Here is a 116,900-nt window from a genome sequence, read left to right on the forward strand (position 1 = left end):
ACTAATTGTATAGAAAATGATGCATTTTTTCATTTTCAATTTGCAATTAGGTAAAAGATAAAACTAGACTTTTATTATTTGATTATCATTGAAAAAAAAGCAGATTTTGATCATTGATTATGAAAAACTTAAGACCGGTGTAATGGATATATATAATCATTTATTAAAAGTTGGAAATCTAGGTCCGAGATTTTTACCCGAATTTATTTAGTTTGAAATGCCAATTTAAAAAACATTTTCTCATTGATTCCCATTTACATTGATATTAGAAACACATATTTAATTAGCGTTTGTTATGAAGTATCATAAAAAACACAGGATGAACCTCTGCCATTCAATGAACTGAAATGTGACTGACCGGTTACTAAAAGGCGATTGAAAGGCTTGGCTATGCCATTCAGTCAACTTTCCAGACCTTTCAGTTAACATTCAGTTGACTGAATGGCAAAGGTTCATCCTGTAAATTCACATCTCTGAGGTATCAGATGGCACAAATCTATAGTATGGGCGCTTTTATTTACTCATACGATCTTGACACGAAATGCCTTCTATGATAAAATAGCAGATTTAAACAATTTCGATTTATGCTTTACAGATGCTGAATGAGATAGATAGAAATATAATCAAGATATTTTAAAGTAATTTGTTAATTTTAAAGCATGTAAAAGTATGGGTCAAAAATAGATTTTTAATAATGTTAAACCTCAAAGACTCATGCTATATTTTTTGCTCCTTCATTGATATTATGAAGGTCAAAAGAAAAATAAATCTTTTGAAACACAAGTCATTTACAGAAAAGCATATAGTATATAAATAGTGCCTGTTTGGGAGGGTAACTGATGAAATTGATACCCCGAGAAAACCATTGTCAGCAGACGCGAAGCGGAGGTTGACAATGTTTTTCGAGGAATGTCAATTTAAACACTAACCCTCCCAAACAGGCACTATTTATTTTATTATACTGAATGTCCTAATTTTAAAGAAAATTGTACTGCTTTTATATAGAAATGAAGTGAATTCTACCGCGAACCGTACGCGCATATTTTACGCGCATGTAACAAATCGTTGTGTTACCCGGGGCCTGCTGCAAAGTATGTTGCTAACGCTGAGGGTAATACCAACTGCGTCTAAACCAATCAGATTTCAGTAGGGAACATGAAAGTATAATAATATAAATTGTTAGATGAATCAACTAAATAGATTACGTCCTTAAAATAACAATACTTGCTGGCTTTTTCTTAGTTCTTCAATCTTAAAACTGGTGTTTGTAATTATTTTATATTTATATTCAACACCACAACATTAATCGTATCTGACCGAAATGAAAAAGGAATCTTTAAAATTAGCCCTGTAAATGAAAAGAAAAGATGTCATTTTGGGGGGTTTTAAACTAAAATTAAGTGCTGCGCATTTACAAAATCTAGTTTATTATTTCTTGTATATGCATTTTTATGTAAAGCTCCTTTTTGAGCAACATTTGTGTTCAATGTAAAATCATCTTTAGAATCAACTTAGGGTTTTACATGCTCAATGTATTATGTTCTGCCCTGCAGTGTTCATCAAACTTATTAGATATGTGATTTGGAAATATTTACCAAACATCCTGATTTCTTTTCGTCGAAAAAGCACAGCAAGGACAAGGATTTTAAGAATAACGGTCAAAGTCAGAAGCCCGGACAATGCAGCAACTACAGCTGTGTTATTTTCAGGTTCCTTGGACATCTGTCGTTGCATTCCTTTTTTCAATAAACATTATTGATGCTTACACGTAATTCAAAACATACCGTTGTACTGGTTCAGTAAAATATCAGATTTAAAAAACTGGTTTAAAAAAATGATGACATAAAAATAAATGAACAAACACAAGATCTTTCAGATTTGATGCAAAATTTCTTTAAAAAAAAAAACTTTAAAATACTACAGAACCAAAACAAAAAGATGCAATATACTTATGTCAACATTTGTACTTTGGGGGGTGGGGGGAATGGGATGTTGTCGTGTATCTCATAACATCAAAATATAGGAAGTTTAAAATAAAGAAATTGGGAAAAGTAATAGTAAAATATGTTGAATTTTATCTTATCAAAACAATATCTTAATAAAACACTAAACAGGGGATTTCTATCACAGAAATCTTAATAAAACTCATTATTGTCCAAAGATTGTTCATCTATAACGTTATTATTATGGTCTACAAATTCCCACAGTTTTGCATTTATGATAAATATACATATTTTAAATGATTAAAAGTTGGGCTTAAATGAAAAAAAGATTCATAATACTGAGGCCTGATCATCATTTTTTAAAAAGTTTTAAAAGAATCAATACGTTGTTCTTATACGGATAATTATTAATCAAATATATTACCTTTTCTTGTATCAACGTGGACTGAGGTTTGAACAGATGGAAAACCTGTACCGCATGTTTTTGAATTTGAAATTTCACAAAGAAAATGGACATCACTATCAACTACTGTGACGTGATATTGTATTTTACTGTAGAATGTTATTTTTCCGCCAGAGATTAATGTGGCTTTTTCTTCCGACTCCTGCAGACTAACTTGGGTCCATTTTGCTTTCTTTTCCTTTTTTATACACCAATTTACATGTTTCTGAAAAAAATCAGAGATTCAATGAAATTACAAAGAAATTGTAAAATGAAATCATTATAGTACAAGTCATCCAAAGATCTGTAAAATACTAGCGGCTGTTGTTTTCACTAATATACTATTATATATAAAACTATCTTTTCCCTAAAGTCACACCACTTAATATATAGAACATATGGACAAATTCCCGTTGAATGGTGTCGCGTAATGGTAGTCCCAAACCAAGCAATGTTCGGGTTCATTGTTCTTTTGCCAAATGAAATATTACTAAATAAAGATACGGATAAATGTACATGTACATTGATTATTAAAGAAAGTTTTTTGAAGGAATACACATGCAGAGCAGATTTTTGCAGATATTGTTATCTATAATCAAATTTTCTAAAACAAAAATTAAAATAAATACATATACCGAAAAATATGTACTTCTGGTAAGAATTGAAGCAGTACAAATTAGATTCAGCAATTTCCCTGCTCCCTCCAATTTGATGCGTTTCGGATTAAGCACTGATTGCTTGTCAAACAGGATGATTGGCGACATCCTCCATTCTTCTAATGAAGAAAAAAGGTTGTTTTTTTATAAATACTATTTTGGTAGTTTTTTATCATTATTCTACAATTAGCCACTCATATATACTTTGAGATTTATCGCCGTTGAATATATACATTACACATAAAAGCTCTTAAAAGTATTATATGTATATATATTATGTTTGTGATATATCTTATAAATAAGAGCTTTTGGGTTGTATTTTATAAACAATTTATGTTTTTGTTTACATTCTCAATGTTGAAGTAAAACTTTACTTTTGGACCTAACCTGAATATGATAAACACTAGGTATAATTTTGTTTATGCTTTAAACGAATAAAAAGATAGAAGAAAATCAGATTGAAAAAGAACTTAAACTGGTATTTTAAACCAATGTAAACCAAAAAGGACACGAGACTTGTTTACTTGACGCAGAAGTGTGAGCTCTGTATCTTGCTTATGACTCAACGACTGACACATTTTTGATTGATCATTGGAAATACAATTTTATAGCATTTTAAAAAGAGAAATAGACTTGACCAAAATCGTGATCACGCCCCTTTAAACAAAGAATTAGAATGCATTGTTTGATTGATATGCACGAGCGTTATGCTTCCCCTCCAAATATATATAACCACATCTTACAAAAACACATGAACAAATAAAGATACATGTACATGTTTGTTGTAAATATGCACACTGATTTTCCAAAAACATAACATTTAACACTGAAAGTGAAGTATTTTTTACCTCTTTCAATGAGAGTGATTGGTATGCGAATTTGTAAGTTGATTCCTCTTTCCCCGCATTCATAACCATAGTCCGGGTATCCAGATTCACACATAATGTCTAATAAAGTGTCATTTTGGGAAACATGATAAAATATGGCGGATTTCTGTACAACACGACATCCGTCTTTGCTCCTGGAGGTGATCACAGTTTGAGAACGATCTTGCAATGACATGACTTTAAATTTTCCCGATATTTTTTTGCACCAGCGAATATCCTGTTTCAATCAAAATAGCGATATAATTATACGAATGACCTTCTCATTTTTTTCTTTGAAAAGGTCGAAAATGTCGAAAGCAATAAACATTTTTTATATACATTCTGTATTTAACATTAGTGATATGCGATCATGATCGCAAGAGTCATAATATTATTTTACTACATCTAAAATTGTTCATAAATGGAAGGCTTAGACCTATCTTATTCTGATTAATAGTTAATCTTAATTGTAGGCATGTAGCAATGTACGAGAACAATCGTATTGTTAGGTTCTTTTAATCACGCAAGGCAGAATATCTTCCATACAATGAGGTACCTTTTAAAAACAAAATGTTCCATTCATTGCCATCTTAAACTTTGCATGCATGCAATACTTGTGTGTATATTTATAGTTTGAGCAACTCCGCCAAAAAAGAGTTCAGATCAATTCTACCGTCTAAAATCATTATATAAATATTTTACGAATTTTCTAAGACGAATATTTTGCAAATCCAGCATATTATGTCTATAAATTTCCCTAATCGTTGCGAGTTTCAAAGACAGAGAAATAAGAAATGTAGGTGGAAATCCATATATATATAGGGATAATTATGCATCATTTTACATTACACGACTTAAAGCATCGATATTTGCTGCAAAGAATTAAATTTATTGACACAATTTGATATGTACGAACCCTAAATTGTGCAATGCTTCTGTGTACACAATTGAAATTAAATTTAAATTCGTGAAGGTAATTAGTTTTTTAAAAGCGTATTTGATACTCTGTATCGATAAATACATGAATGTTTTTGAAAGTGGCTGAAAAAACATGTACATATATAAATATATCAAAACAAAATCAATCAATAAACCAAAAAAAAAATATTTGAGAAAAACATGTCGCGAAACCGTGAATGGTTAATGTCAAATTCGATTGGCTATTCACTCTGTCCACAGAACAAGTTTTCTATTCAAACGCGTTCTTATCACGTGATTAACTTTTTTTTAACTTTAAACAGGACACCCCTATTTCATTTAACACGCGTTTCTCTACTTGTCCGCACACATGGAGAGGAATATCAAAATAGAGTGTTTCTGACAAAGCCGTTGTCGATATTGTTTTGTATCGAGCAAAAAATGAGATTTATTCGACGAACTAAGTTAGTTGAGTCATTTATCCGTGTAGAGTTTTGGCAATTTCAATCTAAAGGAAGCTCATACTGTGGAGTAATATGGACGCGCTTAAAACCAACTTTGTTGATGTTGTTTTTACTCGAGATAGTGGGTGGAGTAAAGAAAAAGTGTGGGGTATGTACATATAACCCACACTTTTAACAACAGAAAACTCGCCAAGCTATGGTACAATAAAGCTTGGCATGTTTTCTATGCTTAAAAGTGAAGGGGTTATATTTACATACCCCACACTTTTGTCTGAAATCCGCCAACTATCTTAAGTAAAAACAACATCAACAAAGTTGTTCATTAGCACGTCCATAATACTGGTTACAGTAAAAGATATCTCAAGATCAAAATGCCAAAACTCAAAGCGAAAACATAATAGGCACTGGCTTTCTCAGAAGACTCTATTTTTTATTGTTCTACTTTATTTGTGCAAACTAGTAGAGAAACGCGTGTAAGATGAAATAGGGGTTTTCTGTAAAAAGGTTTCATAGAAAGTCAATCACGTGATATGATTTTTTTAAAATAGTTAACTTGTTGATAGTGGTTGGCATTCGGATATGACATTTATCATTTACAGTTTCACTACAAACATTTATTGGTTGGTATTTTTAAGTGTGTATAAGTACTTGTTTTTCAACCATTTATATATGATTTCGTAAAAAGTACCACCCATCATCTTTTTAATCAAATTTCATAATTTCATTTATTTAAACAGGACCGTTAAACAACTTAGGGTTCGTTAACATTAAAATGAGTTTCTAAGTTTAATTCTTTTGTGCAAATATCGATACTTAAAATAAAAAATTAAATAAATATGATCAGTCGATTTATTATGAATGGGTATGGCATAAAAAAATAATATAGTTAATGTTTGCCAGGAATAGAAAGTCATCTTAGAAATTCACAAAGTAAAATATATATGTACCTATATAAAGACAATATATTATTAACACAATAGCACCGTTTAAGTAAAGGCATGTGCACTCCTGACAAATTTTACTAAGATATAATAAATAATTGTAAACTGTGGTACAGGTAGCTTATCCTATATATTATTGTTGTTTATGTGCTAATACCCGATGGGTGTGACTATAATGACACATAGGAACTGCGCTCCCGCGTGCCATTATGACCACGCCCATCAGGTATCTTCACATAACCAACAATAATATATGGGGCAACTGCTATCTAAATTTTACGCGAATCCTGTTTTTTTAACACAATCGTGGGCATTTAAAAATAAAACCACATCGCTCATTTGTTTTTCTGGTAGTAGACGTTAGTTTCGTTTCATAAAGTTATCTATTTCTAAGTCCTTAGACTCTCACATTAATCAACTATGGAATATAAAGTTTTTGGTAAACATAAAATCATAAATTAAGGTTACTAGTGAGTATTTCAGATGAATCACACATATGAGTCACAGGACAATGTGACATCAAAACAAAATAAGACAATAAAATTGACCTAATTTCAAAAAGAATAGAATTCAAATCTTCATTTTTAATAAAGCTGGAGAAACTATTTTTTTTTTCATTTTAATAAAAATAATTGACAGCTAAACAAGAAGCATTTTTTCGTGAAAAAATAATTTAAATGTTGTGTGAACAAAAAAAGTATGTACCTTTGTTGGACTAGAATTGACGTTTTCTACCTCTCCTACACATTGAAGCTGTAACACATCATCAATCTTATACAGTGTATTGGATCTGTCTTTTGAGAAGCGTTCATCAACGTTTGATATGCTGTGCATGTATTTAGGGGATTCTCCTATGATTGAAATTAATCGAAGTGATAGTCATGTTAACGATTTTCATACAAATCACAAATTATACAATTTCAGTTCACTAAATAATAACTAAAAGTCTAAAACATTTGACTGATACGCATTCAGTACCCTCCTCCAAATTTTCTTTCAATCGACTGAATTTCAGATTTTTAATGTTATGTGTATTATTAAAGCTTTACAAATGTTGTTTATCTTGCGCGGAAAAAGAGATTTGGTTGTCCAGGAAATATGTACATATATAGGTATTCCTTATCACATGGATAGGACATTTTTTAAATCAATTACTTACATTTTTACAATTCATAAATACAGTCATTTGTTTAGGGATTCGTAGAACATACGTACCTTTCACCGAGAAAATGTTGATCTCTGAACTGTATATAGTTTTGTTTTCTTGAATAATTCCACAGCGGGCGTTAAGAAAAGCGTGATGATCCATCATGCACGTATCTGATCTTACAATAGCCTTGAACATAGCGAAGCACCTAGACCCGCATGTCCCGCTGAACCAGGTTATAGAAAAATTATCAAATGTAGTATCCTCATTCACTCTATACATCAAGGAATCATTCGCTTTAAGGATAGATGTCCAGTCTCCGTTTATTTCCTTCTGCAATTCATAAGTAAGGATACTGTTTTCTTTCACGGTTTTTCCACAGGAAATTGTAACCTTATTTTCGCCGGCAGAATGAGAAGCTGGAGACATGCTGAACGTTATAGGACCTATGGCATCAATATAAAAAAAGTTCCTACATTTACATGTACAGGTGGTACAACCGAAACTACTAATTTCGCCCATATGCACGTTTCATGCAAGATATTTTGATAAATAACTACATTGATAACTTTTACTTACTGCAAAAATGAAAGCAAACCAAAGCAGAAAATAATTTTAACACAACCATCATGGCAACAGGAAGAAGGCGCGAGGTGGGGTTTAATTGTGTCCTTTATAATCAACATCACGCATGTCGTTTTTATATTAAAGGGTTTTTTAAAAAAAACCAGGATGTTCTAAAATTCATTGCATGACTCAGAACACCCAAAAGTTGCAAATATTTGCGCATTCAATTTAACTGAAAATTTGTATTCATGTTGAACCTTATAGAAGGTAATGGGGAGAATGGCAACTATATTTTTTAATTTGAGCAAAATCAGATCTTTGATCAACTCTAAGTTACTGCAATGAGAACATAGCATATAAGTGGACAAGAGAAAAAAATGGTTGATTCAATTGTCGGATATCAATCCAATATTTCAGTGCACTATGAAAAAAAAACTTTACATGTAGAAAGAAGCACCAGTTATCAGGGTTACGATGGTGATGAATTTATAATATCGAAGGATACATTAAATGAAGTTTATCATCGGTTCCCTTGATCCGCTCCAGTAGATCGCTACGCAAGGATTTCATTGTGTAACGAACTATTTGAACTAATCATTGAGAAAGGATTTACTAGTAGTTGCTGCAAGCCTGTAACCTCTGGGTTCTTTTTAATCACATAAAACAGCTACAAACTTATTTGAAAAAATAAAAACCCAAAAAATATCAAGGACGTTCATTGGAATCCTCTTTACAACCATTTGGTGAGGAAAAAGTCTAGGCTTGCTTATTCAAGTTGTAACTTTGTCTCAAAGTAGGGTACCTTATTCTTAAGATGGGCTTAAAAACACAAGGTATTTTTGTCTGTATTTCTGTATCTATGGAGGTACATTGAAGATATATTTTAATAGAAATATAATGTATACTTTTTATAATTTAAGAAAATCACTTTTTTGGATCCCTACCCCACTTCTAAAAAGGACTAACTCTAATTTATACTTATAGAACTAAAACAAAAACCAAAAACAAACATGCGACAGGTATAGAGATGTACATCGAATTCAACACAGATTGTTTTGAATTGATATTTATTTTTTTCTATAAAAATATAACGTCAATGTATATCCATAGACACAGGAGTTGTAAGTGTAACTTGGATTTTTCTTGTTCTAAAAATAGATCCCATGCCGACTAATAAAAGACAGGGTACCCTATTTTGAGGCAAAGTTACAACATAAGTGCAAGATTCAAACATTTTTTCAACAAATGGTTGTAGAGAGGACCCCAATGAACCCCCTTCATATTTTTTTTAAAGATTTTTAAATCTTCAAAATAAGTCTATAGCTGCACAGCTGTTTTAAATTATTTAAAAGGCATTCTCCTGTTCTTATATGCATAATATTCAAATAAAACAACATTTAGAATATTATGTTTATTGCTTTTATATCTTTTGGCAACAGTTTTGGTCAGTTTCGGGCAGAAAAAAGCCAGTTCAACAGATGTTTACATTCTTATCCTTAAATGTACAAGAGGGCCGCACATCCCACTTAATGTTCTTTTTTTTTTATTAAAAATTCAGTCATTAGCACAATTTCCCCTCTGTACTAACAGCACTTCATACTTATCTTTTGTTTTATTGATTAATTTTTACTCTAGAAGGATTACAAAATGTCTTGAATGTATAGCTGACGTAATAATGAAGCTGTGTTTCACGTTCATTCAGATGTGCTGTCTTCAGATTTTATACGGTATATAAATATATAAAAATTTTGCTCTTTATCAATCGAAGCAAAATCGCAAAACTAAATTTAGAACATATCATTCAGCATTTCGTTCAAATTTATCAAATGTTATACTAACTTTATCCTACGTACGACTTTTAACTATAATATGAATGAGTATCAATACAGAACCTATTGGACCCTGACGTAACCCGGGTAACCCAAAGCAGACCCTGAGTAAACTCCAAGTTAACCCTGGAAGTAAACACAGGCTTTGGTTGTGGTCTACTGTAGTGTTATGTTGGGTCTGGTCGGTACCGTACACTTAGTTAACCTGCTAGTCATTGAGAATGCATCTCCTTGCCCTGGAAGGTGTACATAATTATTTCATGAGAATTTAATAATGCAACAGGTTGCCCAATTTCAATGTTAAAGGAATTAAAATGTTTAAATTTTTAATTATTCAGTTCTGGAAAATATGATTTAATTAATTAATTTTCAATGATTCAAAGTGCTAAGTAAGGTTATAAGTATTGTTCCTGTTCATTACATGTACTGAACATGCAATGTGATTTAATTTTGTCAGTACTTACAAATACTTTTGGAGCATGTGCGCTACGAATGTTTGTTAATATCATATGTAAAAGGGTTGGTACATGTATCAAGGAGTAAAATCAGATCTCAATCTATCAAAGCAAGAATAAACTCAATATCGTAAAAATATTTATTAAAAACAACTACAACTAATGGATTAATCAATAACAACAATATTTGCATCTTAAAAGGTATAAATTACAAGCATACCATTAATATAGAATATGAAAGGTACAATGTATGATACTCTTAATTGTCAAAAAGAACTCAAATTTGAAACAGATATAGGTATAGAAGTAAGTCACAAATATATCTAGATAAATACGAAAATGGTTTTTCTTGTCGATATATTATTTCCTTTTCTCGGAACCTTAAGCCTTCGTAGTCCTCTTCTGCTTGTTCCCTTGTCTCTTCTTCGTATATAGCTCTGAAAGGTAGCAAATATGATTGACTACAATTGAATAAATAAAATATGCCAAGAACAACGAATATAAAAAGGTTTCAGACAAAAGTAAACGACCATGTGCTGTAATTCAACCGACTACGCCACGCTGATATTAAAAGATGACAGTTTATACACCACAGCCAACGCAGATCCCGTATTTTCCCGCGACCCCGTGATGGTGTTTTAATCCTTTCCGAGATACACCGTCGCGGTATTGTTATCGCGGTGGTCGCGGGGCGTCGAGTTTACCGTGATGGTGTAAGACACCGTTACAGGTGTGTGCTCGGTCTCAAGGAGTTAATAAAGAAAAGGGAAACAACCGTTATTTGTTTTCTGTTTTAATATTTGTTAGAATAAAAATATCGATATTAAGAATAAATATTAAAAACTTTCTTGGAATTTTTTAAACAAATACTTCTAGAAAACGTTTACTACATGTATTTTGTTACTCTTATTCATTTAAATAACTACTCTCTCTCTCTCTCTCTCTCTCTCTCTCTCTCTCTCTCTCTCTCTCTCTCTCTCTCTCTCTTCTCTCTTTTTTTTTAAATAATAAAAATTATATCTAAGTATTTCATACAAGAAGCCGGTGTCAGGAAAAAATTGAAATAATAAAAAAGTTTGATATCGGAAATAACGCGTTATCGTATGAAGGCGACAAAAGATATCGTACACGCTAGGTAGACCGTCTTTATTCGAACTCAAAATAATGCATACATGTAATGTAAAATCAGATGTCTATGTCTTAGATACGCGTGTGAATAACTAGAACTGTACTTCCAGTTAAGATTCTCTCTCTCTCTCTCTCTCTCTCTCTCTCTCTCTCTCTCTCTCTCTCCAAATAACTAATACTTTATGTGAACTAATGCATGTAGCCGTTACAGCAGTATTTTAATCTGACTTAAATATGCATATCACTACCTAAGAGCACATGACGTCGTAACGAGCGTTTTCAGAAATTTATCAAACGCCCTTTCGAACTTTACCTCATGGACTTAAAATTATGCATGTTTGAGACAGGTACATTGAAAATCACAATTACATCGCAGCTCTCCCTGGGCTAGCATACGCGCGTGTGTATAACTATTGCATAACATTTCCTGTCTGTGACAGCACCCGTGCTAAGACCACGTGCCATAAGAAATCTTATCAACTTTTGGGATCTATCTATCTATCTATCTATCTATCTATCTATCTATCTATCTATCTATCCATCTCTCTCTATCCGATTTATAATTTTCATTCATTCAAACAATCACATTTTGCCATTTTGAAAATACAAATACTACATGTGAGACTGTAGCTGTGTTCTCAATTACTATTTCCATTTTTGATTAACCCCGGTTATAGTCTGTTTGTTAATTGTATTTAATCGATTGCACCCTTTAAGTATATCATTAAGAGATTATTTTTATTTTCTAAATTATGTTTTATAAATGCAAAGAAGAAATTAACTTTTGATTTACATTTAAAACTAATTTTCGTTTGTTTGAAATTCAATTATTCTATCAAGAAAATGTTGCTTTTTGTAAAAACAGACTATATACTTCTATTTAGCGGGCCCCTAGTCATCCTTTTTGCTGCAGGTCACCCTTCTTGACGGAAGCCACCGTAATTCTGTATACACATACTGTATACGTAATGTTACGCAATTCCCCGTCCTCAGTTGGTCAACTGACACTTAGCAAAATTTTAACATGTGATGAATTCCTTAGAATATCATTCATATATTCAATATCCCGGGTTTTGAAAGATCAACATAAATTTTTGGCGACCAACAGAACATCATTTCCTTTTGCAGAATGAGACGATCAAACCCTATTTTCAAAGATTCTGTTAAAATAATTAGTACCATTAAATTCATCAGATAATTTACTACTGATATATGCACTTTTATGTGTTAAATAGTTATCCCTGTGTATATGTGTGTATATCTATTACATAATGCTTCCTGTCTGTGTTAGAGAGTAATCATGCTCCGGCCACGTGCCATGAAAAATCTGAATATCCAATATTGTGGTTCCTTTTATACTCTTACCCCTAGATTAGTCGTATTTTTTAACATTTGAATATATGTTTTGAAATCACCAAACAGTAAACAAACATACATGTAAGTTAAGATTTTTAATATTGATGAAATACAAACAAGACATAATAATCATTAAAATCGAAAAGATATACAGATCTCAGACTTCTTATTCCGTAAGAAAACATTTATTGACACATTGAATTCTTAATCCTAATTATGTTTAGTTTGAAATCTCTAAAAACCGTAAAACAAACTTCACACACTACCAACTTACCGTGGACTTCTCTATCTTCCTCCGTTTTGGTTTTGGCAATGGCGATGGGGAAGGGGACCTGGGCGGTGGGGATGGAGACCTAGGAGACAGAGGAGAACTTGGTGGGGTTGGTTCTTCCAGTTCCTTCTTCTTAGATCGCATGTCGGCCTCAGATCCGGAATGCAGAACAACGGCACGATCGACATCTTTCGGGCGCCCCCAATGAACGTCGTACTCCTTGCCAACTAAGATCGGAGAGTCAGAAAAACACACGGCTCCTGATCTGAATATTACAGTCACACAGATATTTCACAACATAATGAGTGTCCTCACGAACGGAAAGTCGTCTCGCCATGGCGCAACACAAAATCACAAAATCTTAAGAAAGAAAAATGCAGACATCGACATTGAAAAGAAAACCGCCCAACCAATCATTATTCCAGTAATTCTTTTAGGCTTTCGACTAAAAAACCTTATAAGAAAGATTTTAAATAAATGTTAGCAGAATAGTCTGCAAATTATGTCGAATTTTAAAAAATATATCACATATTTATAGTATGTTACTCACTGCATTTTCTTTTTGTGTTAATATGCATTTTTATGATTATATGGAAAATATATAATGTATAAATGACTTACTTTTTTCTATCTTGTTCAAATGCAAGGTTTTCACAAAGGCTTTCTCTTCCAATAGTATTGCTGCAATATGTTGATTTGTAACATTCGACGTCTCTGCAACATGGTCCATGTATTAATATAAAAATCAACATAAATCTGTGTTTCCTTTTAAATGATTAAATTTTGACGATTAAAACTTTGTATACAAAACCATTATAACATATTTTTACAAAAAGATAAAGATGACATGCCTTGTATCACAGGATGCGTCCCTGTTGGAACCAGCTTAAAAGCATAAAAATACGAACATCAGTTTTAAAATAGAATTATTGCATAGTGTTAATTTCGTTGGGTTTTGTGAGATTTAAGTCTTTACTTTTTGTCGAAAGCGTTCTGTTTTCCTGCTCATGACTCTGGAGAGTGGCGTCAGGGTGTTTTGTGTCTCTTGTGCTACTCTGTGTTTTCTGAGTTTAAAAATTTACAATACTTTCATCTTTTTAACCAACAGAAGTCATTACAAATAAAACAAAAATAAGGTACAAGTTTGTTTTACTCTACATGTCTCAAATGTAACAATTTCACTGTAGACAAATGTATTACAAAAAGAACTTATTTTGATTATGTTTATTTTTTGTTTGTTGGACTACAGATGTTTAGCAAAGACTGCGTTCGGAGAATGTTTAAATACGATTGAATTGTAGTAAATATTGGTTTCGGGGAAAAAAATTACCTTCTATACACGTGTAACCCAGGCGACGCTGTAAAAATAAATCTCTGATATTTTTAGAAAATATTCACATAAGTGATTTTTTATGACCGTTTGCAGACGACTCAAAACCTTTTGAAATGAGCTTTTAAATATCCACTTAAATCATGAATCAGCATAATAAAGCTTCAATGTATTTTGAATATTCTTTCACCACTATGTATATCGTGGTTTCGAAAAGAAAACAAGAACAATATTGATAATTAACACATCATTAAAAAAATCAAAATGAAAATTAGGTTATTTTTCGGGTTAAATATGCTTTTAATCATAATATTAAAGTGTTAAAATTGATTATCTAATGACTTGTATTACACGCTTTTTAGTCTTTGTAACCAATCCTAAAAAGGTAATAAAAATCAGAACAAAAAACAGAAACATATTTCTACTTTCCAAGTACAAGAAGCACAATGAACACAGATATCCATGTAATATTTAAAAAAAATCAATTATGGATGTCTCAGAATTATAAATAACATTTAAAATAAAATTCAAAAATCATCTAAACTTGTGTTCGAAAACGGTTATAGGCAATTGATATAAGATTCAAATAAAACCGTTTACTCTTAGGGAATATATTTTCTGTGTGAAACATCAATGCAAAGAAAAAGTAAAATTTACATCAATAGCGTAGTTATGAAATTACCACAGATGTGGACTTCCCGCCTTCTGAATAACACAATTAGAAAAATCATTCCAAGTGCCAGTATGACGCCCAGTATTACAGATACCGCAATAACTCCAATAACGTTACATTCAGGTTCATTTACGTTTGGTGGAGGCCCTACTGTAAAGAAATTAAAGAACTTTTAATGGGTAATAGTATGTGCCAACTAACGTTCTGTATGATGCAAATTCTAGTACATGCATCTCTCTTGTGTTTTTGTGCCTTTCTTTTTTTTTGGACTAAGTGCATTGTCTAAAAATGTATTATATTTTGAGACTTGGAGCAGCGCACAAATATTATTTATGAGATCAAGGGAAAACATCAGCAATGACACAGATTCATAATTTAAAAAAAACCACATTTCAGTGTAACCTGCACCTAGGCGTAAAAATCACATAAAAGATTTGAGTTTGGGTAGATAAGCCAAGAGCAGGCAATATTTACCTGCACCAGAGATAACGCATACGACTCACTTAATGCTGACTTGGTCATATAGAACTTGAAGCAAAACAATAAATAAATGGGATGTTTTAAAAATAAAAGACAAACTTGATATTTATAATACACAATTTTTTTAGTTTTCTTAAGAAAATCCCATACCCTTAAATAAATGGCTGTCCATGAACTTTGTTTTTGATTGTTAGTTGTTAATATGTGTATATTACCACAGGTAATCTCGTCTGTTATTTGTACCACACCGGTAAAACGGTAAAGGTGGAGAATGCACTGCAAACCATTTTAATTCGCATGCGACAATTTTTTGCGCGGTTCGCGAGTGTCGTCGTGAATATTTTTTTCGCCGCAAACTTGTCCTCAAAATTCTCTGGTACATATTTTCAAGATAATCTATATTTTTATTGTGCAAGAAAGTCGTCACAAACCAGTTTATCTCCGGACAATCGCGAAAATAAGTCGTTGCGGATAAAAGTTGGTTACATGTAACAGTACATTCAAAAATAAAAGGAAATGTATTCAATATAGATTTTGACTCGCTGTGTCATCTTAAACTAACATGTTCATTTGTGTAAGTTAAATGTTATTTCAAGTTAAATATAAATGAGTTACATGAACTAAGTTTCTATTGAAATGTAAAGAAACAACAAATCTATATTGACAGTTACCTTCATTTTCATCTAAAGTTACATAGATTGAAATGTTGGAGGACACCAATCCTGTACCACATGTAGAATTGTTGGATATTTCGCAGAGGAAGTGTACATTTTTGTCAAATACGGTAATGTGATACTTAATTTTGCTGATAATTGATATTTCTTCCATGGAATTCGATGATATTTGTTTCACATTTCCCTGTAGACTAATGTTTGTCCATGTGAAATTATGTTGCTTCCTTACACACCAATTTATCGGTTTCTAAAATGGTAAATGTAAAACTAACAGTCTTAATGTGAACAGTCAAGACACCATTACAAATAAAACAATTACAAAGATTCATGCCTCAAGGTACTGAAGATTCCCTATTTTAGCGAGTACTTTATTCCGCGATTCAATGATTAACCATCAAATCGCGATAACATAAAATTGCGAATTCCATAATTTTATCATAGTTTCATGTAGTTTACATGTGTCCCAAAATTAAAAGCGAGCTTTTAGAATTCGCGGGACGGGCTTCTCGCGATTTTACGCGGATATTAATTTAATTAGGAATTTACAGTATTTGTTGCAACCCCTAGTAAAAGGATGGGAAGGGGGCGTCAGAAACTTTAAAACGTTTTACGATAAGCAAACAGCTTGTTAAAAATATTATTATCGAAATCAAATAATTTTGCCAGGTTAAATTTTAGTCAATATCAACTAAACAACGTAGTGTTCATGAGTGAAATATAGTAATCTTAAAAATATGTTTAAGAACATGACTTTGATTTCAATATTTTGGCCTGTTTTAACAATAACTTATAAATGTATTCTATCTTTACAAAAAACTTTGTAATATGTAAATTATTTGTTTATTCTTTAAATAAGTTAACTTTTCAAGCTTTAAACAAAAACACTTTGTTTTACATTTCAATCTTGCATGTTTAAAGTTGGATTCTTCATTAAAAATGAACGTATAACACTGAGATTGAAATAAGCTACCGCAACTGATGAATCCTTGGACCGGATGGACGCTGTGCACTCTAAAATAATGGTTCTTGCAGACCCATCCAGCTCCAAACGTCCCGGATTTATCATTGATCTTTTGTCATGAACCAGAATTGGTGACATTTGCCATTTATCTTTAACAAATACAGAAAAACACGAAACATAAAAATGATAGTTATGATGCATGTACCTTGGATAGATTCCCTTACTTTAAAACAGATACATATGTTTTGCTTGCCCTTCCGTAATATGTTTATGATATTGAGGTTTATAATCTAGTGTGTATGTTTCTGGAGGTCATTATTTGACAAAACATCACAATAATTTACATAAATGCAGTCTTGGCATAAATGTTAGGTAGTTAATAGCAATGTATGACCTTAAATGCTGCCGATATTCCTTGCATTTGTATGTTACCCAGACTGATATTTTCTATAAAATAGTAATTATAGGTAAATAGTGATGGCTGAGATTATCATCAGGAAATTTTGCTTTTAAAAAGTTTTCAAAAAAACAAACAATATAAACAACTCCATATTAAAAAAAAAATTCAACTAGTACATACTAGTTTTGATACGGCTGCATTAAATTTTAAAAATTCTTAAAATAATTACATAATAACAATTTTTTAACAGTATCAATACATTTCATTAAACACCGTGCACGTGATACGTGGAGTTGTATAAGTTGCTGAATATTGAGGTAAAATTATGATTTAAAATGAATTGATATCACAATGACATGGAATTCTTCTCATTAAAATGATCCACCTGTGCTTTTGACAATTGTTGGTACACTAAGTGTCAAGTTGATGCCTTGTGCTCCACAGACAAGTCCATACCTAGACTCGCACATGAATTCCAAATTTGTGTCATTTTCTGAAATACGATAGAATATGACCGACTTTTGCACAACTCTGCAGCCATCTTTGCTCCTTTCAAAAAGGCTAGCTCTAGGAGGATCCTGAAGTAATAGGACTTTGAATTTTCCATTTTCTTTTTTTGCACCACCGGATGTCCTAATTGGGAAATACAATAGGACATGTAGTAATATTATTGCGGAATACAATAGAATATGTAATATTATCATTGGGAAATATAATATAATATTAATATTAGCATCGGGAAATGCAATAGAAAATGTAATATTGGTAATGGGAAATACAATAGAAAAAGTAATATTATTATTAGTTCAGTGCTTTCATTAGACCTACCGTTACTCAAAACTAAGGTTCAAACATCGGCATATATCACAAATGAGCATGTTAACAATATGAACATTGAATATCCGATTGTTTGACATGTATTATGCAAGTAATGCAAATCAGGAAAAAAAATTCGACAAAATATTTGAAACATTCCGTCTTCAACAATATTTTATAAAAAAATTTGTGTTACGGTTATTTGCAAAGTTGGTTGCAGTTAGATTAGTTTAGTGTATTATACAGCGATATGCTGTTTATTTTTATTTTTTTTAAAGATATCAGTTTACGGAACTAAATCATAATAGATAAATTGATCAAATTACATATTAATCTATTGTTAATTGTAAGAATTGTTGTATTTTTTTCACCTAACCTTTAAAATTAGTTTTTAGCTTGGCTTTAACCTTAACATATCTAGCATAAGGAACCATATCTTCAACATTCAAGCAGCTGAACCTTTATATACATCGTATTCCTAGTAGCAAATATACTTTGTTCCGCCATGTGCAATAAAAACCCAAATTCGCCTACCAGTAGTTTATTAACCCTACGGGTGTGTAAAGTAATTTTTTAATTGTTTTGATAATACCGAAAGCTATTAATTTAAGGTTGTTTGCATTTGTTACAATACCGTTCGGACCCAACCCAACATAAAGTAAACCCCAACTAAACCCTGGGTTTACTCTTGGTTTACTCCGGGTTTACTAGAATGGACCAGTAACCCCAGATTAAACCCAAAGAAAACCCAGAGTGGACACAGGGAGTAAACCCGATAGCAAATAAACCCCTGAAAGCAGACGCTACTCGTGCATTCGGAATATACATGGGGCAGGATATACAGGCAATAGGATAGTAAGATAGAATAATCGTCTGCTTCACACTTCAGTGCGTACAGTTGACCCAAAAGCAATCCTCTAATAAACCCTAAGTAAACATAAAGTTAACCCCGAGTGGACACACATTTTCAAAAAGTAAACTCAGAGAGTAAACCCGAGGTTTAGTTGGGATTTACTCTGGTATTAGGTTGGATCTAATCGTACTGTATCTCGTTATATCTATAAATAAATATTTTTATTAACACAAGCCTAGTTTACATACAAATGTTAGTTATGTATCTCAAATGTTGACATTTGTACACTACATGTAACATTCATATTTTGGTTGAGCATTTAAATACCTTATGAAGCATTGTAAACATAAAAAATGTGATTTTTTTCGCTTCCATCTTGACCCTAACACTGAAAGCAAATTGTAGCAAACTTTGTTCGTTGCCGTATAATTTTAAACAACCATGTTTCTTATCAACTCTAATTCATTTGCAACTTTTTTTTAGTTTTCAAATCATGTTTATATATTTATAAATATTGAGGTTTTTATAATTTACTTTTATTGTCAATATAAATGCAATAGTCAGTACAGCTACCTGACTTGATATAGCGTTGATGTTTTCAACTTCTCCTGTACACTGTAGCTGTAAAACATCGTCGATCTTAAACATTGTTTTGTTCTCTCCTAATGACAATCGTTGGTTGACAATGGAGATATTCAACATGGTTTCAGGAGACTGACCTGAGAGTATTTTTGGAACAGTGATTACACAGCTTATAATAAAGATACCATTTTTGTTACTGACTCTCTATGGAAATTTGTTTGGCTGTTTCAGACCATAATAGGCAAAGCGAGATCGAGTCGTGTTTAAACTTTAACAACACAGTTAAATGTATGTAAAAAATGCAATGAAAATACGTTCCGTTAATCATGTTGCCTTTGATTTTTTACCACCCAGCTACGAAATGCAGATAAAAAAAACAATATGTTCAATGGCATATAACTATTACAAGAGATTTTCTATGCATACCTTTAATTGAGAAGATATTTTTCACGGAACTGTAGAATGTTTCATTCCCATACAAAATAGAAAACCTGCAACTTGCAGATTTTTCGAGATCAATGATGCACGTGTCTGTTTCAAGCGATATTGTAATATACAAAGTGCACTGGGACAAGTAGTATATACAATCGGATGAAAACGACTGTAAATTAAAACCCCTTAACTCAATTTCTTCATTTGTTTGGTAAGTCCCGGAGCTGTTGGTTTTAACTACTGGTATAAATTCATTATCATCATTTTGTCGAATTTCCCACCGTAGTTCGTTTTCTGCAGGAATAACCCAAAAACACGCGTATCCACACGCATAGGTTATGTTGTGTTTTCCGATAGACAAACTGGGTGGGTAGACATGTAAAAATGAGCAATACCCTACAAGACATTTACATGAATCATACATAAACTCAGATTTTTTCCATTAAAATTTACTTTAAAGTGAAAGTGGAATAGAACACAGAACCAAGACAGTTTTACAACAAGATCAATTATAAATTCTGATTGATTTCGTACATACCGCTAACCAGAGGATAGTTGAACAAGAGCCAAATACTTAAATAATCTTTGGTGGCCATTTTATCAGCCGGGATGTTCTATATCTTGTATCCTTGTATTTTTCTCTTTCTACCTCAATATTGTTACGCTCCGGTTATTGAATTAAAATGCTGTGAAACTAACTTAATGTCAATTTAAAGTTTTAAAACTCAAAACTCGCAGTTTTTGAAGCATTCATGCAAAAAGAAACCTGATCCAAATTGACAGATTCTTATCTAAGACCCAGACATGTGCAAACAATCTCATTTTCTGCTTTCCAATTTTTAAACAGTTAGCTTGGCAAAAATCAAAGTAAAAAAAATTGTGTTTATTACCAATAAATCCAAATTCAATGTAGAACAACAGAAAAATGTGTTTTAAAAACCCTATGTGATTTTGAGCTATACAATATAATCTAAAGAAATGTTAATATCGAAATAACATGTATCTAGATATCAACCTTAGGTGGCACAGGACAGTTTTTTTATACAATTTATTGTAGCCAGGGGATGCGTGTCTTCGGAACTCTGTAGCTAGAATTACCTCAGTTCCCATTCAGCACAAATACCTTTTATTCACTCTTTATAAGGCCAATAAACACAATCAAGTACAGCAACTCTCAATTGTACAAAAATATTGACGGGTACTTTATCCGAAACTGTCCCTTGCTACCTTAAGCTAACTAAAAGATATTAAGTTAATGAATTTACGACTTGTATTTTAAAGGGTATTTTTGCGTTCATTGTTTCCATTTGAAAAAGACACATACTAAATGCACATTGATTTTGTACTTAAAAGGCGTCATGCTTAGATGATTTCACTTTCTGTTGTGCCAAACATGTACCACTTCCGGAATGGGATAAAATGTATGTTGCACATGTCCAAAGCAGTGTGTTGTTGTCCAAAGGACGTGATTCTTTATGTTAAAAAAAAATTGATATTGCCATCAGGTAGAGATAATTAAAATATTAAGTACCAATTTTAGAATAATGATTTGATTTTATATGATTGTTGTTAACTATCAAATGAACTTTTCGATGGTATAAGCGACAATTTTTTCCAATTGTCATAAGCGAGATATTCTCCGTTCAAAATGGAGAATCCAAGATGACGGATCAGTCAGGAAACCGATTTCATAACTCGGCAAAAGTCTGTAGACGAGTTGTACAATTATACCGAAGAAGATTTTACAGATTGCTTTGATTTTTATGCCGAGAAAACTCGAGTTAACGAATATACAAACGAACAATAGTGTTGGTTCCTCGGAAAAAATCAAAATGATAGTGTGGACGCGCTTTAAAAAGGCGAAAATTGGTAATGTTTTGGTTCAAGAGGCAAGCAATTTCAGAATGAGTGAAAATGTTGTAGATTAGGTAGGCCAAGAGCTGGCTACTATGGTAAATTCTCAATAACGAGAGGGAAGACCAGATGAGATTTTTCAGGATCTATTAAAATACAGTATATAGACCATTGCCAAAGAATTGAAATTCATGTGTGAACGAACTTAGTTGACATTTGCTCTCTTCTACGACAAGATATTATGGCAGTTGTTTACAGCAACTTCAGAATTTATCGAAAGTTTTAAAAAAGATTTTAAACACTTTAAAAAAAAAGATTTTCAAAAAAATCGAAAACAACAATGGTAATATCCAAAAATGATGAGATTATGGTCTAAGTGACGTTGGGCTGATTGCTTAGGACAACAAGTTGATTTAATGCACAGAAATTGTTTTTTTAAAAATCAAATTATAAATGGAAATGTTGAAAATTGATTAAAACAGGATGTCATACTAAAATTTCAAGATATAAGACGTAATTTATTTCAACTATTTTTATAGGGCCGAAAAAAAATCAAAAGAACAAAAGGGTATTGTCGTTTGATAGTTTCGTAGAATATTAAAAGAAAGAATTAAACTGGTAAATTTTTTACAGTATATATTTCCAAAAGAGAATCTTTAATAAGAGTAATCTTAATATACTGTGGAATCATTTAAATTCGTAGGCACCAGGGATTACTTTCAAAAGCAATCGATTAAATTACAATTACTTTGGGTTTTAAAAGTAATCGATTACAGGCTAATTACATTCATTTTTAAAAGTAATCGATTATGTGATTACTTTAGATAACTTTACTTGTTTTTCAGTTTTTTCATAGTTTAAATGTTTCATTTAAAAAAAAAACAGTGCATTTTTTGACAGGACTCTTTATTCTGGTATCAATGTAAACTAATTTTCCTTAGAGGAGATCCATCGTCACTGGAATTTTCACAGGTCAAGTCTTGCCTCCTAGCATACACTAGTAGTTTTTTGTATATTAGCAGGAGATTTTGACCACTAAGTTTTAAATCTTGGATCTAAAACTGCTGATAGTTGGTAAACAACATCATCTTTGTAAATTGAGAGTCTTTTTGACATTTAAGACATCAACATTGATACCACCGTGTTGTTATAGGTTGTTGATAGTTCGGCAAGCTTGTGCTCAATACCCAGTGTTACAGGAACAGCTAGACTCCCAGAAACATTATTTTCCTGCTGTGCCATCAATGTGGTATCTTCAAAAGGTTTTCAGAGGCAAACAAAGTTATTCCAGTGAATAATGATTTCCACCTATTGAATATTGCCATAATAAAATTAATCAAAAATTAATCATGATTACAGGACTTTTTCACAGAGTAATCGATTAAATTACAATTAATTGTAATCAGAAAATGGATGATTACTGATTACTCAGCAACCTGTAATCGATTACAGCTGATTACGATTACTGATTATGATTTCCCCATCCCTGGTGGGCACCAATTTTCTTGGATTATGACATTTTTGCTCATTCTTGGTGATGTAATTTCGTCGGTGCGTTGCCTACTGTTTCAATAACAAAATTGTTTTCGTTGAGGATTTAGATTCATGGGAGAGGGCTACCCACAAATTCCACGAAAATTGGGCCACCACGAATTTTAAAGGTTCTAGAGTAACCATTCCAACAGATGCTTTTAATAATGGATTGCAGCAGTCAAGGAAGATGTTAATATTGGTAGTTGACTGGAAGATAATGAAAATGTTTACCTTATCAATTATTATCATTTTTGTATGCAGTTGATTAAAAATTACAACGATTTTTCCACACATTCAGAAAATACTGTGCAATCCGCATACAACCAAGTGTTTATTTTTAATTTGCTTTATTCAATGTTTAGAGTATCACCTTGAGGTTTCATATGATTCCCGAAGTCGTAACAAACCCTTAACTAAACAAGTCTTACAATCGGTATTGCGAAGTTTGATAAGGAGTATGTGAGACATATAACCACTGAAGATATCAGATGCTCAGCACTTTAAAGGAAGAATTATTCGCTCCTTTTTTTGTTAATTGTTGTAATTGGATGCATATTTTTAGTATACTTGATGCAATTCTCAAAACACTTATTGGCTGTCAAGAACTGGTTAGAATATGCGAAGCACACATCTCATTTGTTCCCTCAGTGGTTTTATGACTCATAGAATCCCTACCAAACGTTGCCCAAGCCAAATAAGACTCTATTATGGGGACTTCACTTTAAAAAAAGAATTGGTAGACCACATAAAAAAGGAAAGGTTAGCCTATAACCTTCTTATCTTCTTTGACCATTTATTAAATGCAGATACCCTATAATAATCACGGCGAGATGCTGTCTGTCGGTTTGTCAGTGAAGCCTAAAAAACACACAATACATTTAAAGCACATTATTTTAATCATTTTGCCGTTTTAATTTTTAAGACCACTGCGAGTTAAAAAAAAAAAAGACCCGCATGTTTTAAGTTGGTGATTATTCCACTTGTTTATGTATAATAAAGTACAAAATGATTGTGACAAATAAGCAGCTCAGTAGGTCTTCACTGTGCCTTGTTCATCATTTTAAGCAGAAGTATATTACTAATGGATGAAACTCTAATCGATTTTTTTTGTCATGTATTGATACAATCTACCAATACCTTATCATTTGTTTTACCGTTGTCTTAAAATACTCTACGACATCCATGACATTTTGTCAAACTAATATGCACATTTCACGAACTTTGAAGCACGGATTTTAATCAAGTACAGAATGTTGTGATTACAGAAACAGACATCAGGTCAAAAATTCGAACAGTATGGGTTCTTCAAACATCGATGAAAAATTCATGCATCGAACAGGAACAGAATAACCGAATACTGCAAAAATTACTTGTTAATACGTTGAATGTTTAGATTTAATGTATGCACAAGCTATTTATTTCTCTGTTGTCATGTAATGTCAAGATATTCACGCAAATGGGAAACGCTTATGACCAGTCAGGCCACATAATAGTTTCTTTTTAGCTCACCTGAGCTGAAAGCTCAAGTGAGCTTTCTGATCACATTTTGTCTGTCGTCCGTCTGTCTGTCTGTCCGTCTGTCCGTAAACTTTTCACATTTTCAACATCTTCTTAAGAACTATTGGGCCAATTTCAACCAAACTCGGCACAAATCATCCTTAAGCAAAGGGAATTCAAAGTTGTTAAAATTAAGGACCACACCCTTTTTCAAGGGGAGATGATTAGAAATTAAGGAAAACTTTTGGGAAATTTTCAAAAATCTTATATTTAATCTTCTATTTAATCTTTGTCAGTTTATACTATAAACGTATAATAAAATGTGGTTGTGATGCAGTAGGAAAGTTGTATAGTGGCACTGCCTTTCTGAATCGTACCCTAACATTCTAGGGCTTGTGAATCCATAAAATAAAGAGACAGAAAGATTTTATTTAGGTAGTATTACACTCATCTGCCACAACCACATATTTCGAACTGGATAAAAAATCACAACTTAACTTAATCATCTTAAAATATAACATGATTAAGAACATTTTATTTTTCATTTCAATTTTTATATAACCGGTAATTTTGTTTTTCTTTTTTTAGTTAAGCAATGGTAAAGTCTAATATATTAATGCAAATAAAAATAACAGAATACACTGAGATAAAAATTAATAACAATTAATTATATTTTGATATCATAATAATTTTACATTAAATACAATTTTTTTAAAAAGCGAATCTTTGGTTGTACAGATGAAATGCGTTGGGGATATAATGATATCAAATGATAATGATAACAAATTAAAAACATAAAATATGGAAAACAATATCAGATAACGGGGTTTTCAATTGTGTTATTCTAAGATAATATTTCAATGTCCATATTGGCAAAAGTAAAGAAACAACACTACTTATATTATAGCATTTTGCAGTAATAGACACTGTTGTACATGGCATGATGTACAAATAACAATTTAAACACAAACAAGACACTTTAAGACTTAAAGAAACTGTTTATAAATGTTGACTTTTTGCATCTTACAATATCTGATGATTGCTTTATTTGTATAGGAGAACGTACCATGCATTATTATGATCTTATGTTTAAATTTAATCTTAAGATAGTATATTAAACCAGATTGGAAAGGTTGGATTTGCAAACAAAAACAGTTATAAATCAGGTATTTTCCGCTTGGTTTTCTTCTTTATAATCTCAAAGACTCATATTCTGATTGGTTATGCCCCGTTGCAACTTCTTCGTATGTACACGTGTCCCTAAAATGTTTATTGAGATAAATTCAGTGAAATATTTGATACAAAAATGCATGTAATAATGATCTCACTCCCAAGCTCTATTGATTAAAACTGGATGTCATACTAAAATTTCAAGATATAAGACGTAACTTATTTCAACTATTTTTATAGGGCCGAAAAAAAATCAAAAGAACAAAAGGGTATTGTTGTTTGATAGTTTCGTAGAATATTAAAAGAAAGAATTAAACTGGTAAATTTTTTACAGTATATATTTCCAAAAGAGAATCTTTAATAAGAGTAATCTTAATTTACTGTGGAATCATTTAAATTCGTAGGCACCAGGGATTACTTTCAAAAGCAATCGATTAAATTACAATTACTTTGGGTTTTAAAAGTAATCGATTACAGGCTAATTACATTCATTTTTAAAAGTAATCGATTATGTGATTACTTTAGATAACTTTACTTGTTTTTCAGTTTTTTCATAGTTTAAATGTTTCATTTAAAAAAAAAACAGTGCATTTTTTGACAGGACTCATTATTCTGGTATCAATGTAAACTAATTTTCCTTAGAGGAGATCCATCGTCACTGGAATTTTCACAGGTCAAGTCTTGCCTCCTAGCATACACTAGTAGTTTTTTGTATATTAGCAGGAGATTTTGACCACCTAGTTTTAAATCTTGGATCTAAAACTGCTGATAGTTGGTAAACAACATCATCTTTGTAAATTGAGAGTCTTTTTGACATTTAAGACATCAACATTGATACCACCGTGTTGTTATAGGTTGTTGATAGTTCGGCAAGCTTGTGCTCAATACCCAGTGTTACAGGAACAGCTAGACTCCCAGAAACATTATTTTCCTGCTGTGCCATCAATGTGGTATCTTCAAAAGGTTTTCAGAGGCAAACAAAGTTATTCCAGTGAATAATGATTTCCACCTATTGAATATTGCCATAATAAAATTAATCAAAAATTAATCATGATTACAGGACTTTTTCACAGAGTAATCGATTAAATTACAATTAATTGTAATCAGAAAATGGATGATTACTGATTACTCAGCAACCTGTAATCGATTACAGCTGATTACGATTACTGATTATGATTTCCCCATCCCTGGTGGGCACCAATTTTCTTGGATTATGACATTTTTGCTCATTCTTGGTGATGTAATTTCGTCGGTGCGTTGCCTACTGTTTCAATAACAAAATTGTTTTCGTTGAGGATTTAGATTCATGGGAGAGGGCTACCCACAAATTCCATGAAAATTGGGCCACCACGAATTTTAATGGTTCTAGAGTAACCATTCCAACAGATGCTTTTAATAATGGATTGCAGCAGTCAAGGAAGATGTTAATATTGGTAGTTGACTGGAAGATAATGAAAATGTTTACCTTATCAATTATTATCATTTTTGTATGCAGTTGATTAAAAATTACAACGATTTTTCCACACATTCAGAAAATACTGTGCAATCCGCATACAACCAAGTGTTTATTTTTAATTTGCTTTATTCAATGTTTAGAGTATCACCTTGAGGTTTCATATGATTCCCGAAGTCGTAACAAACCCTTAACTAAACAAGTCTTACAATCGGTATTGCGAAGTTTGATAAGGAGTATGTGAGACATATAACCACTGAAGATATCAGATGCTCAGCACTTTAAAGGAAGAATTATTCGCTCCTTTTTTTGTTAATTGTTGTAATTGGATGCATATTTTTAGTATACTTGATGCAATTCTCAAAACACTTATTGGCTGTCAAGAACTGGTTAGAATATGCGAAGCACACATCTCATTTGTTCCCTCGGTGGTTTTATGACTCATAGAATCCCTACCAAACGTTGCCCAAGCCAAATAAGACTCTATTATGGGGACTTCACTTTAAAAAAAGAATTGGTAGACCACATAAAAAGGAAAGGTTAGCCTATAACCATCTTATCTTCTTCGACCATTTATTAAATGCAGATACCCTATAATAATCACGGCGAGATGCTGTCTGTCGGTTTGTCAGTGAAGCCTAAAAAACACACAATACATTTAAAGCACATTATTTTAATCATTTTGCCGTTTTAATTTTTAAGACCACTGCGAGTTAAAAAAAAAAAGACCCGCATGTTTTAAGTTGGTGATTATTCCACTTGTTTATGTATAATAAAGTACAAAATGATTGTGACAAATAAGCAGCTCAGTAGGTCTTCACTGTGCCTTGTTCATCATTTAAAGCAGAAGTATATTACTAATGGATGAAACTCTAATCGATTTTTTTTTTGTCATGTATTGATACAATCTACCAATACCTTATCATTTGTTTTACCGTTGTCTTAAAATACTCTACGACATCCATGACATTTTGTCAAACTAATATGCACATTTCACGAACTTTGAAGCACGGATTTTAATCAAGTACAGAATGTTGTGATTACAGAAACAGACATCAGGTCAAAAATTCGAACAGTATGGGTTCTTCAAACATCGATGAAAAATTCATGCATCGAACAGGAACAAAATAACCGAATACTGCAAAAATTACTTGTTAATACGTTGAATGTTTAGATTTAATGTATGCACAAGCTATTTATTTCTCTGTTGTCATGTAATGTCAAGATATTCACGCAAATGGGAAACGCTTATGACCAGTCAGGCCACATAATAGTTTCTTTTTAGCTCACCTGAGCTGAAAGCTCAAGTGAGCTTTCTGATCACATTTTGTCTGTCGTCCGTCTGTCTGTCTGTCCGTCTGTCCGTAAACTTTTCACATTTTCAACATCTTCTTAAGAACTATTGGGCCAATTTCAACCAAACTCGGCACAAATCATCCTTAAGCAAAGGGAATTCAAAGTTGTTAAAATTAAGGACCACACCCTTTTTCAAGGGGAGATGATTAGAAATTAAGGAAAACTTTTGGGAAATTTTCAAAAATCTTATATTTAATCTTCTATTTAATCTTTGTCAGTTAATACTATAAACGTATAATAAAATGTGGTTGTGATGCAGTAGGAAAGTTGTATAGTGGCACTGCCTTTCTGAATCGTACCCTAACATTCTAGGGCTTGTGAATCCATAAAATAAAGAGACAGAAAGATTTTATTTAGGTAGTATTACACTCATCTGCCACAACCACATATTTCGAACTGGATAAAAAATCACAACTTAACTTAATCATCTTAAAATATAACATGATTAAGAACATTTTATTTTTCATTTCAATTTTTATATAACCGGCAATTTTGTTTTTCTTTTTTTAGTTAAGCAATGGTAAAGTCTAATATATTAATGCAAATAAAAATAACAGAATACACTGAGGTAAAAATTAATAACAATTAATTATATTTTGATATCATAATAATTTTACATTAAATACAATTTTTTTTAAAAGCGAATCTTTGGTTGTACAGATGAAATGCGTTGGGGATATAATGATATCAAATGATAATGATAACAAATTAAAAACATAAAATATGGAAAACAATATTAGATAACGGGGTTTTCATTTGTGTTATTCTAAGATAATATTTCAATGTCCATATTGGCAAAAGTAAAGAAACAACACTACTTATATTATAGCATTTTGCAGTAATAGACACTGTTGTACATTGCATGATGTACAAATAACAATTTAAACACAAACAAGACACTTTAAGACTTAAAGAAACTGTTTATAAATGTTGACTTTTTGCATCTTACAATATCTGATGATTGCTTTATTTGTATAGGAGAACGTACCATGCATTATTATGATCTTATGTTTAAATTTAATCTTAAGATAGTATATTAAACCAGATTGGAAAGGTTGGCTTTGCAAACAAAAACAGTTATAAATCAGGTATTTTCAGCTTGGTTTTCTTCTTTATAATCTCAAAGACTCATATTCTGATTGGTTATGCCCCGTTGCAACTTCTTCGTATGTACACGTGTCCCTAAAATGTTTATTTAGATAAATTCAGTGAAATATTTGATACAAAAATGCATGTAATAATGATCTCACTCCCCAGCTCTATTTCTCTTTTATCCCACTCTTCCTATGACTATTTCTCTTACATGTTTTTCTCCTGTTGAAATTCTTGATTTTCATACAAATCTTGTCTCTCGGCTGCAACATTTAACTCTCGTGTCTCACAATGTTTGCTTAAAAAAAGTAGATTGAAACGATTGTCTTAAAGTTGCAAATATACTAATCTTATTTTACACTCGTGTGCATAGAAATGCAATGTACAAGAATTCATATATAAAAAACTTACTTTATTTTTTCCTCAGATTTGATTTCTTTTTCGGTACTAGCTAAAATGATGATTTGTGTTGTGTACATATATGTGTAAATTCACAAACAAATATTTAAAATTTCTAGAAAATCAATGGTATTTCTAAACAAAACCTTTCGACAGTTATATTATTTATTATTTATATTTATTGAACTGATTACCTTTTTTTGAAGGCGGTCGTTTTTCTTTCTTTCTAGGAGAACTTCGGAATGATTTTTCGACGTACCTGTTATCTTGACTTAATTGACAAAAAGAAGTTTATATATATATATATATATATATATTTATATATATATTTAAACTCAGCATAAATTTTATCATTACAAACAGAAGTAATGGGACTGATGAGAAAATATGATAGCATTAAATAAGTATATACATATACATTTAATAGCGTATAATGGTTCGTTCTACACCAAATGCAAATATATTCTTATTCATATATATATATATATATATATATATATATATATATATATATATATATATATATATATATATATATATATATACATATATATATATATATATATATATATATATATGACTTACTTTTTATCAACTTGTGATGTAGGTATTGCTGGTAAAATATAGTAAAAAAATGATGTAGATTCAATATTAAAATACATCTGACTGTATTTCAAATACCAAAAAATTACATCATAAGCTTTTAATTTTGCTAGTGAAGTTTTTAATATTACTATAAGTTAAATCTTCATTGTATTAAAAAAAATTTATACCTTTAAAAATCAATTTACCAAACACATTATGATATTTGAATTATACTTACTGATGTTCAAAATCAGAGGAGTTCAGTCGTATTTAAAATTCGCGCTATATTATTGACAAAAATCTATCCTAATAGATGCTTGTTACATACTAAATGTATAATCTATAACCTATAACCTTAAGAATGTTCTGAAAGCATGAGGCAAAACAAAAACTCTTTAATTTAACTCTGCTATCATTGTTTTATGTTGTGGAATAAGCATTTATGAAATTGTCTCTAAAAATTTTGACAAATGCAATGCTGTAAACTTTGCTTTTTCAACGGTTTGGTACCATCATTAAATAATCAAACAACAATAATTTGCTTTGTATAAGTGTATAACACAAAATGGCACTTACCTTTAGTTTTTGCCGCTGCGTCGATCGAAACTTTCTCTTCACTAAAAAATGGGGGGGGGGGTTTAAATAAGAAAAAATATGATGAATTTCATATTATAGTATCAAATTTATTCAATACATAAAAAAGATCAAACTTTTTCATAAAACTTGTAATTATAAACAGCTAATCTAATATTTTTGAATTATACATACCGGTCAATTCTTAGCACAAATCCTTTTAGAATAAAAAAAAAAAAATAAAAATAAATAAACGTTAATTTTGGAGAAAAAAAACCTTCCATATTTTAAAGATCACGATAAGGAAAAATATCTTATTTTAAAATAAGTCAAAGGTATCAGATATATATGCACACTGAATTTTGCCAATTTTTTAATTTGTACATGTTATATCAACATAGCAATTGCAAATAATATTTACTCAGACTCTTGAATTACAGGTACATGTAATATATTTAAATTGAATTCATGCAAATCAGTTAGAGATATTCTTAAGCATTCTAATGAAGTAAATAAAATCTGAAAAATAGTTTATTCTACTGTTTACTTTAAAAATAAATATATATAAAAGGGTAATTTCATGTATACAAAATCAAATAAATCAAGACATTGTTATCTTTATCAATTTCTTAAATAAAAAAAAGATATTCCCAAGAGTAAAAGTAAACAATGAAATATATGCCCCTTACCCTGAAACTTGATCTCTTTTCTTCTGAACAACACTACAAGAAAAAGAAATGTAATAACGACGATGGAAACCAATATAACAGACACCACAGCTACTCCAGCTGTGCTACAGTCAGGTTCCAAACGTTTTTGTAGTTGAACATCTTTAAAACCTGCTGAACATGGTCAAGGAAAACAGTATCAACAATGCGTTTTGCTGTGCGTATATGGGCAATCTTGTTCAGGCAATATACAACATGTTTTTTTATTTAAAATGATATTTTATAAATAATTTATTTGACCAATGTGTCATTTAATCCTCGTCGACCCATTTACCAAAACTGTCAATCTATAAATCAGTTGCATCAAACCATTGTACGTTGTGATAACAAAGATTTAATAAAATGAAAAAATGTAACAAAAAAAAGTGTGTGACTGTATCTGTTATTGATAAAGCTAGTATTTCTAAAAGCCAAAAACACATAAAACTCTAGGGAAAAATTTGATTACCTTCTTTGATTTCATTCGTCAATGTCTCCCCACCTATTGAAATGTTTGTTGTTGCATGTGCCAGACCCGATCCACACCTGGAGTAGCGAGATATTTCACACCGAAAGAATATGTCCCTATCTAATATTGTGACGTGGTACTTTATTCTACTGAAAATTGTTGTTTCTCCGCTGGAATTCGATACCACTTCAACTTTCTTTTCTTGTGGACTAATCTTTGCCCATGTCTCATTGACTTGTCTTTTAAAACACCAATTCATTTTCATTTCGTTCTAGAAGAAACAAACGGTTATAAATTTGATAAGTAAGTATCAGGAGTCCAATCAAAAGATTTTCTTCGTTACCGTTATCTTGAATATTTTACTTTATTACAACTTTCTATAACACATTAAGAAAACCGGTTATTGAATATTAATAGCTTTTCTTCAAAATTTAGAATTTATATCGAACTAATTGAGCAGTTAACATTTGGACACATTTTTTATTAAAGGTTAAGAATCATCTGTAGTTCACAAATATCATTTTTAAAATGGCGCACATTCGTTGTTAATTTGATGTTGCCAATTTCTTGGTAATTGGATGTTATTACTTCTGTTTATAAACAATGTTTTATAGCAGTTTATTAACGCATCGGCACAAATTAGTTTCAACCCTAGTGCAAACAATATTTTGTATGAATTTAAACAGGTATTTTTTTTTACATTATTTTAGTATCAAAACAACTGCGAATGTAAATTTTAAAAAAACCCATTGAAGTTTATCCCAAAAAGAAATTAAAAGAATTCAGAGATTTCACGGATTTCGAGAGGCCATTGTTCAAATTAATTGTATTATATTCATGATTAGAATAAGTAAGGAGTTTTGGACCTACTATGAAAAAAAATCCGTAATTGGCATATTTAATTAAATCTTTAAAGTACACTCAAGACATAGAATAAAAACGTCATATATTTACCTGCAATGACTCTTGCTGGAAAAGGGTTGATGCTGTACAGAGAAGATAAAGGGTTTTACCAGCTCCGTTTAATTTAATAAGATTTTTGTTAAGGACAGATTCTCTATCGTGAATGACAATTGGCGAAACTCTCCATTTATCTGATAAAACAAAGAACAAAAAATGAACATATTGTAATTGTTTTCATTTACAACATTAAACAAAACACCCGTACACGTTGATTTCTTTTGAATGGCAGCTTCACACATATATATCTCGGAAACATTAATGTCTATTAATTCTTATCTTTTAGTTTTTGCTAATTAGAATAATACTTATATATTCATCAATCTTATAAAACAAAGAACAAGAATTGTAACTAAAACATAAGACAACACACACAAGTTATTTTTTATGGTAGTTTTATTCAAGTTTTGGAAGCAGTAATTCTTATTGAAGACCTTTATTTTTTTTCAAAAAAGAATATTACATATAAATTTTTCCCTACACCTAAATTTAACCTGTCGTTTATAAAACTTAAAATTGAATTTTAATAATTGCACATATAAATGAAATATTAACCTTCATTGGTATTAGCCGTTGGAATGCTTATCGTATAGTTGATCCCACTTTTACCACACGTACCACCGTACCCAGACTCACACATAAGATCCAAATCGGTATCATTTTTTAAGATGTGATAAAATATGACCGATTTCTGAACAACACTGCACCCATCCTTGATTCTAGACACTATGCTTGTCAGAGGAGGATGTTGGAGTGACAGCTTTTGTAATTTGCCCGATTCGTTTTTGCACCATCGAATATTCTGCAATAAAACTCAATTAAACAAAATACAAATACCTACAAACAATGTGTACTGTTCACCATATTTGAAATAAACTTCTTAATGTATTCAAAATGCACGTTTATATTCAAATCGAAACAGAATTCGGTTTGAAAAGAAATTAATCAAAAAAATTTTATACAGAAAGCTTTCATTGTATACATAAAAGTTGGCAAATTATATAGGAATATGGAAATAAAGTTAATAATCTAAAAAAAAGATACTTAAACCAATATCCCCATTTTATGTCAGAAATCATTAAAAAATTGTCTATATCGTGTCAATATGCCCTTTTTGGACATTCTAAAAGTGATGACATTGTAATATTTACGATGCCTCTGTGGAGTAATTTCTACCAAAATGGTAAATTTTGAAAAGAAGTTTTCCTAGAAAATTATACACATACAAATGTAACTAGAAAATAAGAGATGAAACGATACATATCTAAACAGTATCTGGCACTATTGCACTGCTGATGTATTGTGCGTGTGGTTTCCCCGACAATAGACGAGGTAAATAAAAGCAATTATGATACAGTCGATGTATATAATGAGGTATGTGACACATTCACGTTGTGTCGTATTATTTATCGAAATAAACAATAAAATCAAATTTTAAATAGTTTCTTTCCCATCATCGACATACTACAGCGTATAGTGGGTTCAAGTCAATCCTGTAGGTCATGGGTTCGAATCCCGTTGAGGACGATAAAATTTTTAACTTTCAAAAATTTTCTAAAACGTATTTTTTAGTGGAATACTGTTAAAGAAAATTCTAAACCGGTAAAAGTATTTCAATTATAATTCACTTTAATCAACATTAATATCGACACCTTAAGGGGATAAGAGGGTGGCTTTGAATTTCTCTCATGTTGGGATACATAAATCCTATTAGTTAATTTTCCCCTTTATTAGTTTGACTTAGTTTTGCATTAAAGCGAATTAACATATTCACTTATATAGGCCTTTAATGAAATATGTATGTATTTATCATTCCAACATGATATTTAGTAAATTTTCTTCAACTCAGAAATGAAAAGTCCCCAATGTGTTTGAGCCTTGGGACTTAGGAACGATAACGCTTACCTGAGGAACTTTAATACCAAAGAAATTTAAAATATTTTTTGTTTTTATTTGCAATGATTTTCATTCATCTTTTTTTATGTCACATTTATCAAAATACATTTTCTTATAACATCAAGCAGCTTTTTCAGATGATTTGTGAAAGAATAAGAAAATATGAAAAATTATGTTTTTGGGAAATACTAAAAAAAAATGCAATAATAGCATTTCTGAATGTAAATAAGTGTTATATTTTTTTTAGATGTCCGAAGGAAATTTTTTTAAAATTATTTTACAAAAAACACGGAAAAACAATAAAAAGTTCTTTAAAAATACCTATAGTATCCCTATCATCATTTTAATATTTGATAAGTATATGTTTTGTAGTCTTTTTTTTGAAAATTGGAATAAATTGTGGGTGTATAAGGCCACCTTAAGTAAAACATGCATGTATGTACCTTACTTGGGATGCCATTGATGGTTTCAACTTCCCCAATACATTGTAACTGTAGCACATCATCCTCTTCAAAGTTTATTTTGTCTTTATCTTGGAAGATTCCCTGGGAGACGATGGAGATGTTTTCCATTTTTTCAGGGGTTCGCCCTATGGTTTGTATATAAAATATGAGTAAAGATCTATTTTTTTCATTCTTCTTATCTTGAGCAGTGTGAATATTTAACTCCAGTATTAAAAATGACTGGCGTCAATAAAAAAGAATCGCTGTTTCATAGGGCAACTCACACTTCGAAGGAAACAATTAAATTCGAATAGATTTTATCACAGGGTACACATGTAGCATAAGAAAGGAAAAAGGTATTATTCTCGTTTTGCCTTAAGGATTGACCCCGCAAAGGGAAACAACTTTTGCAAAGCGTGGATTTAGTTGTGAGAAACGAATAATTAAATACAATGGTTTGTCATTGTTGAAAAATTGTATGAGCGGGGTTTTTTTTGGTTTTTTTTGGGGGGGGGGGTTTTGTTTTGTTTTTGTTTTTTTTGTTTTTTTTTGGGGGGGGGTGTTTTTTTTTTCTTTTACATCCACTGAGTATTTACTATTATTTTCTATAAGCAAACCAATTGTGATTCATAGCCCTATAAAATTGATAGGGCTTAAATCTATGCCATCCAGTTCGTCTAACCAGTCTATCGATCAGTCAAAACCTTCAGAACCTAAGAATTTACGAACTGCACAAAATAATCATTCTGATGCAAAACTGATATTCCCCTTTACATGTCATGCATTAGTTTAACAATCATGTTTTAAAAAATCAAATTTTCCCTAAATCCTTTTAATTTAAATAGATTCATCATTTAGTGTGAAAGGCATTTTAAATATATCACTAACCAAAAGTAAACAATTAGTGGTGTTAGGTAATTGTCTTTTATTCATGCAAAAATTGTAAATGGGAAATCTGACATTAATAAAACATATTTTCAGATGCGGATCCACAAAGTTGGTGGGTTTTTTCCTCTTTTACTCTTGCAAACGGTTTCTTTCCGTCTTAAATTCGCACAGAAAGCAGAGCATTTGATGGATACATGTACCTTTTATAAAATACACATTTATTTTTAAAATGTTTTGAATTCGCCCAGTCTTACAAAATTCGCCCGCTGACAACAATGACAAAAGAGGCAAAAATAAAACGGGAACCAATATTTTTTCTATTTACAGTATCTTGAATTTAGTCATAGACCAAATTAACATCCACTGACAAACGGTTAGGTCATGCTGATATAAAGTGTTGAAACCTATCGTTACTTATCCTTACAATAATGAAATTTCAAAAAACTTCGGTAACATTGCTGATAAATCCACACACATGAGATTTAGCTGCACTATTACTAGGAATTTATTTGATAGGATACTATCAGTCAATTAAAAAAAGAGAATTAAAATTTCAAAAACATGACACACCTTTTCTTATATTGAATTTGTTTCGAAATTGTGCTGTGATTAAATTTACCCTCTTTTTCGTTTCACTGTAACTGAATATAGTACAGTGCATCATGATGCCGTCATATACCCCGTAAAAGGAATGTGACAGTTGAACATGTAAAAAATTATATCTGCTAGTAATAATTACACAAATAATTACATGTATTTCAATGTTATATTTCAAAATTGCTCAATTTTTTTCCCACATATATCTCGTGCATTTATTAAACGTAGTCTTAATTCATTTGCGAACATTCTTTTAATTTTTTTTAAATTTCACTACGCAATTGGGATTTAACGCGAAAAAAACATTCCAGCAATCAAAAAACCTGCTTCGAACAAATTTACTTTCTTTGTTAAGGTAGCTGCGAGTTTTTAGTTTTCTTAAAAATTAACTTCGACGCCGTTTTCATTTCAACCCTGAAAGATAAAAGGTTTTTTTTCGTGACCCTAGTCATTTTTTTAATAATTAGTAATTAAAAAAATTACATGCTCATTTTGATTATGTTCTATAAAATACAACACAAAATTTAAACCAAAACAATAACCACCCTCAATCGAGAATATCTTCTTCTCGGAACTGTCGATTATTTGACTGCCACCACTCAGGACACAGCGAACGCCAGGGGATTTCTGAGGATCGACCGTGCATTGTTTTGGCTCTACTGATCCCTCGAGTGTAATTTGCTTAATATTTGAATATGTATATGTCCCGTTTGTCCAATTTAATGATAAAATAGTATAACCATCGAAAGATGCACTTTTGTTTTCCTTAAATTCATTTGCTCCATTTAACTCGAAAACAGATGTCCAGTTATCGTTTGAATAGTTCCGTAGTTGAAGCTTGAGACTTGCATTTATATGCTTCCATCCCATAAAATAGTATAAAGGACTTCCACATTTGAAAGACAAATTAGTTTTACCGACAGGGTAGACTGTAGGATGCATAAAAAACCTCACATATCCTAAAGAAAACGAAAAAAAGGACACCATGAAAATACAAAAAAAAACTATATAAAGAATTATTTAAGTTAACTGTCTAATGATGTCACATTAAACCATAGTAGGACCATTAACTAGATTAATAAAGAAATCAAACATTTAATATACATACCGCAGGAAAATGAAAAGTACAAAGAAATTAAAATGCAGATGTTCCTCAAATGATCCATCTCTTAATCAGGAAGTTTTAAAACTGAGCATTTTTATGATTGTTTTTGTGTAAAAAAACAAGTTTACCATCTAAGTGTTGTTGTCCAATCAAGAATACATTAATTTATTTCCTTTTTAGCTTTGTCAAATGAATATGCGCATATGAAAAGTATCCAGGCCAGGGAATTCTATTTTTAATGAGTTCCTCTTAAAATAAGATTCTTAACTTCCTTTTTCTCAAACAGTACAAGTTGCAACATCTAGTAAAATCTTTGTAGATTTTAAGTGTTGTATGTTGTCCTTGGTTATATCAAATGTTATAATTATGACAATTTTTACACAGACAAAGATCTTCAATTGTGATGCCAACATTGTATTATACTATCTTCTCTATAGTAATTAAAAAAATATATCAAAGATTTAATTAACAATGTTTAAAAATCAATACCAATTTAAGACCTGTTGCATTTGAAAAACAATGTTAAACTTTGAAGTAGATATGTTTAAGTGGTGGAATAAAGTTGAACGTCGTCGTTGCATTCAGATTTATTGAGGTGTCAAATAATTAATGCTATAATAAACAATTTAATTTTCTGTTTACATCTTCCCAGATGTGTTTTCTAATCGTACAACTTACTTAACACCAGCACATAATTAATACTTCAATATGTAATTATTTTACACATAGACTTCTGCTGCATCGGAAGTAGATCTGACCTCTTGGACTTTTAGACTGAATAATCTTATGTCCGAACAAATTCTGTATGAATATTTGATTCCAAAATATCCTCAGACATTTTACTACAAATATCGTCTCTTTACTGGCCTTTAACATTCTACGAAACACCATAATACCAGCTCCGTAAAATGAAGCAATGAAGTTTGTTGACATGTAAAAATGACAACTCTTGATCAGGACGTAAATTAAAACATGCTTCACTTTCCGTGTCTGTTAAGCATGTTTAAGAGAAAATCTGAGGCAAGTAAACCAACGACCTCAGTAGTGAATTTGCGTTGAGTAGTCCAAAACTATCACAAGTTTTTTCATGTGCCGTAAATAGCGACATTTTAACACTTAAGTAAATGTAGCTTTAAGGTCGTCTATATGATTTTTTTTAGATCGGGTGCTACAGACTGTTGCTGTGTATAATGCTTATATGCAGTGGACACGTTTAAATTGTTGTGTATATATATATATATAATTATATAGCCAGCAAGGCTACACCCATCAACAAGGACTAAATATTGAGATTTTATACAGAAAGCTAGACACGAGCTCGTTGCAAGCAACGATTAGGTCTTCCGTCGTAGCTGCGTCATACTTGTGACGTAATACAAAAAAATGATACCTAACCATGATACAATATTAGATGTATAAACACTGAGTAAAAGAAACAAATTGCTATACTACATATATATATATATATATATATATATAAGCAAATACCGATCTTTAAAAGTTGTCTATAGTTTGATTCGCCGCATGTTGTTTTTTTGCATGTGCATTTTATTTTGAGAAACTTATTTAATCATCATAATTGACATAATGTAGACAGAATATGGACGACGATTATATTCACACAAAGGGTATGCCCGATACGAAGGTAAAATGACCAAACATTTTACACGCATTTTTTATCGAACGCAAGCGCCAATGAATCTTTTAGTATATATGCGGAGATCTTGGAAATTTTACACGGGGTTTTGAAAAATAATTTTTTTTGAGGAGGGAAAGCATGCACGGATCAGAAAATTTTTCCGGGAGTGGAGGTTGAGGGTCTGACGGTTTTTTGAGTTTGCCAGGGGATGTCCGAGGCATATTTTTGGTACTTTTATAATGTACATGTAATTGAAAGAAATTTTGCGGGGATGGGGTGAAGTCTGGAACCCTTCCCTTCTCTTCTATAACCACGTATGGGGAAGACCGATGTCGGTAATTTTACGGTTATTTTAACTTTTTATTTAAGTAATCATTTTCAAAATTATCGGAATGCCAATGTTACCTTTAAACACAGTTAAACCAAAGATTTATATCGCATTTATTTATAAAAAAAGTGGATTACTTTTGTTTATTGGTTTGTTTTGTTTATTGAAATGGGAAATAAAGAAAATGAGTAATTTCCGATATGAAGTCAAGCATATATTTTCATATTATCATTGACTTAAATCATGTATAAAAAATGAAATATTATATCAAGCATTTAATTATTATGCTCATAGCATGCATTCCTCTATGGTTTTCACAATTACATGTATCAATTACTACACGTACTTACTTAAGGAAGATATGATATTAGTAACTTATAGTTAACAGTTAAGTTCCAGCTTGTATTCTGCCAAATGCAAGCACGTGTGTAATCCTGATTTAAAAATAGGTACCATGGCCGGGGGGGGGGGGGGGATGTCATCGCAAAAACGTTGTGTACTTGCGTAGATGTACATTGTTAATTAATAATTGATGTTGAATTATTATTTCCAAACAAAATCATAAATTCATGATAAAATGCAGTCTTGAAAGTTAACTGGAAGAACTAAAATGCCAGAGAGTTTTGTTTTCTCTATATGCTGGACGATCTCATTCGACTTAAATTAATATGGTGTAAGGATGCCCGTCTACGAAATACACATGCTCAAACGTCTACCGATTAAAACTGACTGTATTTTGGATTTATAAATCGTTTTTAAACATTCGATCTGATATATCGTTGTTAACAATTCGAAACTTTGAATGATTAAATTGGTTTTTATACCTACCCCGACCCTCACAGAAGAATCCATTCTGACCAATAGAAATTTTATTTACAAGACTCTCATTCATTAATATTTTTGCAGGTATTAGTGGACGAGTCCAAAATAGGAACTTGAGACACATCATACAATGTGAACATCTGCCGTGAAAGCAGTTTACTTGGGGTCTATTTTCTTATTTTGAGAGTCCTTTATATCACTGCTTGAAAATGACGGAAATGCCTTGAATATTGTTATCTTTATGTCATATAACATGTGAAACTGTTTTCATTCCACCCACAAGCTTGAAATAATAATATAATATTATCAATTTTAATTTTAATTTACATTAATTTAATAGCCCTAGCATTGCATTGCTTTGCATGTACACAATGTCTTTTAAAAATTCAACACTTAAAGTGTATCTATATGGCTATTAATCTATATGTACACATAGCGTACACACGTGATTCAAAATACAACAAAAAAGTAGTTAAAAATTCTTATTTATTTGAAACTGACGCAAATATATAGAACAGTATATGAAACATCAATAGTGGCAAGAAGATCCAAAAACAGTTGACAAGAAATCAAATAGCAGATAACGGGAGTCAAAAAGATATTATTACATGTACACATGCTAAAAACTACACGCACACAAAAAACAAAATACAGTGAAAACAAAAGTGATGCATAAAAATTCCATCCACTTGAAGGGTGTAAGCAAGAGTCATTGTAAAAATTCAACATGCAAATAAAAGATAGCATGTATTTAAGAATGAATAACACTAATATTTCGGGTTTAACAAAAATTGCCTTATTTAGATATAGCTATTCTACAATTATTCGTTATGTACGCATATCCAGGCTGAAGTAAATTTGTTCTATAGTTGGAATTTATACGGACTAATTTTTAAACTGTCGGTTTTAAATTATACATAATAAACCTTTTGGCACTATTTCTTATGAATTATTAACATGAAATCTAATCAGTGATTGGTTAGAAAATTTAAAGAATCTTTGCATGAAATAAAACATAATGTAATAATAAAGAAGTTGCATCACGCTTAACCCGTTTTTTACAAAAAATCTACAATTATAACGACTTTTTGTCTCAAAATGCTGTTTTGATATAAGTCGATATAAATACCATACACAACAGAGAGAGAGAGAGAGAGAGAGAGAGAGAGAGAGAGAGAGAGAGAGAGAGAGAGAGAGAGAGAGAGAGAGAGAGAGAGAGAGAGAGAGAGAGAGATGTTGTACCTTATTGAGGTATCACTTTTAGTCTTGGATGCGATATTTAATCTTTGTCAGTTAAAATTACAAACGTATAATAAAATGTGGTTGTGATGCAGTAGGAAAGTTTTATAGTTGCACTGCCTTTCTGAATCGTACCCTAACATTCTAGGGCTTGTAAAGCCATAAAATAAAGAGACAGAAGATTTTATTGTAGGTAGTATTACACTTATCTGCCACAACCACATATTTCAAACTGGATAAAAAAAAATCACAACTTGACTTAATCATCTTAAAATATAACATGATTAAGAAATTTTATTTTTCATTTCAATTTTTATATAACCGGCAATTTTGTTTTTCTTTTTTAGTTAAGCAATGGTAAAGTCTAATATATTATTTGCAAATAAAAATAACAGAATACACGGAGATAAAAATTAATAACAATTAATTATAATTTGATATCATAATAATTTTACATTAAATACAATTTTTTTAAAAAGTGAATCTTTGGTTGTACAGATGAAATGCGTTGGGGATATAATGATATCAAATGATAATGATAACAAATTAAAAACATAAAATATGAAAAACAATATTAAATAACGGGGTTTTCAATTGTGTTATTCTAAGATATCTTCAATGTCCTTATTGGCAAAAGTAAAGAAACAACACTACTTGTATTATAGCATTTTGCAGTAATAGACACTGTTGTACATGACATGATGTGCAAATAACAATTTAAACACAAACAAGACACTTTAAGACTTAAAGAAACTGTTTAAATATATTGACTTTTTGTATCCTACAATATCTGATGATTGTTTTATTTGTATGCTTTCTTGTGATCTTATGTTTAAAGGACTATGTGCGGTATGGTCAAATATCTGCCCCCGATTTCAACCAATTTTTAAATAGAATCGTATAAAAATAAAATCTTCACAAATCATTGTATAGAGGATGCCTATAACTTTAATCTTGATTTTAGTCATCATTCCTCATTTGCTGTTAATCTATGACGTCACCTAAATGACCTAATTCCCGCAAATTTGCAAACAAATGAAAATATTCTCATTTTTGCTCTATATTTTGCATTCGGAAGTATAGAGCGCAGATCTGCTCAAGTGCGATCTTAACGTATGTTTTTCTTCAGATGGTTATACACATAATACTGAAAAATGGTACTTGAGCAAACCTGCGCTCGATGTTTCCCAGTCGAAAAACCATCGGAAAACACCCATATTTTGCTACAAAACATCAATTTATCAAAATAATGCAATCTTCATGACGTCATTTCTACATTATGACGTCACTGTGGTGATAACCTTTTACACCTTATTTTTAAAGCTTTTTTCTTAAACATTGATGTGGGGGGCAAAAATGCATAAAACCGCACATAGTCCTTTAATCTTAAGATCTTATATTAAACCGGATTGGAAAGGTTTGCTTTGCAAACAAAAACAGCTATTAATCAGGTATTTTCAGCTTGGTTTTCTTCTTCATTATCTCAAAGACTCATATTCTGATTGGTTATGCCCCGTTGCAACTTCTTCGTATGTACACGTGTCCCTAAAATGTTTTTTGAGATAAAATCAGTGCAATATTTTGTACAAAAATGCATGTAATAATGATATCACTCCCCAACTCTATTTCTCTTTTATCCCACTCTTCTTATGACCATTTCTCTTACATGTTTTTCTCCTGTTGAAATTCTTGATTTTCATACAAATCTTGTCTCTCGGCTGCAACTTTTAACTCCTGTGTCTCATAATGTTTGCTTGAAAAAAGTAGATTGAAATGATTGTTTTAAAGTTGCATATACACTAATCTTATTTTACACTCGTGTGCATATAAATGCAATGTACAAGAATTCATATTAAAAAAAACCTACTTTATTTTTTCCTCTGATTTGATTTCTTTTTCGGTACTAGCTAAAATGATGATTTGTGTTGTGTACATTTATGTGTAAATTCATACAAAAATATTTAAAATATCTAGAAATCAATGGTATTTCTACACAAAACCTTGCAACAGTTATATTTGGTGAACTGATTACCTTGTTTTGAAGGCGGTCGTTTTTCTTTCTTTTTAGGAGAACAACTTTGGAATGATTTTTCGACGTACCTGTTATCTGGACTTAATTGACAAAAAGTTTTTTAAAACTGCGTGTATATATATATATATATATATATATATATATATATATATATATATATATATATATATATGAATGACTTACTTTTTATTAACTTGTGGTGTAGGTATTGCTGGAAAATATAGTAAAAAATGATGTAAATTCAATATTAAAATACATTTGTATTCAAAATACCAAAACATTACATCATAAGATTTTAATTTTGCAAGTCAGGTTTTTATATTATAATTAGTTATATCTACATTGTATTAAATTGTTTTTATACTTTTTAAAAATTAATTAAGCAATAATTTTACCAAACACATTATGATATCTATTTATACTTACTGGTGTACAAAATCAGGAGAGTTCAGTCGTGTTTAAAATTCGCGCTCTATTATTGACAAAAATATATCCTAATAGATGCTTGTTACATACTACATGTATAGTCTATAACCTTCAAGTGTGACTTCATGATTTAAGTTATGAATACACCAATGTCTAGTAATATTATTTCTTTTACATTTTTGTGCAAATCATTTACATTAACACCACATTCAATTCGAAACATATTATCAAAGTACTCTGAGAGAGAGAGAGAGAGAGAGAGAGAGAGAGAGAGAGAGAGAGAGAGAGAGAAAGAGAGATTACATGTATTTCATGAACTACAAAAAACATAGACTCTTTAATTTAATTCTGCTGTCATTGTTTTATGTTGTGGAATAATCATTTATGAAATTGTCTTTAAACATTTTGACAAATGCAATGCTTTTTCAACGTTTTGGTACCATCATTTAATAATCAAACAACAATAATTTGCTTTGTATAAGTGTATAACACAAAATGGCACTTACCTTTAGTTTTTGCCGCTGCGTCGATCGAAACTTTCTCTTCACTGAAAAAATGTTGTTGGTTTTTTTTTTATATAAGAAAAAAATATGATGAATTTTATATTATAGTATCAAATTTATTCAATACATAAAAAAGATCAAACGTTTTTCATAAAACTTGTAATTATAAACAGCTAACCTAATATTTTTAAATTGTACGTACCGGTCAATTTTTAGCACAAATCCTTTTAAAATAAAAAAAATAAAAAATAAATAAACCTTAATTTTGGAGAAAAAAAACCCTTCAATATTTTAAAGATCACGATAAGGAAAAATATCTTATTTTAAAATAAGTCAAAGGTATCAGATATATATGCACACTGAATTTTGCCAATTTTTTAATTTGTACATGTTATATCAACATAGCAATTGCAAATAATATTTACTCAGACTCTTGAATTACAGGTACATGTAATATATTTAAATTGAATTCATGCAAATCAGTTAGAGATATTCTTAAGCATTCTAATAAAGTAAAAAAAATCTGAAAAATAGTTTATTCTACTGTTTACTTTAAAAATAAATATATATAAAAGGGTAATTTCATGTATACAAAATCAAATAAATCAAGACATTGTTATCTTTATCAATTTCTTAAAGAAAAAAAAGATATTCCCAAGAGTAAAAGGAAACAATGAAATACATGCCCCTTACCCTGAAACTTGATCTCTTTTCTTCTGAACAACACTACCAGAAAAAGAAATGCAATAACGACGATGGAAACCAATATAACAGAAACCACAGCTACTCCCGCTTTGCTACAGTCAGGTTCCAAACGTTTTTGTAGTTGAACATCTTTAAAACCTGCTGAACAGGGTCAAGGAAAACATTATCAACAATGCGTTTTGCTGTGCGTATAAGGGCAATCATGTTCAGGCAATATACAACATGTTTTGTTTTTTTCAAATGATATTTTATAAATAATTTATTTGACCAATGTGTCATTTTATCCTCGTCGACCCATTTAACAAATAACAAAGATTTAATAAAATGAAAAAATGCAACAAAAAATAGTGTTTGACTGTTATTGGTAGAGCTAGTATTCTTAAAAGACAAAAACAAATAAAACTCTGGGGAAAAATTTGATTACCTTCTTTGATTTCATTCGTCAATGTCTCCCCACCTATTGAAATATTTGTTGTTGCATGTGCCAGACCCGATCCACACCTTGAGTAGCGATATATTTCACACAGAAAGAATATGTCCCTGTCTAATACTGTGACGTGGTACTTTATTCTACTGAAAATTGTTGTTTCTCCGCTGGAATTCGATACCACTTCTACTTTCTTTTCTTGTGGACTAATTTTTGTCCATGTCTCGTTGACTTGTCTTTTAAAACACCAATTCATTTTGTTCTAGGAGAAAACAAACGGTTATAAATTTGATAATAGATGTTCATTGAAAGTGAACTTCTTTAAGTAAATATCAGGAGTCAATCAAAAGATTTTCTTCGTTACCGTTATCTTGAATATTTTACTTTATTACAACTTTCTATAACACATAAAGAAAACCGGTTATTGAATATCAATAGCTTTTCTTCAAAATTTAGAATTTATATCGAACTAATTGAGCAGTTAACATTTAGACACAATTTTTATTAAAGGTTAAGAATCATCTGTAGTTCACAAATATCATTTTTAGAATGGCGAGCATTTGTTGTTAATTTGATGTTGCTAATTTCTTGGTAATTGGATGTTATTACTTCTGTTTATAAACAATGTTTTATAGCAGTTAATTAATGCATCGGCACAACTTAGTTTCAACCCTAGTGCAAACAATATTTTGTATGAATTTAAACAGTTATTTCTTTTAAATATTTTTTCTAGTATCAAAACAACTGCGAATGTAAATTAAAAAAAAACCATTGAAGTTTATCCCAAAAAGAAGTTAAATGAATTCAGAGATTTCACGGATTTCGAGAAGCCATTGTTCAAATATATTTGTATTATATTCATGATTAGAATAAGTAAGGAGTTTTGGACCTACAATGAAAAAAAATCCGTAATTGGCATATTTAATTAAATTTTTAAAGTACACTCAAGACATAGAATAAAAACGTCATATATTTACCTGCAATGACTCTTGCTGGAAAAGGGTTGATGCTGTACATAGAAGATAAAGGGTTTTACCAGCTCCGTTTAATTTAATAAGATTTGTGTTAAGGACAGATTCTCTATCGTGAATGACAATTGGCGAAACTCTCCATATATCTGATAAAACAAAGAACAAAAAATGAACATATTGTAATTGTTTTCATTTAAAACATTAAATAAAACACCCATACACGTTGATTTCTGTTGAATGGCAGCTTCCCACATATATATCTCGGAAACATTAATGTATATTAATTCTTATCTTTCAGTTTTTGCTAATTAAAATAATACTTATATATTCATCAATCTTATAATACAAAGAACAAGAATTGTAACTAAAACATAAGACAACACACACAAGTTATTTTTTTATGGTAGTTTCATTCAAGTTTTGGAAGCAGTAATTCTTATTGAAGACCTTTATTTTTTTTTCAAAAAAGAATATTACATATAAATTTTTCCCTACACCTAAATTTAACCTGTCGTTTATAAAACTTAAAATTGAATTTTAATAATTGCACATATAAATGAAATATTAACCTTCATTGGTATTAGCCGTTGGTATGCTTATCGTAAAGTTGATCCCACTTTTACCACACGTACCACCGTACCCAGACTCACACATAAGATCCAAATCGGTATCATTTTTTAAGATGTGATAAAATATGACCGATTTCTGAACAACACTGCACCCATTATTGCTTCTAAACACTATGCTTGTCAGGGGAGGATGTTGGAGTGACAGCTTTTTTAATTTGCCCGATTCGTTTTTGCACCATCGAATATTCTGCAATAAAACTCAATTAAACAAAATACAAATACCTACAAACAATGTGTACTGTTCACCACATTTGAAATAAACTTCTTAATGTATTCAAAATGCACGTTTATATTCAAATCGAAACAGAATTCGGTTTGAAAAGAAATTAATCAAAAAATCTTTATACAGAAAGCTTTCATTGTATACATAAAAGTTGGCAAATTATATAGGAATATGGAAATAAAGTTAATAATCTAAAAAAAGATACTGAAACCAATATCCCCATTTTATGTCAGAAATCATTAAAAAATTGTCTATATCGTGTCAATATGCCCTTTTTGGACATTCTAAAAGTGATGACATTGTAATATTTACGATGCCTCTGTGGAGTAATTTCTACCAAAATGGTAAATTTTGAAAAGAAGTTTTCCTAGAAAATTATACACATACAAATGTAACTAGAAAATAAGAGATGAAACGATACATATCTAAACAGTATCTGGCACTATTGCACTGCTGATGTATTGTGCGTGTGGTTTCCCCGACAGTAGACGAGGTAAAAAAAGCAATTATGATACAGTGGATGTATATAATGAGGTATGTGACACATTCACGTTGTGTCGTATTATTTATCGAAATAAACAATAAAATCAAATTTTAAATAGTTTCTTTCCCATCATCGACATACTACAGCGTATAGTGGGTTCAAGTCAATCCTGTAGGTCATGGGTTCGAATCCCGTTGAGGACGATAAAATTTTTAACTTTCAAAAATTTTCTAAAACGTATTTTTTAGTGGAATACTGTTAAAGAAAATTCTAAACCGGTGAAAGTATTTCAATTATAATTTACTTTAATTCACATTAATATCGACACCTTAAGGGGATAAGAGGGTGGCTTTGAATTTCTCTCAGGTTGGTATACATAAATCCTATTAGTTAATTTTCCCCTTTATTAATTTGACTTAGTTTTGCATTAAAGCGAATAAATATATTCACTTATATAGGCCTTTAATGAAATATGTATGTATTTATCATTCCAACATGATATTTAGTAAATTTTCTTCAACTCAGAAATGAAAAGTCCCGTATGTGTTTGAGCCTTGGGACTTAGGAACGATAACGCTTACCTGAGGAACTATAATACCAAAGAAAATTTAAAATATTTTTTGTTTTTATTTACAATGATTTTCATTCATCTTTTTTTTATGTCACATTTATCAAAATACATTTTCTTATAACATCAAGCAGCTTTTTCAGATGATTTGTGAAAGAATAAGAAAATATGAAAAATTATGTTTTTGGGAAATACTAAAAAAAAATGCAATAATAGCATTCCTGAATGTTAAGAAGTGTTATATTTTTTTTAGATGTCCGAAGGAAATTTTTAAAAATTATTTTACAAAAACACGGAAAAACAATAAAAAAATTCTTTAAAAATACCTATAGTATCCCTATCATCATTTTAATATTTGATAAGTATATGTTTTGTAGTCTTTTTTTGAAAATTGGAATAAATTGTGGGTGTATAAGGCCACCTTAAGTAAAACATGCACTCAATATACATGTATGTACCTTACTTGGGATGCCATTGATAGTTTCAACTTCCCCAATACATTGTAACTGTAGCACATCATCCTCTTCAAAGTTTATTTTGTCTTTATCCTGGAAGATTCCCTGGGAGACGATGGAGATGTTTTCCATTTTTTCAGGGGTTCGCCCTATGGTTTGTATATAAAATATGAGTAAAGATCTATTTTTTTCATTCTTCTTATCTTGAGCAGTGTGAATATTTAACTCCAGTATTAAAAATGACTGGCGTCAATAAAAAAAGAATCGCTGTTTTATAGGGCAACTCACACATCGAGGAAACAATTAAATTCGAATAGATTTTATCACAGGGTACACATGTAGCATAAGAAATGAAAAAGGTATTATTCTCGTTTTGCCTTTAGGATTGACCCCGCAACGGGAAACAACTTTTGCAAAGCGTGGATTTAGTTGTGAGAAACGAATAATTAAATACAATGGTTTGCCATTGTTGAAAAATTGTATGAGCGGGGTTTTTTGGGGGTTTTTTTTTGGGGGGGGGTTGGGGTTTTTGGGGGTTTTTTTTTTGGGGGGGGGGGGGTGTTTTCTTTTACATCCACTGAGTATTTACTACTATATTTCTATAAGCAAACCAATTGTGATTCATAGCCCTATAAAATTGATAGGGCTTAAATCTATGCCATCCAGTTCGTCTAACCAGTCTATCGATCGGTCAAAACCTTCAGAACCTAAGAATTTACGAACTGCACAAAATAATCATTCTGACGCCAAACTGATATTCCCCTTTACATCTCATGCATTAGTTTGACAATCATCTTTTTAAAAATCAAATTTTCCCTAAATCCTTTAATTCAAATAGATTCGTCATTTAGTGTGAAAGGCATTTTAAATATATCACTAACCAAAAGTAAACAATTAGTGGTGTTAGGTAATTGTCTTTTATTCATGCAAAAATTGTCAATGGGAAATCTGACATTAATAAAACATATTTTCAGATGCGGATCCACAAAGTTGGTGGGTTTTTTGCTATTCTACACTTGCAAACGGTTTTTTTCCGTCTTAAATTCGCACAGAAAGCAGAGCATTTGATGGATACATGTACCTTTTATAAAATACACATTTATTTTAGAAAAGTTTTGAATTCGCCCAGTCTTACAAAATTCGCCCTCTGACAACAATGACAAGAGAGGCAAAAATAAAACGGGACCCAATATTTTTTTCTATTTACAGTATCTTGAATTTAGTCATAGACCAAATTAACATCCACTGACAAACGGTTAGGTCATGCTGATATAAAGTGTTGAAACCTATCGTTACTTATCCTTACAATAATGAAATTTCAAAAAACTTCGGTAACATTGCTGATAAATCCACACACATGAGATTTAGCTGCACTATTACTAGGAATTTATTTGATAGGATACTATCAGTCAATTAAAAAAAGAGAATTAAAATTTCAAAAACATGACACACCTTTTCTTATATTGAATTTGTTTCGAAATTGTGCTGTGATTAAATTTACCCTCTTTTTCGTTTCACTGTAACTGAATATAGTACAGTGCATCATGATGCCGTCATATACCCCGTAAAAGGAATGTGACAGTTGAACATGTAAAAAATTATATCTGCTAGTAATAATTACACAAATAATTACATGTATTTCAATGTTATATTTCAAAATTGCTCAATTTTTTTCCCACATATATCTCGTGCATTTATTAAACGTAGTCTTAATTCATTTGCGAACATTCTTTTAATTTTTTTTTAATTTCACTACGCAATTGGGATTTAACGCGAAAAAAACATTCCAGCAATCAAAAAACCTGCTTCGAACAAATTTACTTTCTTTGTTAAGGTAGCTGCGAGTTTTTAGTTTTCTTAAAAATAAACTTCGACGCCGTTTTCATTTCAACCCTGAAAGATAAAAGGTTTTTTTTCGTGACCCTAGTCATTTTTTTAATAATTAGTAATAAAAAAAATTACATGCTCATTTTGATTATGTTCTATAAAATACAACACAAAATTTAAACCAAAACAATAACCACCCTCAATCGAGAATATCTTCTTCTCGGAACTGTCGATTATTTGACTGCCACCACTCAGGACACAGCGAACGCCAGGGGATTTCTGAGGATCGACCGTGCATTGTTTTGGCTCTACTAATCCCTCGAGTGTAATTTGCTTAATATTTGAATATGTATATGTCCCGTTTGTCCAATTTAATGATAAAATAGTATAACCATCGAAAGATGCACTTTTGTTTTCCTTAAATTCATTTGCTCCATTTAACTCGAAAACAGATGTCCAGTTATCGTTTGAATAGTTCCGTAGTTGAAGCTTGAGACTTGCATTTATATGCTTCCATCCCATAAAATAGTATAAAGGACTTCCACATTTGAAAGACAAATTAGTTTTACCGACAGGGTAGACTGTAGGATGCATAAAAAACCTCACATATCCTAAAGAAAACGAAAAAAAGGACACCATGAAAATACAAAAAAAAACTATATAAAGAATTATTTAAGTTAACTGTCTAATGATGTCACATTAAACCATAGTAGGACCATTAACTAGATTAATAAAGAAATCAAACATTTAATATACATACCGCAGGAAAATGAAAAGTACAAAGAAATTAAAATGCAGATGTTCCTCAAATGATCCATCTCTTAATCAGGAAGTTTTAAAACTGAGCATTTTTATGATTGTTCTTGTGTAAAAAAACAAGTTTACCATCTGAGTGTTGTTGTCCAATCAAGAATACATTAATTTATTTCCTTTTTAGCTTTGTCAAATGAATATGCGCATATGAAAAGTATCCAGGCCAGGGAATTCTATTTTTAATGAGTTCCTCTTAAAATAAGATTCTTAACTTCCTTTTTCTCAAACAGTACAAGTTGCAACATCTAGTAAAATCTTTGTAGATTTTAAGTGTTGTATGTTGTCTTTGGTTATATCAAATGTTATAATTATGACAATTTTTACACAGACAAAGATCTTCAATTGTGATGCCAACATTGTATTATACTATCTTCTCTATAGTAATTAAAAAAATATATCAAAGATTTAATTAACAATGTTTAAAAATCAATACCAATTTAAGACCTGTTGCATTTGAAAAACAATGTTAAGGGTGTTGTTTACTCAGGATTTGAGTTCTCAAATTCGGATTGTTATAAAGTTCAATGTAATGAGTAAAATTTGTTCTAAACAAAAAAAGTATTAATAAAATGAATTATTATTGACAAAACATTTGATATTTTTACTTTATTACGTAATTAGGCTCAAACAAAAATAGACTTTTAGCCAAACAGAGGAAATTCGGACTAAATTTTGCAGATTTTGTTTTCCGCTAAAACATTTTTGGAAGTACTCTAATATTGAAAGTTAAGATTTTATATTTTAGTCTATATAATTTTTCATATTTTCTGCTGGTTTTACCTCACTTATTCATTAAAATAATTGTATGGCACGAATTGCGAAAATATTAAAAAATGCTTAAAAACGATAAAAGACACCATATCTCAAAATTTTGATCATTTACCTAATATAAATTTTATGCCAACAGAATAAGGACAATATAAGTAGTTCAATGCTATAAATGTTTTTGTATTATCATCATTCAATTTTTTGTAAACTTAGATCAAAAATGGGTAGGAATATGAAAACTGATAGAGGAAATTCGGACTGAAATATTTTTTCAAATTGTAGCTGAAATCTTAATGTTTTGTACCTATTTAGTGCCACTGCCATCCATAAAATGTATTACATTTTTTAAAGTGCTTTATTATTTGAAATATATTTACAATGAAGAAAATGTCAATTGTAGTGTAAAATTTTATGGGATTTTTCTTGATTTTTCAAAAAATATTCAATGGCCATTTACTCAAAAAGTAGGTCATTGACATACTTTTTTGAAAGTGAAAAATAACACTACAATCAAAGGTCTATAACATACAATAGATGGGGTTTCATTATCATCAGTGGAATTTTTTTTCATTCTGAGTAAACGTCATCCTTAAACTTTGAAGTAGATATGTTTAAGTGGTGGAATAAAGTTGAACGTCGTCGTTGCATTCAGATTTATTGAGGTGTCAAATAATTAATGCTATAATAAACAATTTAATTTTCTGTTTACATCTTCCCAGATGTGTTTTCTAATCGTACAACTTACTTAACACCAGCACATAATTAATACTTCAATATGTAATTATTTTACACATAGACTTCTGCTGCATCGGAAGTAGATCTGACCTCTTGGACTTTTAGACTGAATAATCTTATGTCCGAACAAATTCTGTATGAATATTTGATTCCAAAATATCCTCAGACATTTTACTACAAATATCGTCTCTTTACTGGCCTTTAACATTCGTAGAAACACCATAATACCAGCTCCGTAAAATGAAGCAATGAAGTTTGTTGACATGTAAAAATGACAACTCTTGATCAGGACGTAAATTAAAACATGCTTCACTTTCCGTGTCTGTTAAGCATGTTTAAGAGAAAATCTGAGGCAAGTAAACCAACGACCTCAGTAGTGAATTTGCGTTGAGTAGTCCAAAACTATCACAAGTTTTTTCATGTGCCGTAAATAGCGACATTTTAACACTTAAGTAAATGTAGCTTTAAGGTCGTCTATATGATTTTTTTTAGATCGGGTGCTACAGACTGTTGCTGTGTATAATGCTTATATGCAGTGGACACGTATAAATTGTTGTGTATATATATATATAATTATATAGCCAGCAAGGCTACACCCATCAACAAGGACTAAATATTGAGATTTTATACAGAAAGCTAGACACGAGCTCGTTGCAAGCAACGATTAGGTCTTCCGTCGTAGCTGCGTCATACTTGTGACGTAATACAAAAAAATGATACCTAAACATGATACAATATTAGATGTATAAACACTGAGTAAAAGAAACAAATTGCTATACTACATATATATATATATATATATATATATATATATATATATATATATAAGCAAATACCGATCTTTAAAAGTTGTCTATAGTTTGATTCGCCGCATGTTGTTTTTTTGCATGTGCATTTTATTTTGAGAAACTTATTTAATCATCATAATTGACATAATGTAGACAGAATATGGACGACGATTATATTCACACAAAGGGTATGCCCGATACGAAGGTAAAATGACCAAACATTTTACACGCATTTTTTATCGAACGCAAGCGCCAATGAATCTTTTAGTATATATGCGGAGATCTTGGAAATTTTACACGGGGTTTTGAAAAATAATTTTTTTTGAGGAGGGAAAGCATGCACGGATCAGAAAATTTTTCCGGGAGTGGAGGTTGAGGGTCTGGCGGTTTTTTGAGTTTGCCAGGGGATGTCCGAGGCATATTTTTGGTACTTTTATAATGTACATGTAATTGAAAGAAATTTTGCGGGGATGGGGTGAAGTCTGGAACCCTTCCCTTCTCTTCTATAACCACGTATGGGGAAGACCGATGTCGGTAATTTTACGGTTATTTTAACTTTTTATTTAAGTAATCATTTTCAAAATTATCGGAATGCCAATGTTACCTTTAAACACAGTTAAACCAAAGATTTATATCGCATTTATTTATAAAAAAAGTGGATTACTTTTGTTTATTGGTTTGTTTTGTTTATTGAAATGGGAAATAAAGAAAATGAGTAATTTCCGATATGAAGTCAAGCATATATTTTCATATTATCATTGACTTAAATCATGTATAAAAAATGAAATATTATATCAAGCATTTAATTATTATGCTCATAGCATGCATTCCTCTATGGTTTTCACAATTACATGTATCAATTACTACACGTACTTACTTAAGGAAGATATGATATTAGTAACTTATAGTTAACAGTTAAGTTCCAGCTTGTATTCTGCCAAATGCAAGCACGTGTGTAATCCTGATTTAAAAATAGGTACCATGGCCGGGGGGGGGGGGGGGATGTCATCGCAAAAACGTTGTGTACTTGCGTAGATGTACATTGTTAATTAATAATTGATGTTGAATTATTATTTCCAAACAAAATCATAAATTCATGATAAAATGCAGTCTTGAAAGTTAACTGGAAGAACTAAAATGCCAGAGAGTTTTGTTTTCTCTATATGCTGGACGATCTCATTCGACTTAAATTAATATGGTGTAAGGATGCCCGTCTACGAAATACACATGCTCAAACGTCTACCGATTAAAACTGACTGTATTTTGGATTTATAAATCGTTTTTAAACATTCGATCTGATATATCGTTGTTAACAATTCGAAACTTTGAATGATTAAATTGGTTTTTATACCTACCCCGACCCTCACAGAAGAATCCATTCTGACCAATAGAAATTTTATTTACAAGACTCTCATTCATTAATATTTTTGCAGGTATTAGTGGACGAGTCCAAAATAGGAACTTGAGACACATCATACAATGTGAACATCTGCCGTGAATGCAGTTTACTTGGGGTCTATTTTCTTATTTTGAGAGTCCTTTATATCACTGCTTGAAAATGACGGAAATGCCTTGAATATTGTTATCTTTATGTCATATAACATGTGAAACTGTTTTCATTCCACCCACAAGCTTGAAATAATAATATAATATTATCAATTTTAATTTTAATTTACATTAATTTAATAGCCCTAGCATTGCATTGCTTTGCATGTACACAATGTCTTTTAAAAATTCAACACTTAAAGTGTATCTATATGGCTATTAATCTATATGTACACATAGCGGACACACGTGATTCAAAATACAACAAAAAAGTAGTTAAAAATTCTTATTTATTTGAAACTGACGCAAATATATAGAACAGTATATGAAACATCAATAGTGGCAAGAAGATCCAAAAACAGTTGACAAGAAATCAAATAGCAGATAACGGGAGTCAAAAAGATATTATTACATGTACACATGCTAAAAACTACACGCACACAAAAAACAAAATACAGTGAAAACAAAAGTGATGCATAAAAAGTCCATCCACTTGAAGGGTGTAAGCAAGAGTCATTGTAAAATTTCAACATGCAAATAAAAGATAGCATGTATTTAAGAATGAATAACACTAATATTTCGGGTTTAACATAAATTGCCTTATTTAGATATAGCTATTCTACAATTATTCGTTATGTACGCATATCCAGGCTGAAGTAAATTTGTTCTATAGTTGGAATTTATACGGACTAATTTTTAAACTGTCGGTTTTAAATTATACATAATAAACCTTTTGGCACTATTTCTTATGAATTATTAACATGAAATCTAATCAGTGATTGGTTAGAAAATTTAAAGAATCTTTGCATGAAATAAAACATAATGTAATAATAAAGAAGTTGCATCACGCTTAACCCGTTTTTTACAAAAAATCTACAATTATAACGACTTTTTGTCTCAAAATGCTGTTTTGATATAAGTCGATATAAATACCATACACAACAGAGAGAGAGAGAGAGAGAGAGAGAGAGAGAGAGAGAGAGAGAGAGAGAGAGAGAGAGAGAGAGAGATGTTGTACCTTATTGAGGTATCACTTTTAGTCTTGGATGCAATATTTAATCTTTGTCAGTTAAAATTACAAACGTATAATAAAATGTGGTTGTGATGCAGTAGGAAAGTTTTATAGTTGCACTGCCTTTCTGAATCGTACCCTAACATTCTAGGGCTTGTAAAGCCATAAAATAAAGAGACAGAAGATTTTATTGTAGGTAGTATTACACTCATCTGCCACAACCACATATTTCAAACTCGATAAAAAAAAATCACAACTTGACTTAATCATCTTAAAATATAACATGATTAAGAAATTTTATTTTTCATTTCATTTTTATATAACTAGCAGTTTTGTTTTTCTTTTTTAGTTACGCAATGGTAAAGTCTTATATATTAATGCAAATAAAAATAACAGAATACACTGAGACAAAAATTAATAACAATCAATTATAATTTGATATCATAATAATTTGACATTAAATACAATTTTTTAAAAACGTGAATCTTTGGTTGCGTTGATGAATTGTGTTGGGGATATAATGGTATCAAATGATAATTATAACAAATTAAAAATAAAATATAAAAAAACAGTATCAAACAACGGGGTTTTCAATTGTGTTATTCTAAGATAATATTTCAATGTCCATATTGGTAAAAGTAAAGAAACAACACTACTTGTATTATAGCATTTTGCAGTAATAGACACTGTTGTACATGACATGATGTACAAATTACAATTAAAACACAAACAAGAGACTTTAAGACTTAAAGAAACTGTTTAAAAATATTGACTTTTTGTATCTTACAATATCTGATGATTGCTTTATTTGTATGCTTTCTTATGATCTTATGTTTAAAGGACTATGTGCGGTATGGTCAAATATCTGCCCCCGATTTCAACCAATTTTTAAATAGAATCGTATAAAAATAAAATTTTCACAAATCATTGTATGAAGGATGCCTATAACTTTCATTCACTGTTAATCTATGACGTCACCTAAATGACCTAATTCCCGCAAATTTGCAAACAAATGAAAATACTCTCGTTTTTGCTCTATATTTTGCATTCGGATGTATAGAGCGCAGATCTGCTCAAGTGCGATCTTAACGTATGTTTTTCTTCAAATAGTTTTACACATTATACTGAAAAATGGTACTTGAGCAAGCCTGCGCTCGATGTTTCCCAGTCGAAAAACCATCGGAAAACACCCATATTTTGCTAAAAACATCAATTTATCAAAATAATGCAATCTTTATGACGTCTTTTCTACATTATGATGTAACTGTGGTGATAACCTTTTACACCTCTATTTCCAATATGATTTTAACTATCTTTCACCTTATTTTTAAAGCTTTTTCTAAAACATTGTTTTGGGGGGCCAAAAAATGCAGTAAACCGCACATAGTCCTTTAATCTTAAGATCTTATATTAAACCGGTTTGCTTTGCAAAGAAAAACAGTTATTAATCAGGTATTTTCAGCTTGGTTTTCTTCTTTATAATCTCAAAGACTCATATTCTGATTGGTTATGCCCCGTTGCAACTTCTTCGTATGTACACGTGTCCCTAAAATGTTTTTGAGATAAATTCAGTGCAATATTTGATACAAAAATGCATGTAATAATGATCTCACTCCCCAGCTCTATTTCTATTTTATCCCACTCTTCCTATGACTATTTCTCTTACATGTTTTCCTCCTGTTGAAATTCTTGATTTTCATACAAATCTTGTCTCTCGGCTGCAACATTTAACTCTTGTGTCTCACAATGTTTGCTTGAAAAAAGTAGATTAAAGCGATTGTTTTAAAGTTGCAAATATACTAATCTTATTTTACACTCGTGTGCATAGAAATACAATATACAAGAATTCATATAAAAAAAAACTTACTTTATTTTTTCCTCAGATTTGATTTCTTTTTCGGTACTAGCTAAAATGATGATTTGTGTTGTGTACATTTATTTGTAAATTCATCAAAAAAATATTTAAAATATCTAGAAATCAATGGTATTTCTACACAAAACCTTGCAACAGTTAGCCTATATTCGGTGAACTGATTACCTTGTTTTAAAGGCGGTCGTTTTTCTTTCTTTTTAGGAGAAAAACTTCGGAATGATTTTTCGACGTACCTGTTATCTGGACTTAATTGACAAAAAGTAGTTTAAAACTGAGTATATATATATATATATATATATATATATATATATATATATATATATATATATATATATATATATATATATATATATATATATATATATATATATATATATATATATATATACTCAGCATAAATTGAAACACAATTTATCATTAAACAGAAAGTAATGGGACTGATGAGAAAATATGAGAGCATTAAATAATTATATACATATACATATAAAAGCTTATAATGGTTCGTTTTACACCAAATGCATATATATATATATATATATATATATATATATATATATATATATATATATATATATATATATATATATATATATATATATATATATATATATATATATATATATAAATCACTTACTTTTTATTAACTTGTGGTGTAGGTATTGCTGGTAAAATATAGTAAAAAATGATGTAGATTCAATATTAAAAAACATTTGTATTTCAAATACCAAAACATTACATCATAAGATTTTCATTTGTAAGTCAAGTTTTTGATATTATTAGTTATATCTACATTGTATTAAATTGTTTTTATACTTTTAAAAAATTAATTTAGCAATAACTTTACCAAACACATTATGATATTTGATTTATACTTACTGGTGTACAAAATCAGGAGAGTTCAGTCGTGTTTAAATTTCGCGCTCTATTATTGACAAAAATCTATCCTAATAGATGCTTGTTACATACTACATGTATAGTCTATTACCTTCAAGTGTGACTTCATGATATAAGTTATGAATACACCAATATCTAGTAATATTATTTCTTTTTTATTTTTGTGCTAATCATTTACATTAACACCACATTCGTGATCTAGAAAATAGGAATGATTACTTAAATAGGCTGATGTTAAAAATGTTCTGAAAGCATGAGTCAAAACAACGCTTTTTAATTTAATTCTGCTATCATTGTTTTATGTTGTGGAATAATCATTTATGAAATTGTCTCTAAAAATTTTGACAAATGCAATGCTTTAAACTTTGCTTTTTTAAACGTTTTGGTACCACCATTAAATAATCAAACAACAATAACTTGCTTTGTATAAGTGTATAACACAAAATGGCACTTACCTTTAGTTTTTGCCGCTGCGTCGATCGAAACTTCCTCTTCACTGAAAAAATGTGTTTTTTTTAATAAAAAAAAAATGATGAGTTTCATATTATAGTATCAAATTTATTCAATACATATAACACAATCAAACGTTTTTCATAAAACTTGTAATTATAAATAGCTAATCTAATATTTTTAAATAATACGTACCGGTTAATTCTTAGCACAAATCCTTTTAAAATAAAAAAAAAATGAAAAAATAAAAATAAATAAACGTTAATTTTGGAGAGAAAAAAAATCTTAAATATTTTAAAGATCACGATAAGGAAAAATATCTTATTTTGAAATAAGTCAAAGGTATCAGATATATATGCACACTGAATTTTGCAAATTTTTTAAATTGTACATGTTATATCAACATAGCAATTGCAAATAATATTTACTCAGACTCTTGAATTACAGGTACATGTAATATATTTAAATTGAATTCATGCAAATCAGTTAGAGATATTCTTAAGCATTCTAATGAAGCAAATAAAATCTTAAAAATAGTTTATTCTACTGTTTACTTTAAAAATACATATATATAAAAGGGTAATTTCATGTATGCAAAATTAAATAAATTAAGACATTGTTTTCTTTAACAATTTCTTAAATTAAAAAAAGATATTCACAAGAGTAAAAGGAAACAATGGCATATATGCCCCTTACCCTGAAACTTGATCTCTTTTCTTCTGAACAACACTACCAGAAAAAGAAATGTAATAACGACGATGGAAACCAATATAACAGACACCACAGCTACTCCAGCTGTGCTACAGTCAGGTTCCAAACGTTTTTGTAGTTGAACATCTTTAAAACCTGTTGAACAGGGTCAAGGAAAACATTATCAACAATGCGTTTTGCTGTGCGTATAAGGGCAATCATGTTCAAGCAATATACAACATGTTGTTTTTTTTCAAATGATATTTTATAAATAATTTATTTGACCAATGTGTCATTTTATCCTCGTCGACCCATTTAACAAAACTGTCATCTATAAATCAGTTGCATCAAACCACTGTACGTTGTGATAGCAAAGATTTAATAAAATGAAAAAATGCAACAAAAAATAGTGTGTGACTGTATCTTTTATTGGTAGAGCTAGTATTCTTAAAAGACAAAAACAAATAAAACTCTGGGGAAAAATTTGATTACCTTCTTTGATTTCATTCGTCAATGTCTCCCCACCTATTGAAATGTTTGTTGTTGCATGTGCCAGACCCGATCCACACCTTGAGTAGCGATATATTTCACACCGAAAGAATATGTCCCTGTCTAATACTGTGACGTGGTACTTTATTCTACTGAAAATTGTTGTTTCTCCGCTGGAATTCGATACCACTTCTACTTTCTTTTCTTGTGGACTAATTTTTGTCCATGTCTCATTGACTTGTCTTTTAAAACACCAATTCATTTTGTTCTAGGAGAAAACAAACGGTTATAAATTTGATAATAGATGTTCATTGAAAGTGAACTTCTTTATGTAGTTATCAGGAGTCAATCAAAAGATTTTCTTCGTTACCGTTATCTTGAATATTTTACTTTATTACAACTTTCTATAACACATAAAGAAAACCGGTTATTGAATATCAATAGCTTTTTCTTCAAAATTTAGAATTTATATCGAACTAATTGAGCAGCTAACATTTAGACACAATTTTTATTAAAGGTTAAGAATCATCTGTAGTTCACAAATATCATTTTTAGAATGGCGCACATTCGTTGTTAATTTGATGTTGCTAATTTCTTGGTAATTGGATGTTATTACTTCTGTTTATAAACAATGTTTTATAGCAGTTTATTAACGCATCGGCACAAATTAGTTTCAACCTTAGTGCAAACAATATTTTGTATGAATTTAAACAGCTATTTCTTTTAAACATTTTTTCTAGTATCAAAACAACTACGAATGTAAATTTAAAAACAGAAGTTAAAAGAATTCAGAGATTTCACGGATTTCGAGAAGCCATTGTTCAAATATTTTTGTATTATATTCATGATTAGAGTAAGTAAGGAGTTTTGGACCTTAAATGAAAAAAAAACCGTAATTGGCATACCGTATAACGAGTAATTTTTACTGCTGTAATTTTTTACGAATTTGTCATAAAATAGGGTGATTTGAATTTTTACGCGTTATTTTTTTACGAATTGAACATGTCCGTAAAAATTAAAATCATCTGTGGTAAAAGGGGGGAAATTTTACCGTGACTTTGTTACAGTTAACACACATACAAATCAGAAAATCGTTTTCCTGTTAACGATTCCTTATTTTTATGATTGTGTTTATACTAGGGATGTCAAATCGGTCAATTTTTAGTACTCGGTTACTCGGACGTTTTTCCGATCGAGTACCCGGCATTTTAGGTCTGTTCAATTTCTCTACTGTGTGCTATCTAATTTATATAATAGACTATATAAACGCCGATGTTAGTGAAAACAAATCAATAAAGTAAGCCAAAAATAAGGGTAGAAGACAGCCAAAGGTGAGAAAAGCTAGGTAACAGGTGCTTGGTCACGATAATTACTAAATAAACACTGCCACGGGCGATAACGGTCATTTAGCATATTAAGAGGCGTAGGAAATCCTAATTACTCTATGTACAAGTGCAATGGACATTTTAAGTTTTAAAACCGATGTTTTTATGCATTATTAAATAAACTTAGAAATATTTAAAAATATCATCCGAATAACTGAGTACCGATTTTAGTATTCGATACTCGGACGTTCGATCGAGTACCCGGTTAACCGGGTACTCGTTGACATCCTCACTTTATACATTTAACTTTATTTCATATGTGATATACACTTTACTTATTCCTATTTATCTGGGTATCATCATTGATGTACAACATGTGCTCGTCTCAGTTCGATTTACCGGGAAAAAAAGAAAGACAACTCCATTTCAATTTTTTTTTCTCTGTCTCTCTTTCTTTCTCTCCCAACCAAAAAGACATCTAGCTACTGACGTGGCATTATACGTAGTTTTAAAAAAATACTCAAGACTGAATGAAAGATCTGAACTGTTATCACCACGTGACCAAAAACGCTCAAATATACCTACATGAACAGCCGTCAGGGACTGAGCTGAAGGTCATGAACATTACTCTCATACGTACGAAGTAGAAATTTACGTGCGGTGTTTTATACTTCTGTGAAATTTGACGCGTTTAATTTTTACGGATTTATAAAACTAGTAAAAATTAGTAAAAATTAGCAGCACGTAAAAAATGCCCGTTATACGGTATTTAATTAAATCTTTAAAGTACACTCATTGAGTAAAGTGCAATCATTAAGACATAGAATAAAAACGTCTTATTTACCTTCAATGATTCTTGCTGGAAAAGGGTTGAGGCTGTACAGAGAAGATAAATGGTTTTTCCAGCTCCGTTTAATTTAATAAGATTTGTGTTAAGAACAGATTCTCTATCGTGAATGACAATTGGCGAAACTCTCCATTTATCTGATAAAACAAAGAACAAAAAATGAACATATTGTAATTGCTTTCATTTACAACATTAGACAAAACACCCATACACGTTGATTTCTTTTGAATGGCAGCTACACATATATATCTCGGAAACATTGATGTATATTAATTCTTATCTTTTAGTTTTTGCTAATTAGAATAATACTTATATATTCATCAATCTTATAAAACAAAGAACAAGAACAAGACAACACACACAATTTATTTTTTATGGTAGTTTCATACAAGTTTTGGAAGCAGTAATTCTTAATGAAGACCTTTATTTTTTTTCAAAAAAGAATATTACTTGTAAATTTTTCCCTACACCTAAATTAAACTTGTCGTATATAAAACTTAAATTGAATCATAATGATTGCACATAAATATGAATCATTGACCTTTATTGGTATTAGCCGTTGGTATGCTTAGCGTCAGGTTGATACCCTTTGTTCCACACGTACCACCGTGCCCAGACTCACACATTAGATCTACATCAGTGTCATTTTGTAAGATGTGATAAAATATGACCGATTTCTGAACAACACTGCACCCATCCTTGCTTCTCGACACTATGCTTGTCAGAGGAGGATGTTGGAGTGACAGCTTTTGTAATTTGCCCGATTCGTTTTTGCACCATCGAATATTCTGCAATAAAACTCAATTAAACAAAATACAAATACCTACAAACAATGTGTACTGTTCACCATATTTGAAATAAACTTCTTAATGTATTTTAAATGCACGTTTATATTAAAATCGAAACAGAATTCGGTTTGAAAAGAAATTGATCAATAAATCTTTATATAGAAAGCTTTCATTGTATACATAAAAGGTGGCAAATTATATAGGAATATGAAAATAAAGTTAATAATCTATAAACGATACTGAAATCAATATCCCCATTTTTGTCATAAATCATGAAAGAATTGTCTATATCATTGTAATATTTCCGATGCTTCTCTGGAGTAATTTCTACCAAAATGGTAAATTTTAAAAAGAAGTTTTCCTAGAAAATTATACACATACAAATGTAACTAGAAAATAAGAGATGAAACGATACATATCTAAACAGTATCGGGCACTATTGCACTGCTGATGTATTATGCGTGTGGTTTCTCCGACAAAAGGCGAGGTAAATAAAAGCAATTATGATACAGTGGGTGTGTACACAGTTTCCAGTGTCTTTTTATTACACCGTAATCTTTCTCTCAAAATCTTTTAAACAATTGTCCTACATGACTGTATATCCAAAGATAAAATTGGAAAAGCTATCAGGTAAGACACAAGAAATGTTCACTGAACTGGGAATTAAATACTCTTTGTATGATCTTGAAATAAAAAGAAATGACAGGTTTAGGACTATGAGGTAAACAACTCCAGTTATATGAGGAGTTAAATTGTACATGGAAGATGTTGATTTAGACATTAAGAGAATTTTGTTTTATTCAGCGAGTTCAATTTGGGTTGAACTTTCTAACCAATGTCAAGCAGTCTAAGAACAACAGATGAACCTAGACTAGTTGGCTAGTGTATGTAAAACATGCGCTCTAAAAATGATGAAAGCGAGGCGATATCCGAGATGGCCTCCACCTTTGTAATTTATCTGAGGTACTCTCTTTTTTAACTGTTATTTTTCCTATACAATATTTATAAGCTAGCTATCAACGTTAAACATGCACTATGTACATATATATGTACATTTATCTTACTTGAGATAGTTGGCTTTTTAAGCAAACATGCAATATATACATGTGTACCCTTCTTACTTGGTATATTTCACTATTTAATTATTAGTGGGGAGGAGGTGCTTTCTGATGCTATGTGCAAAATGGTAAGGTCTACCTTTGCAAAAAAGTAGGGGGAGTCCCCCTATCCCCCTCTCCGGTTCCGACGCCTATGCACTCTGTATATGTACATTACATTGGATATTTGGCTAGATGCCTATTTAATATACATGTACGTACCTTACTTGGGATGCCATTGATGCTTTCCACTTCCCCAATACATTGTAACTGTAACACATCATCCTCTTCAAAGTTTATCTTGTCTTTATCCTGGAAGATTTCCTGGGGGACGATGGAGATGTTTTCCATTTTTTCAGGGGTTCGCCCTATGGTTTGTATATAAAATATGAGTAAAGATCTATTTTTTTCATTCTTCTTATCTTGAGCAGTGTGAATATTTAACTCCAGTATTAAAAATGACTGGCGTCAATAAAAAAGAATCGCTGTTTCATAGGGCAACTCACACTTCGAAGGAAACAATTAAATTCGAATAGATTTTATCACAGGGTACACATGTAGCATAAGAAAGGAAAAAGGTATTATTCTCGTTTTGCCTTAAGGATTGACCCCGCAAAGGGAAACAACTTTTGCAAAACGTGGATTTAGTTGTGAGAAACGAATAATTAAATACAATGGTTTGCATTGTTGAAAAATTGTATGAGCGGTTTTTTTTTGGGGGGGGGGGGGGTTTTGTTTTATTTTTTTTTGTTTGTTTTTGTTTTTTGTTTGTTTGTTTTTTTTTGGGGGGGGGGGGGTGGTTGTTTTCTTTTACATCCACTGAGTATTTACTACTATATTTCTATAAGCAAACCAATTGTGATTCATAGCCCTATAGAAACTCATAGGGCTTAAATCTATGCCATCCAGTTCGTCTAACCAGTCTATCGATCGGTCAAAACCTTCAGAACCTAAGAATTTACGAACTGCACAAAATAATTATTCTGATGCCAAACTGATATTCCCCTTTACATCTCATGCATAAGTTATCCACATAAAAATATCTTTCAGGGTTGAAATGAAAACGGCGTCGAAGTTTATATTTAAGAAAACTGAAAACTCGCAGCTACCTTAATAAAGAAAGTAAATTTGTTCGAAGCAGGTTTTTTTATTGTTTTGTTTTTTTCGCGTTAAATCCCGATTGCGTAGTGAAATTAAAAAAAAATAATTTACATGCTCATTTTGATTATATTCTATAAAATACAACACAAAATTTAAACCAAAACAATAACCACCCTCAATCGAGAATATCTTCTTCTCGGAACTGTCGATTATTTGACTGCCACCACTCAGGACACTCAGGACACAGCGAACGGCAGGGGATTTCTGAGGATCGACCGTGCATTGTTTTGGCTCTACTGATCCCTCAAGTGTAATTTGCTTATTTGAATATGCATATGTCCCGTTTGTCCAATTTAATGATAAAATAGTATAACCATCGAAAGATGCACTTTTGTTTTCCTTAAATTCATTTGCTCCATTTAACTCGAAAACAGATGTCCAGTTATCGTTTGAATAGTTCCGTAGTTGAAGCTTGAGACTTGCATTTATATGCTTCCATACCATAAAATATATGGCCCGACTTCCACATTCGAAAGACAAATTAGTTTTACCGACAGGGTAGACTGTAGGATGCATAAAAAACCTCACATATCCTAAAGAAAACGAAAAAAAGGACACCATGAAAATACAAAAAAAAACCATATAAAGAATTATTTAGGTTAACTGTCTAATGATGTCACATTAAACCATATTAGGACCATTAACTAGATTAATAAAAAAAATCAAACATTTAATATACATACCGCAGGAAAATGAAAAGTACAAAGAAACTAAAATGCAGATGTTCCTCAAATGATCCATCTCTTAATCAGAAAGTTTTAAAACTGAGCATTTTTATGATTATTCTTGTGTAAATAAACAAGTTTACCATCTGAGTGTTGTTGTCCAATCAAGAATACATTAATTTATATCCTTTTTAGCTTTGTCAAATGAATATGCGCATATGAAAAGTATCCAGGCCAGAGAATTCTATTTTTAATGAGTTCCTCTTAAAATATGATTCTTAACTTCCTTTATCCCAAACAGTACAAGTTGCAACATCTAGTAAAATCTTTGTAAATTTTGAGTGTTGTATGCTGTCATTGGTTATATCAAATGTTATAATTATGACAATTTTTACAGACAAAGATCTTCTGTTGTGATGCCAACATTGTATTATACTATCTTCTCTATAGTATAACAAAAATTACTTCAAAGATTTAATCAACAATGTTTAAAGTTCAATATCAAGTTAAGACCTGTTGACAAGAGATTGCCAACATTTGAAAAACAATGTTAAACTTTGAAGTAGATACCTTTAAGTTGATCGCAGAATCAAGGAACCTGTTGAACGTCTTCGTTGCATTCCGATTTATTGAGGTGTCAAATGCAATTACTTAATTAACAATATACTTTTGTATTTACATCTTCCCAGATGCGTATTCTAATCGTACAACTTACTTAACACCAGCACACCATCACTACAATATGTAATTATTTTACACATAGACTTCTGCTGCATCGGAAGTAGATCTGACTTCTTGGACTTTTAGACTGAATAATCGTATGTCCGAACAAATTCTGTATGAATATTTGATTCCAAAATATCCTCAGACATTTTACTACAAATATCGTCTCTTTACTGGCCTATAATATTCTAAGAAACACCATTACCAGCTCCGTAAAATGAAGCAATGAAGTTTGCTGACATGTAAAAATGGCAACTCTTGATCAGGGCGTAAATTTAAACACACTTCACTTTCCGTTTCTGTTCAGCATGTTTAAGAGAAAATCTGAGGCAAGTAAACCAACGACCTAAGTAGTGAATTTGCGTTGAGTAGTCCAAAACTATCACAAGTTTTTTCATGTGCCGTAAATAGCGACATTTTAACACTTAAGTAAATGTAGCTTTAAGGTCGTCTATATGATTTTTTTTAGATCGGGTGCTACAGACTATTGCTGTGTATAATGCTTATATGCAGTGGACACGTATAAATTGTTGTGTATTTATATATACTTATATAGCCAGCAAGGCTACACCCATCAACAAGGACTAAATATTGAGATTTTATACAGAAAACTAGACACGAGCTCGTTGCAAGCAACGATTAGGTCTTCCGTCGTAGCTGCGTCATACTTGTGACGTAATACAAAAAAATGATACCTAACCATGATACAATATTAGATGTATAAACACTGAGTAAAAGAAACAAACTGCTATACTACATATATATATATATATATATATATATATATATATATATATATATATATATATATATATATATATATATATATATATATATATATGAGCAAATACAGATCTTTAAAAGTTGTAGTTTGATTCGCCGCATGTTGTTTTTTTGCATGTGCATTTTATTTTGAGAAACTTATTTATCATCATAATTGACATAATGTAGACAGAATATGGACGACGATTATATTCACACAAAGGGTATGCCCGATACGAAGGTAAAATGACCAAACATTTTACACGCATTTTTTATCGAACGCAAGCGCCAATGAATCTTTTAGTATATATGCGGAGATCTTGGAAATTTTACACGGGCTTTTGAAAAATAATTTTTTTTGAGGAGGGAGAGCATGCACGGATCAGAAAATTTTTCCGGGAGTGGAGGTTGAGGGTCTGGCGGTTTTTTGAGTTTGCCAGGGGATGTCCGAGGCATATTTTTGGTACTTTTATAATGTACATGTAATTGAAAGAAATTTTGTACACATGCTAAAAACAACACGCACACAAAAAACAAAATACAGTGAAAACAAAAGTGATGCATAAAAAGTCCATCCACTTGAAGGGTGTAAGCAAGAGTCATTGTAAAAATTCAACATGCAAATAAAAGATAGCATGTATTTAAGAATGAATAACACTAATATTTCGGGTTTAACATAAATTGCCTTATTTAAATATAGCTATTCTACGATTATTCGTTATGTACGCATATCCAGGCTGAAGTAAATTTGTTCTATAGTTGGAATTTATAAGGACTAATTTTTAAACTGTCGGTTTTAAATTATACATAATAAACCTTTTGGCACTATTTCTTATGAATTATTAACATGAAATCTAATCAGTGATTGGTTAGAAAATATAAAGAATCTTTGCATGAAATAAAACATAATGTAATAATAAAGAAGTTGCATCACGCTTAACCCGTTTTTTACAAAAAATCTACAATTATAACGACTTTTTTGTCTCAAAATGCTGTTTTGATATAAGTCGATATGAATACCATACACAACAGAGAGAGAGAGAGAGAGAGAGAGAGAGAGAGAGAGAGAGAGAGAGAGAGAGAGAGAGAGAGAGAGAGAGAGAGAGAGTTGTACCTTATTGAGGTATCACTTTTAGTCTTGGATGCGATATTTAATCTTTGTCAGTTAAAATTACAAACGTATAATAAAATGTGGTTGTGATGCAGTAGGAAAGTTTTATAGTGACACTGTCTTTCTGAATCGTACCCTAACATTCTAGGGATCGTGAATCCATAAAATAAAGAGACAGAAAGGTTTTATTGTAGGTAGTATTACACTCACCTGCCACAACCACATATTTCGAACTGGATAAAAAAAATCACAACTTGACATAATCATCTTAAAATATAACATGATTAAGAAATTTTATTTTAATTTCAATTTTTATAAAACCGGCAATTTTGCGTCTCTTTTTTAGTTAAGCAATGGTAAAGTCTAATATATTAATGCAAATAAAAATAACAGAATACACTGATATAAAAATTAATAACAATTAAAATTTGATATCATAATAATTTTACATTAAATACATTTTTTTAAAGTGAATCTTTGGTTGTACAGATGAAATATACATATATATATATATACAGATAATAATATCAAATGATAATGATAACAAATTGAAAACATAAAATATGAAAAATATAAACTAACGGGGTTTTCAATTGTGTTATTCTAAGATAATATTTCAATGTCCATATTGGTAAAAGTAAAGAAACAACACTACTTGTATTATAGCATTTTGCAGTAATAGACACTGTTGTACATGACATGATGTACAAATAACAATTTAAACACAAACAAGACACTTTAAGACTTAAAGAAACTATTTAAAAATGTTGACTTTTTGTATCTTACAATGTCTGATGATTGCTTTATTTGTATAGCAGAACGCTCCATGCTTTATTATGATCTTATGTTTAAATTTAATCTTAAGATCGTATATTAAACCGGATTGGAAAGGTTTTCAGCTTGTTTTTCTTCTTTATAATCTCAAAGACTCATATTCTGATTGGTTATGCCCCGTTGCAACTTCTTCGTATGTACACATGTCCCTAAAAAGTTTTGTGAGATAAATTCAGTGCAATATTTGATACAAAATGCATGTAATAATGATTTCACTCCCCAGCCATATTTCTATTTTATCCAACTCTTCTTATGACTATTTCTCTTACATGTTTTTCTCCTCTTCAAATTCTTGATTTTCATACAAATCTTGTCGCTCGGCTGCAACATTTAACTCCTGTGTCCCACAATGTGTGCTTGAAAAAAGTAGATTGAAATAATTGTTTCAAAGTTGCAAATACACTAATCTTATTTTACACTCGTGTGCATATAAATGCAATGTGCAAGAATTCATATAAAAAAAACTTACTTTATTTTTTCCTCAGATTTGATTTCTTTTTCGGTACTAGCTAAAATAATGATTTGTGTTGTGTACATTTATGTGTAAATTCATACAAAAATATTTAAAATATCTATAAATCAATGGTATTTCTACACAAAATCTTGCAACAGTTATATTTGGTGAACTGATTACCTTGTTTTGACGGCGGTCGTTTTTCCTTCGTTTTAGGAGAACAACTTCGGAATGATTTTTCGACGTACCTGTTATCTGGACTTCATTGACAAAAAGTAGTTTAAAACTGAGTATATATATATATATATATATATATATATATATATATATATATATATATATATATATATATATATATATATATATATATACTCAGCATAAATTGACACACAATTTATCATTAAAAACAAAGTAATCGAACTGATGAGAAAATATGAAAGCATTAAATAATTATATACATATACATATAAAAGCTTATAATAGCTCGTTTTACACCAAATGCAAATATATTCTCATTTGGTGTGTGTGTGTGTGTGACTTACTTTTTATTAACTTGTGGTGTAGGTATTGCTGGTAAAATATAGTAAAAAATGATGTAGATTCAATAATATACATTTGTATTTCAAATACAAAACATTACATCATAAGATTTTAATTTTGCAAGTCCAATTTTTGATATTTTTATTAGTTATATCTACATTGAATTAAAGTGTTTTTATACTTTTAAAAATTAATTCAGCAATAACTTTACCAAACACATTATGATATTTGATTTATACTTACTGGTGTACAAAATCTGGAGAGTTCAGTCGTGTTTAAAATTCGCGCTCTATTATTGACAAAAATCTATCCTCATAGATGCCTGTTACATACTACATGTATAGTCTATAACCTTCAAGTGTGACTTCATGATATAAATTATAAATACACCAATATCTACAGCAAAACTCGTTTATAACGAATTTCAAGGGACCATAGAAAAAACTTCGTTATAGCCGTAATTCGCTATACGTTTATAACGAATTCGTAAAAAATATTATGGCGAATTCGTTATAAAATAATTAAGGGTTTTTCCGACAAACAGTTTTCTAAACTATCGTAAGTTATAAAATTAGTATTACCGTCATTTACAAAATATGTCTATAACCATTTCATTTAAATTTTTAAAAAAAATTCCGTATACTATTTGAATTTGAGTATTTTATATATGCATCTTAAAATTGCATGTTTCTTCAATGAAATTTGAAATGGAAAAAATTCGTTATAAAAATGATAAAATACGTTAAAATTCTGCCAGCGGGGGTCTTAAATTACTTCGTTATAGCCGTAAATTCGTTATAGCCGTGTTCGTTATATACATAAATTTTCTATAGGTTTATATAAGAAATTTGCCGGGACATGGATAATAATTCGTTATAGCCGTAAATTCGCTATATCCGTGTTCGTTATATTCGAGTTTTGCTGTAGTTATATTATTTCTTTTTGATTTTTGTGCAAATTATTTTCACTAACACCACATTCAATTCGAAACATATAATCAAAGTAGAGAGAGAGAGAGAGAGAGAGAGAGAGAGAGAGAGAGAGAGAGAGAGAGAGAGAGAGAGAGAGAGAGAGAGAGAGAGAGAGAGAGAAAGTGCGCTTATTTCGTGAACTAGAAAATAGGAATGATTACTTTAAATATGCTGATGTTAAGAATGTTCTATTATTGACAAAAATCTATCCTCATAGATGCCTGTTACATACTACATGTATAGTCTATAACCTTCAAGTGTGACTTCATGATATAAGTTATGAATACACCAATATCTAGTTATATTATTTCTTTTTGATTTTTGTGCAAATTATTTACACTAACACCACATTCAATTCGAAACATATAATCAAAGGAGAGAGAGAGAGAGAGAGAGAGAGAGAGAGAGAGAGAGAGAGAGAGAGAGAGAGAGAGAGAGAAAGTGCACTAATTTCGTGAACTAGAAAATAGGAATGATTACTTTAAATATGCTGATGTTAAGAATGTTCTGAAAGCATGAGTCAAAACAAAGACTCTTTAATTTAATCCTGCTATCATTGTTTTATGTTGTGGAATAATATTTATGAAATTGTCTCTAAACATTTTGACAAATGCAATGCTGTTTACTTTGCTTTTTCAACGTTTTGCTACCATCTTTAAATAATCAAACAACAATAATTTGATTTGTTTAAGTGTATAACACAAAATGGCACATACCTTTAGTTTTTGCCGCTGCGTCGATCGAAACTTTCTCTTCACTAAAAAAAATGGGGGGGGGGTTTAAATAAGAAAAAATATGATGAATTTCATATCATAGTATCAAATTTATTCAAACATAAAAAACAATCCAACGTTTTTCATAAAACTTGGAATTATAAACAGCTAATCTTATATTTTTAAATAATACGTACCGGTTAATTCTTAGCACAAATCCTTTCAAAATAAAAATATATATATATTTTAACGTTAATTTTGGAGAAAAAAAATATTAAATATTTTAAAGAACACGATAAGGAAAAATATCTTATTTTGAAATAAGTCAAAGGTATCAGATATATATTCACACTGAATTTTGCTAAGTTTTTAAATTGTACATGTTATATCAACATAGCAATTGCAAATAATATTTACTCAGACTCTTGAATTACAGGTACATGTAATATATTGAAATTGAATTCGTGCAAATCAGTTAGAGATATTCTTAAGCATTCTAATGAAGTAAATAAAATCTGAAAAATAGTTTATTCTACTGTTTACTTTAAAAATAAATATTTATAAAAGGGTAATTTCATGTATACAAAATCAAATAAATCAAGACATTGTTATCTTTATCAATTTCTTAAAGAAAAAAAAGATATTCCAAAGAGTAAAAGGAAACAATGAAATACATGCCCCTTACCCTGAAACTTGATCTCTTTTCTTCTGAACAACACTACCAGAAAAAGAAATGTAATAACGACGATGGAAACCAATATAACAGACACCACAGCTACTCCAGCTGTGCTACAGTCAGGTTCCAAACGTTTTTGTAGTTGAACATCTTTAAAACCTGTTGAACAGGGTCAAGGAAAACATTATCAACAATACGTTTTGCTATGGGCAATCATGTTCAGGCAATATTCAACATGTTTTATTTATTTAAAATGATATTTTATAAATAATTTATTCGACCAATGTGTCATTTAATCCTCGTCGACCCATTTACCAAAACTGTCATCTTAAAATCAGTTGCATCAAACCATTGTACGTTGTGATAACAAAGATTTAATAAAATAAAAAAATGCAACAAAAAATAGTGCGTGACTGTATCTTTTATTGGTAGAGCTAGTATTTTTAAAAGACAAAAACAAATAAAACTCTAGGGAAAAAATTGATTACCTTCTTTGATTTCATTCGTCAATGTCTCCCCACCTATTGAAATGTTTGTTGTTGCATGTGCCAGACCCAATCCACACCTGGAGTAGCGAGATATTTCACACAGAAAGAATATGTCCCTGTCTAATACTGTGACGTGGTACTTTATTCTACTGAACATTGTTGTTTTCCGCTGGAATTCGATACCACTTCTACTTTCTTTTCTTGTGGACTAATCTTTGTCCATGTCTCATTGACTTGTCTTTTAAAACACCAGTTCATTTTGTTCTAGGAGAAAACAAACGGTTATAAATTTGATAATAGATGTTCATTGAAAGTGAACTTCTTTAAGTACGTATCAGGAGTCCAATCAAAAGATTTTCTTCGTTACCGTTATCTTGAATATTTTACTTTATTACAACTTTCTATAACACATTAAGAAAACCGGTTATTGAATATTAATAGCTTTTCTTCAAAATTTAGAATTTATATCGAACTAATTGAGCAGTTAACATTTGGACACATTTTTTATTAAAGGTTAAGAATCATCTGTAGTTCACAAATATCATTTTTAAAATGGCGCACATTTGTTGTTAAATTGATGTTGCTAATTCTTGGTAATTGGATGTTATTACTTCTGTTTATAAACAATGTTTTATAGCAGTTTATTAACGCATCGGCACAACTTAGTTCCAACCCTAGTGCAAACAATATTTTGTATGAATTTTAACAATTATTTCTTTTAAACATTTTTTCTAGTATCAAAACAACTGCGAATGTAAATTAAAAAACCCATTGAAGTTTATCCCAAAAAGAAATTAAAAGAATTCAGAGATTTCACGGATTTCGAGAAGCCATAGTTCAAATATTGTTGTATTATATTCATGATTAGAGTAAGTAAGGAGTTTTGGACCTAAAAGGAAAAAAAAACGTAATTGGCATATTTAATGAAATCTTTAAAGTACACTCATTGAGTAAAGTACAATCATTAAGACATAGAATAAAAACGTCATACATTTACCTGCAATGATTCTTGCTGGAAAAGGGTTGAGGCTGTACAGAGAAGATAGATGGTTTTTCCAGCTCCGTTTAATTTGAAAAGATTTTTGTTAAGGACAGATTCTCTATCGTGAATGACAATTGGCGAAACTCTCCATTTATCTGATAAAACAAAGAACAAAAAATGAACATATTGTAATCGTTTTCAATTGCAACATTAGACAAAACACCCATACACGTTGATTTCTTTTGAATGGCAGCTTCACACATATATATCTCGGAAACATTAATGAATATTAATTCTAATCTTTTAGTTTTTGCTGATTAGAATAATACTTATATATTCATTAATATTATAAAACAAAGAACAAGAATTGTGATAAGACAACATACACAAGTTATTTTTTTATGGTAGTTTCATACAAGTTTTGGAAGCAGTAATTCTTATTGAAGACCTTTATTTTTTTTTCAAAAAAGAATATTACTTGTAATTTTTTCCCTACACCTAAATTAAACTTGTCGTATATAAAACTTAAAATTGAATTTTAATAATTGCACATATAAACATATGAACTATTAACCTTTATTGGTATTAGCCGTTGGTATGCTTATCGTCAGGTTGATCCCACTTTTACCACACGTACCACTGTACCCAGACTCACACATTAGATCTACATCGTAGTCATTTTGTAAGATGTGATAAAATATGACCGATTTCTGAACAACACTGCACCCATCCTTGCTTCTCGACACTATGCTTGTCAGGGGAGGATGTTGGAGTGACAGCTTTTGGAATTTTCCCGATTCGTTTTTGCACCATCGAATATCCTATTGAAAATATGGAAATAATTGATATTATAAGCTCATTTTTCCGCAATGAAGCTCAATAACATATAAACATGAACAAGAACGCGTACGTGTCCACATACTATTTATTGTTTGTGATATATTTGTAAAGAAAAAACTCTTTTCTTAATTGCATGTTGTTGCTCCAGATGGATGCAAATGCCAGCAGAATTCAGCAAGTTAATTATCAATGAAAAATTAAAATAACAAACTGTCAACCGTCTCAAAAATACATAAAGCGAAATACAAATTTAAAGAAGAGCAACACGGACCCCTAAAAAGATAGTGGTGGGACCAGTTGCCTAAGATAGTAAGCATCCTCTGCCGACCGGTCGCACCTGCTGTGTCTTCATTGCGTTTAGAACGGTCATGGACATGACATGAAGGAATTGCTTGAAGATACTAAACCCAATATATCAATTTTTGTCATATATTTTTAAGGTATTGTCTATCCTATGTCAATATGCCCTTCTTTGACCATCCTGAAAGTGAGTACAATGTAATAATGATGTAATTTCTACCGAATTAGTGTAATGTGCAAGTGACCATAAAAAAGAGTTTTCCTGGAAAATTATCCATAAAACTAAAACAAAATCGGACATATACCAATACACGTCTTAACTGTAACTGACATTCTTGCAGTACAGATGCAATATACGGTTTTTCCGAAAATAGACGAATGAAATGAAAACAATGATATTATATATGTATTTATGTATCTCCCTTTAATATTTGGCTTTTTGACTATTTACGTTAACACACGGTCAATCTATATATGTGTCTCCATCTTACTTGGGATATTTGACTATTGATTATTTACGTAAAGATGCACTCAATATATGCTCCTTACATGTGAATTTTGCTAGTTAGCTGTTTAATTGAAACATGTATTTATATGTGATAGATATACCTTACTGGGGAAGCCATTAATGTTTTCTACTTCAGCAATACATTGTAACTGTATAACATCATCTTCTTTATAGTAAATTTCATCTTTATCCTGGAATAATTCTTGAGGGACGATGAAGATGTCTGTCATATTTCCAGGGGTTCGCCCTGTAGTTTGTATATAAAATATGAGTTAATATCCATCTATGAACCACATTCATAAAGCATTGACAATATCTAACAAGACTTTGTTGTAGAGCAACCTTGGAATATAACTTCAATAAGATCATTATTGAAACTGTTTAAAAAGAAAAATGTGTTTTAAAACCACATCACAAGTATTATTTTATTTCTTTCACTTTTGGCACGGTGATAATTTAACAACTGGCGTCAAAAATAAAGAAATGTGATTTATTTTAATTATAAAAGAAGATAATTCAAGAGTCATCGTTCCTTTCAACAAAAATGATTTTATTTTCAAATTTAATGATTTTCATCGTTTCAGCATTGTGGACGAACCAAATCAAGCGACAAAATTGCAAAAACGAAATAACGACTTTAAAAAAATTATGATAATACAAAAATTAATAAAAACAATATAAAACACATAAGTAAGATCTCCTAATGACATTTTTTTCTACAAAAAGTATCAAATCAACCAGAAGTTTGAAGCTGAAATCTACAGACTAATCCACACATTACAAAAATTATGTCCCTTTGCCGTCGTCTTCGGGGGAAACATCCTAGATTTCTCAAGGAATCTTTGGTAGCTTTTTTAAGAGGTATTTAACTTTGTTATTGGACATTAAAAATCAATTTACTTTGTATTTAATTGCCCAATCATAGGGCAACCAACACACTGAATAAAAAATCAAATTCAAAGAAAATCCGCAACACTTAAATAATTGATAGCATCAAGAAGGGGAGAGTTAGATTTTCCCTTTTGACTTTTGTAAAAAGTAGATTTATATACGAGAAACGGTCTGCATACATTAATTTGCAATTGTTAGAAAAATCGTATGCCTGTTTTATTTCTTAGATCATTCTAATTGAAAATCAACAATAAACCAAGGTTCACAAAATGTGAATTCACATAAATGCTTTATATATTTATAATTACATCAACACTGAGTATTTTCTCTTCTTTTTTAAACAGACCAATAGTGATTCATAGCTCTATAGAAAGGGCTGAAATCTACGCAATCCCATCTTAATGATTTCATTTAAAAACATACAATTTATCGATAAAAAGAACTGCGGAAAACAACGTTACGTATAAACGTTAATGTAGCCGTCAAAGCGTTTCATTCTGACTTCGAAAGTTAAAAGCATTTTTTTCTCGTGTCACCAGTCATTATTTGATTTTTTATGAAGACGTACATGCATTTGTTATTAATGTTTTGCAAAATACAAGAAATAACGAGTAATACCTTCGATCGATAATATTCTCGTCTCAGAACTGTCAATTATTCGACTCTCATCACTAAGAACACAGCGAAGGTCTGGAGATATCTTTGGATCAACCGTGCATTGTTTTGACTGTACTGATCCTTCAAGTGTCACTCGCTGATCATATTGTGTATGTCTTTCCCTAACTGATAAAATAGTAAAGCTAAAAAACGTATTTTCACTTTTCCTGAAAACACTTGAACGATTTAACTCGACAACGGAGGTCCACTTGTCATTTGCATTACTCCGGAGTTGAATTTCCAGGCTCAGATTTTTATTCTCCCTTTCAAAAGATAACAAGTCTTCACAAACAAAAGACACATCGCTTTCACCAAAAGGGTAAACTGAAGGATCCCTATCAAACCGAATAATTCCTGGGGAAAAAAAGATGTATTAAAACCATAACAATACGAAAAGAAGTCAAATTATTGATGTGCTGAAAGCCGAGCGTTTTTATGTGCAGTTGTGCAAACTATGTAGGATTATGACTGGAGCCATGTAAATGTAAAAAGGTGTGGAAATATATTTCTATTTTCTAGGTCTATCTGCAATGTTCAACACTAGTGCAGTTGAAATACATCAACTGCATTTGTTGGTTGTGCAGCTTGCACTTGATGTTTAGTATTGTTTAAGTGGCTAACATTTACATGTCCGAGCAGATTAAATATTTACTGTAAATTTAATTTTAAAACAAACTTTTTCAAAGTAATCCATATTTTTCCTTGATGTGCGGACGAATGCTAACGCTTTGCAAAGTAGTTATGGATTTCTTGTAAATGGTATATGTTTCCAAAATGTTATTCTTGTCGTTCAAATATTTCTCGCTAAATTTAATTGAAATCAAAAATTTTTAAATGTTAAAAAAAAGGTTTGTTAACTCTTTGTATCATTTTTTAGTAATGTAGCGGCAACTTTTACTTTTATGCTTTTTGTTTGTTTGTTTGTTTGTTTACTTTTGAAGATGTGCTATTTGTAGTAGCATTGGTGATGTGCCTGCTTACTATGCTTTTACTAAAGCCCGGCTTAAAAACAATAAATCGTATATCTATTTATGTCAGCATAAACCACATCTAAAAAATTTACTTGATAAAACAAGAAAACAAACACAAGGTGTACATACCGCAGGAAAATGGAAAGCACAAAGAAATCAAAATAGAGATGTTCATTGAAAGAGCCATTTCTTTATCAGGAAGTTTTCAAATTAGGCATTTCTGATTATGTTCACTGTGAAAACAAACAAGATGAGTTTTACATCCTAAGTGTTAAAAATTAATTCATTTCCTCTTTAGTGTTGCCAAATGAATGTGCGTTTATGTAAAGTATCTAATGAATCATAGTTTTAATGTGCCCCTCTTTAATGCAGATTTTTAACTTCCTTCTTCTGAAACAGTATAACAGAATTGAAAAATCTAGTAAAATCTTTGAAAACTCTAAGTGTTGTAAATTGTCATTTGTACGTTGTCGTTGTTTAAACATAATTCGTTAGTACCCGAACATTCTAAAGAAACTGCATGTGTGTATATAGTTGTTTTCTTGTTCCATCCGTTCGTCTTTCAGTGTATCACGTTTCCTTTCTCATACTGCTCTAGTAATATTTTACAAATTGAGCTTATCAAATCTTAGGATATCTTTAAGTGTGTTATGTTGATTAATAGGTATGTGTACATCATGTAGGTTTGGGGAAATTTAATTTGATCAGTGGTCAATTAGAAATCAAAAATGACGTTTTCACTAAGAAAGGAACCAATCTTTGCACCAGGAGTCATCCTACATTTTACACACTATCCATATAATATCTTCGAACTTGATTGGGGTTGTCCTGTAGATGTGCAATCATGCTCTTTAATAAATGAATTTTAACATTATTACTTAAACACTAAATAAACCTTTGAAATCAGCATTTTGCGAAACTGCTCTCATGATGCCAACATTAGCATCCATATGCGTAAACGTAAATACATGGTGATGTATTCATTTTATAATTTGATGAAAGTATTTTTTTGCTGAGAAATCATATCTTTTGCATAACTCCAGTGCTGAGTTCTACATAAATGAACCATTCTAATTCAGCCATTCCATTGTAAAAACAAAACTGTTAAATGATATAAACAATGGAAGGGTGAACTATTCTGCTCTACGGTGTCACATCAGGAACTCCACATATTTCGCATCATTGTAAACTACACCCATCTTAAAACAACGTCGCATCCTCTTAAATACTTTTACTCCCACCCAGAACACAAAGTTAATAGTTTTAATCTTTATTCTTAATTTTCCTGCCATAGGTTTTATACACCTACTTTTTAATCGAGTCAATTCACCCAAAATGTAAAAGTGAAACTGATGAACTTATTTTTTATAATTACATAGTCTTTTGTTTTGATTCATATTTACATTATCAGTTTCGAAAAAGATGTGGTCAGTAAAATCATTAAACGATAAACTGTTTTTATATGATATTTCTTTTTTGGTTTATTTCTTATTTGAGGTTAATTTTTTTCACCTGCCATATCAATTTCGTTTTTTTATTGTTTTGTGTTTGTTAAAAAAATATACCCTTTTTTGTCTGTGCAATATTACCGATAATTTGCCTACTCATGTATTATAAACTCTAACAGTATGTATTATCATTTATTTACTTTGAAAAACTATAATTGAAAAGGTGTTGATTCAAGATTGTTTGCATTTGTTGCTTCGTTATATGTACAAAACATTTATGTTAAAAAATGCACAGACCTTGTTTACTTGACCAAAAAACATGTTAGTCCTGCGTCTCGATCAAAACATTGACATTCATCATCTGACATTCATATTTTGATTGGACATTGAGGTCAAGGTCTAGTAAATGAAAAGTACCTTCAGGTTTATGAAATTCAAGATATAAATTGTTTTAATGATGCTTCGTAACAATACCTTTGTTACAAAGGGTGTACCAGGGCTTAAAGTTTTGGTAGACACTATGAAAAATCATGTTTTAACAGCCATTTTCTATGAAATATGAAGGAAAAAAGTAACAAATCTCGGAGTTTTGTCCATTTTTGACTAATGAGATATATCTAGAATGCCTACAGTCTCTCAAAAAACGGCATTAAACAAGCTCTTGATCTCCTCTTTAAAATGATGTCAAATTGAATATATGTACCGGGATTACTTTTCCTGTGAATAATATAGAATATCAAAATATTGTTTATTTTCTACATAATTCCTTTAAAGCCGTAAAATACGGGAAAAATTCATCAAATTAATTATGACGTCACAATGGTTCTAGCACCAAAAAGACAGTCTGGAATCATTTAGGCTACTAGATCCAGACCTTAAGATACCTAATAAGGCATTTTAACATTGTATTTGGAAAAAAATGTGAAGTTTTTTTTAAATTATTTTATGTTTGCTATATATGTTCTCTTTATTTTTTATTTTATTAAACGTTATCTTAACAAATTTGCGAACATTTTTTCTCTATTTTATTTGTTTTAATTTCTACTTCGTGAATTAACGCGAAAAAGAGATGCATTCCCTTAAATAAAAAATACGTGGAACGGACATAGTAACTTTCTGTTTAAAGGTTGCTGCGAATTTATAGTTTGTTACCATAAACTTCGATGCCGTTTTCATTTCGACCTCAAACAATAAAGGCTCTTTTTATCATGACTAAAGTTATTATTCTAATAATTTATTAAAATTGCATGCATTTGGTAATTATGCTCTACAAAAAAAAATGAATCATCTGAAACAGAACTAATAAAGACTAAAAAAAACTTCCTCTTTATTAAAAAAATGATAACACGGTTGAGTGTTCTTTTTTTCTTTAATGTTTATTTCAAAGAGCTAATCGTGGCTGTTTAAAGACCCTCCACAACACATTTTCACTGCTTGTTCGTCCAAATAAAAAAAAGTTAATGCGTTAATTATCGATTTCATTATATAAAGATAATTCATAGATAATTTAAGTGTGTATTTCATTCATCGAAAAATATATCGTCTGCATTCGATTCCGATCGATAGTCTGCGATCGATGTCCTTGCAAACAAACATGCCGGTGTATTACTTACAAAACATTTGGTATTACGCGGAACAGTCGTCTCAACCAATCAGATTCATCTCGTTTGAAAATATGATCAACTTCCTCTCTCTATAGATAAACTGATCAGCTGATAGTCGGAGCTGTTACTAGAATAGAAATAAAGTTCTTGTTATTGTGAATGTTGCAGAATAACCTCCTTGGCCACGAAATGTTGTTTAGAAATATAAAAACCGAGGCGAATATCGTGAATGTTGCAGAAAAACCTCCTTGGTCTCGAAATGTTGTTTATAAATATAAAGGCCTCGGCTTTTATATTTCTAAACAACATATTACGACCTCGAAGGCTATTCTGCAACTTTCACGAAAACTCGTACTTTATTTCTTAAATAGTCTCCTTTCTGAACTGTCAATTATTCGACTGTGGTCACTGAGGACAAAACGAACGCCAGGGGGTTTCTGAGGATCAACAGTGCATTGTTTTGACTCTACTGATCCTTCCATTGTAATTTGCTGATATTGATATTAAATCGTCCCATTTACTGAAAATATAGTAAAGCTATTGAAAGACGACTTTTTTTTTCTCTAAATACACCTGTTCTAATGATCTCGATAATAGATGTCTAGTTATTGTTTGAATTGTTCTGGAATTAAGGTTTAAGGCTCACATTTCCAAATTCCCTTTTAGTAGCTGACCTAGATTATCCCAATGTCACAATTTCTGGGGAAAAAAAAGAAAATATAGACACAAACAAAAACTAACTAAGTCATATTTCTATAAATGTTACTATAACTTAAATTTGAAACATTTACTTGATTAATTAAAAAGGAAACATGAAGTTACGTTTACCGTTAGAAAATGAAAAGTAGAAAGAAATCAAAATACAGCTTTTCATCGAAAGAGCCATCTCTACACCAGGAAGTTTTAAGACTGAGCATATTTGTTTATGATACTTGTGTAAATAAACAAGACAAGAGTTCCACCTGAGTGTGTTTGTCCAATCGCGAAAAAAAAAATTCCTTTTTAGTGTTGCCAAATGAAAATTCGTATATGTAAAGTATCTATTTAATCGTTGTTTTACTATGTTCCCCTTTAAATGATATATGAGAACTTCCTTTTCCCACACAGTATGTCAGATGTGCAAAATCTAGTAAAAGTTTTGTAAACTATGAGTGGTGTGTGTTGCCATTGGTGAAATATTATATGCTCATGTAAAACTTAATACATTGTTCATAAAGAATGCAGTGCTAACATATAACATACTCTTCTAAAGTACAAAAAAACATATTTCTAAAGTACAAAAAAACATATTCATCATGCATGAAATCACACAAAATTATTTCAAAAACTGCACATTAATTACACCATAATTAAAATCAGTTTAAATGCATGTAGATATACAATATACATGTAGGTTTAAGGGAGTTTAATTAAATTAGTTATGTTTTTATCATTAGTTTCTATCCTTTGTTTAATTGGTTAAAAAAGTTTCCACTTACCTTCCTTATATAATATTCTTTTTTATAAAAAGGTCAAAAGAAGAGAATATTAAACATTTACTGCATGATTGTGATATTCCACCAGAAAAATCATATTTATGTAATTTTCCATGTGGAAAAAATCTTCATTTTCCCCTCACAATCATGCAATAAATTGTTTATCATAACGAACGACAGAGAATGATGTATAAATAGTGCGTGTTTGGAAGGGTACATGTAACTGTTGAAATTAACCCCCAGAGAAAACCATTGTCAACCGACGCGAAAAGGAGGTTGACAATGGTTTGCTAGTGTTGTCAATTTCAACAGTTACCCTCTCGAACAGGCACTATTTATTTTATTATACCTAGTGTCTAAATTTTAAAGAAAATTTTACTTTTTAATATCGAAATGAAGGGAATTCTAGGGCGAACCGTACACGCATAATTTACGCGCATGTAACAATTTGTTGTGTTACCCGTTGCCAAGTGTGTTGCTAACACTGAGGGTAATAGAACGGATTACCAACTGCGTCTACAACAATCAGATTTCAGTATTTAACATGAAAGTATAATAATATAGAATACATAGGGTTTTAATAGTTCTTCAATTCTAATAAAGCAATAACGTAGTTAATGTTTACAGGTTTCTTTCTATCGCAGTTTTCTGATATTAAAAAAGGATTTCAATGATTTGTATATAATTGGTTATTGAATTACATCGTATGCTTATCCTCGGGATTCTTCATACGGAATTTGGAATGAAAATTGGAAGGGCGAGATATGATGAAAAATATGACGATGACAGGGAAACATGAAGTTTAATTGCCCTGGCTCGTGATTTTCTAGAGCCAATCAGATATCGCGTTATATAGAATGATCCTATTGAGGTATAATAATATATTTCATGCCCGTATTTTGCCTTAATTTTTCAAAGAAGCCGGTGAAAAAAATTGCTATAATTCATGCACCTTCATGGCAGAAAGCTACAAGCGTTATGTTGTAGTTGCTTGATACTTGTGTCATTTAGGAATCAATCAAATCAATATACATCAGTAAGAATGACATGAAAATGAAGCTTATCATTTCCACATCCTGTTTTTTTCTCACATTGAGGGTGTTGAACACTAAACGACTCACCAGACTGACCGCTAGTGCCGACACTGACCCTCCTCCAGGGGTCCCTGACATCCATGGACATCAGTTGTCCTCCATCAGGGCCGTCAAATATCATATTTCTGTGTACAGAACAAAAAGTCAGATATTATGTGCCTGTAAACAAAAAGTCAGATGTCATGTTCCTGTGACCAAAAAGTCAGATGTAATGTTCCTGTAAACAAAAAGTCAGATGTCAAGTACCTGTAAACAAAAAGTAAGGTGTTATGTACCTGTAAACAAACAGTTAGATATATGTACCTGTAAACAAAAAGGCAGATGTCATGTACCTGTAAACAAACAGTCAGATATCATGTTCCTGTAAACAGACAGTCAGATGTCATGAACCTGTAAACAAAAAGTCCGATGTCATGTACCTGTAAACAAAAAGTCAGATGTCATGTACATGTGAACAAAAAGTCAAATGTCATGTACCTATGAACAAAAAGTCAGATGTCATGTATCCAAGAGAGTAACACAGCCTGCAACCTGAAAGTCAGATAGTATATGCCTGAAACTCGGCAAAAGTAGTTATCATATCATAAAGTCTGATAACAGGTATCAGTTTAACATACAGTCAAAAGTAATGACTTGTTACTAGAAAGATAGCTTGTATCCAAGAGTCAGATACATTTTACATGAACCCATAAATAACGATTACATTATCTTTGAAATAAAAGAATCAAAGCAATTGTCATCAAAACCACAAACTCTACAAACAGTTACTCTATTCATTATAATCGGTTTTTAAAAAGCCGCATAAAAACCCAAACTAAATTGATTGGACATATACATTAATGAGGAAATGAAATAATATTTATAAACTTGCTCACACTGTGCGTTGGTAGATTAAAATATTACCACTAGGATTACAAGTGCTTGTAAATAGAATGGAAATCAGCTTCTGATGTTATTTTTTTTTTGCCATTGTTGTTGTATTTCGGATGTTGGAATGGCTCAGATTCTCCATTATGCTGTATTGATCTTTATGTTTCAGTTTTGTTACATATATTCACGAGGTATGTAAGAATGATTCCTTCATGAAAGCTGTTTTTATTCTCGTTTTAACTATGTTTTTGGTCAGTTTGAAAAAAAAATCGCAGACCCTTTTCAATGTTTTGAACTTATAAATCAACATTTTTGAAAATATTATAAACGTGTAGACATTTTTCGTTTTTATAAAGCGACATTACAAATCCAAATTGAATCTTAATATGTCATAGAAATAAATTAAGATCACAGATCGATATTTTGATTTGGATAATGACCATTTACATTCACTTACCGATATCTAAATATGTTAATTCAAAATGTTATTTAAAATGCCCCTTGGAAATAATTTAGCATTTTGTCTTTTAATTTATACATTATTGGTATTTCTTATGTAATTTAAACAAACGTTTCTGAATCTAATGCGATTCATTCTGTAGTTAGATAAGCATACTTAAATCACAATTCAGTAAAAGATCACTTGTTTAAATGCATGTAACGATTTAAGATACTTAACACTTATACAATTTATTTGGTTTTTTTTAAAACAAGATTAAATTCATGATACTTTATTTTTCCCTTTCCTGCATTAGATTATTAATGATTTATTTACTTCTTTAGGACATTTTGATTTTTTTCTGGATCAAAGCAGCTACTCGATTGGTGAAATCAACATCAAAATACGATGTTACAGATTACTGAAGAGTAGGCAATACATGAGAATTCAAATTCGCAATCAAATTACCAATGACTTTGAAACATTCGTGAGACTTAACACATCCGGTGTATATTTGGAGAGCAAGGGTACTTCTATTCATGGATTGTCCGTTGACGGCCAATGTCATATCACTGATGGATGCTATATTGAAGCTTTCATGAGGATGCATATAGACCAGTGCATAGATCATCCCGCATTTAGATGTCAGGCTTCGTTAGGCAATATATTGTCGTCTAAATCTGCGAAGAGTGTACGGTTGACAAAAGGTAAAAGTATTTAAACGTCATTTAAAAGGCTAACCAAATCTGCATAAAATACTGGCTAACTATAATTATGATTATTATGGCGATTTCTTATGAAGAGAGAATTAACGTGTGTTTATTTTGAAGAATTATGAATTTCGATGCAAAATACATGTATATCGACTATGTGGTCAGGATTTATCTTTTTTTCAAACACTAATGATTATTTTATGCAATATACAAATAATCAAATTTAATTGACGGAATAAAGGAAAAACACATTCAACGGTGTTACATACAAGTTATCACAAGAGGAATAAATTTGGTACTTATTGCCAAAAATATTCACAGGAAGTAAAGGTAATTCTTGGTACAAGCTATCAAACTTCTCAACTTCCTCTTCCTTTTTCCCGCCAAACAACAGTATTTGTTAAAAACTACCTCTGAAAAAATCTGTAAGCATCATGCCACCCGTCCGCTTGAGACAGTCCAAACTGTCAAATAAACAGGTCCAGAGGCAGAGGACTTCACCGGCCAGGGGACGAGGGAGGAGAAGGACTCAAACATTCGAACCTGATGAAGCAACAACGTCCTCAGACACTGTCAAAGTGTCTGCTTCCATTATGTCCACACAAATAAAAGAGGGACTGCAACCACCACAGCAAGCCGGTGAGTCTTTTAACATCCCCTCAGTTGTGGAGGAATCCGATTTTAATCTACTTGCTATAAGTGATTACCAACCTGTTCAAACTATAACTACTTTTGACCCACTTGGCGGCCACATCCCCCTAAAGTTAAGCAAACAATTTTGGAGGGGAAATTCATAGATTTGGCACTCCTCCTCAAGTCCGCAATAGAACTCGCTAATGAAATTGAATCAAAGGGGGAAGGTAAAATTTGCCTGGTAAAGCAAAATACCAACTCGCTCCTCTCTATTGAAAAATGAACAACTGCTATTATAATTTTTTCCAGCGTTATGCTGGAGAAATATCGTACAAGAGCACAGGAACTGTTGAAATATATGCGGGATATCCGCATTGCGGCATCTAAATCCTCTGGTTGGTATAAGTACGATGAACAATTTAGACTGAGGAAAGCGTCACACCCACACCTCATGGGGTCAAATCAACACCGAATTGTGGCTGCTGTTTGTCAGTAACGACAAGTCCCCTTTAAATTCTTACCAGCCTCAAAATCCTTACACCTCTCCCATCAAATATCAACATCAGCCAAATACACTGAGCAATAACTACTACTGCAACTCGTACAACAGCGGTGAACAATGTCGTTTTTACCCAAATTGCAGGTTTAAACACAGCTGCAAGTATTGAGACGGAACCCACGCAGCAATCAACTGCGATTAATTTACACATCACTGTCACACGACTCCAAACTAGCCTACAGTACAGCTTACAAAAAAATCACCTTTTCCTTGATCTCTATAACCTCCCAGACATCTTGCCCATACCTACTGACTCAAATTCATTGCATACCTGCCCATTCAAAAATACTTGGCTAAGACAGTGGAACCCTATTTATGTACCTTTTCATTCAATCATAAACTAGGCACAACACGACACTACTAAGTCTTTTCTAGTATCCAAAGCAATCAAAGGTCTTAAACCCGACACCCGAGGTCCATCACTCGCCCTCTCCTGAGACAATTTTATCTCTCCCAGCAGTCTGTTATTCAAAAAACCAGGCCACGCTATCAATTGTATAAGATTTGGGAGGGGCTGTTATTTCACACCAAACATTAGCAAAGTTTACGCAATTATTTAGACACGACGGCACACACCTTTAACGAAAGGGAATGAATTGTACATCAAAAACTTGGGAGGGGGCTAGTTCACATGTTTATCCATCACGGCCAGGGAATTCTTCTAAGACAATTTTGATTTAACAACGCATCTCATTTGGGGGGGGGGATGTAATTGTTCCTTTTCTGGTTTGTGTGGGTAATGGAGAACATTATATCAATGTTCGTGGCGGGTCCTGGGGGACCTAATGGGAGGTCTTTTCGGGACATGTCTGGCCTGTGTGTTTTCCCCCATCTGTCAATAAGACGGAGGGCCGGTGTGTATGTGTTGGGAAATTGGCATCCAATGTGCTAATGATTGGGGTTCACAAGTAGTACGCCATACTTGGGACCCCCTCCACCTTCTAACAAAGGGGGGGGGGGCTCACCGGGTGTACACAAGGTTAGCAAGTACGAGTATATACCAGGGAGCAATCACCGGAAAACCGGGTAAACAGTCATGTCTCGAGTCATCCCCGTCCACATGTCATTTATCAAGCATGGGACATCTCTGGCACTTGTGATCAACACAAGGCCCCCGTCTTGCCCGTTGTTCACCTTTTGCGTGTTGGTATTTCGGTGGACCCCCAGACCTTCCATAGCAGAGCAAGGACAGTGTGGCCTTTCTCCAACACCCATGTACTTTGTGGTTAACATGTTTTTGATTTTGTCATATAGACATTGACATTTATCTGTATATTATTCTGTGCTGGAAGAAAATAAATTGTGAACTGTTGCCTAGCTTGTTCTGTATTCAATAAAAGCAAACTAGCAAAGCTGTGGGAGCATGTTCTGATGAACACTGGCAGAACTCCATAAATAGCACGATTGCAGATAGTCACGCAAAATATCAGGGGTATCGTGTATCATGACTGTTCAATTAATGATTATTTTATGCAATATACAAATAATCAAACTTAATTGACGGAATATAGGAAAAACACATTTAACGGTGTTACATAGAATTGTACAAGTTATCACAAGGGGAATAAACTAAGTACTAATTGCCAAAAATATTCACAGGAAGTAAAGGTAATTCTTGGTACAAGCTATCAAATTCCTAAACTTCCTCTTCCTTTTTCCCGCCAAACAACAGCCTTTGTTGAAAACTACCTCTGAAAAACCCGCCCACCCAGCCCTTACTTTGAATTTAATGTTAATTATTTTAATTTTTTCTACCAAAATTTGCCTAAAACTTTTCACTTAAGCTAAGTAATCTGCGCCCAGTCTTTCATGTTTTTCAGATTCATCAGAACCTTACTGGAAGATGTCCGGACAACATGCCTCTCCCTCATCCGTCAAGAGACTTGACACCAGCAGTGCTAGCATATTCTATATCAATGTCTAGCCTGATATTTCAGAGCAAGCGGCCATGCAAACCAGCTGTGATAGTATATTCATCAACAAAATAATCATAAGTCAATACTAATTTTAAATATTAGGAAACCTGTCACACTGCCTTCTGTGGCGGGTCCTGGGGGACCTAATGGGAGGTCTTTTCGGGACATGTCTGGCCTGTGTGTTTTCCCCCATCTGTCAATTAGGCGGAGGGCCGGTGTGTATGTGTTGGGAAATTGGCATCCCATGTGCTAATGATTGGGGTTCACAAGTAGTACGCCATACTTGGGACCCCCTCCACCTTCTAACAAAGGGGGGAGGCTCACCGGGTGTACTCAAGGTTAGCAAGTACGAGTATATACCAGGGAGCAATCACCGGAAAACCGGGTAAACAGTCATGTCTCGAGTCATCCCCGTCCACATGTCATTTATCAAGCATGGGACATCTCTGGCACTTGTGATCAACACAAGGTCTCCGTCTTGTCCGTTGTTCAACTTTTGCGTGTTGGTATTTCGGTGGACCCCCAGACCTTCCATAGCAAAGCAAGGACAGTGTGGCCTTTCTCCAACACCCATGTACTTTGTGGTTAACATGTTTTTGCTTTTGTCATATAGACTTTGACATTTATCTGTATATTATTTTGTGCTGGAAGAAAATAAATTGTGAACTGTTGCCTAGCTTGTTCTGTATTCAATAAAAGCAAACTAGCAAAGCTGTGGGGGCATGTTCTGATGAACACTGGCAGAACTCCATAAATAGCACGATTGCAGATAGTCACGCAAAATATCAGGGGTATCGTGTATCATGACTGTTCAATTAATTCGGTAATGTTTTCCTTATATATGTCAAACAAAGATCAGGTCGGATACAGACACACTATATATTCGCAAATTCAGACCATTATATAGATACGAGGGTTAAAGACGGATATTTGCTATCAAACTTTAAGGCGCAGGATGCTCATTATAGCCGACTTTGCTCTGAGTAAAATCATTAACTCCCTCACAGATACATGTATAGTGATCGTTTATTTTGTTCCTGACATTTAAAACGTCCTTGCAACGAAATAATTTGCCCCACTGTGTTTTGATTTCATTAAAAGAGATCAAGAGGTAAGAAATCAAGCAAGTTAAATTTGAATTTAATTACGTTTGCGTGTAGTATTGCAGATTCAATTAAGTCATTTTATTTCTTGACTTCATATAAATGCTATTTCATTATACCTTCTGCATTTTAACTGTAGTGTAGTGTCATTGTTTCTGATGTAAAACGGAAGGGGTTTGCTTTTGCATTCGTTTTATAAATGATTTGAATTTTGACGAGTGAAAATTTTTATAAGAAAAGGAAAAGTACTCAAACGGAACCGATTTTATTCACAGATATTTAAAGTGTATATATATCTGCCAACAATTTTTTGGTTTAAATACAAATCACATATTTTTTTTCCAAAAAATGTCGTAACGATTATCAACTCGTTATATAATGCATAATTATGTGATCAAAGTAAGACTAGGGGTGTAATCAGAAACGTGACAAAATGTAGTCGACAGTCAAGCATTGACATACCGTATCATTAAAATCTTTACCCTATAATCACAAAAGTTTTAATATCATAAAATCAGGCATTAAACTACAATATTTGCATCTTTTGCTGTATATAATTTCCACTCTAAAAGAATATATAATAAAACATCACCACTGATTATCTACTATATATCATGTGCGTAAATTCAGAGCTAAAAAGAAATACTTAAAAGAGATTTTTTAAAATATTAGAACGGATTTGGACGGTACCGTAGATGTTTAAAGATTTCCAAAAAACAAAAAAAAAACAAACAAACAAACAAAAACATAATAAATGAAAAATATAGATCATATCTGGTTATCGAAATTTCAGCTACGTTCCATTATGTTGAGTTTTACATATCAGTTCTTAAAAACAATACACTTTGTTTAAACAGGGAGATCGCCAAAAACGATGCACATTCCTTCCATCATAGCCCGTACAAAGATTAAAACGGAAGACTTGAGCAGATTTAGGCATGTCTTGCAGTTACAATGCACAGGAGAAGTTGAAAGTATCAACGGTAGACCAAGCCAGGTAATCTAAATAATAGTAGTTTTATAAGCATAATTTTTTTTTTTGGAAGGGTGCTAGATGTTTTAGAAATACCAGTCGGTGATTTGCATTAAATCTAAAATTGGTGAACGTGAATATTGAATAGTTTTGACTGATAAAATATACATGTGAATAATGATAATAAAAATTGAACCTGCACCGAGTTGTGAGGACACTTGCTTATCTGTTTTTCAATAATTACATGCATAAATTTTATTGTTATAACCAGGAAGTTGACACAATTGAATTTTCATGCAACTTTTTTTATCAGAATATCCGATGGTGCAAAAAAGTATCTGGGGATTTCATAGTTATGGCCTTACAGGATCCTCCTTTTACAGCTACTTTATCAAAAAGCAAAGATGGTTGCATCATAATGCAAAGATCCATGGCATATTATTCAGTCTTGGGCAGTAGCAATGACCAAATTATGTGCGAATCTGGGTATCTAGAATCTAACACTATATGTGGAAAGGGAAGCGCATACTCAACTTTACAAATTCAAACCAGCGATTTGGAACAACGTAAGGGCTGAAATTGTTTTTAAGACCTAATGGTAAAGACATAAATTATATATGTCATAATACTAAAATGTCAACATGTACGGCAAATTTAAGACATTACATATAGGATATTCAGTAACTGGGTTCAAGGAAAAAATCTGAATGTTTGATGAGGTAAATGAAAATTGGCTTTTTACTTATTAATGCATGTATGAGGTTATCAAGGGAAAACACAAGCATATGCACATATTCAAACAAACAATGGCTTTGTTTAAGGAAGTAATTAATATCTCATAATATATCGTAATTGTAAGCCAGTAAAATGATAATTGAAACATAACCGTCGTCTTCCGAAAATTATCATTTCGCCAATTGAGATTGTTTTTTCGTAAAAGAGTTTTCTGAAAACGTGTTAACTTCGTCAATACTTGAAATGAATATGATCGGAACAGGTAGCGCAGATTATATCTTGAATGTAGATACATGTATTTGTAAAGTACTATATATAACGGTTGATGTATTTGACATGAATACTTTCTATATACTATATAGTAGTTAAGCTATATATTTTTTTAAATCTGCAAAGTTTCACCAGCAAATAACTTGTCCCCCAACTTACCAACAATTCTACATATAAAAATAAAAGTGCTGGCTAAGTGGTAATCGGGTGCAGGTAGAGAAAAATACATTTCTATTACAGGTAAGTTATAGTTTGTTTCGTAATGGTCAATAGGTAAAAACACTTATTTTGTTTACTAAAGTCAAATATGTATGATTTTGAAAAAAATTAATGTAATGTTTATATTTAAGAGTATAATATTTTGAGAAATATTATATCAATAATAATCAAAGTTTCCTTGCAATTGAGTAGCCTTTCTTTAGTAAATGTTTTTTAGGTTGCAAAAGTAAGCATTAGTGTGTAAATGTATATCAAAACAGCTTAGCAATGAAATACATGAAGGTCTTCAGATTTCTCGCTGGATGATGCCATCCTTATTCCTTAATTGCATAAATCCCATCAACCACTCGCCTTGCACAAAACTGCTGTTGAAAATCATTATACAGTGGGGTTTTTTCAACAAAAAGGTAAGAACATTGCAATTTTCGTTAAACATATTTTCGTCTTTTCAAACTCCTTAACTGCAGCTTTATTGGTTTTAACTTTCTTCTTTGAATTATCCATGAATTAATCACATCTATCTTTAAAAATTTAAGATATTTTGGGTCATGAACTATCATTAGGTAACCATCAAACTTTAATAGCTAACTGTAGGCTTTCCTATATCTAGATACAGAATTCTTCGCCTCAAGGAGATAAAATGTATAATCTAAAATAGCCATGAATATCCAGCTCTTTTTGTCTATTCTCAATGACTAATCAAGGACGTGGGAAAATCATCTGATATATCACTCCAAATATCCTTTATACTTTTCAGATGGTTTGCTTCTTAGGTAATAACATTTCAAAATGCATAGAAATAAATAATTTCTAAAAACTTATGATAAACTTAAAAGAGATGCTAATTTCCTTTTTTGTTATTTTCAGAAGTAATTGTCGATCACTGAAGTTATACAAAAACTGAAGAATACATTATAAGTGGTGAACATGATTTTTGTCAACAAAAGGTCCTGCTTTCACCATTTTATTCTGGACTAAGGTTTTATATTTTCAAAAAGGTTTTCATCAATTGTCGTTGACACTTTGATCAATGCTCATTATAAGTCAAAACGTACAGGGATTATAAAAAAATAGATTTTTTAATTATAATGTCTATATATTTCATTATTTAATGAGCGCATGGTTAGGTGGTTGTTCATGTAACACAAAGAAAAGAAATGAAAATAAAAATGATTTTACTATTGATTTTTTTAATCTGACAAGGCATTTTCTTCTCAAACAGATGAAAATAAAAGCAGTGGTAGAGACCATTTCACAGCAAATTATTCAAAACCAGCAAAAATAAATCTCAACATTTAAGTAAGCAAAAGAACATAAATCAAATATAACGTTAGTAAGATTTATCTCCTTTAAATTTTATCAAAAGCAATTATCTTGAAGCAACAGGTTTACTAGTAGATGTTGCTGAAAAAAAGTTATTCTTATACAAATGCATTTTGATAAAAGCAATTCTTAATCTTAAGCGGTTCTGTCAAATTGTGCAGACTTTGGACATGATTGAAAAATTATAAAATATAAAATAATAATTATGAAACGCATCTTAAGCAATATGAATGATAAGATTAATTCAATGAAAATCAAAACTTGCTTTCTGAAGTCTGTTTTTTTCATTTCTTTTTTATACAGTTAAAGCAAACTTGAGGTACCTTAATGGGAACTTTCTTCAGTTTAAAAACTTCAGGCAGAAAAAAAATTATGTTTCAAACAACCAGGTTTGATTTAACATACTACATTTTGAATGTTTAACTCCTGACAGTTTCTAATTAAAACTTTAAAAGATAAACCTCACATCTAATCAAAACATCACAAAAAGCAACGCTTTTCATCAGCAGGCAAACAGGGGAATGGACGGTTTTATTACAGATTCTTTGTTCTTGAACACATTTAACTATTCCTGGCGGTCTTGAAGGACTATAAGTATTGCGGCACACTCTTCCTGCGCATATTTCACAGCAGCAGAAATTTCCTCTTAGACCTGAAAGGTAAAATTTTCTATAAAGGATAACACTTATTTTAAAGTTCTAAAAAGAAAAGTACTGGTTACTAGAGCATTTAAAACTTTCTAAAAGATACAAAAGAACAATTTGTTTTTATTAAGATAGCTGATTGAATAACATGAAGTAATCAATTCGGTTTGGGGGGGGGGGGGGGGGGGGCTTTTGTACACCAGATTTTCAAAAGCAGTTTAGTGGTATTTGTTTTATGTGCAACAGGTCTGAATAACTATTACATATAGTTAACACCAAAACTCTTTTTTCAATTTTTTTTTAAAAGATTGCAAAAATGAAATTAATAAAAAGCACCAGCCACTTTTGACATATAATTCATGTAGAATATTGGTTTGTTGAAAATATTAATTAGCATACAAAACATGTGCATCTATTGAATATAACGCTTATGTTAATCTTAAAATATACATTTTCAAGCATAGTACTTGTCTGGGTTTTGAATTTATGGTAAACAAAACACTTAAAACTTTCTAAATTTGCAAACGCAAAATTTGTTTTAATTACGATGGAAATAACATGAAGTGATTAATTAGTTTTTTTGTACACCAAATTTTCAAAAACACTTTAGTGGTATTTGTTTCTTTGTGCCACATACGTGCTTAATTATGACATTGAATTCCCCAAAACCAACTTTTCAGCTGGCAGATAGGAATTCAATAAAAAGCCCCCCCCCCCCCCCCCCCAAAAAAAAAAAACAAAACAAAGCAAATACAACTTAATTTAAATCATGTAGAATATCGTCCCGTCCATTTGAATCTATCTATCAACATACAAAACATATGCATCTACCAAATATATCAGTAATCTATCTCCTTATTGAAATGTCATTTCTTTGAAAAAGACAGAGTTGTTATTAACAGTCTAACTAGTTTGGGTTATCAAATAGCGTTGATTTTAATAAAAAATATTGACCCGGGTAAAACTTTGATCCCTTGTCCCTTTATTTGTGTAATCTTGTCATAATCTCTGCAAAATATGTCCAATAAACACAGGCTGTGAATGTTGTACTTTACAGACGTCGCCATAGCTTATTTCCTTTTCAATATAATAAATGAACAGTTGTCATTTCATCTTAGATGTTGTCAACAGTCGTTATCCTTTACAAAAGTTAGGTTGCTAACTTGCTACCCATTAAGCGGATTTTTTTTATGTGTTTTTAAAATAGATATCGTTACTACAACATTGTTCAGGAATTAGCTATAGGATGCATGAAAATATACATGTACATCATGTCTTAAATATCTAATATTTCCGAAATACTAAAATTACATCTCTTATAACTGCTAGTGGAAATAAATCGAAAATAAAAAGATGATTGCTTTTTTGGGGAGTTGATTTTAATCAACTCTACTATGCAGTGTCTGACTATCCAAGTTTTGTAATAATGCAAGATTATTTATATATTTTATCCGTGTTGTTTTTTTTAGGGGAAGATGGATAAAATGTTCTTGACTTGTGGTCTTGTGCTTTTCAAGCACACGTGTAACTTCGATGTAACAAACGCTCACGCTTTGTTGAATGTACATGTGTTTTTGCTACTGGATTGTGAAAAAAAAATGTTGTTTTAAAAGATATCAAGAGGATTTCCCAGAAGTTTGTTTTGAATTTACAACTTGTATCTAGATGTGCGCATTTATGGTAAGGATATATTAGTAAAGTTCATGCACTGATATAGAGGGGGTAGGGGGGTCTGGACCAACCCCCTTCCCTGTAAAATTTAAATTACATCATAAAATTACCTAAAAATATGCCTCGGACACCCCTGGCAAACTTAGCTAACAGTCTGTCAACCCCCCCCCCCCCCCCCCGTAATTTTTTTCTGGATCCGCGCATGAACTTTAATACTGAAGTGAAACCTGCAATACAAACGAGCTCTGCCGATTGGAAGGAAAACTGATAAATCATTAATAAAATCATAGTTGCACATGATGAAGCGTCGTCTATGCAAATTAAACGAGATGTCACTTTTTAACGATTATTACATATATTTACTGTAGTATTTCAAGTAACTCAACAGCTACACTTTTTATGAATTTTTTTCAAATCATTTGTGTTGGATCATAATAAAATCTAATATTGCGTTCATCATTAACCATGGTAAATGCTGATTCATTCTGGAAATAATATGTAAAACTGTATAACACAAATAAAAATATTTTAATGCCATTCAAACAATTACAATAATTGGTAAAGACTCAACATATGAATCATGCATGAAGATATATTCATCCTTAGACAGGTCCCCAACTCAACGATATGTCCTCATCAGGGCAGAGTGGCACATCATCTAGATAAGGAATTTTCTTTTGATAAAATATATCTCAAAAATTTTCCACATAATCACAAATATACGAGACTCAGTGTGTTTATATGCATATATATGTTTGGAAAATACCAAAGACAGTTAATGTTTTATATTATTCGAACAATTGCAATAATGTGTTTTTACAGGCTCGTATTGCTGGCAAGTTATTATTTTAATCATATTAATCTTTTTATTGTCTGATTAAGAGGTTGGGAATATTTTTCCAATAAAATGAAAATCTCAAAATCACAGCCAAATTTTGGACCATGACACAATTACATAGGAAAAATATTATATATCACTTTATTCAAAAATAGATATCATATATGTAAGTACAAGTTATATATACTTAATTAGTATTCATTATCGCTTCATACATACTTGTAAGAGCGTCCTGTCGGTCCATATACCTGTAGACGCCCACTATTCCACCCAAAAAGGATTTGATCCAAAGAGGATTGGTATTAACATCATAGCTCAAGCTCCATGGTCTGATTGAATCTGGATAACTTATCTTGAGATGTGACAGGAACTGACCGTCCTTGTCGATTATATGTATTTTATTTATCCTACCATCACACACTAGGATGTGTGACATTGGATCAGTGCATATTCCCTGTGATAATACTCCTGTTCCGGAAGGATGCCCTGTGTATGAGAAAAGATGTATTCCTCCAAATGTTGTCACTACTACCGCATTCTTACAGTCAGACACTACAATATCCTCATTATTGTTCTCCGTTATATAGTAAGGTTTCCTATACAGGTTCAGTCCCGCGCTGTCATGTTCTATTGTTTGTGTAGGTTGTCCAGTACGGCTGTACCGGGTTACTTTGCCCATTCCTCTATACTTTGTAACCTCCCTTTCAAACCCGACCAGAAGATCCCCGGTGGATGGGCACCAGTACACACACAATGGTATCCATGGAGAATCTGCTCTATCTATAAATGTGGTAATTGTTTTCATATTCTTTGACAGTATTTTAATGTTATATTTCATATCTACATAAATCAGTTCACTCTCACTGTTCACTGTGTGACGCCCAGTGCCTAGACCAGAACATGAATCTTTTAGATAATATAAAGTTTCACCTTTTATGTTTGTCAATATGAGATCGTTGTTATTACTTGCCCAAACCTGGTCTGGTGTCACACAAGAAATGTGTAAAGAAAGATAAGCCTTAGATATTTCAAGAGATTGAAATAGCTTAGGGGGAGATATCAGTTTCCAAAGATGATCATTTACTTTCCCTGAATTTTCTGTCGTTGAGGTTTCATTAGGCGGTTCTCTCACTTCAAGAGTTCCTTGATTCTGATCTACAAAAATATATGATTTAAAACCGTCATTTGTTGTTAGTTGCAAATAAATTTAATATAGTATATTTGATTATTAACAAAGGCTGTTAACCTTTTAGACTGATCAGATTTTTATGAGAATATTCATTCACATCATCTGAAAAAGTTAACTGCAAACCAACTTTAATTCGCGTGCTAGAAATCTTCGCAAGATTTAAGAGAACCTCGTCTTTGCGAATATGCATTTATCTCGCCGCGAACCATGCGTTTTACAAAAGAACTTTCGGAAAAGACATAAATATATTCAGTTTCATGGTTACAACTTTAATAAACAAAAAGTATATAAAACCATTTATAAACAACATGTACTTCCATAATCATATTTTTCAGCCATTAGAATAAAACATTGATAAGTACGTGATTAATCATCATCGTTAATTTGGTCGTAAGTCGTAACTTCTTTTGTAAAATGCTAGTCCTTAAATCATGACAAATGTGTCTGTTATATAATTTTCCAAATAATTAGAACTTTTGTAGAAAAATAAGTAGCCGTGAACCAGGGGTAATTTTTCTTTTTGGCGAAATAAAGTTGTCGCACATAAATGCAGTAGAAGAAATCCTTCACACAAATTTGAAAATACCAATCACCAGTGTAATAAAAAATAGTTAGAAATCTAAATAAATGATCATTTTCATAATGTATGTCAGAATGAATGGTAGTTACCCAAATGGACTTACATGTGAAACCAGTTTGTCGTGCTATATACATGTAGACACACACTGTGTTGTTCTCCTTTGATCCGACCCAGAGACGATGAGTGTTGATGTCATAAGCCAAGCTCTGTGGAAAGAAAATACCTGATGGTCTTATCAGTAGATGTGATAAGAACTGGCCATTCTTGTGAATTATTTGAACTGTGTACATACTTTTATCACATACCAGAATATGTGAAAGCGCGTCAGTGCAGATTCCACGGGGTCGTAGGACTATCCCTGATGGATGTCTTGTATAGGAGAAACGATGTCTTCCTTTACTGTCTGTCACTACTATTGAACCGTGTTCTTCGTATTGATCATTCAAAGACAACTTAAAATTAGACACCACGACATCCCCATTGTTGTTCTCTGTCAAAAAGATAGGTGTGTTGTACAGTTTTGACTTTTTGTTGCCGTGCTGTATTGTTTGTGTCAGTTGTCCGGTCTGGTTGTACCGGTTTACCTTGCCTTTCTTTGGAACAACAGAATAATGTTCTACGACTTTATAATCCCAAGTTAGAATTTCATTTCGTTTAATCCCAGTTAACATCACGATCAATAAATCTCCAGTGGAATGAGAATAGTACACACATTGCGGACTCCATGTATTGTGTGATGTTTCAATATAAGTGGTGATTGTCTTCATGTCCTTCGATATTTTACTTATGTTTGGTTTCTTATCTATGTAAATCACTTCACCCTCGCTGTTTACCGTGTGTAAACCTCGATCATTACTATTATATAAATCCTTCAAATGATGTCAAATTTCTCCTGATCTGTTTGTCAGCATAAGATTTTCATCATCATCACTGACCCAGACCCTGTCTGATATCACACAGGACATGTGATGACAACAATTAACACCTGTCACTGTGAGAGAGTGATGCAATTCAGTATCAGACATCTGTATCAGCAGATGTTCATTTCTTATACCTCGCTCTCCTCTCTCTTTAATTTGGATTCCATACAGTGACTCCATCACATCTTCCTTGTTAAATGCCTCTGTCATAGAAAGCTGGCTGGTGTGGAGTGTAAGATATATCTGGGGAAGTCTAGGTCTTTTTGTGACCAAGAGAAATCGTAGCGCACTATCTACTGACTGTTCTTGTCTGTGTTCATTTTTCTGAATGCAGATAATATGTCTGATCATTTCTATCTTCTGTTTTAAACATCTGTGTTTTAAATCATAGTAACAAAAACATTGCCCATGAGATCTTTTATCAAAAAGCCAATTAGATTTTTAAGTCTCTTGGCCTTCGCTAACATTTTTGATTGAAAGAGGGAGACATTTGTGAGGGTGGCGTTGAAGTCGGCTTTGATTTCTGACAGAAGAATAGGTCTGTAAAAAAGAGCATCGCTTCTGATTGTGTGAATTATTCCTCTGAATTGTTGTTGCTTTGTTTTGTATGCTGTTTCAATATATTGCTGCCTGTGTTTTCTATGCTTACTACTACGTTTTCTACATTGATAACAGACCGGGAGTTTACAACGTTTACAGAAGTTTTTATAAACATTGCCAGGATGTGTCACACAGATCTCTTTTGGAATATGGTTGAATTTCTCACGATATGTCATGACATTATGATCTATAGTTTTTAAGTTTTCTACATGTTTCACTTTGCAATGGGAACACAGATTACTTGGACACGATTCACAAAAGTACTCTCCATTCCCCAGACAAAAAAAACATTGATGTACTTTATATTGCGGTTTTGTAGCGTTCATGATGGACCTACGGTGTCAGAAATAAAACCTGTTTAAAAAAAATTGAGACAATTAGAACATTTTTCAAACTGATGTCAATATCATCATGTTTGAACATTTCCATTCAAAACAAAATTCTATTTGAATTAAGTTTTAACTTTTTTTATATAGTTACGTATTTAGGTGTGTCCAGGTAGCGTAGTGGACAATGCACTCGCTTTTCACCGCTGCGACCCGAGTTCGATCCCCGTGATCGACAGAGGTTGTAAGTGATAGGGTATGGCGGTCGCCCGCTTGGACACGTGGGTTCTCTCCGGGTACTCCGGCTTCTTCCCACACCAATGACCCTCTCGCGCTAACAAGTGCCAACGAGAGATATTAATATAAGTTGTAGAACTTGTTTATCAATCGTTGTAAAATAAATAAAGTGCAGTTCAGTTCAGTTCAGGTGTGTATGTGGGTAGGAAGGTGGGTGCGTGCTTGCATGCGTATGTCATGTTCATGCTTTTAAGACTCTTCAGTAGATTTCAGACAAAAAATACACATGTTAATTTGAAAAGCATTTAAGTCGAATTATCTACAAAATTAATGAAGAATTTGACCCCTATTTGTTTGCATGAAAAAAGGTGTTTATTCTGGCTACGCATTTTTGGTCAATACTTTGGAGTGTGTGAAGTTAAAGTTAAGTTAAAAAATAAATGATGCATGTTTACCGAGTATGTTGGCTGATGTAAAAGCAGGTACATTAAGAAATGAAGCTGGAAAAAACAATCAACAATTATCTATGCCATAACAATTCAAAATATTCAAACTTGATGGAACCATAATATAAAATATCTTGAAAATGTAGTATGATACATGTAGATCATGTATAAATAATTAACCATTTTCCCATTGGATATTCTTATGCTTCTAATCAAGTCACTTTTCTAACAGGGTGATTTTAAAGTTATCATATCATATGTTGAGCATCGCAGTTCTCAACAAGGTCGTAAACAATTTTATATATATTGGAAGCCTCTTGTTAGGCCAAAAAATTGTCCAGGGACCAAAGTCTAAACAATTTCAAAGAATCAACAATTTCTCAAAATGCTTGCAGATAAGTAAAATTGTGTATTAAACAACTTCAGATTTTGTGAATTTAAAATTTTGTATAATTAAATCCCCAATGTAACTTTACCCTACTTCTCAAGATTTTGCTCTTAACGAATTTGAATCTACACTTACAAATGTTCTTTTCACTAAAGTTACAGCTTTTTGAGACGATTGGTTTTTGCGAGAAAGATTTTTAAGGATTTTTCTCTATATATTTCTATGTAAACATCCCCCCCTCCCCATTGTGACTCCATCCTACCCCCAGTGACCATGGTTTGAACAAACCTGAATCTACCCAGTTCCTATCTGATGATACTTTCACAAAAGTTTCAGCTTTTCTGGCCAATCGGTTTGTGAAGAAGATTTTTGAAGATTTCTTTTATATATTCCTATATGCTTTTATATCAATGTATAAAAATTCAACCCGCATTGGGGCACCATTTTATCCTCGGTGATCATGATTTGAACAGACGTTGATACCATCTACTTGAAGATGCTTCCACACAAGGTTAAGCTTGTCTGGGTATTCGTTTTTTGAGAAGATTTCAAAAGATTTTCTTTCTTTATATTCCATATATATGTAAAAAAAGTTACCCCCAATTGTACACCCACCCTACCCTCAGGGATCATAATTTGAACAATCGTGAATCTACACTATTTGAGGATGCTTCAACATAAGTGTCAGCTTTACTGGCCAAATGGTTCCCGAGAACAAGATTTTTGAAAATATCTGAATTTTTTTTTATAATTTCTAATTATCTCTCTTTAAAAAGGACGGGTTTTAATTTTAATAAATTTGAATTTCCTTTACCCAATGGTGCTTTAGTAAACATTTGGTTAATTTCTGCCCAGTCGTTCTGGAGAAGATGTCGTTATTGTGAAAAGTTTACGGACAGACAGCTCAGGTGAGCTAAAAAGGTCACAATGTCCAATGATACGTAGAATGTACGATTTCAACATTATTTTTCTGAGGAAAGTTTCGAGGCTTTTATTTCTATAGTAAGACAGTGGCGACCAGTGTGAAGAACTATAACCATGTTATAAACCTCAAGATGAAGGATGGGCCACAACTAAATGAGTGTAGGGAGTATAAATCTAAAATAAGTAGCAAGTTAAGTGCATTATTATCCAGAAGCAATCAATTAATTTATTTCATACCGTTTCTCTGAGAGTCAATGAGCATTGATAAGTTTTTGGGTAGGAGTTTATATTTCATGAAAATAGCTGTCGGATGTTTTCTTTTAGTTTGTCAAGGAAATTGCAAATTTCTGCAATAGAGTATAAGTATGTCTGTAGATATTCAGACCTCGGCTTTTAAGGATTCATGAAACAATGCAAACTCGACATTTTAACACATACCTGAAATTAGGAATGAATGCAATTTTTTGTGATCTTGACAAGTGAATTTTGTTCAAAGATAACTGAAATCTCGTTTCATCTGTCCTCCTCTTTGTTCTTCAAAGATTAAAAGATTATTCACATGATGGCTTAATTTTCATATAGAAATACAACACAAAGGGATAACACAAAAGCGTAAGCAATATCTTTCAAAAAAGCAAAATTGTGCATTCTAAGATTTTTGAAAAGAGTTGTTATTCACCTACCTGGATAAAGTTCCTAATTGTTGCTCAGATAAAATATGTGGCTTGAAAATGCACAGGGTTTTAAAACAAGTAGACGAAAACCACACTAGGATTCAGATACTATGACAAGGCCTCACGTATAATGTGTGTGCCACAATGTTGCCTTAATCATAAAACGAAGGATTGTCAAATTAACATCTTTTTAAATCCATAGAAAGAAGGTTCTAGTAACATATTAAGGAAGTGATCTTTCAAATAAAAAGTGCACCAGTGTTAGTCAAATCAGTTAATTGTTTACGATTTCCGCATTTCCTTTACCATTAAACAACAACTACGGATATCTTTATTTCACTCATAGAATATTTAAAATTTAAAAAGGGTAAAGATTAGTAGAGAAGCGATAATAAACGAAATTGACTGTCATGGCAAGGAAATATAATATTTTTTAATAATGTTTGCTGAAAAGAAATACCAAAATTAAAACATTTAATGCGGACGCTCTCGAACTTTCTCATCAATTGCAAGTTTTTCTATTATTTGTAAACAAAACATAAGAAAGAGCTTTCTCCTATTGAAATGTTAATTTAAATTTTTTTTTCAACTGATTTATTTTCTTGAAGATTGGATTTCAACCTGAAAGAGTCACTTGTTATTTATCTCTCAATCATGACTTAATATTAATACCCGTGCCAATTAAATACAGTCCTCTGTAACATACGCTCTACGGCTGCATGATGATCAATAGGTCTCAAGTAGATCTACGTTACCTCCAGGGGAAAAATCATAATAATTTTTTCTAACCGTGTGTAATTCAAACAAAAACCAGCTAACACAAACTTTTTTTCAATTCAAATTTTATGAAACCCGAAAATCAATTTATTTAATGTTTTGAAATATACAATGCTCAATAGTTTTTAATATCTTAATTTTTTAACTGTAGAATATTTCAAACGACTTAACTTAGTCTTGTACTTGTCAATAAAGAAAAAGGAATGACATCAAAAAACTGTATGCAGAGTATTTTTAATTCTATGTTCTTTAGTCAACAAAATCTCCTGATTTTAACACATCATTATGAACTAAAATTTTATATTTTTGGCGAAGTTTTAATCTATTATTAGATGGCATATTGTTAATACTGAGCACAGGTCAATTTTTTTCGATTTAATGTTTTTAACAATTAAGATATGTTCTGATATTTTTTTTTCACACGGATACACAAAAATATAAGCAGTGAAAAAAGACGTTTCATGAGAAAATGCAATATTCAAAGGTTGTTACTACTGAATTTTAATCTAACATGCCATTTTTTATACAGATAATACTATAAGCAATGACACAGACTTTTTACAGCAAAATATTCAAAGGAAGCCAAATAAATAAATATTTCAACTTCATATCAAAATAAGCAAGTAAGCAAGATTTACTGATATAACATTTGTCAGATATAACTGATTTTATTGTTTCAACAGCAAACGTCATTATGGAAAAATAACATCATAGCATCATACAATCAAATCAATTATGACGCCATAATAGAGTTGGCACATCAAAGCATCATGATAGTCAGGAAGTCAGTGCCACGTATCTCCTTAATTGTTAATTCAGTTGAAAAATACAGTTTTGCGTTGCTTAGCCAGTGTAAATGAAATAATGATGTAAAAGTAAGCATGAGAATTTCTGCAATTGATTTTTTACGAAAATTGTTTCTGGTTGTTCTTTTTCACTCTTTCTTTGATTATTTTTCAATAATAACACTAACCCTCCTCTCAAGGAGTCATTGACCTTTAACCTACATCTATTATTGACATCAGTGCATGGTCCTCCATTAGAACTGTCAAATATCATGAACCTGTAAACAGAAAGTCAGATATCATGTACCTATAAACAGAAAGTCAGATATCATGTACCTGTAAACAGAAAGTCAGATACCATGTACCTGTAAACAGAAAGTCAGATACCATGTTACCATATCATGTATCCAAGAGAGTCAGACGGTAACTGCAAACAGAAAGTTAGATATCATGTACCTGTAAACAAAAAGTCAGATATAATGTACCTGAAAAACAAAAGTCAGATATCATCTACCTGTAAACAAAAATCAGATATCATCTATCTGTAAACAAAATGTCAGATATTATGTATCGTTAACAAGAAAGTCAGATATCATGTTATCATAGAAAGAAATTCAGATATCATCATGTATATCCAAGAGAGTCAGATAGCCTGCAACCTGACAGTCAGATAGTATGTACCTGAAACCAGACAAAAGTCGTCACCATATCTCTTTAACAAGAAAGTCGGATATTATATCTCTTAACCATAGAGTCTGATATCATGTATCAGTTTACCATAGAGTCAAAAGTAATGACTTGTTACCAGAAATATATCGTGTTATCAAGAGAGTCAGACAGAGTCTGACATTTTACATGAACCCACAGAGAACGATTACGTTACCTGTAATCACGGCCAGTTTCACTGACTTTGAAATAAAAGAAACAAAGCAATTGTAATCAAAACCACAAACTCTACCAAGATGCCCTTGTTTGGTTGATTTTGTAGATGACGAGACTAAAATTTCCAAAAAATATTGCCTATTATTTGACAATTCCACTTTACCTATTACTTTCGTATTAAGAGGGAATGTCATAAATCATCAAGCTTGGCTATGAAACTTGAAAAAAAAATTCCCCCGTTTTTCTATTCTAAATTGACCATCTTAATTGTACTAATCGGTTTTTTTGGATATGAATAATTTAAAGTCACCTTTATTAATGATTTCAGAATTTCCATGGAAACGGCTTATAATACCAAAATGAACTCATTTTCTATGATTTTCATGTATATTTTACTGGCATTTTCTACTGTTAAACACATTTCAATTGATGAGTAGATTAATGTTACATACACAAAGTTTCTAAACTAACATACTTTAGAAAAAATAGTTTTGGTTATTGGGTTGCTATGGTAACCAATATTTGAGACATTTTTTAAAATAACCAAATTCTAAAATAGCCTTTAACATAAAATTGAATATTTCAACTCTGCAACAAAATAGGCTAAAAATGTATGTTGCATACAAATGACCAAGAGCATCTTTATCAAAATCATAAATAAAATAGAGAAGCCTTTTTATAAAAATATCGGGAAAATTGTGTTAAAAAATCACATTTTTGCTTAATTTTCATTTTTTCAAATTTTGAATGAAAGAGCTAAATTCATTTGCAGAATGATCTATGTAGAGGATTAGTCATAATAGAAAGAAAATAACTTGCATTAAAAAAGACAATATAGCTGAAAAAGTCCTTAGCAACCAGTTTTACACCATAGCATCCCCCCCCCCTTTTTCAATAAAAATGCAAAAAATTGTTTTTTGTTGCATTCAAACTTTTTACAACAAAAAGAAACATGATAAATGATTTAATTGAAAAATAATTTCTCCCTAGCAACCATCTATTCAGTTGTATGCCTTAGCAACCAAATCAAATCCTTAAAAACTATATTAAGATCAATTCTATGTAAGAATCAAAATTCGGTGGCCATGCAGTGTCACGGATTTTCTTCATACTTAACAATTTGATACACTTTCATGAGTAAAAAAGCCTTACACCATTTGTTTGTTGCTATGTGGTCCCGTTGCCATGGTAACCAAGAGTAAAGATGTAAAAATGGCATTTTAATGCTTATTTGAGAGCATGTTGTGAGTAATGTGCAGATCTTGGGGATTCCGGGGTAGAATATATTATTAAAAATAGTGTCATTTTTCAAAAGAAAGAAAAACACTCGTGGAGAAACGCATTTTTTAGAGGGTTTCCATGGTTACTAAACCGAAATTTTAAAATTTGTTTTTTCCATTTAATTTGAATAAAAACTGCAAATCTTCGATTTTTTGGTAAACACTATTATGATTGTGCAATTAGGAATTTGAATATGAAAATTGAGAACCGTTGATATGGTAACAAGCTTAAAAAAAGTGAAGATGGGTTGATTCTGTTTTTTGAAAGATGTGCGTCAATGTTGTCACGACAAGAATTAAATGAACATATCTGAGATGATGGTTTGGTGTTAAAGTTAGTGTTACAAGTAATTCTTAAATACTGGGAAAAAGAGCACTCCATCTATAACATCATGAAAACACTTAAACCACATCAAAGAAAATACTGCATATCATTGATTTGTTGACAAGTGTCTTCTGCTACTGGAAGTTGACATGTACTATCTTTTGTGCACTTACTATTAAAGAGCTCATTCAAGGGAGATAATTCTATAGCACAATTTTGAAGAAAAATTGAGAAAGTTCATGCAGAGAATCACTGTCACCGTGGCCTCTGTCCAAAGGCTTCTCAATATTTCTTTTGATTTATATTGTTAAGGTGTGGCACTTTCTGGATATATTCTGTTTGATCAATTATGTTGTTGCAGATTTAAGAAAAATAGCATTGAAATTGGGGAAAATTGAGATTAAAAAATTCGTTATTATAATTGACACTGATAGAAAATTTAAAAAATATGGGAAAAATGGTGAAAATTAATAAATTGAGGCAAACAGTTGTATATCTATTGATTTTTTTATACTTTTCATTATGCAACATCTTAAATTTGAGAAAATTTCACATTTCACCAAATTTTAACCCCCCCTTTTTTTCCTATTGGTTATCATGGGAATGGAGCACAATATTGCAAAAAAAAAAAATGGTCTTATATATTAGCATTGTTTTACTTGACCCACAACTGGAGTAAAAATTGGTTTTTCAAAAAATGTAGTTTCAATTAATTTTAGGGATGAAGCTTGATGGTTCGTGACATTCCCTCTTAATATTTCTCCTTTTATGAGGGGATGGGGATAGTAATAAAATAAGATTTTTTTATCATGTTTCATGAAAATAAACATCATAGACCTGGGTTGTTTTAATCAGTGTAGAATAGCAATTGAATTTTTATTAACCTAAAGATGGTTGTGAACATTTTTATTGATTGTATCGATCTCCTTTGGAGAAGAGCTATATATAAAAAGAAAAGAAAATACCCAAAATACATGAGCTTTGTCCTTACTAAATAGTAGTTTATAAGTAAACAAAAACATCTCAAAGTGTGAGGTAGATCTGGTTATTAATTTGTTGACCATCAATGATAAATATAAGATACAGTTTAATTGTAATATCTTGAATACTGGTATCTCTAACAAAATGGATGGGTCGAAGTGATTTTAAGTCCAAAACACTTATTATTTAAGCATTTTACCTTCGCTATCTCGAAACGCGTTTAAAACAATTTTTGAACAGTCCCATCAAGTTCGAGATAACAAAGTTTGACTGGATTAAATAGAACAACGAAACACTTGTTCAAGAATTACAAAAGACTGATCACATCATTAATATTATTACTCCTTCTTATCTGAAAACGACACAATAATGTAAGTAGATCAAATTTGTATTTGTTTCCTTTTCGGCGAAAGTACAAATTATAAGCATCTATGATCTTTTATTATAAAATGGTTTCATAATTCTAATTGAATTAAAGTAGTATACATTAAGTAAAAGTTATGATGATTACTACGTTTTGAGAACTGTATCCAATCCTAGTTAATCATACAATGGAATAAGTTAAATATAACATATTAATATCCTCCAAAATGTAAACAGATTATATATAAAATATAATACATAATATCTATCGAGCAATAAGCTTTTACTGTTCCGTCACATTTTTAACTATATTTCCGTTGTTCTCGATAGCAAAATTTATAAGGAAGTATGATAGAGCGCTCTGGTTTTCTTTTATCATGTTGTTGGATATTTTCGGGGGGGGGGGGTTAATCACGATGGATATTTAACAAAATAATATCACTTTTAAAAAAAAATCTGAAATCCATTAGAGATGAAAGACTATCATGAACAAAGGAATCCAAAGAAACAGGCAAAAAGAATTGAGAAACTGACGAAAAGACTAACGTATATCCTTGTATAGCTTTATATTCCAAGTCTTTAGGTCGAGAGAGCTCGTTATGATCACAATGATGTACAATATGCATCTGTGGAGATTTGAGATTTCATATAAGGCATTCTTACCAACAATTCCAGCATGTTAGTAAAACACAATTGTCATAACGGTTTACAAAGACCCTGTGACTAAATCGAAATGATACTGACTCTGAACGTTTTTACACGTCATTCTTAGATTTTACATCTGACATTATTTGGCCAATTGACATTTACGTTTATTTCATCAAATTAAAAAAAAATATACTTCCTATATCTGATATAATTTGAAATTGTCATGTTTTACAGTATTAAAGCCCTTGTCAAAGTCTACCCCATCTACATAGATAAAATAATGCACACAAACAGTAACTCGATTGAATATAATCGGTTTTTAAAACGCCATGCACATAAAAACCCAAAACTGAATTGGTTGAACATATACATCAAGGAGGAAATAAAACAAAATTTATAGTCGTATTTACAGTATGCGCTGGTAGATGAAAATATTACCAGTAAGAGTACTTAGGACATAAAATGGAAATCAGCTTTTACTGTTAATTTTCTGCTCTTAAATTGCTGTGGAATGTTGGAATGGATCAGATGTTTCATGATGTTGTATTAATCTTCATGTTTCAGTTTCGTTATATATATTCACAAGGTATGTAAGAATGATGACTTCATGAAACGGTGATAAAAGAACACTTCAAAACTTTTTTATGCTAGTTTTAACTGTGTTTTCTGCTAGTTTGAAAAAAGTCGCAGACCTTTTTAAATGTTTTGAACTAAATCAACATTTAAAAAAAAGACTTATATCATAAGTGTGTAGGCATTACTTGGACAAATTTTAAATTTTGATATGTCACATAGATAAATTCTGATCGCCTATTGATATAATGATTTGGAAAAATGACAATTTTATTATTCACTTGACGATATTTAATATTTTATTTCAAAATGCTATCAAAGTGCCCTTTGAAATTATTTAGCATATTTTCTTTTGATTTATACATTATAGGTATTTCTTATGTAACTTTATCAAACGTTTCTAAACCTGCTGTTCGCTATGCATAATAAAATCAACAGTAAAAGACCACTTCTTTAAATGCATGTAACGATGTATGATACTAGTTAAGAGATTTCAATATAAAGGGATATAGTTTTATTACTAAATCCGATATCAACCGAAATTTAACCTTGTCTTCAAATGCCATTAGAAATGGCGTATGCTTTTTATTCGATTTTTTTAACTGTACTTATTTGTATTTATTTCGACATCTTAACACTAATACAAATTATTTGGTTTTTATTGAAAACAATATTGAATTCGTGATACTTTAGTTTTCCCTTTCCTGCATTAGAATATTAATGATTTATTTACTTCTTTAGGATATTTTGATTTATTTCTGGATCAAAGCAGCTACTCTATTGGTGAAATCAACATCACACTACGATGTTACAGTTTACAAAAGAATTGGGAATACATGACAATTCAAACTCGCAATCAAATGACCAATGACTTTGAAGCATTTGTGAGACTTAACACATCCGGTGTATATTTGGAGAGCAAGGGTACTTCTATTCATGGATTGTCCATTGACGGCCAATGTCCTATCACTGATGCATGCTATATTGAAGCTTTCATGAAGATGTATATAGATCAGTGCATAGATCATCCCGAATTATATCCCACATTTAGATGTCAGTTTTCGGACGGCAGTCGTTTATCGTTTACATCTGAGAAGAGTGTACGGTTGCAAAAAGGTTAAAGTATTTAAACGTCATTCAAAAGGCAATCGAAATCTAAATAAAATACTGGTTTACTATAATTATGATTATTATGGTGAATTGCAATGTTGACGATTTCTTATGTAGCGAGAATTAACGAGTCTTTATTGTGAAGAATTATGAATTTCGATGCAAAATTTATCGACTACATAGTCAGGATTTATCTCTTTTCCAAACACTGCGGTAATGTTTCCCTTTTATATGTCAAACATAGATCAGGATGGATTCAGACACACTAAATATTCGCAAATTCAGACCATCATATAGATACGAGGGTTATAGACGGGTATTTGCGATCAAACTTGAAGGCGCATGTAGTTCATCAAAGCCGACTATGCTCTGAGTAAAATCATTAACTCCCTCCCAGATACATGTATACTGATCGTATATTTTGTTCCTCACAGTTAAAACGTCCTTGCAAAGAAATAATTTGCCCCATTGTGTTTTGATTTCATTAAAAGAGATCAAGAGGTAAGAAATCAAGCAAGTTAAATTTGAATTTTATTACGGTAGCGTGTAGTATTGCAGATTCATTACAGTAATTTTATTTCTAGACCTTCATTTAAATGCTATTTCATTACACCTTCTGCATTTTAACTGTGGTGTCATTGTTGGAGATGAAATTTAACAGTGAAACTGAAGGGTTTTGATATTTGCATTTGTTCTATAACTGATTTGAATTTTGGCGAGTATAATTTTTTATGAGAAAAAGAAAAGTCCTCAAACGAAACCTATTATTCACAGATATTTAAAGTGTATTTTTCTGCCAATAATTTTTTTTCAAAAAGTGTCGTAACGATTATCAACTGGTTAAATAATGCATAAATGATCAAAGTGAGATTAGGGGTGTAATCAGAAACGGGACAAAATGTAGTTGACAGTCACGCATTGACACCGTATCATTAAAATCTATATTTTATTATCAGAAAAAAGTTTTAAAATCAGAAAATCGGGAATTAAGCTACAATGTTTCAATTTTCTGTTCTATATAATTTCCACTTTAACAGAATATGTAATAAAACATCGCAACTGATTACATAACAGATATCCTCTATATGTCATGTGCGTTCATTCAGAAAAAAGGAGATCCCTAATACGAGATATCTTTTTTCAAATATAGGAACGGATTTAGGCGGTACTGAAGATGTTTTAAAGACCCCCCCCCCGAAAAAAAAAATATATATTATGAAAATATAAATCAGATATGCTTGTGGAAATTTCGTATATGTTTCTTTATGTTAAGTTTTTCAGATCAGTTCGATAAAACAATACACTTTGTTTGAACAGGGAAATCACCAAAAACGATGCATATGCCTTCCATCATATCTCGTACGAAGATTGAAACGGAAGACTTTAGAGGATTTAGGCATATCTTGCAGTTACAATGCACAGGAGAAGTTGAAAGTATCAACGGTAAACCAAGCCAGGTAATTTAAATAATAGTAGTTTGTAAGCATCATTTTTTTTTTCGGAAGGGTGCTAGATGTTTTAGAAATACCGTCGGTGATTTGCATTAAATCTAAAATTGGTAAACGTGAATATTGAATAGTTTGGACTGATAAAATATATATGTGAATAATGATAATAAAAATTGAAACTGCACCAAGTTGTGAGGACAATGAAATATCTGTTTTTCCATTATTACATGCATAAATTTTATCGTTATAACCAGGAAATTGAAACAATTGTATTTTTATGCAACAACTTTTTTTATCAGAATATCCGATGGTGCAAAAAAGAATCTGGGAATTTCATAGTTATGGCATTACAGGATCATCCTTTTACAACTACTTTATCAAAAAGCAAAGATGGTTGCATCATAATGCAAAGATCCATGACATATTATTCAGTCGTGGGCAGTAGCGATGACCAAATTATGTGCGAATCTGGGTATCTAGAATCTAACACTATATGTGGAAATGGAAGCGCATACTCAACTTTACAAATTCCAACAAGCGATTTGGAACAACGTAAGGGCTGAAATTGTTTTTAAGACCTAATGGTAAAGTAATAAAGTATATTTGTTATAATACTAAAGTTTCAACATTTATGGCAAACTTTAAGACTTTACATGTAGGATATTCAGTAACCAGGTTCAAGGAAAAAATCTTAATGTTTGATGAGGTAAAATGAAAATTGGCGGTTTAATTATTAATGCATGTATGATATTATCAAGGGAGAACACAAGCATATTCACATATTCAAACAAACAATTGCTATGTTTAAGGAAGTAATTAATGTCTCATAATTATATCGTAATTGTAAGCCAATAAAATGATAATTGAAGCATAACCGTCGTACTCCGAAAATTATCATTTCGCTAATTTAGATTATTTTTCCGTAAAAGAATTTTCCGCAAACGTTTTTTTGTCAATACATGGGATGAATATGAGCGGAACAGGTAGCGCAGATGATAACTTTAATGTAGATACATATATTTGTAAAGTACTAACGGTTGATGTTATTGACATGACTACTTATATATATTATATTGTAGTTATATAAGCTTTATTTTTTTTTAAATCTGCAAAGTTTCATCAGCAAATAACTTACCAACAATAATAAATATATCATAAAAGTGGTGGCTAAGAGGTAATCAGATGCAGTAGAAAACAAATTTTTATACATTTTAATTACAGGTAAGTTATAGCCTGTTTTCTAATGGTCAATAAGTAAAAATATCTTATTTTGCTTACTAAAGACAAATAGCTATGATTTTCAGAAATTAAATTATATGTTTATATTTAAGAGTATTTCGTTTTGAGAAATATTCTATCTACAATAATTAAAGTTCCCTTGCAATTGAGTAGCCTTTCTTTGGTAAACGTTATTTAGGTTGCAAAAGCAAGCATTAATGTGTAAACATATATCAAACCAGATTAGCAATGAAATACATGAAGGTCTTCAGATTTCTCGCTGAATGATATCACCCTTATTCTTTAATTGAATAAATCCCATCAACCACTCGCCTTCCACAAAACTGCTGTTGAAAAGTCATATTTAACAGAGTTTTGTTTTCTCAACATAAAGGTAAGAACATTGCAATTATCCTTTCAAACTCTGAACTGCAGCTTTAATGGTTTTACCTTTTTTTTCAATTATCCATAAATTAATCATATCTATCTTTAAAATTTTAAAAGATATTTTGGGCCATGGACTATCATTAGGTAGCCATTAAAATTTAGTAGCTAATTGTAGGCTTTCCTATATCTTGATACAGAATTCTTCGCAAGGAGATTAAAATACTAAAATAGCCAAGACCATCCAGCCTTTTTTGTCTATTCTCAATCATTTATCATCTGATATGTCATTTCAAGTATCTTTTATATATACTTTTCAGATGGTTTGCTTGCTGGGTAATGATATTTCAAAATGCATAGTATTGAATCATTTCTAAAAACTTAAGATAAATTTAAAAGAGATGCTAATTTCCTTTTTTGTTATTTTCAGAAGTGTTTGTCGATCACTGAAGTTATACAAAAACTGAAGAATACGTTATAAGTGGTGAACAACTCTATGCATTTTTGTCAACAAAAGGTCCTGCTTTCACCATTTTATTCTTGACGAAGGTTTTATATTTTCGAAGAGTTTTTCATCAATTGTCGTTGACACTCTGATCAATGCTCATTATAAGTCAATACGCACAGGGATGATAAAATAAAGATTTTTTTAATTACAATGTCTATATATTTCATTATTTCATGAGTGTATGTTGTTCATGTAATACAAAGGAAAAAAAATGAAAATAAAAATGATTTAACTATTGATTTTTTTAATCTGACAAGGCATTTTCTTCTCACACAGATGAAAATAAAAGCAGCGGTAGAGACCATTTCACAGCAAATTATTCAAAACCAGCAAAAATAAGTCTCAACATTTAAGTAAGCAAAAGAACATGAATCTAAGAAAACGTTAGTAAGATTTAACTCCTTTAC

At 31.2% G+C, this 116,900-nt stretch overlaps 5 protein-coding genes and 3 long non-coding RNA genes across 9 annotated transcripts; 1 reads left to right on the plus strand and 7 right to left on the minus strand.

The window, feature by feature from the left end:
* Nucleotides 1-2,505: 2,505 nt before the first annotated feature.
* LOC136271978 (uncharacterized) lies at nt 2,506-8,514 on the minus strand. The gene is made up of 7 exons (XM_066072619.1): nt 8,450-8,514; nt 7,957-8,048; nt 7,446-7,823; nt 6,936-7,081; nt 3,890-4,145; nt 3,035-3,160; nt 2,506-2,611 (listed from the first exon to the last, which is right to left on the minus strand). The coding sequence occupies exons 1-7, from the start codon at nt 8,512-8,514 to the stop codon at nt 2,556-2,558; spliced, it is 1,119 nt and encodes a 372-aa protein (XP_065928691.1). The 3' UTR covers nt 2,506-2,555.
* Nucleotides 8,515-15,549: 7,035 nt separating this feature from the next.
* On the minus strand, nt 15,550-20,786 carry LOC105317757 (uncharacterized). Its single transcript, XR_010710540.1, has 5 exons — nt 20,179-20,786; nt 19,744-19,889; nt 17,887-18,134; nt 17,111-17,250; nt 15,550-16,387 (listed from the first exon to the last, which is right to left on the minus strand). It is a non-coding gene; the product is annotated as an uncharacterized lncRNA (long non-coding RNA).
* Nucleotides 20,787-29,666: 8,880 nt separating this feature from the next.
* Nucleotides 29,667-30,825, minus strand: LOC136272151 (uncharacterized). Its single transcript, XR_010710100.1, has 4 exons — nt 30,733-30,825; nt 30,551-30,590; nt 30,351-30,437; nt 29,667-30,229 (listed from the first exon to the last, which is right to left on the minus strand). It is a non-coding gene; the product is annotated as an uncharacterized lncRNA (long non-coding RNA).
* Nucleotides 30,826-31,119: 294 nt separating this feature from the next.
* On the minus strand, nt 31,120-52,936 carry LOC136271979 (uncharacterized). The gene is made up of 10 exons (XM_066072620.1): nt 52,800-52,936; nt 52,237-52,650; nt 50,216-50,361; nt 48,423-48,669; nt 47,860-47,999; nt 46,880-47,144; nt 46,444-46,593; nt 31,892-31,913; nt 31,700-31,740; nt 31,120-31,151 (listed from the first exon to the last, which is right to left on the minus strand). The coding sequence occupies exons 1-10, from the start codon at nt 52,855-52,857 to the stop codon at nt 31,120-31,122; spliced, it is 1,515 nt and encodes a 504-aa protein (XP_065928692.1). The 5' UTR covers nt 52,858-52,936.
* LOC136272208 (uncharacterized) lies at nt 32,476-38,844 on the minus strand. The gene is made up of 6 exons (XM_066073424.1): nt 38,765-38,844; nt 38,202-38,615; nt 36,172-36,317; nt 34,388-34,634; nt 33,827-33,966; nt 32,476-32,535 (listed from the first exon to the last, which is right to left on the minus strand). Exons 1-6 carry the CDS (start codon nt 38,820-38,822, stop codon nt 32,476-32,478), a joined length of 1,065 nt encoding a protein of 354 aa, XP_065929496.1. The 5' UTR covers nt 38,823-38,844.
* Nucleotides 52,937-56,986: 4,050 nt separating the features above from the next.
* LOC105344558 (uncharacterized) lies at nt 56,987-80,665 on the minus strand. The gene is made up of 14 exons (XM_066073244.1): nt 80,530-80,665; nt 79,391-79,783; nt 77,983-78,128; nt 76,808-77,054; nt 76,249-76,388; nt 62,100-62,364; nt 61,614-61,763; nt 61,113-61,134; nt 60,923-60,963; nt 60,208-60,235; nt 59,739-59,818; nt 59,568-59,607; nt 59,367-59,453; nt 56,987-59,246 (listed from the first exon to the last, which is right to left on the minus strand). The coding sequence occupies exons 1-14, from the start codon at nt 80,585-80,587 to the stop codon at nt 59,177-59,179; spliced, it is 1,767 nt and encodes a 588-aa protein (XP_065929316.1). The 5' UTR covers nt 80,588-80,665; the 3' UTR covers nt 56,987-59,176.
* A 6,234-nt stretch (nt 80,666-86,899) lies between these two features.
* On the plus strand, nt 86,900-116,667 carry LOC117683972 (uncharacterized). Its single transcript, XR_010710261.1, has 4 exons — nt 86,900-87,082; nt 112,567-112,941; nt 114,253-114,392; nt 114,683-116,667. It is a non-coding gene; the product is annotated as an uncharacterized lncRNA (long non-coding RNA).
* Nucleotides 98,344-103,803, minus strand: LOC136271976 (uncharacterized). 2 transcript variants are annotated; one of them, XM_066072611.1, is made up of 5 exons: nt 102,697-103,803; nt 101,002-102,570; nt 100,800-100,902; nt 99,147-100,082; nt 98,345-98,747 (listed from the first exon to the last, which is right to left on the minus strand). In XM_066072611.1, the coding sequence occupies exons 2-5, from the start codon at nt 101,461-101,463 to the stop codon at nt 98,692-98,694; spliced, it is 1,557 nt and encodes a 518-aa protein (XP_065928683.1). In that variant the 5' UTR covers nt 101,464-102,570; nt 102,697-103,803; the 3' UTR covers nt 98,345-98,691. The 2 variants fall into 2 exon arrangements, with proteins under 2 accessions (XP_065928682.1, XP_065928683.1); XM_066072610.1 differs by having other exon boundaries at nt 98,344-98,747; nt 100,800-102,570.
* Nucleotides 116,668-116,900: the final 233 nt, after the last annotated feature.

The sequence above is a fragment of the Magallana gigas genome, chromosome 10 (genome assembly GCF_963853765.1).
Source record: "Magallana gigas chromosome 10, xbMagGiga1.1, whole genome shotgun sequence".
NCBI classification, from domain to species: Eukaryota; Metazoa; Mollusca; class Bivalvia; order Ostreida; family Ostreidae; genus Magallana; species Magallana gigas.

Coding starts and splice junctions, on each gene's coding strand:
- LOC136271978 (XM_066072619.1), bottom strand. CDS start 8,514: ATGAAATCCTTGCGTAGCGATCTACTGGAGCGGATCAAGGGAACCGAT. Junction 4,146..6,935: donor TCAATTCTAGTCCAACAAAG/GTACATACTTTT, acceptor TGATTGAAACAG/GATATTCGCTGGTGCAAAAA. Junction 2,612..3,034: donor TGCTTCAATTCTTACCAGAA/GTACATATTTTT, acceptor GATTTTTTTCAG/AAACATGTAAATTGGTGTAT.
- LOC136272208 (XM_066073424.1), bottom strand. CDS start 38,822: ATGGATCATTTGAGGAACATCTGCATTTTAATTTCTTTGTACTTTTCA. Junction 34,635..36,171: donor TCAATGGCATCCCAAGTAAG/GTACATACATGC, acceptor GTTTTATTGCAG/AATATTCGATGGTGCAAAAA. Junction 32,536..33,826: donor TCCAGCAAGAGTCATTGCAG/GTAAATATATGA, acceptor CATGTTCAGCAG/GTTTTAAAGATGTTCAACTA.
- LOC136271979 (XM_066072620.1), bottom strand. CDS start 52,857: ATGGATCATTTGAGGAACATCTGCATTTTAATTTCTTTGTACTTTTCA. Junction 50,362..52,236: donor GAAGATATTCTCGATTGAGG/GTGGTTATTGTT, acceptor TACAAACCATAG/GGCGAACCCCTGAAAAAATG. Junction 31,914..46,443: donor AAAAGAGATCAAGTTTCAGG/GTAAGGGGCATG, acceptor TTATTCTAAAAG/GATTTGTGCTAAGAATTGAC.
- LOC105344558 (XM_066073244.1), bottom strand. CDS start 80,587: ATGGCTCTTTCAATGAACATCTCTATTTTGATTTCTTTGTGCTTTCCA. Junction 77,055..77,982: donor TTAATGGCTTCCCCAGTAAG/GTATATCTATCA, acceptor TATTTTCAATAG/GATATTCGATGGTGCAAAAA. Junction 59,454..59,567: donor AAATCTGAGGAAAAAATAAA/GTAAGTTTTTTT, acceptor ACTTTTTTCAAG/CAAACATTGTGAGACACAAG.
- LOC136271976 (XM_066072610.1), bottom strand. CDS start 101,463: ATGAAGACAATCACCACTTATATTGAAACATCACACAATACATGGAGT. Junction 100,083..100,799: donor ACGACAAACTGGTTTCACAT/GTAAGTCCATTT, acceptor ATATTTTTGTAG/ATCAGAATCAAGGAACTCTT. Junction 98,748..99,146: donor CCGACAGGACGCTCTTACAA/GTATGTATGAAG, acceptor TTCCTTATCTAG/ATGATGTGCCACTCTGCCCT.